This window comes from Aquarana catesbeiana, linkage group LG03 (assembly GCF_042186555.1).
Source record: "Aquarana catesbeiana isolate 2022-GZ linkage group LG03, ASM4218655v1, whole genome shotgun sequence".
Taxonomy (NCBI): domain Eukaryota; kingdom Metazoa; phylum Chordata; class Amphibia; order Anura; family Ranidae; genus Aquarana; species Aquarana catesbeiana.
In genome coordinates, this window is record NC_133326.1 from 660,957,974 (window position 1) to 661,102,152 (window position 144,179).

Here is a 144,179-nt window from a genome sequence, read left to right on the forward strand (position 1 = left end):
CCACTCTATGCCTGCTACCCCTGCGGGGGTGACGACTTCTGGTGAGTGGGGATCACATTGGGGGGAACACCTGGAGTCACCAATTCTACCGGTCTCTGAAGAGCACAGAAGTCACCATTGAAATATTCACTCACTGTTTTAATAAGTTTGGATTGCACGCATTTGGGACGTTTTATAATTTACTTATTATTTTTTATTTTTTTTGTTTTATTTATATTTTTTTGTTTATTTTTTATATATTTTTTTCCAAATGGACTCTGTTCATAGTTTTTTCCACAGCTTGTTTGGTACAATTATAAAGTTGCACATGCAGTTTTGATATATGTATAATTTTCTAAGTGGGTCACAGCACATACGGTCTGAGATACATATAATTTGTTTTTATGCTGTAATCACAAGTAGCTCATGCTTGGTACAGGTTTCAAATATAAAGGTGTATTAAGTGTTGGTACCCCACAAACTTTCCACCCTGAAATACTAGCCCTTGTACTGTATTTATTGTATGTACACATTGAGACCCGTTTGAGTTTGCACCGTTAGTGATATATTTTTTAAAGGGATTTTTACCCCTGGGTGTTACACATTACCACGCATTAAGGGCTTTAGCCCAAAGGGACATACTGTCACATTTTAGACACTGGATGCCAATATCACTCAGTATTATTACTTTTACAAACCTAATGCATTTTTTAAGTTTAGTTTGGTAGAAACATTGGGATAGTAATATCCTCGTTTACTTTATGATATAGGTAACCATTATAAGACACATAGAGGGTAGCGCCAATTCCCCATCTACCATATCCATTACAGATGAAATTATATCCTCTGCTGTAACAGATCGGAGTCTTGATTAAAAAAAAATTGGGGGGGGTTTACATCCACTTTAAGGGGGTAAATCCTTCCGGGGCTGAAGTGGTTAAAGAGAAAAAAAACACGCAAAATGCATGAAAAAAAAAAAAAACGGTTTAAAAACGTGCCTGAAAAATACATCAAGTACAGCCCGCATAGATGTGAATCCAGACTAATGCCCCGTACACACGGTCGGATTTTCCGACGGAAAATGTGTGATAGGACCTTGTTGTCGGAAATTCTGACCGTGTGTAGGCTCCATCACACATTTTCCATCTGAATTTCCGACACACAAAGTTTGAGAGCAGGCTATAAAATTTTCCGACAACAAAATCCGTTGTCGGAATTTCCGATCGTGTGTACACAAATCTGACGCACAAAGTGCCATGCATGCTCAGAATAAATAAAGAGATGAAAGCTATTGGCTACTGCCCCGTTTATAGTCCTGACGTACGTGTTTTACGTCACCGCATTCAGAATGATCGGATTTTCCGACAACTTTGTGTGACCGTGTGTATGCAAGACAAGTTTGAGCCAAAATCCGTCGGAAAAAATCCTAGGATTTTGTTGTCGGAATGTCCGATCAATGTCCGACCGTGTGTACGGGGCATAAAACTGGAGAGTGCAAAATCTGGTGCAGCTGTGCATGGTAGCCAATCAGTTTCTAACTTCAGCATTCTCCAGTTTTAGTAAATTGTTGTCCCCCTGCCCCCTTTTTTTAAATTGTCAGACGCATTTTGTCTTACTGCGATGCTGATGTTCCCCTTTTTTATAAATTTTTTTTGTTTTTTTCATTTTTCAATTTGTGTCAGCGGCAGTTCCAAATTGTACACGCGTCTCTTATTATTAGAATTTTTTTACAAACACCACATTTCATTAAAAAAAAGTGCATCCAATCACACATTTCCTAATATCTAATAAATTAAGGGAGGCCAACATCAAGAGGCAGACGTTCCCATGCCACTATGAGGGGGCCAGCAGCGTCTGTATCCACAGGCAAAGGTGGATGTGATCCTTTCTCACGCAGGGCACATTTGTTTATTTTTACTGATTTTTGCCATGCTATCCAGCCACAGCATGCAGAGGAGGTGGTGGGGTTGCTTACTGTGGTGCAAAACTTTGTTATTGCCATCCAAAGTCTGCCAAAGAGACACCTGAATTTATCCAAAAATTCTCTAATTTTGTTCCGAATGCACTAAATTGTGGCCATTTTTTGCGATACGGCACTGCGTCGCTTTAACTGACAATTGCGTGGTCATGCGACGCTGTACCCAAACAAAATTGACAAGCTTTTTTCCTACAAATAGAAGCTTTCTTTTGGTGGTATTTGATCACCTCTGCTTTTTGCTATAATAAATATCCCCAAAAATGTTTTTAAAAATCGAATTTCTTCATCAGTTTTGGTCAATATATATTCTTCTACATATTTTTGGTAATGAAAATCTCAATAAGCGTATATTGATTGGTTTGTGCAAAAGTTATAGCGTCTACAAACTATGAAAAAGATTTATGCTATTTTTATTAGTTATATTTTTTTTACTAGTAATGGCGTTGATCTGCGATTTTTATTGGGACTGCAGCATTGTGGCGGACACATCGGACACTTTTGACACATTTTTGGGACCACTGACATTTATACAGCGATCACTGCTATAAAAATGCACTGATTACTGTGTAAATGTCACCGGCATTGAAGGGGTTAACACTAGGGGGCGATCAATGGGTTCCCTCAGTGTGTGTTCTAACTGTAGGGGGGAAGGAACTGACTAGAGGAGAAGACAGATCGTTGTTCCTAGCTAGTAGGAACACACGATCTGTCTCTCCTCATAGTACAGGGATTTGTGTGTTTACACACGCACGTCCCTGTTCTGGCTCTCATGTCCGCGATCGCGCGTGGCCGGCGGTCATCGCAAAAGCCGGCCACGGGCATCGGCCCATACGCAGCGCAGCGCACGCTCCTGCTATCCCTGCTTAAAGGGCCAACGTACAGCTACAACGGCTCGCGGGACAGTGCCGACCTGCCACAGTATAATGATGGCAGCTGGTCGGCAGGTGGTTAAACATCCATGAGGACAGTGAGGTAAGCCTGTGTAGAATAAATGGAAAGCGGTTTTATTTTTGCAAAAGAAGTACATTAATGCTATATTGGTACATAGGTGAGCTGGAATTTAGAAAAAAAAAAGTGAACAAAGATGAACTTAGCCTTTAAGCTAAAGCTAAACTAGTAGTTTTTTGATATAACATTAATTTTAATAAGATTCTTATTAGTACATTCCATAACTTGATGAATGTCATTCCAAAGTACTTCAGAAAATGTTTGCATTTCACCTTCGATTTTGGAGTAAATGGATTTTCCTAAATGAAAACCACTTACAGCGTTAGGGCCCTTTCATACGGGCTGTCCGATCAGGTCCGCCTGTCAGTTTTTCAGGCGGACCTGATCAGACACTCCATTCACCTCTATGGAGCAGTGGATGTCAGCGCAATGATAATTTCAAAACGCTTGTCAAAATTTTCGTCAGCGACATTTTTACAGTGCCGAAAACGAAACAAAAAAGTACACCACATTTTCGTCCACTGACAAAAATCAATTCCGTTTTCGTTAACGAACGAAAACTAAACTAAAATGGAGACAGGGATGTTTATCCTCGTGAACTAACTTCCGGTTTCCACGGAGCTCCGCCTGCTTCCGCTCCCAGCAAGCAAGCGACTGTGTGCAGCCAGAATTACAGGCCTCCAAGTCCTCAGACGACTGTCCAGAGCAGCACTGTGCATTACAGGCCTCCCGAGTCCTGACGAGTGTCCCACTCCCGACAACGATCGTCCAGAGCAGAGAGCACCCACTGTGAGTGTGTACATTACAATTACAGGCCTGAGGCCTCCCCTCAGACCACTGTCCGCCCAGAGCACTGTGTGTGCATTACAGACCTCCTCTGACCACCGGTATCCAGGGCATTGTGCATTACAGGCCATCCTTCAGACCATCCAGCACTGTGCAGCATCACAGGCCTCTCAGAGTCAGACCACCATCACAGAGGACTGTGCATTACAGGCTCCCCGTCAGACCACCATCTAGAGCACTGTGCAGCATTACAGGCCTCCCCAGAGCACTGTGCAGCATTACAGGCCTCTCATACCATTTCCAGAGCACTGTGCATTACAGGCCTCTCATACCACTGTCCAGAGCACTGTGCATTACAGGCCTGCTCAGACCACCATCCAGAGCACTGTGCATTACAGGCCTGCTCAGACCACTGTGCAGCATCACAGGCCTCCTCGGACCACCGTCCAGAACACTGTGCAGCTTTACAGGCCTCTCATATCACCGTCCAGAGCACTGTGCAGCATTATAGGCCTCCTCAGACCACCGTCCAGAACACTGTGCAGCTTTACAGGCCTCTCATATCACCGTCCAGAGCACTGTGCAGCATTACAGGCCTCCTCAGACCACCGTCCAGAGCACTGTGCAGCAATACAGGATTCTCATACCACCGTCCAGAGCACTGTGCAGCATTACAGGCCTCCTCAGAACTTCTAGAGTGGCTAAATCTGTATCTGTGAGTTTGTTCAAACCTTAATACCATAAATAATAATATATTCGATTTTTTTACTCCAGGAGTATATAATGAGTTTGGAAATTCTATAGAAATTCCTAAATAATGCATTACAATTTAACTAAACACATTCGATTTTAGTTGACTAAAGTATGATTAAAACAATTGCAGATGACTAGAATGGGACTAAAACGGCATTTTAGTCAAAAGACTATACCTAAAACTAAATCAAAATCTGATGCCAATATTAACACTGTGCCAGCGGAGACAGGTCCGCTGGCACCCACTGCTATCCGATCCTCTCTGCCAAAACCACAAGGATGGAAGTCTGTTTTCATCTCCACAGAGGAGAGCGGGACTCTGTCCATCTCTGTTCTTCACAGTGGGGGGAGACAGACCTGTCACCCGCCTGCTCAGCAGAGAGATCTCCCCGCTGGGCAAGCTGATCCCACAGAACGGAGGCGCCCGTGTGAAGGAGGCCTTAGGAATTTGTTCATTTGAGAGAAATTTTCCATCCTGTTGCTTCGAATGACTGATTGAAAACAAATGTTGATTTGACCCTACTAACGATTAGAAAATCAAACGTTCTTTTGATGAAAATTTTTTTTTTGTAATACTCCTATGCCGCGTACACACGATCGGACATTCCGACAACAAAATCCATGTTTTTTTTTTTCGACGGATGTTGGCTCAAACTTGTCTTGCATACACACGGTCACTCAAATTTTGTCGGAAATTCCGAATGTCAAGAACGCGGTGACGTACAACACGTACGACGAGCCGAGATAAATGAAGTTCAATAGCTAATGCAGCTCTTCTGCTTGATTCCGAGCATGCGTGGAATTGTGTGCGTCGGAATTGTGTACACACGATCGGAATTTCTGACAATGGATTTTGTTGTCGGAAAGTTCGAGATCCAGATCTCGAATTTTGATGGTGGGAAATTTCGACGGAAAATGTCCGATGGATCGTACACACAGTCGGAATTTCCGACAACAAGCTACCATTGAACATTTGTTGTCGGAAAATCCGACCGTGTGTACGCGGCATTAGTGTGTTGCTCGGCAACCAGTCGATCGTGCCCAGGTGACTGGTAGACCGTGTCTTTTGCTTGCTCACCCGCTGTCCCTACAGCATCAAACACTTACAGGCAGCGGAGGAAGAAGAAGGCCTTAAGCTGGCCACACATTATACAATTGCAAGGGCCTACCCGATTTCATACAAGTTGAAAGTGTTTAGGCTTGACCTCATATTATATAGTTTTGGTAAATCTCAAGGAGAATTGTAGAAGAAAACTGTATAATGAATGGCCAGCCTAATGCCCTGTACATACGATCCAAAAATCGGACGACAGATCGTCCGACTTTATTCCCTTACTAGTCGCAAGTAGAAATTGAAAAGGTTACTAATGTCAGGAAAATTCTCGTACGACGGGAAAAAAATCAGAAGTGATGTGTTGTAGTGTCTTTGTATTGTATTTTCGGACGGCAACTGTACTGACTAAACGAAAATCGTACAATCTGGTATCGTGCGATGAAAATATTTGTGCTTGTCCGATCTAATAATATTGGATGAACTGTCGTGATCGGCTCTCGTGATCGGCTCTCGAAAGCTCTGTACTAACGATCCCATTATCGTACGATCGATATTTTTCGTCCGATTTTCGGATTGTGTGTATGGGCCTTTAGACTGAGCATGCGGCCACGGACATCTTCTGTAGTTCCGGCTGTAGTATAAGGCAGAGTGATATCTGCTAGCTGGAGCGGTGCCTGCAGGAGCTTCAAGACAGAGACAGAGCTCTGTTCTGTGCTGCACCTAAAGTCGGCTCTCCACTCTCCTGCATGAACTTCAGGTCAGAGTGTCTTATACATTACTGAAATGGTCATACTGGTCTAAAAACTCTTATTCTGTTAGATCAGTGGTTCTCAAATCCTGTCCTCAAGACCCACTAACAGGACAGGTTTGTAAGCTAACTGAAATGCATCACAGGTGATATCATTTGCTGCTCAGTGGTTGCAGTATTCCAGTCTGTATCTCCCCAGGGTAATACTAAGGCTACTTTCACACTGCGGCATTGGGGGCGTCGGCGGTAAAGCGCCACCATTTTAACCGCTTCAGCCCTGGAAGATTTGGCTGCTGAATGACCAGCCCATTTTTTGCGAATCGGCACTGCATCGCTTTAACTGACAATTGCGCGGTCGTGCGACGTTGTGACCAAATAAAATTGACGTCCTTTTTTTCCCACAAATAGAACTTTCTTTTGGTGGTATTTGATCATCTCTGCGTTTTTTTTAGTTTTTGTGCTATAAACAAAAAAAGAGCCACAATTTTGAAAAAAACACAATATTTTGTACTTTTTGCTATAATAAATATCCCCATTTTTTTTTAAAAAAAAGCTAATTTTTTTCTCAGTTTAGGCTGATATGTATTCTTCTACATATTTTTGGTAATAAAAATCGCAATAAGCGTACATTGATTGGTTTGAGCAAAAGTTATAGCGTCTACAAAATAGGGGATAGATTTATAGCATTTTTATTATTATTATATTTTTTTACTAGTATTGGCAGCGATCTGCAATTTTTATCGGGACTGCGACATGATGGCGGACACATCGGACAATTTTGACACATTTTTGGGACCATTGCCATTTATACAGCGATCAGTGCTATAAAGATGCATTGATTACTGTAAAAATGTCACTGGCAGTGATGGGGTTAACACTAGGCAGCGATCAAGGGGTTAACTGTGTTCCCTGCTACATGTTCTAACTGAAGGGGGGATGGGGCTTGCCATGTGGCAACATGGCAAGCCCCATGGGGCTTGCTAGGGGTAGAGATAGATCGGTGTTCATACTTATGCCCTGTACACATGGTCAGATTTTCCGACGGAAAATATGTGATAGGACCTTGTTGTCGGAAATTCCGACCGTGTGTGGACTCCATCACACATTTTCCATCGGAATTTCCGGCACACAGAGTTTGAGAGCTTGCTATAAATCCGTTGTCGGAAATTCCGATCGTGTGTACACAAATCCGACGCACAAAGTGCCACGCATGCTCAGAATAAATTAAGAGATGAAAGCTATTGGCTACTGCCCCGTTTATAGTCCCGACGTACGTGTTTTACGTCACCACGTTCAGAACGATCGGATTTTCTGACCACTTTGTGTGACCGTGTGTATGCAAGACAAGTTTGAGCCAACATCCGTTAAAAAAAAAAATCCATGGATTTTGTTGTCGGAATGTCCGATCAATGTCCGACCGTGTGTACGGGGCATTAGTATGAACACACGATCTGTCTCTTCTCCCCTCAGGGTATACACACAAAGGTCCCGGTTCTCGCCGTGCCACGCCGGGCACTCGCATCGGCTCCGGGGGCGCTCCTAGTGGCCACAAAAAGAAGCGACTTAACATGACGGCGATTTGCGCAGCCGAGCCACGTTGCCACAGTACAACTGCGGCGGCTGGTCGGCAAGTGGTTAATCGGTGCTTTACCGTCATTTTAGTGGCGCTATTCGGCCACTAGCAGGGCGCTTTTAACCCCTGCTAGCAGCCGAAATAAGAATACCATCCGCAAAGCGCCGCTGCAGAGGCGCTATGCTGGCGCTGCCCATTGATTTCAATGGGCAGGGGCACTTTAGGAGCGGTGTATACACTGCTCCTACAGTGCTGCAAAGATACGGCTTGCAGGACTTTTTTTACCGTCCTGCCAGCGCACCGCTCCAGTGTGAAAGCCCTCGGGCCTTCACAGTGGAGTAAGAGGAGAGGCGCTATGCAGGTGCTATTTTTAGCGATATAGCGACTGTAAAGCGCCTCAGTGTGAAAGCAGCCTTAAAATCTGAAAAAGTATAGAAAAACCTTGCGCTAAATATAGGTAAAACTGCTGCACTTTTACTACTCCTTGAATATGAGTAGGTGAAGATACGGTGCTCAAAATATAAAAGATATGCCCTGTCTCATGTGAATCAATAAAGTGAAGTTTTGTGAACAAACACAAAAATTACCACCATGTGATTAAATGAACATAATAACATAATGTGAAACCAAATTCATCAGAAAATTATTCATCAAAAAATAAAAGTTCACCAAAGAAAATATTTTTTCAGCAAATCGTCCACTGCTCTACTGACACTGTCCACACCGTCTGCTGCCCCACTTTTCAGGTAGGCCAAGTGTATATAAATATATACATTTTTTCATAGTGGCCTTTGTTTTATTATATGTTTACCACAGTCATGCCAGAGAGACGTAGCAGGAGGTAGTTATCGTATGAGCTGAAGGAAGGCGTGTTTATATGCCATGGAGAGAAGCCGCCACTCAGTCAACTGTAACTAGAGATTGCATTGGGGTGGATGACTGATCTGAGAGGAGCATCCGACCAATGTTCTTTTCAAGCGTGTTTGACCTATATTAGGTTATGGATCTGCTATTGAGGTGAGCGAGTAGATAGACTAGTGGAGCACAAATTTTTTCTTATATTATTTACTGTGTTAATACTTTTTTAAATTTAACTTTTGGTATCACTGATTGAGGTTTTACATCAATATGATGTTTATCCTTAGTTGGAAGGATTCACTGCAACTATATATTTTGTTTCATTTTGTTGTTGCCACTTTGTTTCACATTATTTAGGTTTATCACTGTAACGACACCCCGAGTATGAAAGGGGTTAAAGTCGTTTAGGACATTCCATACCCAAATACAAAGGCAGCTACCTAACACTTCCATCAGCCGAACAAGAAACCCATACAAATAATTTTCCCCCAAGGCTCTGTCTTGAGGTTCAAGCAGGAATCAAATCTTTATTCAAACACATGTTATACAGATCCCACTTCAAAACCCTTCCCCCCACCCTTGGAAAACAGGGCGGGTTAAACTGTCCAATGACAATGGACACACAGGTCAGGTGTGTTTAACTTCTCATCAGTAAACAGTCTTAGCAGGAGGGCTGCTGGAGGAATCCCCCCTCCCTCCATAGAGATAAACATCCCATAATCTAAGGCAGACAGACACAATTGAACATTGGAATACAGCCACACCCCAAACTAGCACAGCAAATAGTACACAACACAATGAGACAGCACACATTATATATACATATATACAGCATTGAGTCTGACTAGCACAGATCATAGTGGGTTCTCATTCACCATGTGCCCCTATTAGTGACTCCCGTCACAATGGCATATCCAGGGTCCACAGAGTCTGTGTGTCTTGGGGAACATGGACCTGAATCTAGAGTAACACCACCTCAAGGGTTCCCAGGCATACAGCTCACAAAGAGCACCGTTCCCCCAAATGCCAGGGCCCATAATCGGTCGGCAAGAGGCTAGCATTCAGTCCCCTCCAAAAGCCTCTTTCCCAGCTAGGTCTGTCACATTTCTCCCCTTTCAGCAGGAGACTAACACAGGAGGAGACCCCAGACGGGTTGACTCCGAAGTTAGTCAGTAGTTCCAGTCCTCTAATGCTAGTATCCACACAGTACCTCAAACAAATTGTTCCAAACAGAGTATTACTCACCCAGCCAACCTCTGCCTCTCTCAGAGAACATGCCCGCCGCTGGGGAGAGGCCTGGACTGGCCCTTCTCCCTGGAGTCCTTTCAGCCGCTGGAGAGAAGACAGGGTGACTGAGCTCACTCCATCATGCTGTTGGGGATCTGGGCCGACTGGCCAGCATCCCTGGGGTATACAGGTGGGGACTGAAGCCCCATCCACCCTTACAGGAAATTCGTCCTCTGTTAGTTGAGGGCAGAGGCCAGCAGCACTCTGCCCTGTTGCCAGCCCTTCTGCTGGAAACCCCACACCATCTGCTCTGGGTAACTGTTGGGGAGGGAGGCCGAATGCTCCGGCTCCCTGGAACTCTGTAGTTGTTGCCGGTGCTGGGCAGAAGTTGGTAGCACTCTGCCCGGTTGCCAGTGCTTCAGCTGGGTTGGTGTCATCATTCTGGGGCGCCGTCTGCTGTTGGAACTCCCTTTCACTGGTATTGTCTCCCAGGTGCACGAACCCTTGTTGGGGAGGGAAAATGACTGCTTCTCCTCCCTGCATTTCTGAAATCACTGGGAAGTGATTGCCACCTTCTCACCATGAGCCTCCAGAACTGCCACAGGTGTAGGGCAGAGGTATTGGACCCTCTGTCCAGTGACCAGCGCCTCAACACAATGAGACAGCACACATCATATATACAGCATTGAGTCTGACAGATCATAATGGGGTTCTCATTCACTGTGTGCCCCTATTAGAGACACCCGTCACAATGGCATATCCAGGGTCCCCAGAGTCTGTGTGTCTTGGGGGACATGGACCTGAATCTAAAGTAACACCACCTCAAGGGTCCCCAGGCATACAGCTCACAAAGAGCACCGTTCCACCAAATGCCAGGGCCCATAATTGGTCGGCAAGAGGCTAGCATTCAGTCCCCTCCAAAAGCCTCTGTCCCGGCTAGGTCTGTCACAATCACGATCTATACCAGGGGTAGGCAACCCCCGGCACTGGTGCCGCAAGCGGCACACAAAGCCTCTATTGTCGACACTCGACTCCCTCCCCATCAGCAGAGCAGGGCAGGGAAGTGTCAGTGAGACACTAATGCATTCCAATTTCAGAATTCCCCACGCCGCACCTGCACTGAGGGGGAGGCACTGTGCCCCCACACACTTTTGCTGTGATGCAGGGCACTTTTTCTCAGCTGCGGGGGCCCAAATTATGATCCTGTACACAGGCCCACTGCTTTCAGAGAATACCCCTGACCTGAGCTCATCATTGCACATCCATTCCAGATGCTTGTATGTGACATCACATACATCAAAAACATCACATGCAAGCACGTGTGCTGGATGCGAGAGGTGGATCAGCAGGATGAGTGTGCCAGGACAGGTAGATGTATTAAAGGTAAAAATTATGTGGCGCTAATCAAAATTTACCACTTGATATAAATCTCAAACTAAAGAAATCTCAATGCTTCCTTACTGCTCAATACTCAAAAACTCTCTTGATGGACAATACTTACTTCTCCCATTAGGGGGCAACCAAATCAACAAAAATATTAAATACTGGTAAATAAACCAAAATAAAATAGAATAAAATATATATATATCATCCAATAACTCAAGTGTTCCTCAATCAGACTGTGTAAAACTGTGACCAACGGTGCTTTTAAACACCGACACAATAGATGAAAATAAACAGTTCCTCAAAGTGTGTCATACATTGTGCATAATTTTCTCCAGCTTAATAAATAAAAATAATTTCCTACACAAAATAAATAATGCTGATGGATAGATGATATCAGAGCAACTGTGATGCAATAATAAATATAAAAGTGCAACTCTATATCACATATATATATATACAAAGTGATCAAGTGCAAAAAAGTGACATTAGTGCAGAGCCGTGCATATATACAGATCTGACTCTGAAATAGACTCCCAAAATCCAACTTCTCTATCCCCCTAAAATTATATAATAATGAAGATACAAAAAAGAAAAAAAGAAAAAAACTGTGACAGTAAACTGTGATCAAGTCCAAAACTAATGCTTCATGCAATGTGATTCATAATGTCCATACAGATGGTTAATATTAACATGCCAGTAGCGTGACTTTGTGCTGGATTCATTCACTTGAAAAGTAGGTGCAGCACACAGGTGTTTCCCCCAGCCTCTCACCTCTATCAGCGGCCCCCAATGGGCCAAGTCAGGCAGATAGTTAATATTCCTCTGTCAGGGATGATGCTCCAACAGCCGTCTCCCTCTTCCAAAGGGTATGCGTGGGTCAGACTCTCTAACTAGTCACCAGCGCTCCCACCGACCCCAGAATAACAATGAAGAAGGAGATGCTTCCATAGTGAAGTAATTCCAATACAAGTTTATTGATAAAAAGTAGTAACTTACATTAAAAACTGAAACTGTTAGCGAAATTGCAGCAGAAACAATCAGGCTTCCGGGTACGGCCGTCCCCGGGAAGCGTCGGCACCTGGCTCCTCCTACCCTGACGCGTTGCGTCACACCACGTGACTTTATCAAAGGGATGAGGACAGGTAGATGTGTCTCATCTCTGCTTCCTTTCACCACTCTGCATATCACACATATCATAGATGAGAAGAGGGTACACCGGTGGAGCAGATGAGCAGGAGGGTACATTGGTGGGGAAAATTAGCAGGGGGGTTTCAGAGGTGGGACAGAAGAGCAGGAGGGTACAGCGGTTGAGCAGATGTGTGGGTGGGTACAGGGATTGAAGATATGAGAAGGGGGTTCAGCAGTGGGACAGAAGAGCAGGGGGGTTCAGTGTTGGGGCAGAAAAGCAGGAGGGTAGAACAGTGGGGCAGATGTGAAAGGAGGTGTATTGGTGGGGCAGATGAGCAGGGGGTTACAGTGGTGGGGCAGGAGAGCAGGGGGAACAGTGGTGGGGCAGGAGAGCAGGGGGGTACAGAGGTGGGGCAGAAGAGCAGGGGGGCACAGAGGTGAGACAGATGTGCAGGAGGTCCATTGGTTCGGCAGATTAGAAAGCGGATCACAGTGGTGGGGCAGATGAGTAGATCGGTTCTATGTTAGGACAGATGAGAAGGTGATTCAGTAGTGAGACAGAAGAGCATGGGGGTACGGCAGTGGAGCAGATGTGCAGGGAGGAACATTGATGGGGCAGATGAGCAGGGGGGTTACAGTGGAGGGACAGAAGAGCAAGGGGGTACAGTGGTGGGGCAGATGTGCAGGAGGTAGAGTGGTGGGAGGGATGAGAAGGGGGTTCAGTGGTGGGACAGAAAAACGGGTGGTACAGTGATGGGGCACATGAGCAGGGGGTTACAGTGGTGGGACAGACGAGCAGGGGGGCTTCAGTGTTGGGCCAGATGAGAAGTGGGTTACAGTGGTGGGAAAGATGATCAGGGGGAGTTCAGTGTTGGGGCAGAGGAGAAAGGAGGTACATTGGTGGGACAGATGAGCAGGGGGTTACAGCGGTGGGGCAGATGTGCAGGAGGTACAGTCATGGGGCAGATGAGAAAGGGAGTTACAATGGTGGGGCAGATGTACAGTGGGTTACACAGGTGGGGCAGATGTGCAGAGTAGTACAGTGGTGGGGCAGATGTGCAGAGGGGTTACAGTGGTGGGGCAGATGTGCAGAGGGTTACAGTGGTGGGGCAGATGGGCAAGGGGTTACAGTGGTGGGGCAGATGAGCAGGGTGGTACAGTGGTGGGGCAGATGTGCAGGGTGGTACAGTGGTGGGGCAGATGTGCAGGGTGGTACAGTGGTGGGGCAGATGTGCAGGGTAGTACAGTGGTGGGGCAGATGTGCAGTGGGTACAGTGATGGGGTAGATGAGCAGGTGGTACAGTGGTGAAACAGATTTGCAGGGGGGACAGTGATCTGAGGTGTGGAGTTGCAGTAATTGGGGCTGATCTGAGGCGTGAGAGTGCAGGATGTTAATTTCTCACTACTAGTTTACAGCATTTACTTTATAAAAAATCCTGTTCGTGATTGAGACTGTGAAGTTTACATTTTTTTTGTTAGAAAAACGGCACACTCGATTTCTTTGAAAACACTTTTCAGCACACTGTGCTCAAAAGGTTGCCTACCCCTGCGGTATACTGATTGTTGACTTTACAGGTGACACTTCGCTAGCAGTAATTAGCATTGCAAGCACATATATTTCACTTGGTTGTTACAAACTAGTAGAGGCGATCCTCCACAGCAAACCTTAGAAACCTATGGTTAGGCTGAAAGATCGAGATTTACAGGTGGGCAGGCTTAACATCCATTGATGCCAAAGTCCCCCTGCTAAAGTGAAGCAATCACAGACTGGGCAAACCCCACCCTGAATTTTTGCACTCACTGGAACCTGCAGAGAACCTTGAGGGCCAGAATAGGCCAAATGCCTGTTTGGTTATGAAACAATAAAAAGGTTTGAACAGAAAAACATTAAACTTCTGTCCTTTCAGTAGTTAAAACGGACCTTCGGTCATTTTTTCAACTTTCCATCTATTAAATTTTCTGCCCTTGTTGTTTTACCTTTGGATAGTAAAACTTTTTTTCCACCAGTAAATACTCTCTCCCTGAGTTTGCCCGGAAGGGAGGGGGGGCGAGTCATAAGAGGGCCAATGAAAGCTGCAGAGCTGGAAATGTGCCCCTGTGCAAATCCAGGAAGTGAACAGGCAGCAGCTTTAGCTGCCCACAGTTAAAATGGTTGCAGCCAGACTCAGTGGTGGGAGATTTCTGCAGCATATTTGGCAAGTACAGAATCACAGCATACATAACCACTTCCAGCCCGCCGGCCGTCATATGACATCCTTGACTTTGAACAGGGATATCTGAATGATGCCTGCAGCTACAGGCATCATTCAGATATTGTCTTTTAGAGCCGGCAATTTCCTACACCATAAAAGTGATCATAGCGGCTGTTAGGCCACTTAATCATTCTTACGGGCGGCGAGAGGGGACGCCCCCCCTCCCGTCGCCCTCCAGTGCTTCTACCGACTCACCCCTGCCATCGGTGAGTCGGAGAACAGATCCGCCGGCCCCAGATGTTGACCATAGAGATTTCCGGCAGACCAGATGGCAACTCAGAAAAAAACTTCCCAAGTGGAGGTTTAGTGAATTGCCATTAAAATCATCAGATACATCCTGTGGACAAACCACAAACTACATTGGATGTTGATGAAAAAAAGGGAAGAAGCTCCCCCAATGGAAGTTAAATGAAATTACCTTAAGATAAAGATCAATAAACCATCAGGTGCCATCTTATGGACAAACCACAGACCACATACGGATGTAAGAAAAAGGCAAACCAATAAAAATATAAAGGATAAGAGAGGATTGGAACACCATCACAATTAGAATTCAGTAATTAGCAATGAAACAATTGAGATCAATGTCAATATTCATACCTAAAGGAGTGAGAGTAATTTATAAATCCATTGGGTTTCATTCTTGGAGTTCCTCCATTTCATATTGCTTCCCCATCCAATGGGGTTCAACCCTGTCAATACCACAGAAGGAAGCCAAACTAGGGTCCCTATTGCGGTAAAGCCTGAAATGATTTGGCAGACTGTTTTGGAAAACAGTTTTTTATATTGTTTAAGTGTTCGTTAATTCGAATACCTAATTTCCTTGTGGTCCGTCCCACGTATTGGAGCCTGCATGGACAGGAGATAAGGTAGGTTACAAAAGTGGAGTCACACGAGATAAATTTATCAATTGTATATTCCTTGCCAGTGCTGTTGGATTTAAAGGTCATTACTTTCCTATTATGAAATTTTGTGGTTCTACAGGCCTTGCATATTTTGCCATGAAAAAATACGGTAGTGTCCAGGAAGGTACGCAGCCTTTTTGGCAGATTAGAGATATTGGGAGAGATCTTATTTCTCAAACTTGGAGCCTTCCGATAAATAAATGTCAGGTATTTGGAAAGAAATCCGGCCAACGTTTTGTCCCTCAACAAAATTGCCCAGTGTTTCTTAATGATGTGTTCCATCATTTTGTAGTCCCTACTAAAATTTATCAAGAAAGCTACATTGTCCTTAAATTTATTAGACCTCTGAGGTTTATCGATCAACAGGGTCTGTCTGTCCACGTTCCCAACCAATGCCTGGATTGGGAGTAAGGTGTTATCATGATACCCCTTTTCCCTGAACCTATTCACCACCAATTCTGACTGTTGATAATAGTCCTCTATGTTGGCACAATTGCGCCGGATGCGCATTAGTTGTCCTTTTGGGAGATCTCCCAACCATTGAGGGTGATGACAACTGGCTGTGGGGATGTACCTGTTACGGTCAGTCTCTTTGAAGAAAGTTTTCGTAATGATACTACCCTCCACTTTTACCAGAACCAAAAAGCTGATTTGGTGCGACTCACAGGTGCCCATAAATCGGAATCCATAGGGATTGGTGTTCAAGCTCTCCAAAAAGTTGGAGAGTTTTTCTTGGCTACCATCCCAAAAGATGACAATGTCATCAATGAAGCGTTTATATAAGGTGATCTCTGGGTGGTGGTAAATATCAGTCTCTTCCCACTGACTAAGAAGGAGGTTGGCTACACCGGGTGCATGCTTTGCACCCATAGCCACCCCTTTGATCTGATTATACTAAGCACCCTTGTGCCAAAAATAATTATTAGACATCGCTACATTTAGGATGTCAACCAAAAACTTATTTTGTGCTGTTTTTAAGGTGGTATAGGTATCCAGTGCTTTTTTTAGTAGTAGAAATCACATCCCGGTGTTTTAAGCTGGTATACAGTGACTCAACGTCAACGGTCACCATAATTGTGTTATCGCCAATGGGGGGGTGTTTTGTAACAGGTTCATCAAGTGTTTGCTATCCTTCAAATAAGAGGGACTCTTTTGGACAATGGGTTGCAAAACAATCTAATATTCCCCCACTCTTCAGAAAATTGAGTCAATACTGCTAAGTATGGGTCTCCCTGGGGGGGGGGGCTTTGCTTGTTCTTATGTATTTTAGGGAGCTGATAAATAACAGGCATTCTAGGAGCTTCAGGAACAAGGTACCTTGCTTCCTCTTTGGTCAATATTTCCCTATGCTTAGCGTTTTTGACGAGTTTAGTAACTTGTCCTTAATTTTTTCAAAGGGTTACCATTTAACTTCCTATAGGTTTGTTTATCCCCTACTAGCCTATTTAGTTCTAGATTGTAGTCTTCTTTTTTTTAGAACCACAATCCCTCCCCCCCGCCCCACTTATCGGCCATGCGTATAATTATATTTTTATTTTTTGCCAAGGTCTGTAGGCCTTTTTGAAGGTTTCCCTTTCTCCGTCCAACCTTTGTTTTCAATAATTAATATCCTGTCCTACCATGGACTTAAATACCTTGAAAAAGTGATTTGAGGTCTTCTTAGGTTTAAAAGTAGAGCGGTTCCTCAAACCACTATTAGTAAACTCATTGGGCTCCATGGTAGTAGTATTCCCTATAGGCTTCGCAGCAAAGTGTTTTTTATATTCAAATTCCTAACAAACCTCTCGGTGTCAATGAACGCATTAAAACGGTCCAGACCTTTATTGGGAGCATATTTCAAACCAAATTCTAGAACTCTTAATTCATTATTTGTAAATACCTCATCACTCAAATTAAAAATGCCTTGTCCTAATGATCTCGCTTTCTTTTGATTCTTTCGCCCTCCCCTGCATCCTCTGGGACGTCTCTGGGTGGGTCGTTCTATTGCGAGTTCAGGGTTTCCCACTGGTGCCATTCCAGAGGGTCCTGATGGGTACCATGGGGCCTGTGGACCACTTCCCTGTTGTCCCTGCCATATTTCAATACGTGATTTTATCTCCTATGCAAATTAAACCTAAATTTTCTTAATACATTTTATTGATGGTATAGCACTTATGAGGAGCTTATGTTCTTGTCTTTCCAATAACTATGCAAGTTCCATTCGATGATTAGCGAAAATTTCTGTGCTGCCGGTCTCTGGATATCCATATGCATTGCAGTTTTTGGCCACCTGTAACAGGTGTCAACCCCGTCCGGTGAGTAGGACATCTACCTAGTAGTTGGTAGAAGGAAATGCACTGGATGAATTAGCCCTTTACAACTTTATCTTCATTTTATATATATTCTAAGAGGATTTACCAGCACTTTGTGTGGGTTTTAATTCAACCTTTGGTGGTGGATTATTGGACTTTTTTCATTTACTCACTTGTTACTTTATGTATTATAGTAATTATTTTAGCGCAGTATGAAAACAGTAGTTTTTCTTTGCACAGAAATATGTAAAGTGATTGGATGGAAGCTTCAGAACAGCAAAGATTATTTATTTTTTTTTACAAATTATGTGGGCAGACTGCAGTTCCTCTTTAAGATGAAACCCCCAAGACTACAACCTTTCCAGTGCTGCAAAGAAAAATTAAAAAAAAAAAAAAAAAAAAAAAAAAACTTCTTTGAAGCTTCAAATAAATATTTCAGCGCATGGAGAGGGAAAGCTGCAGAATCCAAGCTTGTAACCACACGGTAGACACATTTGCCTAATAGCCCAAATCCAGACAGTCACGAAAGGCTGATAAGCATTCCCCCACCCACTAGGGAGAGATCTCATCTCTGGACGTCTTCAGGTTCCCAGTTTGGAACCCTGGAAATGGGAGGTTCTGCTTGGAGCTTGAGGACTGTGGCTAAACAATAGGACTGTTTTTTAGTAATCAAAGGGCCTGACTTTTGAAGTCAGTATTGCCTTCTACAGGGATATTAACATGGAATTTTCCCCCCCTTAGTCACATTCTGGCTGTAAGCAAAGAAAATGCTCACTCTCAAAGAGCTGCTGATTGATTTCATTCTAACAGAGAAGGCCATCAGATAAGCATATGACCCACAAGACTCTCCTCATGAGGAGACAATGTCCCATCTAGAGAGTTGCCTAATGTAATCTTCCAAAGCATCCATTGGGAAACTCAAGGAACTCATCCAGGAATTTTCAGATTCTCTGAACCAGAGCATGTGTTTTGCCCACACAGTGCTTGGCATACTGCCTCCCCAGCCACTGCACCCACCAAATGAGGACACCCGCTAACTTCTTATTCAGAGCATCCTTAAAGGAACTGTCAGAGTCTTGTTCAGGTAGGAAATACCTGTATCTACAGCTGGAAAACTCCTGCATGGGGTACTGCTTTGAAGGCAAAAGCAACTTCTCAAGATGAGCCTTATTGGCAAATACAACTTTTGCAAATAAAAGGTGCACAGGAAGAGATTAAGGAATTTTTGGCAGCCACCAGGACCCATTCCTGGTGACCTCTGATGTATGGATTCTGAATTCCGGAAGTGGCAGCTTTGAAATTAGTTCTGTCTGGCAACAAGCAAAAGCAGGAAGGGGGGGGTGTATGGTGGGGTTGGGAGTGTCCAAGTTGGCATCCCAGATATTGCAAACCAGTAAAAAACCCCTGGTAAGCAGTTTGTGAAAGTCGGATATGCCTGCCGAAAATTCCCACCAAAGGATTTAGAGAAACGTGCCTTGAACAGTAGAAAGACCAGATACAGGCAGTCCCCAAATTACGAATGACTCCTACTTATGAACGGACCTCAATGCCAGCTGCTTGTGCTCCATGCTGGTCCTGAATACCTCCAAGCAGCTATCTTGCAGCGCCGGACACATCCCACACTGCAGTACAGCATGCCCAGAAGTGCCCGGAACATCCCACATCCCTGCACAGGCTGAAGTTGCACTTAAAAATGCATTGTTCTGACTTACACACAAATTCCACTTAAGAACAAGCCTACAGTCCCTATTGTGTTCGTAACCTGGGGACTGCCTGTAAGGGCAGGAATTTAGAATTAATCTGACCCTGAAGGTAGCCAGTGCCAGGAAAATGTAGCGGGCCTTCCCTATCAGAAGGGTTTTGGGAGCCCACCCCTTAAATCCATCCCCCCACCTCTCCGCCTGTTTTGACAGCTTCCTGGGAGATACAAGGCCTCACCCCCAAATAGTAACACATGACATGTAGCCAGACCTGTCCCTTTCGCCACCCCCATTTTAGTGGTGAAGACCAAGGCATGCAAGCAAAATCAGTGCAGAGCGAACACCAAACAGGCAGACCATACAGTCTTCCCCTCCCACAGAAGCACGGCACCCTAAGGACCTGCAGTAAAAGTAATACTGGTAAGGGGGGGCCAGCCACATTAGGAATTTCCCGAAAGAAGCACTCACCAGTCCAGGCTGAAGAAATACGAGTCCAATCGTCATCCATCACAGCGAACATAACCCAACAGGGGCCTTCTGTAAAACACCTTGGTGTCAGTACCAGATACTAGGTACCCTGGTTATTACTGTCCATGGGGTCCAGTGGCAAACTTATAGGTTGTACCTGATCTTCTGCCTCAAAGTCTGGGTACTGTCCTCCTGGGCTTAGGGCCACAAGCAACTGATCTGTATAAAACCCTTCCTTTTCAGCAGCAGGGGTATATGAAAAACAGGAAAATAAAACATAGGCAAATGCCACTGAAGAAAATCCTGAAAGACTTCAGGTGTACACCCATCAGTTAAGGGCACTAGTACAAAACTGGGGCTGTGCTGAGAGGGGTTAGGCTTGGGTGTGGAAAACAGCTTTTTTTTGCCCAGTGTCCATTTACATGGCAGGCAGTGGTGGCATAACCCAAGTAGTCATTAATAAGAAGAAACCCTGTGTTGTGTGATGTACAAGAAGAGTCAAATAATACTTTGATTATAAATGTTGGGAAGGAAAGTTTTAGAGAAAAATGTATGCACGTCCCGAGTCCAGTTTTAAAAGCCCTGTTCAATCCCCCAATCATCATTTTCAAACAACCAGCTCTCTAAGGCCCCTTTCACATGAGGGGTCCGGACCCTCCACTCTCCTTTATGAAGCGCCAGAGAAAAAAAAAAAATATATATATATATATATATGGAAGGGATTCGTTCCCCTTTGTCTGGCCAGATTGGAGGGCAGTCGGGTGTAAACAGACAACCGGTCTGTTTACATCTGGCTGCCCACAGAGCAGACTGTGTCTGTATCCACTCTCCACAGGTGGAGCGGGCACGGACCTCTCATCCTGCAGCTCCACTTAGCTCAGCAGGCAGATCTACCCTGCTGTGCAAAACCAGACACGGCCCGTATAAATGGGGCCTTAAGATGCAGCTGGATTCAACTGTCACTCCTCCTGCCTCTCTATTTCCTGCAGGTACCCAACGACAGCATGGCCTTACTGGAGGGCCAGCTTCAGGGCACCGGTATACACTGGTTTGTGGCACTGGCCTTCATATACCAGCAGTGCTAGTCAGAGTGCTAGGCAAATGCAAATGTCTTATAAATCTTTCATCCCCACATGTTCTCAACATTCAAAATGTAAATGAGACTAGACCATTTTTGTTCACAGTTTTATTGTGACTCCCTAAAGTTTCCAAACGCACATCACATAATTCATCATGAGACTTTTTCTTTGAACAGACATCTCTCACAGACAAAACAGAAATTAAAAAAAAAAAAAAAAAAAAAAAAAAAAAAAGAAGAGCAGAACAATTGGACAAGAGAGAGACAAGGAACAGAGGAGAGAGAGTAGTCGGGAGAGTTTTGTCATTGTTTATTGTGAAGTTAAAAACAGGCAATAAAAAGTAAAAACTCAGCGTACAGTTTTCATGTCTCTGAAAAGACGAACACATCACAACCCCCCTCCCCTTCCTCCCGGGTCTGGGAGTGACCGGCGTACTTCACGAGGCCCCGGCTGCAGATGGGGAGCCCAGCACACAGCATGGGGGGGTGTCGACAGGGAATGTTCAACCAACTAAAAGCACAGGGACAAAGGGAAGTCATCCTTTTTTACATAAAAAAAAAAAGAAAAACAAAATAAAAATTAATTACTCACAGGCTGTTCCAGTGAATAAAACCGTGTATATTTTTTTTTTGGGTGATGAGAAGTGAAGGGCAAGAAGATCTCAGATTAGTCCTAAGTTCTACACCCAGCCCTCACTAAACAGCCTCCAATTGGCCAGGATTACATTGCGTTTTGTAGATGGGAAACAAAACTGGGAGGGGAAGAGGGATGGAGGGGTGGGGGGAACCTAAAAAAAAAAACAAAAATAAAAATAAAATACAACTAGAGGACTTTTTAAACAGCTTCTCCCCTCATTGAGGTCAGCAGCAGAGGCTGTCATCTCCAGACTGGCAACGAGTGACGGAAAGTGACATTCACTGGGTCTGTAAAAGAACACAAGACAGTGTTATTAATCTACATGTCAGCCAGTTCAGAGGTATTCCACATTCAGCCAGAAAAGAACGAACATGTGTACACATGCCCAAGCACTGCATTTCAACAGGTTTCTAAACATGGCTGCTTCTGTGCAGCGATCGGTTTGGAGTGTCGTTAACTTGGTAAGAATATCGGCAGTAATTCGCGATTGCAAAAGGTGCTGGGATTGCTGCGTTTCCCGCAGCACACAAGTGTGAACCTAGGCTAAAGCAGAACGGAAAGCAACAAAGAAAACTTACGAGCAGGCTAGCTATCGAAAAAAAGACATGCAATGTGACTTCCGCTAAAAAAAAAAAAAAAAAAAAAAAAAAAAAAAAAATCTACCTGCCTGCTTGCAGTCCTCATGGACTTTAGACCGTTGGGAAAGAAGCAAGCATGGTACTAAGCATGTAGTAAGCATGTAACTATTTCCACTTTAAGTAAACAAAGCAAATACAAATCCAATTTTCAGGAATTAAAACTGAAAACTGACTGGAATGAAGTTGGAGAAGCTTCATCCTGGGATCAAGAAATCCATCCTAAAGCCGGGTACACGCACCGAATGTCAGGAGACAACGGCAGGTTCAAAAAATGCCAACATTTGGCCCATGTGTTTCAGTCTGTCCAACAGAAAAACTAGTAGTGTGTACACGGCTTTACTTCTTAGGACTTATTTGCTTTGTGATTTACATGCATTTTCCCTCTCAGAGCAAGATGGTAAAACGTCCACAGAGGCTGTAATAATCTTTTGTCTGAACTTAGTGCCGATAAGACGCTCAAACATAAAAGCAGCCATTAGGATAAAACGCAGGAATGACAGTGTAGAGCCAGCCATAGACTGTTCGAATCTTGGCCGGTTCAGAAGGGACCAGTCGAGATTCAAACCATGTATGGGCAGGCTGATTGTATACAAGTTGATCGATCAACTTGGATACAAAAAAAGGTTGGATTTTTCATGCTATAACACTATTCATGATGGCTCCCTGTGCAACCCCTCTCTTACCCACTAGAACAGAGAGTGTGTAAATATGACAGAATCAAAAGTGCACCTTCCACCGTGAAAATAAAAGATGTGCCCTTACCAGATAGTTAGGCTCCACGTTATAGGAGCCTAGTAAAAGGTGACCCCTGATGACATCATGTATGACGAAACTAGTAGGGTGGAGTCTATGTTCAATACACCATGCTAGTTTGTGATCTACAGATTCTTTTAACCCAGTTCTTTTTTTAATCCATGTTTTGTTGGACTTGTGGATAATTTCAATAAACCACCACATTTTTACACTATGTGGTGATTTTTCTCTTCCTTTATATTACAGATATGAAAGAGAAGGAAAGGGAGAAACCAGCTGTCTTCAATGCCATTTTAGTTTGTTTCTAATGGATGGATCTTCTATGATGTGTGAATCTATGCTTTACTAGGCTCCTATAACGTGGAGTCTATCCGGTAAGGGCACATTTTATTTTCATGGTGGAAGGTGCACTTTTGATGTTTGTCAACGAGACACGTTTCCAAGGATTTCTTCATTTTTGGACACTATGGACTGATCATTATTCAGTTATTATATTGTTTACAAGCTATTAGCACAGCAATCTTTTCATTTTTATACAAAAAGTGTTCTGTTATGTGCGATTGTCAGCTGCTTTTTTGATTACTCATCACTACTTTTCACCTTCACAACTCACCTGTGGCCCTGGCTGTGCTGGAGGAGGTTGTGTGGGTGGGGCTCCTGGTGTTCCATAGTATGCTGCTTGCTGTCTGTAATACTCTGCCCATGCCGCACTATAGTCTGGCTGGACTGCAGGTGGGGCGGCTGCTGCTGCTGTGGCGGTGGCTGCTGCAGCTGTTGCGGCTGGAGCACCAGCAGTTACAGCAGCTGCTGCTTGAGCTAAAAGAGAGGCGAGAGTCAAACACTGAAATGGACTGAGCACATTAGAGCAGACACAAATAGAACGATAACCACTATAAGATGAAATTGCAGTCATTAGCAAAAAATGGTTAGTTGCCTCATTCAAAAGGCAGGTCCTGATCCTGTCAAAGCTAAACCTCTCTTAACAGACATGGGGGCTGCCATTGGCAATTCTTGATTTGTCTGGCTATTACACTGACCTGATCTAGAACAAGAATGCATATCTGTAGGTAGACATCCTTACCTGCATGCTTGTCTCAAGTAAGGGACACAAATTATAAACCCACCAGCCAGACATTAGTATTTGCAGACTGAAAAGTAGCAATGGCAGCTTTCATGTCTCTCTTAGGTAAAGTTTACTCTCAATCAGCTCCGCAGGCTATAGCCAGTGGTGCTGGTGAGTGCATTCTGATGGTGGGGAAAAAGCTCAGCAGGAGGGATTCCCTCATTCATATAGAGTATGACGATGGGGGAAATAGAGTCATTTTACTTTAATGAACCCACTGGATAGAGATAGATAGTGTGTGTGTATATATATATATATATATATATATATATATATATATATATATATATATATATATATATATATATATATATATATATATATATCTCTCTCATATTTATGATGGGCTGCGCAGCTCAATCAGGTAGGTGTTTTACTGCACAAAATACATTGCATGTCTCTTCTGCAATAAAATGCCTGCCCGCTCAGCGTGTTATAGCAGAACTTTAGTTTCGCTTTAAAGCGGTTGTATACCCGCACTGAAATAATAAAAAAAATAAAAACCTGCAAGGCAAAGGCATAACGAGCTAGCATGCAGCACATACTAGCACATTATGAAATGCTCAACTTAGAACGAGGCCTCTGCATTTTATCCCGGTCCACACCGAGGGAGCCCACATGTTCCCTCTGCGTTTCTTCCAGGTTCGCGGCTCCTGCGCTGTGAGTGGCCGGAACCACGATTACGTCACTCCCACACATGCGCGAGGGAGTCTTCTTCCTGGCAAGGTCCGGCAGAGTCTGCATGCAAAGTGAATATCTCCTAAACCGTACATGTTTAGGAGATATTCATTTTACCTACAGGTAAGCCTTATTATAGGCTTACCTGTAGGTAACAAAAGAGGGTATACAAACACTTTAAGCTAGCCCTAGCCAGTAAAGAGTTATAGAAATATATCTATATAATCTAGCTCTATCTAGGATGAGCTTGGGTGTGTTCACACACTCCACGTGCAGAGCCCGCCAGGAAGTCGGCACGGCGCTGCGCTAATCACAGGCAGCGAGACATTTTCCCGATGTGCGTCTGCACATCGGGAAAAGTGCAGCCGCAATATGGTGCATATTGCCCTATATAGACGATAAGGAACAGAACTAGAATTGTCATATAAAGTCCATAGACACAAAACAAAAAATACACGTTTAATTGTTAACATCCATTTACTATGGCAGTTTACAAGAGTGGTGTCACAGAAGAAAGAGTTGTGTGTTGTATTTTGTTCTACTTTAGACTTAAACACTCGCTTTCAAAAAAAGGAAAAAGTCCACCAAACAAGCCAAATGCTCATAGCTTCCAACTATGAGCATAATTCCCCTGATAGAGCTTTTTATTATTTACCCACAATCCCCTGAAGGGCTGAATGAGAGATTAGGCACTATAGATGAACTTCAAGTGGATATAAAAGCCACACATTTTGTCCTGGAGGACAGATATAAGACATTACACTGTTAATCATAAAGTGTAGTGCAATAAGATACAAAATATATATAAAAAAAAAGATCATATCAAGCGAAAAATCCGCCAGAGTGAAGAGAAGCCGGTGAATGAAGCGAGCTGTGTCATTGATAAATCAGATGTAGAAAGTGCTCATTGCCATCACCAGAAGAAATCTAGGTTGCTTACCTTATGGGTATGACCCCTGAAAGTGTAAGTGTGTGTGTGTACACACACACCTGTTTTTATATTTTGTAGTTTGTTTCAAATTTTTTTTTTTTTTTTTTACACTGCCGTTTGGGGTCACTTGCCTTTTCCAGTCATGGGGTTGTGAATTAGGCGATGGTAAATCAGTAATATTTTATTTATTGCACTTTATGATTGTTAAGATTTATGCATAGGTTTGGTGAAATTTACCTATAAAAAAGGTGTTTAGCTGACAATATCGAGTAGGAGATTTGATTTTTCTGTCGCCCGATTGCTCTGAATTATCTCCTGTTCATTCATAAGACATTGTTGAATGGCGCAGTGCTGTCAGTAATGTGTTTTCAGGATGGAGACTTACCTTGTTTCTTGTAATATTCCTCCCATGCTTTTGTATAGTCTGGCTGTCCTGCAGGTTGAGGTGTCTGCTGACCTGTAGGCAGAGGAAGCACAAGTGTCAGCAGCAGGACCCAGCTGTGTCACACCACAGGCGACCCCATAAAATTTCTCATCACTTACCCATCTTCTTGTAGTATTCTTCCCAGGCCTTTGTGTAGTCAGGCTGGCTGGCAGGTGGTGGCTGCTGGGGCGGTTCTCCTTGTGGTGGTGGGACGGGGACAGCAGGAGGCTGTCCAGGGACGGGGGCAGGAGGCTGCTGGTAATAGTGTGAGTAATAAGCAGCCCAGGCTGCACTGGGGTCTGTGGGGGCTGGGGGTTTTGCTGCAAGAAGAAAAGAAAAAAAAAATAAATAAGTGAAAGGTGTACAATAAGGAACATGTTTCCATATGATACAGCAAGGTATAAATAGGCGTTACTCAGCAATCCGTCCACTATTGATAGAAATACTACCAACAGAGCTGTCTACAATTTCTTTCTGGGGTACAGTCATAAAGCCTCCTGCTGCAATCTCTAATCTAAACAGCTAAGCTGTGAAATACAGGTTCTCTTCACCTATATAAGAAAAAATGGCTCCCTTTGTGTTCAATTTACTAATATTATTCAATAAACTGCTGCCATCAAATTTTGGTGCATTTAAAAAATATCAAATTAAGTGAAATCGGTGTGTTGAGGCGCTAGATTAAAATCAAATTAAAAGTGAAAATAAAAATTTCAATACCATAGACACTATACAAAACAAGATAATAAACAAGTCCGAATTAATAAGTGAATGTCTTATGATAGATATCTAGACAGGAAAATCTTCTGTTCAACTTTTTTGTGATGCATACTCTTACTTTATAGTGCTCCACTTTATGAATGTGTTCCACCACCTAAATGTACCCACTGTACAACACCTGGGAAGTTATATTTCTCAACGCTCGCCCGTCTCTATGAGCCGGTGTGCGTTCCCACTGAGTCAGATGTGATATCAACAAGTTCCAGTGAAATGCATTGAGCTCTTAGCAGTGGCGGAACTTTCGGGTCTTGCCGACGTTGCATCCGACTCAGAGGGAACGCACACAGCTGTTTCATCAGATTTGGCGACCCGTCTGTAACGAAAGTGACTTTCTGCCGCCATCTTGCTACACCCGGCAAGCAAAGTTTTTAAATTTTTTTTATTTTACACACACAATAAAAAAAAAAAAAAAATTGAGAAAGAAGGTGGTTACATCCTTGTATATAGTAAAACAAAACGGATAACATCCAAAAAGGGTATGCAAGCCTGCATCGTATTATAGATGTTCAATTTATGATATACAACAGTCAAGTTGAAAGTTGGACATATCTTATTTCCTGCAATAACCCATAATTGTGTGTCACCCATCAGATAGGGATGCATTGTATTATATCAGAGTATCCACATTTAAATAAATTCAGAAGGATTCTAAATGTAGATTTAAACATGCATAGAAACACAAAAAAAAAAAAAAAATTAATAATAGGGAGGGGGCGGCAAGGTTATCTCTCGAGGTGTATATTATGCTAATAACCAACAAATGGAGCTCGGTCAGACCAACACCAGGAAACAAGGAATTAACGACAATGGGTACATTAATGCCTCAACCTGTCATTAACTGTAAGTAACGGAACATGATCCAGGGGGTCCACAGTTTAAGTAATTTTCAGTAGTTTCCTTAGCTATAGCTACCCTTTTCTTCCATATTGTAAATGTCTATCCCATGTAGCCATTCAGCAATTGTTGGTGCGCAAGTTTACTTCCAGTGCCTGGGAATCAATAGCTTTGCGGCATTTAGGAAACATCTGGTTAAAGACCATTTGTATCGCCTCACAGGACAGCTAGCAATAGCTAATAGGCAACAGGCAGGGCTAATGGTTATTTTTGTCTCAGTGATATGTACAATCGAGTCCCACACCTTATGCCAAAAGGGGCAATTTTAGGGCAGCCCCAGCAAATACGTAACATCGTCCCACTAGCTTGTTCACATCTCCTGCATAAGTCTAAGGATGTCGGGTACCACATTTTCAACCTGGTGGGAGAAGGCACTTCAGAAAAACTTAAGTCTTGGAATAAAGAAATATTATGGTCATTAAAAGATAACAAATTCATTTTGGCGTGCTTGAGCCAATATCTCTTTCAACTTGTAGTTTGGGAGACAACAGATATTTCTTGGAGAGGCGGCATCAATCGGACATGGCCTGAGAGCTCTATGAGCTCACTCAAATTCCATCTGTGTGTCCACAGGCCACTCCTGAATTATTAAAAATGGAGGACAGTACTGAAGTGATCTAATCTGTGTTAACCGTTTCTGGCACACATCTCACTCTAAGATTGTGTCCCCTGCCCCTATTATCCAGGTGGCGATTAACTGGAATCAATTGAGGTGTGTATGTCTGACAGGTTCCAATTGTGATATAGCCTTGTCCCTCCTATGGCCTGCTCTTTCTGTAGTTGCCATTATTTCAGTGAGGGCCAATAGGTCAGCCTTTAGCTCTGTTATAGGATGAGAAGGTATTCTTAATGTCGGCCAAAAACAGACATGTCTAAGTAGGACAGCGGGTGATTAGGGGTGTCATTGTATCTCCCCATGTCCTCTGAAGCCAATTGCGACTCCTCGCTGTAATCCTCCTCGTGGCTGATCGCCATCATCTTGGCTGTGGCTTCTCCTCTGCCCGAGCATGACTTGAAGATGTCCGGTATGTTGCGGGCACCCGACACTGCAGCTGAGCGCCTCGATCGTGTCTCCGAGGAGCAGTTAGAGAGCCTGCCCATGTCCAGGCTTTAGAACGCCAGTGTTCGTGCTGAGAAGCCACGGGTTCAGCGGAGCTCTCACATTGCATCCATCCACGCTGCGTGCCTAGCCACGCCCCCGCAGACATCTTGTTACACCCACATTTCACAGTTATTTTTAACAGTAAACGAAGCTTATATAGTGATAAACAGGATTTAGAAATCAATCTGACTGTTTTGATGTTTAATTATGAAGTCAGCAGTGTTCTGTGAGATCAGCAGGTTAGCCGCCGCTTTTAAAATTCAACATCAAAACAGTCCGCCTGATTTCTAAATACTGCATTTCACCATATACCGTTTACTGTTAAAAATAACGGCGTAATGCAAAACTCGGGTGGGTGCAACAAGATGTCCACTTGCCCTCTTTTCAGTCTATCCTTATTGTGGACAAGTGTGGGGTGTAGCAAGATGGCGGCAACGAAACGTCTCTTCCGTTACTAAATCTGACGGGTCGCCTAATCTGATGTAACACCACCTCAGAGACGAGTGGCGAGGATTGTAAACTTCCTAGGTATTGTACAGTGGGTGGCACTACTTGGCATATGGAAAATGTAAGTGCATTGGGCATGTGTTTTTAACTAGGAATTTATTTTTTAAATAAACGTATTGCACGATTGTCATGCAATTTACTTTATTTTGGGATTTCCCTGCTGGTGATATTGGATATAAGAGCAAAGGAGGTGGACGCCAAGTATACACTATCCTTAGGATTAACCACATAAGCAGTGAGGGTCCTGGTGGCCCAAAAGATATCTGGTGAGTTGCCCCCCCTTACATTATGTGGTGGAACACATTCATAAAGTGGAACACTATAAAGTAAGAAGAGCACAAATCACTAATACACACGTGGCGACAGAAATAAGTTAAATAGAATATTTTTTGTTTCCGGTCTAGACATCAATATTAGGACTTTCACTTACTATTAATTCGGACTCGTTTATTATAACCATCTTGTTTTGCAGGGTCTATGGTATTGGAATATTTTTATATTCATCTTTGATTTGATTTTAAGCTAGCGCCTTGACACGGATTGCACTTCAGGTTCTCTTCATCTGCCATCAGTGGGTGACATGTCTACTGCCACAGACAACCAAGCACAAATTCCACCTATAGACATGGGTTGTGTGCCCCCTGCTGTGGCTGGGCCGGTCACAGAGTGGCAAGCAAAACTATAAAATATCTTTGGATAACAGAAACCTGAACCACATGGTACAAAGAGCAAAATATAACAGATCTACTGGCAGGACCAATGGGTAATAACTGATACAAAAAGGGAACGATTAGGAAAAAAAAAACCAAACAAACACACAAGCACACACTGCTCTGTTAAAGACATTGACAAGACTGCACTACATTTTTTTTTCTCCAAGCTATCCAGAAAAAAAAAAAAAAACTTTCGTTTGCTTTCTTCTTTAAACTGTCTGAATATAGAGCTATGGTTTGTCCCAAGCATGTTACATTACATTCACTTTTGACTGCCTCGCTACCTTTGCTGGGAGTCTGTTCTACACACCAACTACTTTCTAAGATTTGTTCTGACTATCCCTCCTAATTTGAGGTCATGTCCTCTGGTTCTTGATCTCCCATTTATATTGAAAATACTGCCCCCTCCTGAACTGCAGAATGAACAGCAAAGCACTGCCACCATTACAGGAAGTCGAAAAATAACAGATCCACTAGCAGGATGATAAAAGAAATGGTAATTAAAAAAACAGGGGATCTCTGCTATACTAACGCTGTTTTGTTGTTGTCTATAGTTACACTTTAACCGCCCTATAGTAGTTTTACTGTTACAGGGCGGCGCCAGATCACGTATATTTACACAGAACCGACCTCTGCCCATGTAAACCAAGTAGATCACCATTCTGACGGGGGGATGGATACAGTGTTCCTCTCTTTAGTACAGGGAGTGCACATATGTAGCACTGATCACTGCATTAGCATCACTGGTCCCCACAAAGTGTCAGTTAGCGTCCGGTTGTTTGCCGCAAAATATGGCAGACCTGCTATAAGTTGCTGCTGATTGCCGCCATTGATAGAACGCATATTGGTCTAAATTTATGCAGAAATTCATTTTTTTATTGGATGTTTTATAACAGAAAGTAAAAATATTTTTTCCTCCAAATTTGTCGGTCATTTGTTTATAGCGCCAAAACAAAAAAAAAAAAAACGCAGACGTGATTAACCACTGCAGCATTTCCCCCCTTAATGATCAGGCCATTTTTTATTTTATTGCAATGACACTGGCAGGGAAGGGGGTTATCATCAGGGGCGATCAAGGGGTTCAATGTGTTCCCTGTTTGTGTTTTCTAACTGCATGGGGGGACCACACAGATCCATCATCCTGCATAGCAGAAAGACAGGATCCGTGCTCCCCAACAAAATTGCTGTGTACGAGCTGACGCACACCTATGGTGATTTGCGGGATCGATCCACATAGCCGCAGTATAACTGCAGCGGCTGGTCCTTAAGCTGTTAAATACCACCAAAAGAAAGCTCCATTTGTGGGGAAAAAATAAATAAATAATTTTACTTGGGTACAGAGTTGCATGGCCATGCAATTGTCTGTTAAAGTACCAAAGTGCTGCATCGCAAAAAGTGCCATGAGGGGTAAATCTTCCGGAGGCCAAGTGGTTAATGTGTTACGAAATGCAGGACCCTGTATTCACTATATCTGGTCTCCCACAGTACACAGAACATGGAAATGCAATTATTTTAGTAACTATAAACTGCTAAATAGCTTTTCTCATCAGCAATATATAGCCTTGTAACTTCTATCAGTGTCTGGTTAAAGCTTGGAGTTCTCATTCTGCTCTGTCCTATGAAGCTGCAGGACCCCCTGACCCTCTGCCTGGACAGCGCCGATTAGCCCTGTGCTGATCACATACTTTCCCAAGAAAAACAAAAAACAAAACTCTAGCAATACACACCAAACTGAACATGCGCCTCTGTTCTATCAGGAGACGGATTGTGGACTGTGGAAGAAGGGGAGGAACAGACAAGATAGGATCAAACAGCCTTTTTACACAATGCAGAGGATTAACCCCTTAAGTTCCACAGTGAATATAACAAGCATGCTTTACTGCATATACAGACTGATTTTACTGTTGTGGGTTTAGTAACACTTTAAACATTCTGCATTTTACATTTTGAAGCACAATTTAAAGTAGAACTATAGGCAAAACTTGTTTCCCCCCCACTTTGGATAGCATAAGGAAGGGTTGTAACCCATCAGGTTTTTTTTTTTGCCATCTGTGTGTCATTGAGATTTCCCTTCACTTCCTGTTCCATAACCAAAATGAAAGTGAGGAAATCCCTGCAAATTAAGGGGATTCCTTGGGGACCCCCTAGGTCACCATTGGAAGATTTCCTCTCCATTACTTTTCTAAGGACAACCAAAAGTTGGGACAGACAGCAATAAAAACTGACAGGTGTTCTAATCCCTCTCCACTCCATCCAAAACTAAAATTTTTTGGCCATACTTCTATGGATCACAGGAGTGAAGTTCGTTCTGCACTCCTTTGACCATTTTTCAGCCAGTTCAGGTTTTAAAGTCCAGATTCACTCACATTCCTGTACCGGCTGCTGGCTCAGCCTCTTAACCAGCAGCTGAGAGTCTGAGCATGCCGCTCTCACCCCCTCCACAGCCCAGCGTGCCGGTGAGCGCTGAAGAGGGGGGGTACAGAGCAGAGAGCCGGTGACTGTCTGTCTCCAACTCTGTTCCTTGAAGATAAAACTGAGCAACTAGTGGTCTTTGAACAATCAATTCTCAGTCTTAGAAGCAGCGGGGGACAGATTCAGCACCAGAGAATCCACCTAGGTAAAACTTTTTTTTTTTTTTTTTTTTAAACCCCATACTTCTCTTCTAAAGCTCAATTCACAAAGGTGCAGAGCCCCATATGGTGTAAAGAGGCATTTGTTTATACTTTTGGAGCAGCGTGGCGCTAAAAGCAGGCAGCTCCTATAAGTGAATGGTTATTCAGCAGCACAGTACGTAGGTTAACACAGTGGCTGCATCTCCATTCACTTAAAGGGTATGTCCACTTCATAAAAATAAAAATATATATAAATTTTAAAACTACAGCCTCCCCGCCCCCCCCACTGCACTTAGAATGATAGGCCTCCCACATCTGCTGATGTGCCAATCTGTACACAGACTCAGTCTCTGCTTACCTCCAGGACAAAAGACCCTCATTGGCCAGCTCTGCCCGTGCTGACCAATGGCTGCGAGTCATTGCACACATTATGCTGCTAAACAGTTTCCAGGGCTACAAATGCAGAGAAGTGCAGTGAGGACTGGAGGAGCGGGAAGTATGTTGGAAATAAATGTTTTTTTTTTTGTTATAAAAAAAAGGTGGCGAAACCTTTAACCAAAAAAAAAAAAAGAGAAGGAGAAGAAGAAAGAAGGAAGAAGAAAGAAGACCAACTGCATGCAGCTCGACACTACTTGAAAAACAGCTCGTCACCCATGTTAAAGTAGAACTATAGGCAAACCCTTTTTTTTCCCCATTTTTGATAGAGCAAGGGAGGGCTAAAACCCGTCAGGATGTTTTTAAATTTTATTTTCACTATCAATGATAAATGGTAAACAGGACAAATAGAGAGGATGAATTTCCTCAACAGGGGCACAGACAGCAATAAAAACTGACAGGTGTTCTAATCCCTCTCCACTCTATCCAAAATAAAAATTTTGCCTTTAGTTATATTTTAACCACTTTCTGACTACCCTATACAGGGTGGTAGTTGTGCTCTGGATCACGTATTTATACACGTGATCCACACTTACGCCTGCAGGGGCTGCGCACGCCGCTTCTGCTGTGAACATTCACAGCAGAAGCCAATCTGCGGGTGCCAGGCACTTCGCAGTCCTTAAGGCCCCTTTCACACTGGGGTGGGGGCGGCGGTAAAGCGCCGCTATTCGGCCGCTAGCGGGAGCGGCCAAGAAAGTGTTAAAAACCACCTCAAAGGGCCTCTGCAGAGGCACTTTGCCAACGGTATAGCCGCGCTGCCCCAATGATTGGGCAGGAGCGGTATACACACACTCCTTACCCGCTCCAAAGATGCTGCTAGCAGGACTTTTTTCCCTGTCCTGCTAGCGCACCGCTCCAGTGTAAAAGCCCTCGGAGCTTTCATACTGGAGAGACAGCAGCGGCTTTTTCGGGTCGGTTTGCAGATGCTATTTTTAGTGCAATAGCGCCTGCAAACCACCCCACCCCAATACAATTTCCAGGCTTTAGAACACCGGTGTTCGTGCTGGGAAGCCGCGGGTTCAGCGGAGCTCTCTCACATTGCTTCCATTCACGCTGCGTGCCTAGCCATGCCCCCCTGCGGACATCTTATTACACCCACCAGAGTTTTGTATTTCACGGTTATTTTTAACAGTAAACTGAGCTTATATAGTGATATACAGGATTTAGAAATCCATCGGACTGTTTTGATGTTTAATTATAAAGTCAGGGGTGTTCTCACAGGTTTGCTAATCTGACAGATCAGCAGGTTAGCCGCTGCTTTTAAAATTCAACATCAAAACAGTCCGTCGGATTTCTAAATATTGTATTTCACCAAAATAAAAACGCGAAATGCAAAACTCCGGTGGGTGTAACAAGATGTCTACTTGCCCCCTTCTCAGTCTATCCTTACTATGAACGAGTGCAGGGTGTAGCAAGATGGCGGCAACGAAACGTCACTTCCGTTACTAAATCTGACAGGTCGCCTAACCTGACGAAACACCGCCTTATAGAGACGAGTGGCGAGGATTGCAACTTCCCAGGTATTGTACAGTGAGTGCCGCTACTTGGCATATGGGAATGTAAGTGCATTGGGCATATGTTTTTAACTAGGATTTTTTTTTTTCTAAATAAAACGTATTGCACGATTATCATGCAATTTTCTTCATTTCCCTAGTGGTGATATTGGATATAAGAGCAAAGGTGGTGGACGCCAAATATACACTATCCATAGGATTAACCACATAAGCGGTGAGGGTCCTGGTGGCCCAAAGATATCTAGTGAGTTGCCGCCCCCCCCCCTACATTAGGTGGTGGAACACATTCATAAAGTGGAGCACTATAAAGTAAGAAGAGCACAAATCACTAATACACACGTGGGGCAGAAAGAAGTTGAATAGAAGATTTTTTCCTGTCTAGATATTAATATTAGGACTTTCACTTGCTATTAATTCGGAATCGTTTATTATAACCATCTTGTTTTGCAGGGTCTATGGTATTGGAATATTTTTATATTAATCTTAGATTTGATTTTAAGCTAGCGCCTCGACACACGGATTGCACTTCAGGTTCTCTTCATCTGCCATCAGTGGGTGACATGTCTACTGCCACAGACAATCAACTAAGCACAAATTCCACCTATTGACATGGGTTGTGTGCCCCCTGCTGTGGCTGGCCCAGTCACTGAGAGTGGCAAGCAAACTATAATATATCTTTGGATAACAGAAACCTGAACCTGAACTACATGGTACCATATTATAGCAGATCTACTGGCAGGACCAATGGGTAATAACTGATACAGAGGGAATGATGAGGAAAAAAAAATTAAAAAAAAAAAAAAAAAAAAAACACACACGCACACACTTAAAGCTATTGACAAGACTGCACTACATTTTTTTTCTTCAAGCTATCCAGAAAATGTTTTAGTTTGCCTTCTTCTTTAAACTTTGTCTGAATATAGAGCTATGGTTTGTCCCAAGCATGTTACATTACATTCACTTTTGACTGCCTCGCTACTTTTGCTGGGAGTCTGTTTTACGCACCAACTACTTTCTAAGGTTTGTTCTGACCATTCCTCCTAATTTGAGGTCATGTCCTCTGGTTCTTGATCTCCCAATTATATTGAAAATACTGCCCCCTCCTGAACTGCAGAATGAACAGCAAAGCACTGCCACCATTCCAGGAAGTGGAAAAATAACAGATCCACTAGCAGGATGGTAAAAGAAATGGTAATAAGTGTATAATGGGGGATCTCTGCTATACCAGCAGTTTTGTTGTCTATAGTTACACTTGCTGACCGCCCTATAGCAGTTTTACTGTTACAGGGCGGCAGCTGTGTGCCAGATAACGTATATTTACACAGAACGGACCTCTGCCCATGTAAACCAAGTAGATTCTGAGAGGGTGGGGGGTGGATACAGTGTTCCTTTCATTAGTACAGGGAGTGCACATTTTTAGCACCCATCACTGCATTAGCGTCACTGGTCCCCACAAAGTGTCAGCCTCCGGGTGTCTGCCGCAATATTGCAGACCTGCTATAAGTCGCTGATCGCCGCCATTGCGAATATTACATTTTTTTTTTTTTTTTTAAAGTAATAAAAATGCCAGTATATATCCCATAGTTTGTAGATGCTACAACGTTCACGTAAACCAATCAATAATAGCTTATTGGGATTTTTGTTGTTTAACCACAAACATGTAGCAGAATACATATTGGCTTAAAATTTATGCAGAAATGTGATTTTTTTTTAATTTTATTGGATATGTTTTATAGCAGAAAGTTAAAAATAGTTTTTCCCTCCAAATTTGTCTTTTTTTGCGCTATAAACACGCAGAGGTGATTAACCCCTGCAGCCCTGGAAGATTTTCCCCCTTAATGACCAGGCCATTTTTTGTGATATGGCACTGCGTCGCTTTAAAGAGGAAGTAAACCCTAATGGGTCTTACTTCCCCTTTGTTGCTTTTTGCTATAATAAATATCCAAGAAAAAAAAAAAAAAAAAAAAAAAAAAATAGATTTCTTCATCAGTTTAGGCCAATATGTATTCTTCTGAATTTTTTCTACATAAAAAATATATGTTGCAATAATCGTATATTGATTGGTTTGTGCAAAAAGTTATAGCGTCTACAAAATAGGGGATAGATTTATGGCATTTTTATTACTAATAATGGCGGTGATCAGTGATTTTTAGTGGGGCTGCAACATTGCGGCAGACAGATCGGACACCTAGCTGACATTGAACATTTTGGAACCAGTGACATTAAAGTAATCAGTGGTAAAAATATGCACTGTTATTGCAATGACACTGGCAGGGAAGGAGGTTATCAGGGGCGATCAAGGGGTTCAATGTGTTCCCCGTTTGTGTTTTCTAACTGTATGGGGGACCACACAGATCCATCATCCTGCATAGCAGAAAGACAGGATCTGTGTGATCTCCTCCTGTCAGAAGAACTGAGATTTCCCTCATTTACACGGGCAGATCCCCGTTCTGTCACTGCGGGGAACGATTGCGGGTCGGCGGCGCCCCAACAAAAATGCCGTGTACCAGCTGACGCACACCTACGGTGATTTTCAAGATCGAGCCACATTGCCGCAGTATAACTGCAGCGGCTGGTGCTTAAGCGGTTAAATACCACCAAAAGAAAGCTCTATTTGTGGGGAAAAAAAATAATTTTACTTAGGTAGAGTTGCATGGCTGTGCAATGGTCTGTTAAAGTACCAAAGTGCCGCATCGCAAAAAGTGCCATGAGGGGTAAATCTTCTGGAGGTCAAGTGGTTAATGTGTTACGAAACACAGGACCCTGCATTCACTATATCTGGTCTCCCACAGTACACAACATGGAAACGCAATTATTTTAGTAACTATAAACTGCTAAATCGCTTTTCTCATCAGCAATATATAGCCTTGTAACTTCTATCAGTGTCTGGTTAAAGCTTGGAGTTCTCATTCTGCTCTGTCCTATGAAGCTGCAGGACCCCCTGACCCTCTGCCTGGACAGCGCCGATTGGCCCTGTGCTGATCACATACTTTCCCAAGAAAAAAAACAAAAAACAAAACTCTAGCAATACACACCAAACTGAACATGCGCCTCTGTTCTATCAGGAGACGGATTGTGGACTGTGGAAGAAGGGGAGGAACAGACAAGATAGGATCAAACAGCCTTTTTACACAATGCAGAGGATTAACCCCTTAAGTTCCACAGTGAGTATAACAAGCATGCTTTACTGCATATACAGACTGATTTTACTGTTGTGGGCTTAGTAACACTTTAACATTCTGCGTTTTACATTTTGAAGCACAATCTGAAGTAAAACTATAGGCAAAACTTGTTTTCCCCCCACTTTGGATAGCATAAGGAAGGGTTATAACCCATCAGATATTTTTGCCATCTGTGTGTCATTGAGATTTCTCTTCACTGTTCCATAACCAAATGGAAGTGAGGAAATCCCTGCAAATTAAGGTGACTCCATGGGGACGCCTAGGTCACCATTGGAAGATTTCCTCTCCATTACTTTTCTAGGGACAACCAAAATTTGGGTTTTTTTTTTTTTACTTTCACTTTCAATGATAATGGTAAAACAGGACAAATGGAGAGGGTGTATCTCCTGAATGGGGGCACAGACAGCAATAAAAACTGACAGGTGTTCTAATCCCTCTCCACTCCATCCAACACTAAATATTACATTTTATTTATACTTTAAAAAGGAGAAGAATGGCCAAAGCTTTTTTGGCCATACTTCTATGGATCACAGGAATGCAGTTCGTTCTGCACTCCTTTGACCAGTTTAGGTTTTAAAGTCCAGATTCACTCACATTCCTGAACCAGCTGCTGGCTCAGCCTCTTAACGAGCAGCTGAGAGTCTGAGCAAAAAAATTAAAAAAAAAAAAAACACATGACCAGCTGCATGCAGCTCGACTAAACTTGAAAAACAGCTCGTCACCTATGTTAAAGAACTATAGACAAAAATTTTTCTCTTCATTTTGGATAGCGCAAGGGAGGGTTAAAACTCGTCAGAATTTGTATTTATTTTTTTATTTTATTTTCACTATCAATGATAAATGCTAAACAGGACAAATAGAGAGGATGACTCTCCTCAACAGAGGCACAGACAGCAATAAGGACCGACAGGTGTTCTAATCCCTCTCCACTCTATCCAAAATAAAAATAAAGTATTGCCTTTAGTCATACTGTAACCACTTGCTGACTACCCTATAGCAGTTTTACTGCTACAGGGTGGTAAATATTGATAAATTATATATACACATATACACGATCCCACACTTCCGCCTGCAGGGGACGCACATTCCGCTTCTGCTGTGACTGTTCACAGCAGAAGCCAATCTGTGGGTGCCAAGCACTTTGAAGTCCTTAATACAATGGGGAGAAAATATGCAAACCATGAGTGAGGCCGGGTTCACAGCATGAAGTCGTTCCTGTATACCAGTTCAGGTCAGATTTTTTTTTTTTTCCTGAACTCGCACCTGAACCAGACCCAAAGACGCACACAGACCCTTTTCTCAATCCAGACCCTGGCCGCCCCTGACATGTGTGAACCAGCTCCACTGAGCCAGCCACACTTGCCTGACATTGGCATATGTGTGAACCCGGCCTAAAAGTTGGGTGAATTGAGTGAGAAAAAGACAACATGGCGTGTTGCTGTACATGTTGTTAACATATTAAAAACAAAAAATAAATAAATCGCTAAACAATTAAACAGGCACTAACACACAGTTCAGAGAAACAAGCACCTAGAATATTGTATAAACACTTACTGGGGTCGTGAGGAGCTGGCGGCTGCCCCCACTGGGGATACTGGCTTCCCCAACCTTGTGGAGGATATTGGTGTGGGGGAGGTGGCGGCGGAGGACCCGGACTGTAGGTGGAAAGAAAAGAAATGCAATGTTTTAGGTCCTGAAGATTTTGTTTTGCCGTTATAGCATGGGGCAGACAAATAACTGAAACAATGAAAGCATGAGGGAAACAAAGCTGCACAATACAGATATAGGCAAGCTACCCTGTGGTAACCTACACAATGTGATGCTGATCACTTATCACATATCTTTTCATCTGTCTCATAAGGAATTAAAGATGTAAAATGATTCTAGAAACAGACTTTCTCCCTGTTTGGTTAAATCATTGTAAGCAGGACTTCCCATAACAAACACCCAGAGAGCAATGAAAACCCCAACAGGTGTACTAGCTTCCCCACTCTACCCAAAATTTAATTAAAATATTAAGGCTGGAAAAACACTAAAATGTCCCAAAATGAAGAAGAAAAAAAAAAAAAAAAAGAGAAAAAACACATTCAGTAGCTTTATTAGGCATCTGTATCCCTTGTAATGGTGACATTGTAAAGCACACCCAGAAAAATACATTTTTCCCCACTCTAACGTCCTTTATGAGGGTGGCTACATTTGCCCTACATGGAATGTAGCCAGTGTCTGGTCGCTCCCAACATGCACTAATGTAGATAAGTGCCGACACATCCAGCACATCGTGTCACCTAATACCTTTAAGCAAATATACAGCTGTTCTTTACAAAATTCAACGTCAGTCTGCTTTAGAGATCATTTAGCAGTACATACTGTGGAGGAGCTCCTCCTGGAGGTCCGGGTGGGTAAGGGCCAGGGTTGAAAGGTCCCATGGGTCCAGCTGGACCAGGACCGGGAGGGCCAGGCCCAATCGGACAAAGGGGGCCCTAGAAAGAAGTAAAACAAAGTAAATTAGACAAACTGGACACAGACAATTTAAAGTGGTTGTAAAAGGTACAAGGTTTTTTTTTTACCTTCATGCATTCAATGCATGAAGGTAAAAAAAAAACAGTGTGCAGCAGCCTCCCCATGAGACCCCTTTCACACTGGGGCAGTTTTCAAGGCTCTAGAAATAACCTCTGCAAAGCACCTGAAAATTGCCTCCCATTCATTGCAGTGTCTTTTCACACTGGGATGGCGCGCTTGCGGGACATTCCAAAAAAAAAGTCTAGCAAGCAGCATCTTGGGGGGTTGGGAGTGCTGTATTTAGTGCTCCCAAAACGCCCTGCCCATTGGAATGAATGACTGAAATGAAAGCGCAAAAAAAAAAAAAAAAAAAAAAAAAAAAAGCGTTTAGCGCTCACAAAAAGTTCCGCTAAAACGAACAGAGCTTTAGCGCTAATGGCTGGCGCTTTCAATGTGAAAGTAGCCCAATTTTTACCTGAGCCCCCTCTCAATCCAGCGATGTCCATGAGAGCCTTGCCCCTCCGAGGACTCTCACTCCTGATTCACAGCGGGAGCAGATGGCTGCTGCCAAAAGCCAATCACGGCCAGTTAGCCAATCAGGAGATGGAGGGGGCAGAGCCAAGGCTAAGTGTGTGAATGGACACACAGCCGCAGGTCAGGAGCACGCCTGCTTGGGTGCCCCCCACAGCAAGCTGCTTGCTGTGGGGGCACTCGGGAGTGAGGGGCCAGGAGCACCAGTGTGGGACCCGAGATAAGGAGGATCTGGGCTGCTCTGTGCAATGGGTAAGTATTATATATATATTTTTTTTTTATTTCTTAATAGCAAAGGTTGTAAAATCACATTAAAGAGGAAGTAAACTGATGGATTTTACTTTTTCTTTTGTTCTTTGCAAAGTAAAAGCATAATGGGCTAATAGGCATTGCCTACTAGCCCATTATGTGGCACCTACCTGCAAATGAAGCAGTAGATCAGACACCGTGCAATTGCAATGCAGTCTGGGAAATGCACAGGACTCCCACATCGCATAAAAGTGTGAACTAGGGCTCAGTCCTAAAACTAAACATGACAGGACAGCACCTGCTCATCTCCCCTCTACATTTCAAGCCTGAGACCAAACAATTGCTTAAAGAAGCTGTAGTATTTAAAAACATTTCCTTAGAGGTTTGTTAATGCACGGTCTCCTCACTATACTGTGGCACGGAGGCAAAGCTAGCAGAAAAAAAAAAAGTCAAAAAGCGTTAAGGCCTAGCTCCTACGGTAAACAGATTTGCCCCCATTTCTCACAATAATAACAAAGGCAATAATACCTCAATTTTTTCTTCAATTAGCTGTTTGGCATGGTCAATCTGTTGTGGTGCACCACGGATAATGAACATTTTAAAGTTGGGGTCACCGTTAGGTGGCGGCTGTCGGGAAATCTCCACAAATGCTCCCGTCTGCTGGTTAATTGCCTTGACATTCTCCCCACCTGTGAAGCAGAAACAATCTATAAACTGAGGCCAGGAAAAACGTTGACAGAGCAACAAGAGAATTAGCCATGCATCCAAGATAAAGTAAAACTTAGAACACAAATATGGACTCACCTCGGCCAATTACCAGGCCACATTTATGAGTGGGAATAGAGAATGTCATTTCACCACCAGGTGGTCCCCATGGTCCTTGACCTCTGCCCCTTCCTCTGCCACCTTGTTGCATGCCAGGGCCTTGGGGTCCAGGTGGACCACTCTGAAAGAAGAAAAAAAAAAAAAGCAATCAGTGTACAGAGATAACAGAAGTTGACCTTTGGTGCATGTTACATTTTGCACTTGTAATACCATGTTCCAGCTTCTGCATCCTCTCCCCTAACCCCCCTCCCTGTGACAACGGGTAGGGGAGCCTCTCCCCACTGTCATAATTTAAAACCAGCGCAGCAGCCATGCAGGGCTTCGCCCACACGGCCTAGTCATTCAGAGTTTTGCAAATGAATGCACTTAAAGTGCTGTCGGCCTCAGCAGCCACTGGCTTGTAGTTCTCAAACTGCGAGGGCGCTGGTAAGAGTTTTGTAGCTCACCGATTTTTGTTCCTTTAATTCAGCAAAGCCTGCCCATATCAGAGGTATGGGCAAACCATGTACTGAGAGTCTGCAGGATTCTGGCATTGCTTACATGCTCCAGTATAAAAATTATTTTTTTTTTTACCTGTGCATTTATTCATTTTATAAAAAAGTGGACTTACCCTCAAACTCTGCAGCAGGTCCCCAATAATCCTGGCTGCATGGTCACACCGGTCTGGTGGACCCATGATGTGTGCTATCTTATCGGGACCAGTCCCATCATCTGTGGAGAAGGAGGCATAAAATTACTACAGGGATGCCAAACAGATTAAAGCGTTGTCCTTTTCATAGGCATGCAAAAACAAGAATAAAATGTTGTGAGACATCTGGCCCGCCTCAAACTTGCTGGGACCTACCTTAAAAAGGTAAAGCAGAACTTCCAGGAAAAAAAAAAAAAAAAAAAGTCTACCAATTTTTAGATTTGTGTACACTACCTGCAACACATTTGTACAGTGCTGTACACACCTAGTTCCTTCTCAGCACGTGTAAGAGACAACGCAACTCCAGAATGCATGTGCAAGAGAAGAGAGCAGATAATGCACTGCTGGACGAGGACACACTAGACGGTTTATATGCCATTATGTGCAAGTAGTAAAAAGTTACACTTTAACAGGCTTTGTTCTACCCTTTCATACTTCTTGGTCTCTAAACATCCTCTTTATGCAAAGATATGCACAAAGCTTCAAAATTATGTAAATGGCATATTAACAGTTAGCAATTTTATACATAGCTTCTATCACGTACAATAAAGCTATTGCGCTTAGCTAGCAGCTGACAACCAGAGAGAACAGATAATAGCGTCATCCACGCCAAAGTAATTTTTTTTTTTGTGATAAAGAGAAGTCCCCCTGCAAGGTAATGACATAACATGTTAGCATGCACTGCAAGCTAGCACATTATGAAAGACCTTAAAATGAAGCCCTCCAGCGGCATGCTGTCACCGTTGACAGGGTTTCCATCTTCACCCAGTTTACCTTCCAAGCTCGTGTTTGCGGGCTCTGGCCAGTTCAATGGCCGAGCCGTGTTAACGTCAGTCCCATGGATACGCACCTCATACAGCATTCTCAGTATGCCTTCAGAGCGCTGTGCGTATTCGCTGGTGACGTCACCCGCTGCAAAAAGAGAATATCTCCTAAACAGTGCACATTTAGGAGATATTTATTACACCTACAGGTAAGCTTTATTAGAAGCCTACCTGTAGGTACAAATCACCATGCGGTGGTTACTACCACATTATGACATTCTACTTATTGTGGATAGGATTCAGGTGTTGGATCACTGAGCCCTGAGCTCAGTCCTGATGGAGAGAGAGAGTAGAAAGTAGAATACCGGTAGAAAGTCCTCCTCACCTTGTTTAAACTGTATCCTGACACCAGCATCATTCTGAATTTTCTTAATCATCTCACCGTTGCGTCCAATCACCACCCCCACCGAATGCCGTGGGACAGGTACCTAGAACAAAAGTTGGACCAATGAAAAAAAAACAAAAAAAAAACCCACACATCCTTCAGGCCATTCGGTATTGGAAATTACCTGGTTACTTACATCTATTCCTCCTCTGGAACCATATTCATTTCCTCCTCCTCCTCCACCTCCGCCACCTCCTCCTCCCCCTCCTCCTCCTCCAAAGTTTCCTTGATCTCTTTCTCTCAAAAGATCCATAACCATCTCACAAGCTTGCTGCAAAAAAGTGGAGAAAAAATTATATATGCAAAGAAAAGGATTAACACATTTAAGAAATTTCACTGTACTGTAAATCCGAGATCACAGAGGACCCAAAGTATTAGGTCAGTAACTTAGTATGGCTATAGGGCAACAAACCGTGTTTGCTCAAGGCTCTTTCAGATTTTAAAATGCATTACCAAAGGGGCCCATTTATAGCTCGACACCGCATCGATTACTCCTTACCACGGCCTGCATTTTATGCAGCATAAATTAAGAAAATGCAGGCCATGGTGTGGAGCCTGTCGTGTCCCACAGATTTCTTGCTGCCTAAAGTGTATCTAACCACAAGAAAAAAGTGAGATGTAGGTAAATATTTATTTTCACTTTGTGACCCTGCCAGTAACACTTCCTGTCCTAGGGTGATGGCGCTCACTCACTGTACTGTACAAGTAGTTCATAGTTAGGATTTATATACGCTTTAGTGCTACAGAGAGCGCAATGACTGGGAGGAGAACCACTCACATAACTGGGCTCTCCTCCTGGCTCTTTTAAATGGCTGGTGATTTGCCTGATTCAGAGAACATAAATGCACATTTGTAAAATATATTACAGTGCTTTATAAATGTGCAGTTTGGCCCACACTTCTCCAAACAGCAGTATTTTTTTTTTTTTTGGAAGGCCATACTGCTTCTTTATAAATTGGGCATGACAAAAAAAAAAAAAAAAAAAAGGGGGGGGGGGGATGTACTCTGGACCTAGACTTACAATCAGACTTGCACCTTTCTTGAAGACATGTATGCATATAAAAAGCAACCAGACTTCAAGCCAGCTGTCCCTCATGTGTGCATATTTTGAATAAGCTATGACAGAAGAAAGTGCCAATTTTGAAGAAGTAAAATCTACAGTGGCAAGAATTCTCAAAGTTTACCAAAATTTTTCTTGCATGATAATGTCAGGGAGCCTGTCCACCAGCTGAAGCCTTGGAGGTTGGATGATGCAGGACAATGGCCAATAAAACCACCAAGACAGGCTTCAGAAAAATAAAAATGTGCCTTTTGGAGTGTCCCAGTCAGAGCCCAGATTTTAACCCCATAGAGACGCTGTGGAATGTCCTCAAAAAAGCCGTTCACATCAGACATCTTACAAATGTGCCCAAGCCAGTTTTGTAAAGGAGAGTCAAAAATTCCTCCTGAACGTTGTGCAGGTCTGATCCAGCGCTACTAAAAGTCATTGCTGTCAAAGGAGGTTTGACCAGCTATGAACTCCCAGGGTTCACTTACTTTTACCTCCGGTACTGTGCATTCAATAAAAGACCTGAATTAAGAATTTGTGTGTGTTATCGGTCCAACCACATATATACACACATGCGCACAGCCGCCACCCTGTAGCAGTTTTGCTACAATGGGGCAGCAAGTGGTTAAGCGAATTGTGTTTAACTATTGCGACTTAGATGAGGATCAGTACAAATTTATATATATATATATATATATATATATATATATATATATATATATATATATATATATATATATATATACACACACACCTCTGTATTTTATTAGCCTGCCAGGAATATAATCCTGTTACTCTTTTTAATTAAATGTGTCAAAGGATTTTTTTTTTTTTTTTTTTTTTTTTCAGGAAAAGGTCTAAGCATACCGGCATCGAAGTCCTCAACATTACCTGCACTTTGAATGGTTCTCCAACAATTCGAAGAGGCTTGTCCACATTGGTGCCCTGGGAGGCATCTTGTATAAGGATCATTTTGACCCCGGCACGCTCCTAAAAATTACATAAAGACATTATATTGTCAGCAGTGCACCAACACAGTTAACATCATTAGCATATTAAAAAATAAAACAAAAACAACCAGTTCCCAAAAAATTGTGACTCACTTCCCCACAACCATGCCCTGTAAAGACTTAGGGGGTCAGTGGAACCACAGGGCACGGTAGGGGAAAATAGAGACGACACTTCAATTCAAACAATAGCTCTTTAAGAGAGCATAGTCAAGCAGCAACAGATTTTCCAAAAAAATAGTAGTTACTAAGGCTGACCATACATTAAACAATTTTATTTAGATTTATCAAAACCATATAATATGGAGGTTAACCCTAAAAACTTAATTTGTATGCAATCAAGCACGCCCTTGCACTACATAGTTAAAAAGGTAAATCTAAAGGAAATGGAATAAGAACATTGTATAATGTATGGCCAGTCTAACACTTTAGGGTAAACAATGCTCAGGACTGGTGTAGAAATCCCTACTGTAGGACAGCTGGGCAGAAATGTCAGCATGCCATCAATTGTCATATTATCACATACTTGTAACTGTTTGATGGTTTCTCCGCCCTTGCCAATAATCAGCCCAGCTTTTCCAGCAGGGATCATGATCTCTTGTAAAGATCCGTTCTGTCCATTGGAGTTGTCATGGAACTGGCTAGGTGGTCCCCCACGACCCCGTGCAACTATTTCATCAAGCATCATTTTGGCTTTTCTGCGAGAGAGAGCAAGAAAGTCAGATGAAGGAAATTTAAAAGGAGGGAATGTAATGTTTTACCTTCTCAAATAGGCCAATGTGACATACAGCAATGTTTATGACTGTTCCAAAACAGTCAACAGTGTTCTATCAAGTTGAGGTTGGGACTCTGTGCAGGCTTATGAACCTTGCTTTGTGCACTGGTCCTAATCATTTGGGGGGGGGGTTATGGTATGAAGTTGTTTTTCAGGGGTTGAGTATGCATTCTGGGGAAGGGAACTCTTAAGGTGTCAGCATACCAAGACATTTTGGACAATTTTATGCCCACAACGGTGGGAAAAGTTTGGGGGTGGCCCCTTCCTGTTCCAACATGACTGCACACAGCAGGGTCCATAAAGACATGGATGAGCGAGTTTGGGGTGGAGGAAATTGACTGGCCTGCACAGAGTCCTGACCTCAACCCCATAGAACACCTTTGGGATGAATTGGAGCGGAGACTGGAAGCCAGGCCGTTTTCTCAATCAGTGCCTGACCTCACAAATGCTCTTCTGGAAGAATGGTCAAACATTCCCATAGACACACTCCTAAATCTTGAGGACAGCCTTCCCAGAGGAGTTGAAGCTGTTATAGCTGCAAAGGGTGGGCCAACTCAATATTAAACCCTACGGACTAAGACTGGGATGCCATTAAAGTTCATGTGCGTTCCAATACTTTTGCTAACAGTGTACATACTGCACCCAATGGTGCACAACTGGGGTACAGATATACTTACTGAACTGAATCTGGAGAGCCTGTCAACGACACAATTCTATCTGGCATTCCTCCACTGTCTGCAGGAAAGAAAGGAGGAGAAAAATAGATTAACTACAGCACATTGAATTGGTATTTATGCAACATGGGTTGATAAACCCTCTGACTGGCAGCTTCTGGTAATAATCACAATCCCAACAATAAAGTCAGATATATATAAAAAAGAAAAAAAAAAAAAGTCTTACCTGGAGAAATCTGAACTTTACATCCCGACTCTTGCTGAATCTTATTTATCTGTTCCCCACCACGGCCGATGACTGGAAGAGACATGCAAGTTAGCTTAACCAGTGCAATAAGCCTGTCACTTAAAGGTGTTTAAGCTAACCAAAGCAGGGGTCATAAGGTGCCTTATTTTTTAATTCCATTTTGCCCAATTTACTCTGAGTGTCCAGAAACGAAAGCTAGTGCTGAATCGTAATGAAAATTCTGGACGCACTTGGGTCCATTTCGGTTTCCATTTTTGGCTTTTAAAAAAAAAAAAAAACTCACTGGTCCGTTGTGCTGTTAAAAATTCTGCTTGCCGCATTTTTGGTTGTGTAACATCCCCATTAAAATGCATTCAAAAACGCACTTGTGTTGCATTTTTGAGTTAGTTACATGACCCATGAAAAATACACCATAAACATGGTAAAACCGCACGCATTTTTAGTGGCCATTATCGGCACTTTGATTTTGTATTGGCTGAATGTCGATATCCCTATATATAGGGATGCACCTATATAATCGGTGCATCCCTAACGGAAACTCAAAACACCCAATATGCAAATATATATAAAAAAAAAAAGTGGCCTTTCCCTCACAACATGCAACGGTGCACTGCAGGACGCTGGCATCATGTTAGAACTACGGGATCTTCAGTCTGTTATTACATCTTGAGGTGTGTGACTTGGTTTCAAGGCTCAGAAGTTGGAAGAAAAATATGTACAAACATACCCAGTCATGTGACCTGTCAAAATCACATGGCTGGCTCTCCTCCAAATCACAGACCTTTCTCCTCTCCTTGAGGCATCACTAGATACACGCCACAATCTGACTTTTATAGTGATGGGTTGCAGCATGCCCAAGAGTGGACAGAGATATCTCCGCTGCGTTAAAAGTGACTAAATCCTAGTCTTCCTCCTCTTATGCCATGGATTTGAATCTTTTCCCAGATCACAGTTAGACCAAGGCAACTGTCACTATTATTAAACTCTCCATCTGTGCACACGCCCTCTGTCATTCCTGGAGCGCAACTTGAAAATCTGTAACGTCCTATCCATACATTTTCCATAAATATCAGTGATAAAAGAAAAAGCGAACACTCTAAGTATGTATGCAGCATGACCCTCTGATAACACTGGCAGTTGGCCACTTAAGCCCATCACTGACAGTGAGAACAGAATGTGGCTACATGACACAACAGGTGTGGGATACAAATGGTTTTACACAGATTTGTTCCATTAGCTTCACTATCCTTTCATCGTTGTAATTCAGCATCATGAAAAAGTCATTTTTCACGACAGCTGTCCTTTAAAATCCTCAGTAATGAGTCAGGAAATATTAAATACTCACTAAGTCCCACCATGCCGTCTGGCACACGATACTCTTCAGTCATTGTAGCTGACCTACAAGCAGAAATGAGAATGATCACATTCAATTCTCCAGAGGAGGAGACAAGAGAGGATATAATACAGGTGACAGCGGCTGTGAAAATGAATCTTACCGAGGAGGGAGGGATGGCGCAAGTGGCTGGGACATCGCTATAATATAAAAAGACAAAAATTACATTATTAACATTCAGCATCCTCTAGACCAGTGATGGCAAACCTTGGCACCCCAGATGTTTTGAAACTACATTTCCCATGATGCTCCACTATACTGAAGAGTGCATGAGCATCATGGGAAATGTAGTTCCAAAACACCTGGGGTACCAAGGTTCACTATCACTGCTCTAGATCCACACTAGTCAATCTCACCGACTACTAAATTGAAGAGGAACTGCAGCCAAAAGCTAAACACTTAACTGAAGTAGTAAATATTACTGGGAAGGAAGAAAGTAGACACTGTATAGGTTTTACAACAGTTTAGTAATAGCACTGTTTATTAAAGTGGAATTCCAGCCTAAACCTAACTGGCCTTAAAAAGGAGCAGTAGAGCCTGAGCTTGTTTGGCTGTACTTCTATGGATCACATGAGTGCAGTTACTGTAGTTTTGCATTCCTGTGACCTGTTTTCAGCAGAGAGTGAGCTGAAGTCTCTCTGCTGACGTCACAGAAGTCACTCCAGGGGCCACGTCATCACGATAATGGAAGTCTGGATCCGCCAGGTCCCTGGACCAACACCCGGCTCAGCCTCTCAGCCCAGAGCTCCAGTGAGAGTCTTGCGGGGCAGAGGAGAGAGCTGCTGATTGACAGTCAGCACCTCTCTGCTTGGGGAGCTGCCAGAACCGAGCAATGTTCAATCGCTTGGTTCCCAGTGCAGAGGCGCAGGGGCACAGATGTAGTGCCGATGCTGCATCCACCTATGCAAGTATGATTCAGCAAAAAAGCCCAAACCCATACTTTTAAAAATGCTCCCTCCCAACACCTTTTCCTGTCTAACCTGAGCAAAAAAAAGATGTGTAAACTTACCCATTTTAAGCCCGCTCCAGCTCTCCTGTCAGCCAGCAGCAGTTGCAGGGGAAAGGAGGGGGGTGCCGACAACGGATGGGCCATGAGTGCTTATGGGTGACATCACCGCTACTCCAGGCTTTACTTGCTGTTGTCAGAGTGCCCTCTCCCCTGCAGCTACCACTGGCTGACACGTGGGATCACATGACTGGACCACAGCAGGCTGAAAATAGGCATTTTCCTTCTTCCTTTTATTTTTTTAAAAAACAGGTCAGGCAGCATAGGGGTTTTTGAATTTAAAGCTTGGTAGGCTTGTTTAACCCCTTCCCGCCGACCGAACGCACATATGCGTCCTCGGCTTTCCGGGGTTATACCGGGATGATGCCCGCAGCTGCAGGCATCATCCCGGTACCGTTGTTTTCAGCGGGCGATCGGCTACCCGAATATAACAACCGATGCGGCTAAAAGCCGCTTGGCTGTTATACCGGAGGAGCGGGAGGGGACATCCCCCCCCTCCCGCCGCTGTTACCGGGCCTCCCGTGCGATCGGGAGGCCCGGTGTCCATTCGGGAATCTCCGGCGGCTGGGGGCGGGCTGGAACGAAGCTGTGAGCGGCTTCGTTCCAGCCTTCTAATTGTAAACGCGGAAGCGACGTCATAACGTCACTTCCCGTTTACTCGGCTGCCAATGGCGCCGAATTTAAAAAAGTACACAGTATTCAGAATCGCCGTTTTCGGCGATCTGAATACTTTGAAGTGTAAAGGAGGGACCCCCCATCCCTCCATAAAGAGTACCTGTCACCACATATTACTGTCACAAGGGATGTTTACATTGCTTGTGACAGCAATAAAAGTAAAAAAAAAAAAAAATTTTTAAACACAATTTATAAAAGTACAAAAATAAATAAAATAAATAAAAAAAAAAAAAAAAAATTTTTAAAGCGCCCCCGTCCCCGCGAGCAGCGAAGAAAACGCATACGGAAGTCGCGCCCGCATATGTAAACGGTGTTCAAACCACACATGTGAGGTATCGCCGCGATCGTCAGAGCGAGAGCAATAATTCTAGCCCTAGACCTCCTCTGTAGCTCAAACCTGGTAACCGTAAAAATTTTTTAAAGCGTCGCCTATGGAAATTCATAGGTACCGTAGTTCGTCGCCATTCCACGAGTGCGTGCAATTATAAAGGGTGACATGTTTGGTATCTATTTACTCGGCGTAACATCATCTTTCACATTATACAAAAAAATTGGGGTAACTTTACTGTTTGGATTTTTTAAAATTCATGAAAGTGTCACTTTTCCAAAAATTTGCGTTTAAAACACCGCTGCACAAATACCGTGTGATAAAAAATATTGCAACAATCGCCATTTTATTCTTTAGACTCTCTTCTAAAAAAATATATATAATGTTTGGGGGTTCTAAGTAATTTTCTAGCAAAAAATACGGATTTTAACTTGTAAACACCAAATTTCAAAACTAGGCTTAGTCATGAAAGGGTTAAGCTAGGGAAAACAAAATTGGCAGTGGAAGGCTCAAATGTAGACACATTTATATACAAAATGAACCTCCAAAATCTCAGACATCCCCCCCTTCCCCATTGAACACCAGCAAGAAAGGGAACAAAATAATGTTTCTGCCCCTATATGTATCCTGTGAGATGGGAGAATGGCAGCTTTGAGACACTTTAAACAGAACCCCCCCCCTCAGGTCAAAATAAGTTTTACACATTTGCTCTGCAGAAGTCATTTTGCAAGAGTTTTCATCCTGAAAAACTGGTGCTGTCAATAGTATCAGCCTAAGGCCCCTTTCACACGGGGCTGTCAGTTTTTGATCCGTTTAGCCCCACTGAGCTTGCGGATGACAGGTCTGTCTCGGCTCACTTTGCAGAGACGGACCTGTCAGAGCCCCGCTCTCCTCTATGAGGAGGGGGGAATCAGAAGAAAAACGGACAGCTTGTCAGTTTTCATCCAATCCGCCAGACAGATGGAAAATAGGGTTTCCATCAGTCTGCATTTAGCAGATCGGAGGGGATGTCAGCGGACATCAGTCGCTCCATAGAGGTGAATGGAGCGTCCATTCAGGTCCGCCTGAAAAACCGACAGGCGGACCTGAAGGGTCCACATGTGTGAAAGGGGCCTTAGGAACAGCCGCCGGCACAACAGTAAAGTAACTGCTTTCCTAAAAAAAAAAAAAAAAAAAAAAAAAAAAAATGGATCTCTAATTGAATGAGCTGGAGAGGATGGGAAATCACAAACTCCATCATGTTCAGTAAGAGATTGCCTTGTATTTGTTAATACAAAGTCTGTATTCATTGGCAGCAGTGCCGAGCGAGCGCCCCTCAGTGGTCAGTGTACAGAGGGGAATTTGCTCAGCACAGGACCAGCAGTAGTACCGGACTATTAAAAATAATTGTCAGCTTTACCAGTATTCTCTCAGGTATGATCACATACTTAAAATGTACTCAAGGTAGACCAAAAGTAACACAGAACATACTTGGCTTCAGCTTTAAAGGTGTTGTAAAATCATTTTTTTTTTTTTAAATCTTAATGCATTCTATGTTCAACACATCCTACACTTTGTGTGCAGCAGCCCTCCTAATACTTACCTGAGCCCCATATAGATCCAGCAAAGTTGTAGGATTGTCTTAGCTGGCCGGGAGTCCCCTCATTGGCTGAGACAACAGTGTGGCCGCATTGGCTCCCTCTGCTGTCAAATTCAGTCAGCCAATGGGGAGGGGACGGGGCTGGGCTGCAGCTCCGTGTCTGAATGCTGTGGAGGCAGTCAACAGGAGGGAGGGGCCAGAGAAGAGGAGGATCAGGGCTGCTCTGTGCAAAACCCACACAGGGCAGGTAAATATAACATAACAGGTTTGTTATTTTTAACTTAAAAAAAAAAAAAAAAAAAAATGTATATACTTAAATCACTTTAACCACTTTAAGACCAGGACTTTTGGAACTTTACAAGTTTAAAATTAGTATTTTTTGCTAGAAATTACTTAGAACTCCCAAACGTGATTTTTTTTCCCCCAGACGCAGAATTGCCCACAGTACAAAATACAGGGGGTATGGCAGCTAGCTGCAGCCATAACAGTATTTAATGTCAAATGAATGACTTAAAATGTGCTGTGGGCGGTCATCAAGTGGTTAAAGGTCAAATTCCATGAACTACATAAAAAAAAAAAAAAATAAAGTTAGGTACCTGGTAACTCATTTTCAAGGAAGTCTTCCATGGAAGTCTCTGAGAGATGGCTCCTCCCACCTAGAAACAGGAAACACAAAGTCCACCATTATAAAAAGTACACACATACCTATACACCTCAGTAATACAAACAGTAATACAAACAGTAACAGGTAACAAATGCCTTGATTAGTGTTAGTAAATTATGACACCTAAAGGAAGGAACGAGTGCTGCCCTGGAAGACTTCATAGAAAACAAGTTGGCAGGTACCAAACTCTGTATTCTCAAGCCATCTTCCAGGGCAGTATCAGAGGATGTAGCAAGGAATACTCACTAGAGGAGGTCCACCGCCTGGAGAACTTTCCTACCGAAAGTTTGATCTTGGCTTCACAAATGGTTGATGCAATAGTGCTTTACAAGGGTTTTTAAGCTCAATCATATCGCTGTCTTGCAGATCTGCTCCAGAGTGGTCCCTGCTCTTTTTCCCCAAAAGAAGAAGCCCATGCTCTTGTAGAGCGAGCCGTTACTCTGCTTGTGGGTGAAAGCTTTTGTGCCCAATATGCAAGTGTTACAGCCATTTTGACCCATCTTGCTATTGTGCTCTTTGAAGCTAGCGGACCCTTGTTTGGTTCAGAGAAAAAGTGCTGAATATTTCCGCCAAGCTTTGGCTCTTTCTAAATAGGTTGAGGATTTTTCTGACATCCAATTTGGAGTATCTCTCGCTTTTCTTGCTTTCAAGGGTTGCTGGGAGAGAACAACCAACAGTGTTTTGCGACCTGTGAAATGCTGAGGGGACTTTTGGCAGAAAAGCTGGATCTGGTGAGAGGATCATCTTATCTAGGTGAATAGTACAACACGGTTCGAGCAGATAATGCCTGAATCTCGCTCGCCCTTCTAGCTGAGACTAGTGAAACCAGCAGCACCATTTTTAGAGTAAGAATTTTGTCTGAACACTCTTCCAGGGGTTCAAACGGGGATGCTAGGAACCCTTGTAGAACCATGGCTACATCACATGAAGTGAATTTCCTGCCAACATTAGGTTTAGTTTTACCGACTGAATATAGGAAGTTTTTAATGATCTGCTGAAGGCCTTTACACATGAACAGAAAATCGGATGAAAAATATCGCTTTCAAAGCGATCATACGATAATCTGATCATTAGTACTAGGGGTGCAACGGATCAAAAAACTCACGGTTCGGATCGTTCCTCGGATCAGGAGTCACGGTTCGGATCATTTTCAGATCAACAAAAAAAAAAAAAATCTCCCCCCACTGTAATATATCCACATGTCCCCCACTGTAATATATCCACAATCTCCCCCACTGCAGTGCTGTAATATCCACAGACTACCCACTGTATACATTATGAGATGAGTATTAGTAAGACTAGTGCTGTTAGTCTTACCTTACAGTTAAGACTAGAAGCCGCCAAGCCAGCCGCCGGACCCACGAGTTGAGGGCGGGGTGATGACGTCAGCGCGCAGCTCAGTGTCGCCGGGTGTACCAAGATGGCCGCGGCTCCGGAGCTAGGCCGAACCCGCGGCCTTCCCTAAGACCTGAGGCCGCGGAGGGCTCCGCGGATCATGGGTGTGCCGATCTGAACGGGCTGGCCCGTTCGGATCACGGATCGGTGACGATCCATTGCACCCCTAATTAGTACACAGTTAAGGAGAGGGGATCGACAGTTCTACGACATTATCCGAAGGGACAAGCACAAAAAGGTTTCTCGTGAGTTACCCGATCGTACAATTTGTTTAATTAGTACAGTTTTTTCCTCTGAAAATACAATACAAATACACTACATTACATCTGAACTTTTATTCTGTCATACAAGAATTTTCTCAACATTAGTAACCACTTCATTTTCGATATGAAGACTAACATGAAAAAAAAAAACAAAAAACAAAAAAACAAAACACCACACAAAAACACAAAAAGAACGATCATTCATCCGATAATCTCATCGTGTGTACAAGACTTTAGTTTGTATCAAGACAATGCCGCCACCTGAACTTTTAGACCCCTTTCACACTGGGGCGGTTTGCAGGCGTTATTGCGCTAAAAATAGCGCCTGCAAACCGACCCAAAACAGCCGCTGCTGTTTGTTTAGTGTGAAAGCCCGAGGGTTTTCACACTGAAGCGGTGCGCTGGCAGGAGAAGAAAAAAATCTCCTGCAAGCCGCATCTCTGTATTCACCGCTCCTGCCCATTGAAATCAATGGGACAGCGCGGCAATACCGCGGCTATAGCCGCGCTATACGAGGGGTTTTAACCCTTTTTCGGCCGCCAGCAGGGGTTTAAAACCGCACCGCTAGCGGCCAAATACCGCGGTAAAACAGCGCTAAAAATAGCGCTGTTTTACCGCCGACGCCCCCTACCGCCCCAGTGTGAAAGCAGACTTAGGGTGCTGTGGGAGAAAATGCAGGATAGTGGGTCTTCCTTCTCTTTCCGTGCACCAAGACGTGATTTTTTTTCCCCCCATACCTTTTCATACAGTAAGGAAATGGATTTGATCCCCTGCAGATTTTGTAAGGTTGCCCACTTACAAAGAAATGAAGGGTTTATAATTTTTATCATAGATGTATTTTAAATGATACAGAATATCAACCAAAAGTCCAGATAAAACATGATACAAAATGTTATAAATGGAGTTGCAGTCAGTGAGTAAAATAAGTATTTGATCCCCAAGCAAATCATGACTTGGTAGAGAAACCCTTGTTGGCAAGCACAAAAAGGTAAGACGTTTCTTGTAGTTGGTTACCAGGTTTGCACACATCTCAGGAAGGATTTTGGTTCACTTCACAGATATTCTCTAAATCCTTAAAGTGCAGTTGTGCTTCAAAAAATAAATAAATAAAAAAAAAATTTAAAAGCCAGCAGCTGCAAATACTGCAGCTGCTGACTTAATAATCGGACACTCACCTGACCCAGCGATGCGGGGGAACAAGGCCCCACTCGTCTCCACCTCCTCTCTGCAACGCTGGCATTATAACTGTGGGAGCCTGGCTGTGGCTTCACAGCCGCCACAGCCGGGTACACACTGCGCATGCACGCTCCATGACTGGCCGGGCAATTATCTGGGACTTGTGACGTGTCCCAGGTGATTGCCGAGAGGGAGGGGGGAGCTGGGACCCTCTCAGGGTAGAGTTTTGTAGTTTTTCCATTTGCGAATAATCGCTCCAACAGTTGTCTCCTTCTCATCAAGCTTCTTGCTGATGGTCTTGTAGCCCATCCCAGTCCTGTGCAGGTCTACAATCTTATCCCCAATGTCCTTTGACCCCTCTTTAGTCTCCCCATGCTGGTGAGGTTTGAATGGAAAAAAAGGATTCTGTGGACAGGTGTCTTTACACATAACGAGTTGTCATGAGGAGCACCTTCTTAAATTGACAGGACTAATCTGTGTACCACATACTGTAGCCAGTCTGTGGGAGCCAGAATTATTGTTGGTTGGTAGGGGATCAAATACTTATTTTACTCACTGAACTGCTCATGTTTGTCTGGGTCCACTGGCACCGCTGCCTGAGGTGGAGTGGCTTGAGCCACCATTGTAGCGAATCTTTGACTGTTTGAGTCCAAAGACCACGAGTTCCTATTCCACTGTGCTAGCAGGTAGTTTTGAAGAGACCCTGCATGCAATTGCTCAATTGACAGCAGGTATAGAGGAGGTCATAAGATCCAGCACTCTCTTACCTTTCCTTATGGTGATCGAGTCGGTGCAACATATTGAAGAGTTCTCTCTTCTGATATTCTTTATCCGGAGTAAGATAGATCCTGTTTCCTTGGAGTCTAGTATATAGCCCAGATGGTTTATCGTTTGGTTGGGGACTAAGCTGGATTTTTGCTAGTTTATGATCCACCCTAGATCCCCCAGGTAATGGATGCTTGACTGAGATTTTTTTATCAGCGCTTCTGGTGTGCTGGCAAAGAAAAGGAGATCATCCAAATATAAGTACTCCTATACCCTCCAGGCATAACTTCTTTAGAGCTTCTGCCAGGATTTTAAAATATCCTGAGAGCTGATGTAATGCCAAAAGGTTAGAGCAGTGTATTAAAAGGTGAAATGTAGCCTTCGGTCCCCAGACTGCAAATCTCAGGTATTGCTGATGGTTTTGTGGTATATGTAGATAGCAAAAGAGAGAGAAAAGTGTGTATAATGAGGCCTATAACAGCGCCCTGTAAGTGGTGTGGGTGGACACATACCTGCCATGGGACGCTCGCCATTGCAGCTTGCCTGGTTTCCAGAGGCTTCAGGTGTGTGAGGAATCCATGTTTTCAGGTAAAAAAAACACTGCCTCGGTGAACCTGAAAGTGACGTCTATGACTCCGACCAATAGGGAGCTACCAGAAGTGACACAGTGGGGGAGGATCCTGCAAAGCACACATCCTCCAGTCACCAGGCAAGGTGGCGCCAGACAGGAAGAGAGCCATCCGGAGGGATCGCAGATGCCCCTGTTCACACACCATGAGCCTCGACGAGAATCAGCTGCAAAGGGAGACCAGGGAGGCTGTCCCAGGATGCCATAAGCTGGGGGTATGGTTGCCACCCCCCCCCCCCCAAAAAAGGGGAAGAAACCTCAGGCTGAGGGGTCTTTAATCGCCCCTGTCCTAAGCCGCCTAACCTCCCCCAAAGGCCAGTGGAGGCAACGGAGCAGTAAGGCCCTTGCTACTAACACAGGACCTGGAGGAGAAACTGTCAATCCTGCAGGTCCGGAGGAAACAAAAAAACCGAGGCATACAGGTATGTGCAAACTTTTTATAATAGTGGACATTGTGTTTCCTGTTTCTAGGTGGGAAGAGCCAACTCTCAGATGCTGCCCAGGAAGACTTGAGGGGAAAAAAAAAAAAAAAAACACAACACGCAAAGGGTTGAATGCTTGTCAAGACTAGGGGTAGAGGAATACGGTGCAATACTCATCACTCTGGCATGCACACGTCTGTGCAACCAGTCCCCCAAGGTTTCTTCAATAAGACAGCAATGGCCGAACAAAGATATCAAGTACAAAGCAGGGTCAGCAGGCCTGCACTGTACACGGTGACAAAGGAAGAGCTCACAGGCCGATAGAGGAATAAGGCAAGTTAACAAGCATTTTCCCCTTAGCAGCGTGGGGTGGGGGCTCCCATTGCAAGAGTAGTTTATTTCCTGGAATTGAGATCTTATGCAGGCCATACACGAGTCGAACTCCGAACCAATTTTAAAAACAAGAAATTCCACGTGTTTTGTAATCCAATGGTGCCACCATCGATTGACATTTGATCAACCAACCAAGCCTTCAATTTCACCTCATGTTGCTACAGAAAAAAAAATTTTCGTGGCCAAGAATCTTCTTTTCTTTCTAGGTCACAGCTCATGCACATTTGTTTTTCGAATATATTTCTCACACGATTCTCTCATCATTGGTTAAAAATTTGTTAGCGTTTCCAAAAATTTCCAACATGCCCGCTCACTCAAATTTGATGGCCAAACGAAAATTGGCTGTTGCTGCAAACTAATGGTACGAAATTCGAACAAAAATTGATACGATTTTCAAAACAAAAATTTGTTCAGCATTTGACCCATGTATGCCGACTTAAGGCATGAATTGAGGAAAAGGGTTCCGAGTGCCTTTTTTTGCAGTAAATAAGAAAATTTTTTGGGAATGTTCCTATTCCTTTGGCTGAGATTTACTAAAACTGGTACACACAGAATCTGGTGCAGCGACGGACCTGTCAGAATGCCGCTCTCCCCTATGGGGGATCAGATGATAACGGACCGTAGAGTCAGTCGTCACCCGATCCGATAACGGATGGAAAAATAGGTTTTTCCTCCGTTACACTTTTTCGGATCAGAGCGGGTCGGATGTCAGTGGACATCACCGCTGACATCCGACGCTCCATAGAGGTCTATGGAGGGTCCGTTCAGGTCCGCCAAAAAAAAAAAAAAAAAAAAAAAAACTGACAGGCGGACCTGAACGGATCGTTCATGTGAAAGAGGCCTTAGTCTGATTTTCCTCGTTTTACAGAAAATCGGAACCGATGAACGAAAATTGGTAAGACCAAGGTTTTTTTTTTTTGGTTGTTTATTGTTTCTGATCATGCGCAGTCTGTTTTTTCTTGTACGCAAATCATACAAAAACCGGTACACATTAAACGAAAATGGTTTGTTCTGTTACCGTACAAGAATTTTGGAGTTTGTCCCTTTGGGAATTTTCACACGAAAATTCAGAATCGGCTGTCGAAAGTTGGGTACACACTATACGAAAATTCTTTGGACGAAAATGTTGGCCCGGTTTTCTTAGTATGTTAAGGCTTGGTTCACTCTACTCTTCACTACTGCGACCTGATTGTCAAGCGACTTCCTGGCTAAGTACTACTTTGACGCGACCTTGAAGTGAGGGAGGGGCTATGCCGCAGGGAATGCCAGGGTAATCTTCCTGTAATGTCAGATCCAAGTTGTATCAATATAGATGAGGGTCTGGCTTGGAGGCGACTTCCATTAAAGTCTAGGGGCACAAGTCGGATAGCAGTCACAGTGACTTCAGCAGTGCCAATCAAGACCGTTCTCATTGTCCAACATGTGATTTCACATGTAATGCAACTTGGGGGTCTCACAAGTCAGATCCCAAGACACGACAGTGTGATCTGAGCCTGGTAGAAATAGAAATGCAGCGCTTATGGCTAATCAAGACAAAAACGTGACTGTATTACCGCTGCTGTAAGAAAATTACTAATACTTGGATGATATAAAACAAACACATACAGTGCTGGCAAAATAAAATAAATACTATAACCATAAATGTGATACTATATAGAAAGTGCACTGTGCAATGATCCTATAATCATGAATCCATACATTCTATGAATAAAGTGCTAAATATACAAGATATAAATATAAAGATAAGTGCTGACAAAACACAAAAAATTGCTATTGAAATGACAGTGATTGATCCCGAATATATAAAGACAATATTAATTGTGTGCTAAAAATGTGAATTAATAATACAATAGCAATGAATAGTCCCAGATAGGTGCCATAGGCTGAACTACTGTACAGGACTCTTGGTAGCGGCCTCACTGGAAAATAGCATCTCTTCAACCTATGCTGACAGTCACCTGAAGTACTGCAGTTAGATGCCTCTGATGTAATGCAATATGGATGGCTTAAAATCGTAGCAAATAGGATAAAGGCTTGGAGGTGTGGACCATCGAATCAAACCCAAAGACACAAGGAAAAACAATATGGTGAAGTATTGTGGAGAAAGAGATCACTTGCAATATGGAAGAAGCATCACTGGTTAAGCGTGAGCCGGATGTTGCGTCGACGCGTTTCGCCCCTCCTCCAGGGCGTCAAAGACAACTGTCTTTGACACCCTGGAGGAGGGGCGAAACGCGTTGACGCAACATCCGGCTCACGCTTAACCAGTGACGCTTCTTCCTGTTCCCGTGGAACGCACGCTTACAGCGGCAATCGCGGAAGTTTTTCTAATATGCCTGATTGCGACCATGTATCTTGTGAGTAGAGCTGTGATGCGCAAGTGATCTCTTTCTCCACAATACTTCACCATATTGTTTTTCCATGTCTTTTTTGGTTTGATTCGATGGTCCATGCCTACAAGCCTATATTCTATTTGCTACGATTTTAAGCCATCCATATTGCATTACATCAGAGTCATCATACTGCAGTACTTCAGGTGACTGTCAGCATAGGTTGAAGAGATGCTATTTTCCAGCGAGGCTGCTACCAAGAGTCCTGTACCGTAGTTCAGCCTATGGCACCTATCTGGGACTATTCATTGCTATTGTATTATTAATTCACATTTTTAGCACATAATTAATATTGTCTTTATATATTCAGGATCAATCACTGTCATTTCAATAGCAATTGTTTTTTGTCAGCACTTATCTTTATATTTATATCTTGTATATTTAGCACTTTATTCATAGAATGTATGGATTCATGATTATAGGATCAATGCACAGTGCACCTTCTATATAGTATCACATTTATGGCTATAGTATTTATTTTATAATGCCAGCGCTGAATGTGAGCCTGGTAGAGTTGTCAACCTAGCCCAGAATATGCCCAAAAGGGAAAAGTTACACAAGAAAAAAGCCTGCAATACAGGGGTTAGATTTTATTTTAAAATTGTACATACACTTTGAAATCAGGATTCATCCGAAAAAGCAAACTAAATGCTCATGCTGAAAATTTGTACAAATATATTGTAGTTAACAAGCTTAACCCTTCCTAGAATTGTTTCAATGAAGACGACAATAGATGGCTCTAAAAGTACAAGTGCGCTTCAACCTTGATTACTAAAAGGGTTTCACAACAGGAAATCAGACAAATTGCTCCTCAGCCATCGCTGATGATCAGTTTAAAAACCGCATTAAAAGCATCAGATAGAACTGTCTGCAGCAACATGATTTCTGTACTTCATGTTAGTAAAGGGATGTTAGTAATCCATGTTAGTGAAGGAAATTTTTCTGAAACTGAAATATAAACCCAGAGGATATGACCTCTACCCAATTCTATAAAATACAAAAACAAAAGGTTTTCCTAATGTGCCAGAACCCCCAAACTTATTTGGAAGAAGAACTTCAGTAATATGGGGAGACAAAAAATAATAATAATAAGAGATCAGGAGTCAAACTTACGCTCGCTCTGCGTGGCCATTTTCTTGCACTCTGGTTGGTCTGAAAAGCAAAAAAAGACATTGGATGCCAGAGAAATGGTACCGTCACAGTGCATTTTTTTTTTAAATCAGGATATATATATATATATATATATATATATATATATATATATATATATATATATATATATATATATATATATATCTCTCTATGGTAGCCTCCGATTGGCGACCACGGTGATCAGTCACTGAAGCCCGCCCACCCCCGTTTCTCTTTCTCTGTGAATGGAAAGGAAAGATACAAATGCATCTTTTTCTTTGCAAAGAGGGGAAAAAAAAAAATTTACATAGATCAAGGTTTAATCTAGGTTAGTGTTTGGTTTAAGTAAAGACCCTTTCACATATTAATGTCCGTTTTGACAGACTCCGCTTGCTCAGCAGAGATCGATTCATTGATCCCCGCTGAGCCGGTGGATGCTCACTGTGCAGGGGATGGACCTGTCAGAGGCTCTCCTCTATGGAGGGGATTGGATGAAAATGGACCGCCTGTCCGTTTTCATCCGAGCCGCCAGACGGAAGCTTGGCCCAAACAAACTATTTAAACGGAAACCAAGGCTCGGTTCACACTAGTGCAATGCGAGAAAACCCTGCAAATCCAGTGCTGGTTCCTGCATTGCACCTGAAATCGCTGGTGGTTCACATTGCCCTCTGCGAACAGCAGCGGGTGTCAAGTTAATGACACCCCCAGATCAGTTTACAGATCGCGTGCGAACTGTGAATTCGGACGGGAATCTGATCGCATGGATGTGAACACCAATGCAATCTGATTATGGTGCGGGGAGAAAAAAAAAAAAAAAAAAAAAAAGGTCCTGCATAAGTTTGGTCTGAATGCGATGCGAATTCAGCCACACAGTTTGTGCAAATCACATGCGATGACTGGTATCGCACTAGTGTGAACCGGCCCTAAAGCTTGAAATTGGCTTCAAGTTCCCTCGTTTCCTCAGATTCCAAAGAAAATAAAACAAAAACATTCTTACCTCCATCTTCAAGCTGCCTCTTTTGTCCGCCAAAGTTGAAATCTGGGGTGTTATTCACTCCACCAGGGACTTCACCACCAATTTTTGCTGCAATCTGTAAGACAAAGGGATTTTCAAATCACTCAATTGTTAGTGGGGTGAAAACAAGTTTCGTTTTTAACCACAGCGATGAGAAAATTCAAAGCAGGGATTCCTTAATCAACAGAAAAACCAATGAAAACATGGCTTGAATAAAGGGCGACACAGTAAACCAGTGGGGCCCAAACCAACCCCCTAGTGCTCACTCACATGGAAGCTTCACAAAGTTAAACAGATACCCGTCAATCCTGCCAGTGAAGTCCACTCAATGCAGTTTCCTGCAATAGTGTGACTACGATTCAGCGCTGCTCCTGAATTCAGAGCAGAGTTGTCACTCGAAGGCTGTACCTGCTTACACTATAGTAGAACGAGGAGATGTAGCGGGGGTGTGGCCATCGGCATTGTCATTACTGTTGTAGCTCATCAATCAGCACATTGCTACACCTAGGCCCCGCCCATTGCAGTCTTGATTGACAGCGCTGCCTCTGCTGCCGAAAACCCCCCGAATGTGAGTTGCAGTGCCCAGGAGGGGGAAGTGTGTGAGGCACAAATGAAGGAGAATCTGGTTCAGTCAGTGAGACTCCATTCACACCTGGGTGATTTGAATCGCGGATGGAATCGGCCCGATTCTGGCAGAGTTTCTAAATTGCATCAAAACGCGGGACGCAAATGCGATGCCATTACTTCTTAACGGTACCCCAACAGTGTCGCAATTTTGCCGCGATAACTCGCGCTGCAAATCACGCTGCTCCTTTTGTGAGCAACAATTAGGGCTGGGAGATTATTTCAAAAAAGAAAATCTGATTAAAAAAAAAAAAAAAACACACACCTCGATTCACGATTCTAAACTTTTTTTTTTGGACACCGCACCGGTCCTGACGAGCTACGGGCAGGAGTTTTTAGGCGAGGCCACCGCTTCGGCCTGGTCCACAGCGTACGGCATAGCCTCACCTAAAAACTCCTGCCCGCAGCTTCTCAGGACCGGCGCAGTGTTAGCGCCGGTCCTGGTGAAAAAAAACATAAAAAAAAAATTTAAAAAGATCAAAAAAAAAAAAAAAATCGATTTGCTGAAATTTTGAATCTATTTGACCTCTCAACTCGATTCAAGATTTAAATTGATTTTTCCCCTAGCAACAAGCTTCGCACATTGCGATTTATCACGCGGCAAAAATCACACTGCCGTTAGGGTGTCACTGAGAAATAATGACATTGCAAACGCACCCCACGTTTTTTTACACGGTTTCGTAAGCGTGGGCAGAATCGCAGGGATTACGACCGTGAGTCAAATCACCTAGGTGCAAGTAGAGCCTGAAAAAGTAGAGGAAGTTTTTGTTGTTTACTTTCCAAGGATTGCACCTTTTAAGAGGATTTTAAGGGGGGGGGGGGGATGTTTTGAGGACATTACAACACTATTAATATATTAAAATTCATCATATGAAGAATTTGATATTGCAGGTGAGGGATGTGCAATTTTGTTCTGCAAGATGCAATTAAGTGAATGAAACAATACAAATGTAAGGTAGTGGAAAATGAGACGTGCCCTGAAGGCATTGAGTCTAATCTCCTCTTTGTAAAAGGTGTCCTTAGAAGAAACAATAAGTCACATGCTTTAAAGGAAACGGATGACAGGGCTCTAGTCTAGGCTGCTTTTTTTTTATATGCATTTACTTATTTTGTGCTTTTTTTTGGGGGGGGGGCCTAAAGCTTAAAATTACAGCTACAGAGAGTCAGTCATAACACTGACCAAACTTTACAGTAAGAAAACCTGGAGGGGAAATGCCCTCTGTATCCCTATTAGACAAGAGGACCATTTTTATTACAGCAGAGTGAGGGAAGGATGGAGAGAGAGCGCGAGAGAGAGCGCGAGAGAGAGCGCGAGAGAGAGCGCGAGAGAGAGCGCGAGAGAGAGCGCGAGAGAGAGCGCGAGAGAGAGCGCGAGAGAGAGCGCGAGAGAGAGCGCGAGAGAGAGCGCGAGAGAGAGCGCGAGAGAGAGCGCGAGAGAGAGCGCGAGAGAGAGCGCGAGAGAGAGCGCGAGAGAGAGCGCGAGAGAGAGCGCGAGAGAGAGCGCGAGAGAGAGCGCGAGAGAGAGCGCGAGAGAGAGCGCGAGAGAGAGCGCGAGAGAGAGCGCGAGAGAGAGCGCGAGAGAGAGCGCGAGAGAGAGCGCGAGAGAGAGCGCGAGAGAGAGCGCGAGAGAGAGCGCGAGAGAGAGCGCGAGAGAGAGCGCGAGAGAGAGCGCGAGAGAGAGCGCGAGAGAGAGCGCGAGAGAGAGCGCGAGAGAGAGCGCGAGAGAGAGCGCGAGAGAGAGCGCGAGAGAGAGCGCGAGAGAGAGCGCGAGAGAGAGCGCGAGAGAGAGCGCGAGAGAGAGCGCGAGAGAGAGCGCGAGAGAGAGCGCGAGAGAGAGCGCGAGAGAGAGCGCGAGAGAGAGCGCGAGAGAGAGCGCCAATATGAATGGAAGTTATTGAAAATCATGGAAAATGACTTGTCATGCGATTTTGCAGTACAAAATCGCAGGACAAGTCATATAAGTGTGAAAGGGGCATAAAGCAGCAGGGGTAGGGGAAAAATTGGAAAATGGAAGATTTCAACTAAATCTGCAAAGAGCAGCACAAGGAGCACATTGCATTGGTCAAGTAATGTCCCTTGTGCTGATTTCTCTTTAAAAAGTTTGAGTAAACCTAGACTTTAAAGAAATAAAATGAAAGTTGAGCAAAAACCATTGCAGCGTCATGAGTGGGGAGGGGGGGAATCTGAGGACGGGACAATGACAAATACACAAACCACACGGTGTATAGCAGTCCATTATATATGACAAGTAATGCTTCATCTCCCTACAGACTTCCACTCAAACTTCCCTATGAAAGGCTCTTTATGTGCAGGATCTTTGCACAGCAATTCAACAAATAAACCAATATTAATGAGCACCGCAAGTTATAGAACCAACCAAAACCATTTGCCCACCATGAATAAAGAAAAGAAAATTGCAACCATTCCATGAAGTGGTCTTTAAAAATCACTGGACTGGTATGAAAGGTAACTTTTCAGTTGTCTCTCAATACACGTCATTATAGACATGCTATTCACCCAAATGTGAAATTCACTGGTCACACCGACATAGAATAACCCCCATTCATCAAACTGCCTGCCCCCCCCCATGTCACAGATCACTATCCCCCTGTGCACACCTAGATCACATCATACACACATCTGGAGTGCTATTATGTACTGTGACACGGCTCATTAAAAACACAACAGCTCTTTTGGCCCGTCTCCTGTGGGTCACACTAGTGAACTTTGTTCTGCACTCCTGTGACCCATATTCAGCCAACATCAAGCTAAAGCCCACTGCCAGCTGATATCACACAGCCAGTCCAGACTGGAGATTCTGGCTTTAATGTCGGGATCCACTCAGAAGCCTGGACCGGCAGCTGGCTCAGCCTCTTAGTGTGCTGCTGAGAGCTCGAGTCTGCCAATCTCAACCCCCTCCACAGCCCAACGCTCCAGTAATCACTAGAGGGGGCAGAGCACAGAGCCGGTGACTCACAGCCACCAGCTCTCTGCTCATTGAAGACCGAGAACTGAGCAATCAGTGGTCTTTGATTGCTGAATTCTCGGTACAGAGTCGGCAGGGGGACAGATGCAGCATCGAATTGATGCTGCACTCAAGTAGGATTTTTTTTTTTTTTTTATTATTTAAATACTGAACTTTTCTTTTAAGGCTGGGTTCCCACCGGTGTGCTGCAGTTTGTCACAGCGACTGTATCCGCGTTTTAGACTGGGTGTTTTCTGAAAGCACATCAAAGATGCAGCATGCAAGTCTAATAGAAGTTAATAGGATTGCTAAGCGAATTAACGTTACATTTTTTTCCCCGGGAGAGACGGAGACAGAGAGAGACCGCCCGCTTTAAACGTAATAACTTTGTAACAGTTTTAATTTTCTTTAATCACTTCAATACCGGGCACTTACGCACTTTCCTACTAGGCCAATTTTCAGCTTTCAGCGCTGTCGCAATTTGAAAGACAATTGCGTGGTCATATAATACTGTACCCAAACAAATTTTTTTATCATTTTGTTCCCACAAATAGAGCTTTTGGTGGTATTTGATCACCTCTGCGATTTTTACTTTTTGCGTACCAAATAAAAAAAGACCAACATTTTTGAAAAAAAAAAAAAAAAAAAAAAAAATTTTCTTTGTTTCTGTTAAATTTTTTTGTAAATAAGTACATTTTCTTCTTCAATGACGGGCACTGATATGGCGGCACTGATGGGCATCACTTTTTTTTTAGCTGGACCATAAAGTTGCCAGTCAGTGTCCATTTGTGGGCACTTGTTGGCATGTATTGTGCAAATTTTTTTATAAGTGGATGGCCATGGTGTACATACCTGGCCATCCACATGTTGCCCCCTTCCCTGGCAGGCCTGAGCGGCACGGTAGTGGTCCTGGGTGGGCAGCCCTGATAAACAATCAGCGCAGACCCCCCCGTCAGGAGAGTCGCTGATCGCCTCTACTCGTGTCTGTCAGACGCGAGTGAGGAAAAGCCGATCACCAGCTCTTCCTGTTTACACTGATAAGCCGTGATTGGACACGGCTGATCATGTGGTAAAGAGCCTCCGTTGGAGGCACACATCACAGAAGAGACATAACTATACAGACCTAATAAAAAAAAAAAATATGTAGGCGACGTGGTACATAGATCATTGCAACATGTGGCAATCTATACATTGTGTGTTACACACCAATAATCCAATACAGGTAGTAACACTATGTATTGCAACACCCAACATACCACACTTGGTATACTATGCTTTACAATACACATGGGATACTACAATGTAAACATGTACAGGAAACTGCAATGTATCATATACCAATACAAAGTGCACAGTCACACAACACATGCAGGTTAGGCCCTTCCATACAGGCTCCATTGGGACTCAGCCTGCTTAGCAGGGAATCTGTCCACTGATCCCCATAGAGCAGGCGGATGGCTGGTCCTTGTCCACTCCGCTTATGCAGACTGAACATGAGGACAAGCCCGCTCTCCTCTATGGATGTAAACAGTGTCTGTCAGTTTACAGCTGCCTGCCATCCGATCTGCCAGACGGATGGGGAACGTCGGTTTTTAGCACAAAGGATCGGATGGGATGTCACTCCATAGAGGAGCCGATTGGGTCAGCCTGAAAAACTGACTAGTGTGAAAGGGGCTTTAGCCCGGGATCACACTAGTGCAATCTCAGAGATTCACACCCACACTGCAGGTGCCGATCACATGCGATCTCAACGCAACGCAAGTTAAGCCATACAGTTGTATGGCTGGATTCGCACAGAAAATAGTGCAACTTTGTTAACCTCCCTGGCGGTATGATTACGTCAGACTTTTGCGTCTCAAAGCGGTACAATTATTTTGCATAGAAATTTGGCGTTTTATATTGTAGGCCTGCAATTCTTAGCAATAACACACTTAAATCTGTCCAAACAAGAGTCTAGTAGACATCCCGGGTATGATAAAGTTTGAAACACAAAATCATAAATTATAATAAAAATATATATAATTATAAAAAAATAATAAATTTAATTTCCCCACGATTCACTATTGCTCAATTCTGCAAGTGATTCTAATTTATTATCGCTGTTTTTTATCTGGTCTAAAGCCACTTTTGACGTAAAGGGGCACTTTTTGGTTGCTATGGACAATCTCCAGTTTCCAGGCAGAAAGAACAGTATATATAATATAAAACTGCATGCAGGGCATTGGACAAGCCACTAGGGACAAAATGGATGAAATAATTTCATACAGTAATGTAATCTGTAAGATTGCTCTGTACTGTATGTATTATGATTTTTCACTTTTTGGAATTTGCCGCCAGGCTCCGCCCCCGTGCGTTGCGACACTTGCAGTGAACAGAGCCTGGCGCACAGAGGCTTCGGGAGGAGGGCAGAGCCTACAGACACAGCGGGGGGGACATCGCAGGGCCCTGGGGACAAGGTAAGTAACCTGCACCAGGATCCTGTAATGAAATCCTGAGTGTGGCTTGGGGTTACCACTAATGGTGCTGAAATTTAACCCCGAGCCACACTTGGGAAAACCTCCAGGGAGGTGAATGACACCCGCAACGGTTCACACAAGGCAGCGTGAACTGTCTGCGGGAGAGGAGCGATGCGGGAACCGGCGCTGTAATCGCGCTGGTTCCCGCATCACATCAGTGTTAACCCAGGGTTAAAGTGATACTTAAAAAAAAAAAAAGTACAATTGTTTTTTTAACCTCTTCCAGACCACCCGCCGCAGTTATACTGCAGCAAGTTGGATGAATAGCGCAAATCACTATAGGTGTACATCGGGCCATGCATGCGATATAGTGCGCACGGTGACCCGCGATCGAGGTATACAGAGGCAGAATGGGGATCTGGCTATGAAAATAAGGCACATACCCGTTCTGACAGGGGACATGATGGAGATAGCAGAAAGTAAAAAAAAATAAAAATTGGTTGTTTATTCAAAATTGTCTGACTTTTTGTTTATAGCGCAAAAAATAAAAAAAATAAAAAAAAACGCAGAGATGATCAAATACCACCAAAAGAAAGCTCTATTTGTAGGTAAAAGAAAGGACATCAACATGTTTGGGTACAGCGTCGCATGACCGCGCAATTGTCAGTTAAAGCAACGCAGTGCCGTATCGCAAAAAATGGCCTGTCATTAAGGGGGCAAATCCTTCTAGGGCTGGAGTGGTTAAAGGGGGCTTCCAGATTCCGATAAGCCCCCCAACAACCACCAGCCAGAGTTGTTAGGAAGAGGCCCTTGTCCTCAACATGGAGACAAGGTGCTTTGGAGTGGGGGGGGCGCAGGGCCCCCCCTGCTCCAAAGCACCCACACCCCCATGTTGAGGACATGTGTGGCCTGGTATGGTTTAGGAGGGGGCGCACTCACTCACTCCCCACCCCCTTTCCTTACCTGCCAGGCTGCGTGCTCGGATAAGGGTCTGGATTTTGAGTGGTCCCCACTGCGTTTTTTTGGAGTGGGGGTCCCTCTTAAAATCCATACCAGACCGAAGGACCTGGAACGGCCTTGGAGGGGGAACCACATGCCGTTTTTTTTACATTTGGTGTGGAGTTTTCCCTAAAGATTCATACCAGACAAAGTGCCTGGTATTGTCGGGATCAAAGTCGGATAGATGTCGGACTTCAATTCGCAGGGCAAAGTCGGATCCACAGTCCTACGACTGTCGTGTCGTACCAGTGTGAACCCGGCCTTAGTGATAAACTTGGCTGCCTTTTTTTTTGGGTCAGCTGTGAGCAGAGAATGGCTCTGCCCTGAATTGAGGAATTGCTGTTTTAAGATCATGAGGGGGGGGGGGGGTAGGTAGAATCGTGATCTCGATTCTTCCTTGAGCAGAGAGCTGGTGACTGTCAATCACTGGCTGTCTGCTCTAACCCACCCCAGCTCACTGGAGCGCTGGGCTGTGGAAGTGGCCGGCTCAGGCTCTCAGTAGCTCGCCGAGAGGCCAAGCCAGGTGACAATCCAGGCTTCTTTGTGGATCACGACCATATTGTTGTGATCTTGCCCGAGCCTGGACCAGCTCTGTGACATCGGCAAACAGCGGGCTTCAACCCTGTCTGCTGAAAATGGGTCACGGAGGGAAGAAGGATTTGCAGTCCTGTGATTCACAGGAGTACAGCCAAATGAGCGAACCTCTTCTGCCCCAGAAAGGTTTACCCCCCCCTTCACGAACAGGATATTTTTTAAATATGGCACTGCTTTATTTTGACAATAGCGCAGTCGTGCGACACTATACCCCAATAAAAAAAGAATTCCCACAAACAGAGCTTTCTTTTGGTGGTATTTGAGCACCTCTGCATTTTTTTTTTTTTTTTTGCGCTAACGAAAAAAAAAAAAAATGCTGCCAGACCTTGCCGGAAAGAAGTCTCCCGTGCGCATGCACGGGAGTGACGACATCGCGGATCTGGCCACTCACAGCGCCGGAGCCGCAATACCCAAAAGACACGCAGAGGGAAAATGTCGGCTCCCTCTGCGTGGACCGAGATCACCTGCTGATGCCTCGTTCTAAGGTAAGTATTTCATAATGAGCTAGTATGCGGTGCATACTAGCTCATTATGCCTTTTGCCTTACAGGTTTAGAAAAAAATAAAATAAATCTGCGGGTTTACTACCGCTTTAAAAATAAAATTCCAGTATTTATACCATACATTGTAAACAGTATAACTTTCATGCAAACCAATCAATAAACACGTATTGGGATTTTTTTTTTTTTACCAAAGACGTGTAGTAGAATACATTTTAAGCCAAAATTTATGAAGAAATCAGATTTTTTTTTAATTTGATATGTTTTATAGCAGGAAGTAAAAAAATATTTTTTTCAAAAGTTTTGGTCGTTTTTAGTTTACATCGTAAAAAAATAATAAACCCCAGTGGTGCTTAAATATCACCAAAAGAAAGCTCTATTTGTGTGAAGGGAAAAAAAAAAAAAAAAAAAGGGATATAAATTTATTTTGGGTACAGCGTTGAATAATTGTGCAATTATCAGTTAAAGTAGCGCAGTGCAGTATAGCAAAAAATGGCCTGGTCATGAAAGAGGTAAAATCTTCTGGAAGTGGTTTGAACACTTCTTGGGAGTAATCACATCCCCATGTGTCCCTCTTGATAGTTTGAGGACAACAAAACATGGAATCTAGAGCCTCATTGGGGTCTGTGATGGGAGCCATAAAAATGTGTGGTTGTGTAATGCCGGGGGGGGTGGGGGGAATACACTGGTTATTAGAGGATGAACTCTGCATTGCCCTCTTCCAGATAAATTTCTCCTAGAAGAGTCCTCTTCTTTTTATAAGCTACTCCCCCCTCAGAGATACCCCGGTGGACACAGAGCTGCCTGGAGACTACACCCATTACTGGATCCACAACTCCAACATACAGTACCTTATGGGAAAGATGCATACAGGAAGAGAACAGTCATCATAAAACACTGTTCCAGCTTACCAATGTGTATAAATATCACCCCCCCACACACACACAATGTATCCAGCCTCCATCCTGCCCCACTCAGCCAAAAGTCACGTTCTCTTTCCTCACCCAGCCTGCTGCCCAACTCTCAGCTGGGAGTCGTGTCCCTCATTCCTTCCTCCACAATTTTTCATGTTCCTCAACTCTAACCCAAGAGTGGCCACCCCACGCCCTCCGACAGATGTCATGCTGCCAGACTCCCAGTAGAGATGTGTCCCCACTTCCTCTAATCAGCCACTATGCTGTAGTAATGTTGCCGCTTCCTCTAACCAGCCAGCCTACTGCCCTACATTCTCTAACCAGCTGATCTGCGACCCAACTAAGCCTGAATCTTGCATGTGCTTCCACGATCAACTGGCATGCCACCTGACTTTTGGTCAAGACTCGCATCTACGGGTCCCCTAGCCAACCATGCCCACCCAACCCTCAGCTGAGAGTCGTGTGCCCTAGGGCTGAAACAACTAATCGTTTAATCGACAACTAATCGATTATGAAATTAATCGATTACTATTTTCATAATCGATTAATCGGCCAGTAAAAAAAAGCTAAAATTAGCCCTATATAGTACAAAAAGAGCAAATAATCTCTACTGTAAATATTACTTTCACTGTTGCACAGTAAAAAAAATGAATTTTTTTTTTTTTTTTTAAACTCCATTATGTTACTAAATGTCTTAGCCCTGGTTCCCACCCATGTGTTTTTTGGTGCTTTTTGCAGAAACGCACTACAGTTCATTTAACGTTCACATCTATGCTTTTTAACGTTCACATCTATGCTGTGTATTTGGAAAGGGTCAAGGACCTTTTTCAATGCAAAACTGGTTCAATATACTTCAATGGAGAAGCTGCAGAAAAGCATGTAATATTACAGTTCTGTTTGAAAATCTGCAAAACAGTCTAGAATTTTTTTTTTTTTTTTTAATAAAAAAAAAATTTATCTGAGTCCAGATTCAACCTCTAATAGTATATAGAGTATATCTCTTCTGTCTGTTATTCTCAGAGAGGATTAAAGATTTTACTCCCTAACCATATAGTTGGTTATCTATATTTAACCCTGCGTATAAAGATATTTAGGAATAAATTGCCTTTTTTTAAACTTTACATATTAACTAAATTATACACCACACTTTTTTTTAAGGTTATTAACCGATTAATCGATTAATCGAAACAATAATCGGCCAACTAATCGATTATGAAAATAATCGTTAGTTGCAGCCCTAGTGTGCCCGCATCCTTTAACCAGCCATCAAGCTGCCTGACTCTTAGCTGAGACCCAACTTCCACTATTCAGCCACCCAAATCTCACCTGAGAGTCGTGACCCTACATAACCTAACCTGCCAGCATCCAGCCCAACTCTTAGCTGAGAGTCACGACCTCCCTTTTCTAATTATTTTTATTATTATAAAGGATTTATAGAGCGCCGACAGTTAATGCAGCACTTTACAACTTAAGAGTAGACAGTACAAATACAATACACTTTAACACAGTAGGAATCAGAGGACCGTTCTGGTTAGATTGTAAGCTCTAATCAAACACTATGTTGGCTGAATCTCAGCCAAAAGTCGTGCCCCTGCTTCCTCTATCAGCAGCCATGCTGCCTGATTTCCAGCTGAGAATTGCATCCCCCACCTTCTTCTAACCTGCCAGCCTGCTGTCCAACACTCAGAAAAAGAGTCGGGTCCATGCTGCCCAACTCTCAGCTGAAAATCACATCCTCCCTTTCTCTAATCGGCCACTGTGCTGCCCACTTTCAGCTAAGAGTCATGTCCCCCACATCATCTAAGCAGCTGCCCAGCTGTCAGATGATGCAAAGAGAGGAGAGTCCCACAAGCTGCACATCACAACACCCTGTTTTTGGAAAGTGAAAAAAGCCTCAGCCCGGGATCCATCCAGGCCACACCCCAAAGGGGTTCACCCCATGATTAATGGCCATGGGCGAAACGCATTGGGGATGTGGCATAGTTGGATCCCGGGCTGAGGCTCACTTTCCACACACAGGGTCTTGTTGTGATGTGCAGTCAATGGGACTCTTCCCTCTTTGAATCGGTATCCAGGGAGCTGGAACGAGCTCCCACCTTGCCTGCACTCCCAGCAGTTGATAATAGAAGACACCCCATTGGAGCCCCGAGCAGCACCTGTAGTTTTGGCATTGACTCCTGGATGAGTTGTGCCCCCACTTCCTGTAATCAGCCATCATATTGTGCCTGCTACACACGGTGAGATGATTGGACGAATGATCTTTTTTTTGCATGCTAATCTCATATCAAAATGAAGGTTACTAAAGTTACGAAAACTCTCATAACATAATACAACTTCGGAAGTGACGTGTTCTAATTTCAGATAAATCCTGTACTGATTGAACGAAAATTGTACAATCTGGTATCGTGCGAGAAAAATTTTTGTTTGTCCCTTTTGATGATTTCATGATCGGCTCTGGAAAGCTGCGTACGAACGATCAGACTATCGTAGGATCGCTCCAAAAGAGGGATTTTTTTTTTTTTAAATACGATTTTCTGATCGCGCGTGCGTGTGTACCTTTAGAGCCACGTCCCTGCTTACACTAATCAGCCACCATGCTGCCCGACTCAGCTAAATCACATCTCCTCATCACCGGATGTGCTGCCCAACTCTCATCCGAGAGTCGTGTCCCTGCTGCCCCTTTCCTTTTCCGCTATTTAGCCAGCATGCCGTCCGATTCTTATCTGATCTGAGAGTTCTCTCCTCTTTCCTATAATCGGGAAACTTGCTGCCCAACTCCCAGCTCAGGGTCATGTCCCCCGCTGCCTCCAATCAGCCACTATATTGCCCGACTCTCAGTTTGGAGCTGTGTCTGCTCTGCTATTTATCCAGGATGCTGCCCCCAACTCTCAGCTGGGAAGCCACCCCTCTAGTTAGCCACCATGCTGCCCGACTCTTGGGGGGGGGGGGGGGAAGTAGTGCCCCTGCTTCCTCCAATCAGCCACCATGCTTCCTGACTCTTGGATGAGTTGTGCCCCCGCTTCCACCAATCAACCACCTTTAATGCCCGATCCTCAGCTGTGAGTTGTCTCTGCTTCCGCTATTTATTCAGGACGCTGCCCCCGACTCAGAGAGTCATCTCCCCAGCTACCTGACTCAGGTACAAGTCATCCCCATTTCCTCAAATCAGCCACCATGCTACCTGACTCAGGTACAAGTCACCCCTGCCCCCACAAACCAGGTGAGGTGTGCGCCCCCCCCCCCCCGCTTCCTCCAACCAAGTGAGGTGTGCCCCCCCCCCCCCCGCCTTCCTCCAACCAAGTGAGGTGTGCCGTGTGCCCCCCCGCTTCCTCCTCCAACCAAGTGAGGTGTTCCCCCCCCCTCTTCCTCCAACCAAGTGAGGTGTGCCGCCCCGCTTCCTCCAAGTGAGGTGTGCCCCCCCCTCGCTTCCTCCTCCAACCAAGTGAGGTGTGCCCCCCCGCCTTCCTCCTCCAATCAAGTGAGGTGTGCCCCCCCCGCTTCCTCCAAGTGAGGTGTGCCCACCCCCGCTTCCTCCTCCAACCAAGTGAGGTGTGCCCCCCCGCCTGCTCCAAGTGAGGTGTGCCCCCCCGCTTCCTCCTCCAACCAAGTGAGGTGTGCCCCCCCCCCTTCCTCCAACCAAGTGAGGTGTGCCGTCCCGCTTCCTCCAAGTGAGGTGTGCCGCCCCCTCTCTTCCTCCTCCAACCAAGTGAGGTGTGCCCCCCCCCGCTTCCTCCTCCAACCAAGTGAGGTGTGCCCCCCCCGCTTCCTCCTCCAACCAAGTGAGGTGTGCCCCCCCCCCGCTTCCTCCTCCAACCAAGTGAGGTGTGCCCCCCCCCGCTTCCTCCTCCAACCAAGTGAGGTGTGCCCCCCCCCGCTTCCTCCTCCAACCAAGTGAGGTGTGCCCCCCCCGCTTCCTCCTCCAACCAAGTGAGGTGTGCCCCCCCACTTCCTCCAAGTGAGGTGTGCCCCCCCCCCGCTTCCTCCTCCAACCAAGTGAGGTGTGCCCCCCCGCCTTCCTCCAACCAAGTGAGGTGTGCCCCCCCCCCTGCTTCCTCCTCCAACCAAGTGAGGTGTGCCCCCCCCCCTGCTTCCTCCTCCAACCAAGTGAGGTGTGCCCCCCCCCCTGCTTCCTCCTCCAACCAAGTGAGGTGTGCCCCCCCCCCCCCCCCTGCTTCCTCCTCCAACCAAGTGAGGTGTGCCCCCCCCCTGCTTCCTCCTCCAACCAAGTGAGGTGTGCCCCCCCCCCCTGCTTCCTCCTCCAACCAAGTGAGGTGTGCCCCCCCACTTCCTCCAAGTGAGGTGTGCCCCCCCCCCGCTTCCTCCTCCAACCAAGTGAGGTGTGCCCCCCCGCCTCCTCCAAGTGAGGTGTGCCACCCCCCCCGCTTCCTCCTCCAACCAAGTGAGGTGTGCCCCCCCGCTTCCTCCTCCAACCAAGTGAGGTGTGCCCCCCCACTTCCTCCAAGTGAGGTGTGCCCCCCCCGCTTCCTCCTCCAACCAAGTGAGGTGTGCCCCCCCGCCTTCCTCCAACCAAGTGAGGTGTGCCCCCCCCCCCGCCTTCCTCCTCCAACCAAGTGAGGTGTGCCCCCCCCTGCTTCCTCCTCCAACCAAGTGAGGTGTGCCCCCCCCCCCCCGCTTCCTCCTCCAACCAAGTGAGGTGTGCCCCCCCCCGCTTCCTCCTCCAACCAAGTGAGGTGTGCCCCCCCCGCTTCCTCCTCCAACCAAGTGAGGTGTGCCCCCCCCGCTTCCTCCTCCAACCAAGTGAGGTGTGCCCCCCCCAACCAAGTGAGGTGTGCCCCCCCCCGCTTCCTCCTCCAACCAAGTGAGGTGTGCCCCCCCCGCTTCCTCCTCCAACCAAGTGAGGTGTGCCCCCCCCCGCTTCCTCCTCCAACCAAGTGAGGTGTGCCCCCCCCCCCGCTTCCTCCTCCAACCAAGTGAGGTGTGCCCCCCCCCCCGCTTCCTCCTCCAACCAAGTGAGGTGTGCCCCCCCCAACCAAGTGAGGTGTGCCCCCCCGCTTCCTCCTCCAACCAAGTGAGGTGTGCCCCCCCGCTTCCTCCTCCAACCAAGTGAGGTGTGCCCCCCCGCTTCCTCCTCCAACCAAGTGAGGTGTGCCCCCCCGCTTCCTCCTCCAACCAAGTGAGGTGTGCCCCCCCCGCTTCCTCCTCCAACCAAGTGAGGTGTGCCCCCCCCCGGCTTCCTCCTCCAACCAAGTGAGGTGTGCCCCCCCCCGCTTCCTCCTCCAACCAAGTGAGGTGTGCCCCCCCCCCCGCTTCCTCCTCCAACCAAGTGAGGTGTGCCCCCCCCCCGCTTCCTCCTCCAACCAAGTGAGGTGTGCCCCCCCCCCCGCTTCCTCCTCCAACCAAGTGAGGTGTGCCCCCCCCCCCGCTTCCTCCTCCAACCAAGTGAGGTGTGCCCCCCCCCCCCCCCCGCTTCCTCCTCCAACCAAGTGAGGTGTGCCCCCCCCCCGCTTCCTCCTCCAACCAAGTGAGGTGTGCCCCCCCCCCCGCTTCCTCCTCCAACCAAGTGAGGTGTGCCCCCCCCCCGCTTCCTCCTCCAACCAAGTGAGGTGTGCCCCCCCCGCTTCCTCCTCCAACCAAGTGAGGTGTGCCCCCCCCGCTTCCTCCTCCAACCAAGTGAGGTGTGCCCCCCCCGCTTCCTCCTCCAACCAAGTGAGGTGTGCCCCCCCGCTTCCTCCTCCAACCAAGTGAGGTGTGCCCCCCCGCTTCCTCCTCCAACCAAGTGAGGTGTGCCCCCCCGCTTCCTCCTCCAACCAAGTGAGGTGTGCCCCCCCGCTTCCTCCTCCAACCAAGTGAGGTGTGCCCCCCCGCTTCCTCCTCCAACCAAGTGAGGTGTGCCCCCCCGCTTCCTCCTCCAACCAAGTGAGGTGTGCCCCCCCGCTTCCTCCTCCAACCAAGTGAGGTGTGCCCCCCCGCTTCCTCCTCCAACCAAGTGAGGTGTGCCCCCCCGCTTCCTCCTCCAACCAAGTGAGGTGTGCCCCCCCGCTTCCTCCTCCAACCAAGTGAGGTGTGCCCCCCCGCTTCCTCCTCCAACCAAGTGAGGTGTGCCCCCCCGCTTCCTCCTCCAACCAAGTGAGGTGTGCCCCCCCGCTTCCTCCTCCAACCAAGTGAGGTGTGCCCCCCCGCTTCCTCCTCCAACCAAGTGAGGTGTGCCCCCCCGCTTCCTCCTCCAACCAAGTGAGGTGTGCCCCCCCGCTTCCTCCTCCAACCAAGTGAGGTGTGCCCCCCCGCTTCCTCCTCCAACCAAGTGAGGTGTGCCCCCCCGCTTCCTCCTCCAACCAAGTGAGGTGTGCCCCCCCCCGCTTCCTCCTCCAACCAAGTGAGGTGTGCCCCCCCGCTTCCTCCTCCAACCAAGTGAGGTGTGCCCCCCCGCTTCCTCCTCCAACCAAGTGAGGTGTGCCCCCCCGCTTCCTCCTCCAACCAAGTGAGGTGTGCCCCCCCCCGCTTCCTCCTCCAACCAAGTGAGGTGTGCCCCCCCCGCTTCCTCCTCCAACCAAGTGAGGTGTGCCCCCCCCGCTTCCTCCAACCAAGTGAGGTGTGCCCCCCCCCCCCCTTCCTCCTCCAACCAGCCACCATATATTGCCTGACCCTCATCTTAGAACTGTCTCCTCTTCCACTATTTATCCAGGATGCTGTCCCCGACTCTCAGCAGAGAGTCATCTCCCCCACATCATCCAACCAGCCACCATGCTGCCCGACTCTCAGGTAAGAGTTGTCCCAGCTTCCTCCAATCATCCACCACGCTGCCCGTATCTCAACTGAGCTTCGCATCTCATATTAGGAAATTTGCCCAGCCTGCTGCCCGACTCGCCCGAGTTGTGCCCCCGCTACAGCCACTATATTGGCTGAACCCTCAGCTGAGGTCATCCCCCCTTCCTCCAATCAGCCACCATACTGCCCAATCCTCAGGCGAGAGCTGTGCCCCAACTTCTTCTACTGGTTCATATGATTGGTTGGCTAATTGTTAAAAGGGACTTCACCCCCAGGTCTGATCAGACCCCCTCCCCCAGTCACAGGTCTAATCAGGCCCCCCCAGGTGTGATCAGGCCCCCTCCCCCAGTCACATGCCCCCCAGGTCTGATCAGACCCCCTCCCCCAATCACAGGTCTAATCAGCCCCCCCCCCCACCGCCCATGTCCAATCAGAACCCCCTCCACTGGTCACAGAGCCCCCCGTCCAATCAGAACCCCCTCCACCAGACACAGAGCCCCCCCCCCGGGCCAATCAGAACCCCCACCACCAGACACAGAGCCCCCCCCTGGTCCAATCAGAACCCCCTCCACCAGTCACAGAGCCCCCCCCCCCCCCCCGGTCCAATCAGAACCCCCTCCACCAGTCACAGAGCCCCCTGGTCCAATCAGAAAATCAGAACCCCCTCCCCCCGGTCCAATCAGAACCCCCACCACCAGTCACAGAGCCCCCCCAGTCCAATCAGAACCCCCTTCACTGGTCACAGAGACCCCCCGGTCCAATCAGAACCCAATCCCCCAATCACAGGTTTAATCAGGCCCCCCCCCCCATGTGTAAATCAGGCCCCCTCCCCCAGTCACATGCCCCCCAGGTGTGATCAGGCCCCCTCCCCCAGTCACATGCCCCCCAGGTGTGATCAGGCCCCTCTGGCTCTGTCCATTGATCAGGCCCCCCTCCTCTCCTCCATGTATCTGTATGAGGACGATGTGAGTGTATGTAGTGAGGAGAGCTCCTCTCCATCCTCTCTCCTTCCGGCTCTCAGGCCGCCGCTCGTCGCACACATCCCCCTCACACACACAATATGTGGCACACAATGCCGGCCGCACGCAGCCTCCCCTCCGGCGCACGCACACACGCCTCCCCCTCTCCCCTCCTCACCTGGCGGGCCCTCTGCACGGCGTCAGCGAAGGCGTCCTTGCGGTTCCCGGTCTGTGCTCCGGGATAGTCTGACATGGCGGCGGTGGAGGAAGCGGCTCCTCAGCGGGCTGAAGGCGCGAACAAGGCCGCGGCGCGCAGAGCACTCTGGGAAAGGAGGCAGAACGGCGACCCGATGAGCGACGGGCGATCCCACCAATGGCGGCGCGCCGAGAGGTGCCGGCCCACCAACCGCGCGACGGGGGCGGGCCAACGGGGAGGAGCCGGCGTGCGTCGCAGGAGACAAAGACGACAAGGTGGGAGCCGTGTGATTGCCGCGAGAGCGGGCCAATAGGCGGGATACGGGCGGGGAGAGGCCGAGGAGGTTGACCAATGGGCAGCTGGGATGGCTGCAGAGGCGGGGTCGACACTGGTTTTATTCACTGAATTGGCTAACGGGGGAATGATGGACAGCCAAAGGGGCCAATTAGGAAATGTATTGCAAATATCGGCAGAAAATCCAATTCATTATCATTACAGTCAATTGTATGAGGGCGAGGGGGACATAAATCTATTATCGGGACGAATATTGAATAATATATAAAATGTAATAAAAATAATACAATGTATACCACCCTCCATACTAAGGAATGTCAGCAATAAAGTATTTGTAAACTGAACTCTACATGTAATAAAATCTTCTCATTGAAAAAACATATTTCATTTTTTTTTCCAAATCAGGCAATTTATCATCAGAATTCTGAGTCTCAACGTGAAAATTCTGAAATTTATAGTCAGAATTCTGTCATTTAACCACTTCAGCCCCGGAAGATTTACCCCTTTAACTACTTCAATACCGGGCACTTCCACCCCCTTCCTGCCCAGGCCAATCATCAGCTTTCAGCGCTGTCGCTGTTTAAATGACAATTGCGCGGTCATGCTACACTGTACACAAAAGGAATTTTTATCATTTTGTTCCCACAAATAGAGCTTTCTTTTGGCGGTATTTGATCACCTCTGCGGTTTTTATTTTTTGCTAAACAAATAAAAAAAAGATCTAAAATTGTGAAAAAAAAAGTTTTTTCTTTTGTTTCTGTTATAAAAATTTGTAAATAAGTAAGTTTTCTCCTTCACTGATGGGCACTGATAAGGCGGCACTGATGGGCACTGGTAGGCGGCACAGATGGGTGGCACTGATATGCAGCACTGATGGGCATTGATAGGCGGCACTGATGGGCACTCATGGGTGGCACTGATAGGCGACACTGATGGGCACTTATGGGTGGCACTGGTGGGCACTGATAGGCGATACTGATGGGCACTCATGGGTGGCACTGGTGGGCGACACTGGTGGGCACTGATAGGCGACACTGATGGGCACTCATGGATGACACTGGTGGGCACTGATAGGCGACACTGATGGGTACTTATGGGTGGCACTGGTGGGCACTGATAGGCGATACTGATGGGTACTTATGGGTGGCACTGATAGGCGACACTGATGGGCACTCATGGGTGACACTGGTGGGCACTGATAGGCGACACTGATGGGTACTTATGGGTGGCACTGATAGGCGACACTGATGGGCACTCACTGGTGGCACTGGTGGGCACTGATAGGCGACACTGATGGGCACTCATGGGTGACACTGGTGGGCACTGATAGGCGACACTGATGGGTACTTATGGGTGGCACTGATAGGCGGCACTACTGGTCACTGATAGGCAGCACTGTTGGGCACTTATACGTGGCACTGATGGGCACTGATAGATGGCATTGTTAGGCATCACTGATGGCACTGGCAGGCATTTGGGATAGGCACTGATTGGCAGCTGCCTGGGCACTGAATGGCATTTCCCTGGTGGTCTAGGGTGGCATACCTGGTGGTCCTGGCAGCATCCTGGTGGTCCTGGGTGGGCGTCCGAGGGGGGAGCTGCGCTGATAAACAATTAGCACAGACCCCCCTGTCAGGAGAGCAGCCGATCGGCTCTCCTCTACTCGCGTCTGTCAGAAGTGAGTGAGGAAAAGCCGATCAAGGGCTCTTCCTGTTTACATCGTGATCAGCCGTGATTGGACACGGCTGATCATGTGGTAAAGAGCCTCTGTCTGACACACTGACACTGACTGACACACCGCTCCATCGATCACCGCGATGCGCGCAAGAGCAGTCGTCCTGGAAGGCCGTCATATGACGTCCACCCAGAACGAGAGCCGCGCCGCCCAGCCGTCATTTGACGGCCAGTGGGCGGGTAGTGGTTAGTGACCAGGCCATTTTTTACGATACGGCACTGCGTTGTTTTAACTGACAATTGCACGGTCATGCGATGTTGTACCAAAATTGATGTTCTTTCTTTTTTCCCCCCACAAATAGAGATTTCTTTTGGTGGTAGTTGATCACGTCTGCGATTTTTATTAAAATTAAAAAAAAAGTCCGACAATTTTGAAAAAAAAAAAAAACAATATTTTTTACATTCTGTTATAAAACATATCCAATTGAAAAATGTAAAAAAATCTAATCTCTTCATCAGTTTAGGCCAATATGTATCTCTGCTACATGTTTTTGGTAAAAAAAAAAAAAAAAAAAATTCAGATCAGTGTGTGTCGATTGGTTTGCGCAAAAATTTATAGCGTCTACAAACTATGGTATATTTTTATTTTTTTTTTTTTTATTTTTTAGTAGCAATGGCGGTGATCAGCGACTTATAGCGGGGCTGCGATATTGCAGCGGACAAATCTGACACTAACTGAGACTTTTTGGGGATCAGTGACACCAATACAGTGATCATTGCTAAAAAAATATGCACTGTCTCTGTACTAATGACACTGGCTGCGAAGGGGTTAACATCAGGGGCGATCAAAGGGTTAAATGTGTTCCCTAGGAGTGATGGCTAACTGTGGGGGAGGTGCTTTGACTGTGGGAATGTAAAGAACCTTATTCCTGCTTCGTAGGAACACCAGATCAGCACATTCCCCCTCACAGAACGGCGGTCTGCCTTTTTCACATCTGATCGGCGGATCCCGGCAAACATTGCATCCGCCGGAGCCGCCAATTCGCTCCCGCTGTGTCCAATCACAGCGGGAGAGGGTCGCCGGCAGCGCATGCACGCTGCCCAGACCCGGAACTGTCAGATCACAAACCAGGTATGTGATCCGGCCCAGAGCGGCCGCCCTGCCGCAGTAAATCTATGGTGGGCGGTCGCTAATCGATTAAAGTCAGAATTATAAATCAGAATTTCAAAGAAGTCATAATTCTAAAATTAACGAGGAACTGCAGTCTGCTCACATAATTTGTAATAAAAACATCTTTGCCATTCTGAAGCTTCCCTCCAACCACTTTACATATTATTTTATATATACTGTGATTCTGTACTTGCCACATGCTGCAGAAATCTCCCTCCACTGAGTCTGGCTGCAGCCATTTTAACTGTGGGCAGCTGAAGCTGCTGCCTGTTCACTTCCTGGATTTACACAGAGGCACACCTCCAGCTCTTCAGCTCTCATTGGTCCTCTTATGACACATTCCCCCTCCCTTCCTGGAAAACTCTCACAAGACTTAGAGAGAGACAGCTGTGCGTGATGTCATAAGCCTAGGCTTTTTTCCAGAAAATAAACAGTGGGCTGTATAAGGTATTTACTGGCAGAAAGAAAATGTTTTACTATTCAAAGTTAAAACAACAAGGGCAGAAGATTTAATAGATGGAAAGATGAAAAAATGACTGAAGTTCCGCTTTAAATGTCAGGACCCGGGGCTACCTGCTGGTGGCACTGTTGTTCCCGGAGCCAAAGGGCGCCGTTCTGGTGGCCACCAGCAGGTGTCTCCCAGCAGCCACTTTATTATAGTAATCAGGCTTCTCCTAATACTGGCTGCTGGGAAGGTCTTTAATCCTTCCCTTGATAAAGATCGGTGCTTTATTGTTCTATCCGTGAGCTGTGTCCCTGCGCCTTGCTTCCTGTGACTTGCATCTAGTATTCCGCATTCTGCTCCGATCCACTTGTCCCCAGTCCTGATCCTGCCCTGTTCATGTGAGATCCCTCCATGTTTGGATTGCTCTGGTTCTCCTTTTACATTCTTTATGGTTTCCTGGTGTTGGAAGGGTGTCATTTTTAATAAACTTTATTTATAGTAGAACTTTACCCATAACAACTTGACAAATATAATGTTCTTTAGCAAGAAACATACATTCCTAATCAGGGATTTTTTTCAGCAGGAACGTGGGGAACACAGTTCCAGCACCTCCAGCACTGAATGGGGTGCTGGAGGGTCTATTGATCCCGGCTACTGGGGGGATCTATTGTCACTGGGGGGATCTTATGTTGCTCAGGGATCACTTGTTTCTGGGAGGAATCTGCTGTTGAGGAAGGGGTCTATTGTTACTGGCTGCTGGGAGATCTACTGTATTATTACATTGGGGGTCTATTGTTGATGTGGGGGCTTATTGTTGTTGGAGTAGAATTTTGTTTCTGAGGGTCTATTGTTGCTGGGGGGGAGGAGTAGAATCTATTGTTGCTGTGGGGAGGAGGAGAATCTATTGTGGCTGGAGGGGGAGGAGTATATTGTAGCTGGTGGGATACTGTTGTTGATGGGGGGGATTTATTGTTCCTAACTGTTATTTTCACCAAAGAAATGTAGCAGAATACAGTTTGGCCTAAATTTATGAAGAAAGATTATTTATTTGCAACATTTTCAGTCTTTTTTCATTTATTAAGCAAAAAGAAATTAAGAAAAAAAAATGGGAACGGTGTAGCATGACCGCGCAAGTGTCATTCAAAGTGTGACAGCGCTGAAAGCCGAAAATGGGCCTGGGCACTAAGGGGGTGAAAGTGGCCGGTATTTGTTAAGCAGGACAAATTACAGAACAAAATGCGCACATTTTATGAGCAGTTACACTTTTTATTTTTAAACCATTGCTGGCCATACATTATACAATTTTCTTATTGAATTTCCTTTAGACCTCTTTCACACTGAAGTAATTAGAAAATGTCCTGGACAGCCGCAATCAAAATGTGTTGCGTTTATTGAATAAAAGTCATCAAAGATCCATGCCACAGCAGAAAAATGCAGGAAGGCTGACGCGTTTCACACTGTAGTCAGTGCTTAATCATAGCTATGATTAAGCACTGACTACAGTGTGAAACGCGTCAACCTTCCTGCATTTTTCTGCTGTGGCATGCATCTTTGATGACCTTTATTCAATAAAGGCAACATATCATTTTGAGTGCGGCTGTCCAGGACTTTTTCTAATTACTTCATTGTACAAGCATTGCCAGCACCTGTTGCTTCCAGCATGGAGGAGATGTTCATTCTCAATCGGCCTTCCTAGAAGCAGTGATATCTTTCTCCCTTTCACACTGAGGCGGTTTTCAGGTGTTTTAGCGCTAGAAACAGCCTCTAAATAGCACCTGAAAACCGCCTCCCATTAATTTCAGTGTGTCTTTTCACACCCGGGCGGTGCGCTTGCGGGACGTTAGGAAAAGTCCTGCAAGCAGCATCCTTGGGGCGGTTTGGGCACGCTGTATACAGCACTCCCAAAACGCCTTGCCCATTGAAATGAATGGGCAGCGCTTCCAAAGCAGCTGAAAAGCGCTTTAGAAGCACCGCAACACGAGCGTTTTTCACCCCTTCTTTGGGGTCAAAAGCGCCCCGCTAGCAGGCGAAAAGCGCCGCTTAAACAGCACTAAAGCGCCGCTAAAACGAGTGTGAATGGGGTCTTAGATTTACCTTCAACTATGTAGTGCAAGCACCTGCCTGATTGCATACACATTGGAAATGTTTAGGTCTGACCTCATATTAGATGGTTTTGGTAAATCTAAAGGAAAATTGGACAAGAAAATTGTATAATGTATGGCCAGTCTAACATCACTTAGTGCCAGTTCACACCAGTGCGCTCTGCGAGATCGCATGCGATTCGCCCCACACTGCAAATCAATGCGATGTCTGTGCGATGCGATTTCAGACATACAGATAGTATGGCTGATATCGCATTGCATTCGGACCAAACTCGCACAGGACCCTTTTTTTTTGGTCCGCACCAGAATCGGATCGCATGGGTGTTCACACCCATCCAATCCGATTCATGTCCGAACTGTCAGTTCGCAGCGCGAAAGGCAAGCTGAAATGGAGGTGTCATTACCATTGTATTGACACTCCCAGCAGTTCGCATATGGCAGCCGTGTGAGTCGGGCGTGGTGCAGGAACCAGCAGTGGATTCGCAGGATTCCCAATTCGCACAAGTGTGAACCGAGCATCAGAAAAAAAAAAAAAAGTGTGTTTTGTTTTGTTGCATTATTGTCTAATGCCCCGTACACACGATCGGACTTTCCGCCAACAAAACCGTGGAATTTTGTCGGAAGGGTGTTGGCTCAAACTTGTCTTGCACACACACAGTCACACAAATGGTGGCCAACAATTACAAACGTAGTGACGTACTACATGGTTTTTCAGCTCTTTAGCAACACTTTGGGTTCCTTCTGTTAATTTCATGTTAGTAGAAGTTTGGTGAGTGTTGATTCGCGCTTTTCATTTCATGCTTTCCAGTTCATTTCTGAACGGCCATTCGTCAACCAGACATGTTGCGGAATCGGAGGAGATAACGTGTTATTTATTATTGGCCTTGGAGTTATTGCTTTGACATTATTTTTTTGGTTGAATAATAATGATTTGATTTGGTATATTTTCTATATTTTTGGATGCATAGAATGCACTTTTTGGTTAATTTTTTAAATTTTTTTTAATGCACAATAAGAATATTGTGTAGAATAATACTTGGCTCTGTGTTTTACTTCAAGTGACAGTTTGGGAGTAGACAGTTACATTTTAAAAAATACAATATAAAATTGACAAGGGACGCCAACATAGTTGTATCTTTGATCCTAAAAACTACGGGATAATGGCGTTGTGGTAACTTGCACAAATAAAAAAAGAAAAAAAAAAAAAAACATAATAATATTATTCTTGATATCACTAGAAAAAAAAAAAAGCCTTTGAAAATGTGTTTGCAATAACTCCATCAGTATCACCAGCAAAGCAGCTTCATTATTATCCCATTAAAGAAGAAGAGAATTGTGCGCTGCATTTGGAGATTTCATAATTTGTCACATCACTAATGTTAATTCTCCGTTACTAACGCTCGTTTACAAGACCGATCGCTTCTGCTTCCGAGCATGCGTGTTAGTACTTTGGACTTTTGTCGGATGGACTTGTGTACACACAATCAGAAAGTCCAACAACACACATTTGCTGGTGGAAAATTTGAAGACATGCTAGCCAACATTTGTTGGCAGAAAGTCCGACAACAATTGTCCGATGGAGCATACACACGGTCGGACATACCGCCAACAGCCTGACATCGAACATTTCTTGTCAGAAAGTCCGATCGTGTGTACGAGGCTTAAGATTGCGAAAAAAAAAAATAAAATCATTGTTGCAACTCAATATGAAAAGAAAGCCTTCTTTGTCATTAAAAAAAGCAATATATGTATTACCTTGTTATCGTTAGTAATGACAAAGTAATTTCAGAATAAACAGGTCCATAGCAGAAATGTAAAAGTTGCTCTGTCCATAGGGGGTGAACAGGTGTGAAAGGCCAAGTGGTTAATCATACTTGGTCTGGTTCCTGATTCTTTGAGAGGTAGCCCACTGATCGAATCATTCCTGCATTTGGTATCTCTACTGAAGCCACTAACGATCAGATCGGCTGCAACTGGGAACAGGGAAGTATCTGGTCTCAGCATGTGCTATATTGCTGCAAGATGCACTCCGAGGAGGTTTTTTTTTATTATGCATTGCTAGTGACAGAGAAAAGGGAATATTGCCACCAAATATTGAAGGAGCCGCCTAGGGAACAGTTATTGGAATGCATTTGTGCAGAGTTGGCTTTGTTTTGTATTCCTAGAAGTGGTGATGACTTTTCTCCTCCTTTTATTGTGTCTCAGTTGGAATGTTTGGTGTGGCTACTGGAAGATGATAAGCCCTACATTTTTTTTTTTTTTTAGCATTATTCAGTAAATTCACAAGAGGCTTTGTTGGATTGTATCAATGCAGTATATGCTCCAGTCAGACAAGGGAATTGTAAATCGAGTTTTGTTCAACCCTACTCCAAGCAAGGTCAGATCTATCCTACTCAGCCTTAGCTAATGTGCAACAATCCACTACTGCCTCTAGACACCAGTTTGCTCAAAGTTCCCCATCTCCGCGTTACCCATAGTAACCATAGCTGCAGTTCAGAATACCTTACTTCCAACTATACATCAGTATCCTGTCTACACCAGCTGTACTTTCCCCACATTTAATCCAATGAAGACTCCCTCTACTGCTCTGTTGCTCTTGGAAACCCCTCAGAAATCCTTCTTTGCAACTGCTACCTTTTTTTTTTTTTTTCACCACCTCCCAGTACTGCTACTACTCCTCCATCAGTTGTACAATCTGTTCATAGCCCTGCAATCAGTTTCAGGACTCCAATGTCCAAACCTAAAAAGAAAAGCAAGTTTTTTTCCCAGACAATATAATTCTGCCACTATCCACTCCTGTCGCAGACATCGTTTAGATCCTGTGCTAGTTCCTGCCTACATGCTTGCTGATCCGGTCCAGCCCCCTTTCACGCCTGCTGATGGGGTCCAGTCCACCTCCACGCCTGCTGATGGGGTCCAGTCCACCTCCGCGCCTGCTGATGGGGTCCAGTCCACCTCCGCGCCTGCTGATGGGGTCCAGTCCACCTCCGCGCCTGCTGATGGGGTCCAGTCCACCTCCGCGCCTGCTGATGGGGTCCAGTCCACCTCCGCGCCTGCTGATGGGGTCCAGTCCACCTCCGCGCCTGCTGATGGGGTCCAGTCCACCTCCGCGCCTGCTGATGGGGTCCAGTCCACCTCCGCGCCTGCTGATGGGGTCCAGTCCACCTCCACGCCTGCTGATGGGGACCAGTCCACCTCCGCGCCTGCTGATGGGGTCCAGTCCACCTCCGCGCCTGCTGATGGGGTCCAGTCCACCCCCGGGTCTGCTGATGGGGTCCAGTTCTCCCCCGGGTCTGCTGATGGGGTCCAGCCCACCCCCGGGTCTGCTGATGGGGTCCAGCCCACCTCCGCGCCTGCTGATGGGGTCCAGCCCACCTCCGCGCCTGCTGATGGGGTCCAGCCCACCTCCGCGCCTGCTGATGGGGTCCAGCCCACCTCCGCGCCTGCTGATGGGGTCCAGCCCACCTCCGCGCCTGCTGATGGGGTCCAGCCCACCTCCGCGCCTGCTGATGGGGTCCAGCCCACCTCCACGCCTGCTGATGGGGTCCAGTCCACCTCCACACCTGCTGATGGGGTCCAGTCCTCCTCCATGTCTGTTGATGAAGGCCAATCCACCTCCCCTCCAGTTGTTCCAGTCAAGCCTGTCACCATACCTGTTACTCCAGCCCAGCCCATGTCCACCGAGCCTTCTGCCCTAGATCAGGTGCCACTGGCTTAACTATGGGTCAGTCTATTCCTGTCTCACCCTCAGTCCTGCCTTCTGCCTTTTTACATTTGGGACTTTCAGTAACCTGGCCTCATTTTACCGCAACTACATCTGCTCAAGCCTAAGAAGTTCTATCCATCCTTGGGGCAGACTGACTCATTTAGCAAAGTTGCGCCAAGGCCTGGTAGTGCAAATAACACTTTGGATGTGAGAGCTGTGTTCGCCAGTTAGCCACAGTAGTAGATGTAATCTGGGGAAGGACAGAGTTCCATTTGAGCCAAGACCCGACCCAGGCAGTATTTCTGCAATCCCAGGTGCATTTGGGGACATGGGTTGGGTGACCAATGCCTTGGGTAGACATGCATGGCTGCTAGAATGCAAAGCAGTTTCTGGAAGGTCCAGCTGTAATGGGACACCCTGGTATGGATTTTGGTGTTAAGTCTTCAAGTGGCCTTTGGAGTCCTAGCGTTGGGACATGTGCTGCATTAGGGAATTGTAAGCAGAGGCGGCTCTGGGCTTTGTGAGGCAAAATTTAGACATGAGGCTCTTTGAAGGGGTTAAGAAAGAACCCTGAGGCAGAGCATATTATTACTGCTGCTGCTTGTGTGGGTGGGATATGCACTGCACTAATCACATGGGATAAATAGGAGAGGAGGGTCAGCAGGAGCAGCAATGATAAAATGCTCCACCTCAGGGTCCATCCTTAGCCCCTGAAAAAATGGGGGTGGGGATCGGACTTTGAACCATGGGGTAGGGGAAAATGAGGAGGGCGTAAAAAAGGGGGAATGGGTAGGAGATGAGAGATGGATAGAGGAGGACTGGAGTGAAACTGGGGGATCCTGGTCCATATAGAGATAAAAAAGGAGAATTTGTGCTGACATGAGGGAAGGGGGAGGGAGAGGCAAAAAAAAATGGGTGTCAAGGGGACTGGAGATGGATGAGGAAGACTGTTGGCTGGTGAGGAATAGCCATAGTATAATTTAATCAAATAAGAAAGAAAGATGGAAGGAGTGGGGGGGGGGGGGATGGGGAGAGAGATAGAGGGAGGGAGAGGATGGGAGAGGGAGGGAGAGGATGGGAGAGGGAGGGAGAGGATGGGAGAGGGAGGGGGAGGATGGGAGAGGGAGGGGGAGGATGGGAGAGGGAGGGGGAGGATGGGAGAGGGAGGGGGAGGATGGGAGAGGGAGGGGGAGGATGGGAGAGGGAGGGAGAGGATGGGAGAGGGAGGGAGAGGATGGGGGAGAGAGGGGGAGGATGGGGAGAGAGGGGGAGGATGGGGAGAGAGGGGGAGGGAGAGAGGGGTGGAGAGAGGGGGATGGGGATGGAGAGAGAGAGAGAGAGAGAGATGAAGAGAGACGGGGGGGAGGGGGAGGGATGGGGAGAGAGAGAGGGATGGTGGAAGAAAGAGGGAGGGAGAGAAGGATAGAGAGAGAGGGGTGGAGAGAGGGGGATGGGGATGGAGAGAGAGAGATGAAGAGAGAGGGGGGATGGAGAGAGAGAGAGAGGGATGGAGAGAGATGAAGAGAGGGGGATGGAGAGAGGGATGAAGAGAGAGAAAGGGGGGGTGCAGAGAGAGAGAGAGGGATGGAGAGAGAAAGGGGGGGTGCAGAGAGAGAGAGAGGGATGGAGAGAGAGAGGGGGGATGGAGAGAGAGAGATGAAGAGAGAGAGAGAGAGGGATGGATGGAGTGAGATGAAGAGAGAGAGAGAGAGGGATGGAGAGAGATGAAGAGAGAGAGGGGGGATGGAGAGAGAAAGAAAAAGAGGGGGGGATGGAGGGAGAAAGAGATGGAGGGAGAGGGGTGGAGGGGTAGTGAGAGAGAGGGAGGGGGGATGGAGAGAGAAAGAGAGAGAGGGGGGTGAAGGGAGAAAGAGAGAGGGGGGGTGAAGGGAGAAAGAGAGGGGGGGTGGAGGGAGAAAGAGAGAGAGAGGGGGGGTGGAGGGAGAAAGAGAGAGGGGGGGGGTGGAGGGAGAACGAGAGAGGGGAGATAGATGGGGAAAAAGAGAGGGGGTGGACAGAGGGGGGAGATGGGAGGAGGGTGAGAGGGGGAGGGAGAGGAGAGGTGGTGGAGGGAGAGAGAGGGGGTGGAGGGAGAGAGAGGGGGGGTGGGGAGAGAGAGGGGGATTGAGGGAGAGAGAGGATGGAGGGAGAGAAGATGGAGGGAGGGAGAGAGGGGGATGGAGGGAGAGAGAGGGGGGATGGGGAGAGAGAGGATGGAGGGAGAGAAAGAGGGGTGGATGGAGAGAGAGAGAGGGGGATGGAGGGAGAGAGAGGGGGGATGGGGAGAGAGAGGGGGATGGAGAGAGAGGGGGATGGAGAGAGAGAGGATGGAGGGAGAGAGAGGATGGAGGGAGAGAAAGAGAGGGGGGATGGAGGGAGAGAGAGGGGGGATGGAGGGAGAGAGAGGGGGGATGGAGGGAGAGAGAGGGGGGATGGAGGGAGAGAGAGGGGGATGGAGGGAGAGAGAGGGGGATGGAGGGAGAGAGAGGGGGATGGAGGGAGAGAAAGAGGGGTGGATGGAGAGAAAGAGGGGGGGGAATTGAGGGAGAGAGAGAGAGGGGAATGGAGGGAGAGAGGGGGAATGGAGGGAGAGAGAGGGGGGATAAAGGGAGAGAGAGAGAGAGGGGGGATAAAGGGAGGGAGAGAGAGGGGGGATGGGGAGAGAGAGGGGGATGGAGGGAGAGAGAGGATGGAGGGAGAGAGAGGGGGGATGGGGAGAGAGAGAGGATGGAGGGAGAGAGGGGGGATGGGGAGAGAGAGAGGATGGAGGGAGAGAGAGGGGGGATGGGGAGAGAGAGGGGGATGGAGGGAGAGAGAGGATGGAGGGAGAGAAAGAGGGGTGGATGGAGAGAGAGAGAGGGGGAATGGAGGGAGAGAGAGAGAGGGGGAATGGAGGGAGAGAGAGAGAGGGGGAATGGAGGGAGAGAGAGAGAGGGGGAATGGAGGGAGAGAGAGAGAGGGGGGGATAAAGGGAGAGAGAGAGGGGGGGGGATAAAGGGAGAGAGAGAGAGGGGGGGATAAAGGGAGAGAGAGAGAGGGGGGATAAAGGGAGAGAGAGAGAGGGGGGGGTGGAGGGAGAGAGGGGGGATGGGGAGAGAGAGGAGGATGGGGAGAGAGAGGAGGATGGGGGGAGAGAGAGGGGGGATGGGGTGAGAGAGGGGGATGGAGGGAGAGAGAGAGGGGGATGGAGGGAGAGAGAGAGGGGGATGGAGGGAGAGAAAGAGGGGTGGATGGAGAGAGAGAGAGGGGGATGGAGGGAGAGAGAGAGAGGGGGGGATAAAGGGAGAGAGAGAGAGGGGGGATAAAGGGAGAGAGAGGGGGGATGGGGAGAGAGAGGAGGGTGAGAGAGGGGGGATGGGGAGAGAGAGGGGGATGGAGGGAGAGAGAGGATGGAGGGAGAGAAAGAGGGGTGGATGGAGAGAGAGAGAGGGGGAATGGAGGGAGAGAGAGAGTGGGGGGGTTAAGGGAGAGAGAGAGAGGGGGGGTGGAGGGAGAGAGAGGGGGGATGGGGAGAGAGAGGAGGATGGAGGGAGAGAGAGGGGGGATGGGGTGAGAGAGGGGGGATGGGGAGAGAGAGGGGGATGGAGGGAGAGAGAGGATGGAGGGAGAGAAAGAGGGGTGGATGGAGAGAGAGAGAGGGGGAATGGAGGGAGAGAGAGAGAGGGGGGATTAAGGGAGAGAGAGAGAGGGGGGGGTGGAGGGAGAGAGGGGGGTAGAGAGAGGGGATGGAGGGAGAGAGAGGGGGGATAGAGAGAGAGGGGGGATGGAGGGTGAGTGGGGGGTGGGGGGTGAGAGTGAGGGATGGAGGGAGAAAGAGAGGGATAGAGGGAGAAGAGAGAGAGAGGGGGATTGGGGGGAGAGAGAGGGGGGATGGGGGGAGAGAGAGGGATGGAGGGCGTGAGAGAGAGATGGAGGGAGAGGGGTGGTGAGAGAGAGGGAGGGGGGGGGTGGAGAGAGAACAGAGGGAGGGGGATGGAGAGAGTAAGAGAGGGGGTGGAGGGAGAAGAGAGACAGGGGGTGGAGGGAGAAAAAGAGAGAGAGGGGGGTGGAGGGAGAAAGAGAGCGAGAGAGAGAGGGGAGATGGATGGGGAAAAAGAGAGGGGGTGAAGGGAGAGAGGGGGGTGGAGGGAGAGAGTGAGGGGGTGAAGGGAGAGAGGGGGGTGGAGGGAGAGAGAGGGGGGTGAAGGGAGAGAGGGGAGTGGAGGGTGAGAGAGGGGGTGGGAGAGGGGGTGGAGGGAGAGAGAGGAGAGGGGGTGGAGGGAGAGAGAGGAGAGGGGGGTGGAGGGAGAGAGAGGGGGGTGGAGGGAGAGAGAGGGGTGGATGTAGGGAGAGAGAGAGAGGGGGATAGAGGGAGAGAGAGGGGGATAGAGGGAGAGAGAGGGGGATAGAGGGGGGGATGGAGGGAGAGAGAGAGGGATGGAGGGAGAGAGAGGGAGAGAGGGGGGGGGATGGAGGCAGAGAGGGGGGGATGGAGGGAGAGAGAGAGGGATGGAGAGAGAGAGGGATGGAGGGAGAGAGGGATGGAGGGAGAGAGAGGGGGATGGAGGGAGAGAGAGAGAGGGGAGAGAGAGAGAGAGGGGGGGTGGAGGGAGAGAGAGAGGGGATGGAGGGAGAGAGAGAGGGGATGGAGGGAGAGAGAGAGGGGATGGAGGGAGAGAGAGAGGGGATGGAGGGAGAGAGAGCGAGAGAGGGATGGAGGGAGAAAGAGAGAGAGGGATGGAAGGAGAAAGAGAGAGCAGGAGAGAGGGATGGAGGGAGAAAGAGAGAGCAGGAGAGAGGGATGGAGGGAGAAAGAGAGAGCAGGAGAGAGGGATGGAGGGAGAACGAGAGGGAGGGAGAAAGAGGGAGGGGGTGGAGGGAGAGAGAGAGGGGATGGAGGGAGGGAGAGAGAGGAAGGGGGGTGGAGGGAGAGAGAGAGAGGGGATGGAGGGAGGGAGAGAGAGAGAGAGGGGGGATGAAGGGAGAGAGAGAGAGGGGAGATAAAGGGAGAGAGAGAGGGGAGATAAAGGGAGAGAGAGAGGGGAGATAAAGGGAGAGAGAGAGGGGAGAGAGAGAGCAGGAGAGGGATGGAGGGAGAAAGAGGGATGAAGGGAGAAAGAGAGAGAGAGGGGGGATAAAGAGAGAGGGGTGGAAGGAGAGGGAGAGAGAGGGATGGAGAGAGAGAGGGGGTGGAGGGAGAGAGAGGGGCGATGGAGGGAGAGAGAGAGAGAGATGGAGGTAGAGAGAAAGAGATGGAGGGGGAGAGAGCATGAGAGGGATGGAGGGAGAAAGAGAGAGAGGGATGGAGGGAGAAAGAGGGAGGGACAAAGAGAGAGAGAGAGAGAGAGGGATGGAAGGAGAAAGAGAGCAGGAGAGAGGGATGGAGGGAGAACGAGAGAGGGATGGAGGGAGAAAGAGAGGGATGGAAGGAGAAAGAGAGAGCACGAGAGAGGGATGGAGGGAGAAAGAGGGGTGGAGGGAGAAAGAGAGAGGGGTGGAGGGAGAAAGAGAGGGGATGGAGAGAGAAAGAGAGCGAGAGAGGGGGATGGAGGGAGAGAGCGAGAGAGGGGGATGGAGGGAGAAAGAGAGAGAGGGATAAAGAGAGAGGGATGGAAGGAGAAAGAGAGAGCAGGAGAGAGGGATGGAGGGAGAAGGAGGGAGAGAGAGGGAGGGAGAGAGAGGGGGATGGAGAGAGAGAGGGGGTGGAGGGAGAGAGAGTGAGGGATGGAGGGAGAGAGAGAGAGAGCGAGAGAGAGAGAGAGAGAGAGAGAGAGAGAGAGATGGAGGTAGAGAGATGGAGGGGGAGAGAGGGGGGATGGGGGGAGGGTGAGAGGGAGGTGGTAGAGAGGGGGAGGGAGGGAGGAGAGGGGTGGAGGGAGAGAGACAGGGGATGGGGGAGGGAGAGAGAGGAGAGAGGAGAGAGGGGGGAGGGAGAGAGAGGGGGGATGGATGGAGAGAGAGAAAGAGGGGTGGATGTAGGGAGGGTGAGAGAGGGGGATAGAGGGAGAGAGAGGGGGATGGAGAGAGAGAGAGGGATGGAGGGAGAGAGAGAGGGATAGAGAGAGAGGGGGAGAGAGAGAGAGGGGGGATGGAGGGAGGGAGAGAGAGAGAGGGGGGATGGAGGGAGAGAGAGAGGGGAGATAAAGGGAGAGAGAGAGGGGAGATAAAGGGAGAGAGAGGGGGGAGAGAGAGAGCAGGAGAGGGATGGAGGGAGAAAGAGGGATGAAGGGAGAAAGAGAGAGAGAGAGAGAGAGAGAGAGGGGGGATAAAGAGAGAGGGGTGGAAGGGGAGGGAGAGAGAGGGAGGGAGAGAGAGAGGGGGTGGAGGGAGAGAGAGGGGCGATGGAGGGAGAGAGAGAGAGAGGGGGGGGAGAGAGATGGAGGTAGAGAGAAAGAGATGGAGGGGGAGAGAGCATGAGAGGGATGGAGGGAGAAAGAGAGAGAGGGATGGAGGGAGAAAGAGGGAGGGACAAAGAGAGAGAGAGAGAGAGAGGGATGGAAGGAGAAAGAGAGCAGGAGAGAGTGATGGAGGGAGAACGAGAGAGGGATGGAGGGAGAAAGAGAGGAATGGAAGGAGAAAGAGAGAGCACGAGAGAGGGATGGAGGGAGAAAGAGGGGTGGAGGGAGAAAGAGAGAGAGAGGGGTGGAGGGAGAAAGAGAGGGGATGGAGAGAGAAAGAGAGCGAGAGAGGGGGATGGAGGGAGAGAGCGAGAGAGGGGGATGGAGGGAGAGAGAGAGAGAGGGGGGGTGGAGGGAGAGAGAGCGAAAGAGGGGGTGGAGGGAGAGAGGGAGGGAGAGAGAGGGGGGATGGAGGGAGAGAAAGAGGTATGGTGAGAGAGAGAGAAAGAGAGAGCGCAAGAGAGGGATGGAGGGAGAGAGAGAGAGGGGGATGGAGGGAGAGAGAGCGAGAGAGGGATGGAGGGAGAGAGAGCGAGAGAGGGATGGAGGGAGAGAGAGCGAGAGAGGGATGGAGGGAGAAAGAGAGAGCAGGAGAGAGGGATGGAGGGAGAAAGAGGGAGGGAGAGAGAGAGGGAGGGAGAGAGAGAGGGGGTGGAGGGAGAGAGAGGGGGGATGGAGGCAGAGAGAGTGAGGGATGAAGGGAGAGAGAGCGAGGGGGGGGAGAGAGAGAGATGGAGGTAGAGAGAAAGAGATGGAGGGGGAGAGAGCACGAGAGGGATGGAGGGAGAAAGAGAGAGGGAGGGATAAAGAGAGAGAGAGAGGAATGGAAGGAGAAAGAGAGCAGGAGAGAGGGAGGGAGAGAGAGGGAGGGAGAACGAGAGAGGGATGGAGGGAGAAAGAGAGAGGGAGGGAGAACGAGAGAGGGATGGAGGGAGAAAGAGAGAGCACGAGAGAGAGGGGGGATGGAGGGAGAAAGAGAGAGCACGAGAGAGAGGGGGGATGGAGGGAGAAAGAGAGAGAGGGGGGATGGAGGGAGAAAGAGAGAGAGGGGGGATGGAGGGAGAAAGAGAGAGAGGGGGGATGGAGGGAGAAAGAGAGAGAGGGGGGATGGAGGGAGAAAGAGAGAGAGGGGGGATGGAGGGAGAAAGAGAGAGAGGGGGGATGGAGGGAGAAAGAGAGAGAGGGGGGATGGAGGGAGAAAGAGAGAGAGGGGGGATGGAGGGAGAAAGAGAGAGAGGGGGTGGAGGGAGAAAGAGAGAGGGGGGGATGGAGAGAGAAAGAGAGCGAGGGGAGATAAAGGGAGAGAGGGGGGTGGAGGGAGAGAGAGCGAGAGAGGGGGATGGAGGGAGAGAGAGAGGGTGGAGGGAGAGGGAGAGAGAGAGGGAGGGAGAGAGAGAGGGGCGGGAGAGAGGGGGGGATGGAGAGAGCGAGGGGGGATGGAGGGAGATAAAGGGAGAGAGGGGGGTGGAGGGAGAGAGAGAGGGTGATGGGAGAGAGAGAGGGGGGGTGGAGGGAGAAAGAGGGGAATGGAGGGAGAGAGAGCGAGAGAGGGGGATGGAGAGAGAGCGAGAGAGGGGGATGGAGGGAGAGAGAGAGAGCGCGAGAGAGGGGGTGGAGGGAGTGGGAGAGAGGGGGATGGAGAGAGAGGTATGGTGAGAGAGGGAGAAAGAGAGAGCAAGAGAGGGATGGAGAGAGAGAAAGAGAGAGGGATGGAGGGAGAAAGAGAGAGCAGGAGAGAGGGATGGAGGGAGAAAGAGAGAGGGAGGGAGAAAGAGGGAGGGAGAGAGAGAGGGAGAGAGAGAGGGAGGGAGAGAGAGTGAGGGATGAAGGGAGAGAGAGAGAGGGGGGGGGGAGAGAGATGGAGGTAGAGAGAAAGAGATGGAGGGGGAGAGAGCACGAGAGGGATGGAGGGAGAAAGAGAGAGAGAGGGATGGAGGGAGAAAGAGAGAGAGAGAGGGATGGAAGGAGAAAGAGAGCAGGAGAGAGGGATGGAGGGAGAAAGAGAGAGGGAGGGAGAACGAGAGAGGGATGGAGGGAGAAAGAGAGAGGGAGAGAGAACGAGAGAGGGATGGAGGGAGAAAGAGAGAGGAGGTGGAGGGAGAGAGAGAGAGAGGGGGGATGGAGGGAGAAAGAGAGAGGGGGGATGGAGGGAGAAAGAGAGAGGGGGGATGGAGGGAGAAAGAGAGAGAGGGGGTGGAGGGAGAGAGAGAGAGAGGGGGGATGGAGGGAGAAAGAGAGAGGGGGTGGAGGGAGAAAGAGAGAGAGAGGGGGTGGAGGGAGAGAGAAAGAGCGAGGGGGGATGTAGGGAGAAAGAGGGGGGGTGGAGGGAGAACAAGAGAGAGGGGAGATAAAGGGAGAGAGGGGGGGTGGAGGGAGAGAGAGAGAGGGTGATGGGAGAGAGAAAGGGGGGTGGAGAGAACAGGGGTGGAGAGAGAGGGGGAGGGAGAGAGAGAGAGAGCGAGAGAGGGGGTGGAGGGAGAGAGAGGGAGGGAGGGAGAGAGAGAGGGGGGGTGGAGAGAGAGCGAGGGGGATGGAGGGAGAAAGAGGGGGGATGGAGGGAGAACAAGAGAGAGGGGAGATAAAGGGAGAGAGGGGGGTGGAGGGAGAGAGTGATGGGAGAGAGGGGGGGTGGAGAGAGAGGGGGGGTGGAGGGAGAAAGAGAGAGTGAGAGAGGGGGAGAGAGAGAGAGAGAGAGCGAGAGAGGGGGTGGAGGGAGGGGGAGAGAGAGGGAGAGAGAGAGAGAGAGAGAGAGGGGATGGAGGGAGAAAGAGAGAGAGAGAGCGCGAGAGAGAGGAATGGAGGGAGAGAGATTGGGATGGAGGGAGAAAAAGAGAAATAACGAACAAACGAAAGCAAGGGGTGGAGATAGAGAGAGAATGAAAAAGAGGAGGGAGGGAGGAAGGAAGGAAGGAGGCCCTTTCATCAGAATACTTACTGGGAGGCAGGAGAAAGAAGGCAGGGAGAGGATGAATGGATCAGCAGACTCAATCTTTCCTCCTCTGGCTGCTGGTCTTCAAACTTCCCTCCCACACATCCTCTTCTCTTAGGCAGAACACTGTCGGGGAGTGTGGGTGGTGCAGACACAGGAGGAGAGGGCGGGAGGAGGAGCAGAAGCAGCTCTCTCTCCTCTCCCGTCTGTGTGGGAGGGGGTACTGTCAGCGCAGCGGCTCTATCTGGCTGTGATCTGGAGCCGTCAGTGAGCCGGTGAATTGGTCCTCCTAATCAAAGAATTCTGTGAGGGCAAGGCCTTAGGCGACCGCTTAAGGCAGGCATTGTGTTTTGTTTTTTTTATGGAGCTGTTTTAAAAGGAAAATGTAAAGAACCATAGCAACCCACATGGTATTCCTGCACAGACTGAAAAAACTGAGAATAAGGTCTTGTACACACATGCCATCCAATTTAGCATGCAGACTGGTGCTTGTTCTCTGCTGGCAATGGGGAGTGGTTGTAACAATGCAAGGCACTGTTTACCTTTTTTGTTTATTCACACTTTACTGAAATGTCAATGTACGATGATCGGGGCTCTCATTAGTTGATCAAGAGCAGAAAAATCTCAGTCACCCAACACAGTGTAAATCTAGAGCAAAGGCTCCTTTATGGAAGCATTTGCCCTCTGAAGAGTGATCCAAGGTGGTGTTCTTCAGAGGGCATTTGACTGGCCTCCTCGCCTCTTGTTTTAACTCGTAACAACCAGCACCATGGAGCCAAGATGTGACGCAGCCCCATTCAGATGAGATAAGTTTGGCCGCACTGCAATGCATCCCACCTGCTGCCTTGGAGTGGTTGGGGGTGGTAAAAATGTGACTCAACCCTGCTTTTTTTTTTATTATTGCCCCCCCCAACCACAAGTGTAAACAAGGTCTAAGAGAGATGCTTTCTAATTTGGGATAGGTGTCAACTGACGTGTTGTGGTGTTACTTTCTGGATGAACAACCCAATATGATGTCATTCCCATTTTGCTCCCATGCTAGCAAGTGGCTGCGGCCGTGTTTCCGCCAGTGAGCAAGTAACACCCAGCTTGTTTACACCATTGCATTAGAAAACACACAAGCATTTTCATTGAAGCGCAAGAAATGTTTTAAATGTTTGTTAAAATGCAACGCAAGACTCGTTCTTCATGCGTTTTGCAAGTGCTTTACATTAGTTCTTTTCTTTTTTCATCATTTCCGTTCTTCATTTTCTGGGCGATGGTGTCTGGGTTTGTTGGAAATATGGATATGAGAGTTGAAAAACGCATCAAATAAAGTAATAAATGTAATGCAGAAGGTAGTGTCCTGCTGCAAGGACACCTCCCTCCCAATCCTTCAACTCAGGGTGCTGGCTTGTGGCAGTCGCTAGTCGCTCCATAAATTGAATCTGCTGATTTACAGAATAGGGTTGATCTGAGGTGTGGAGATGCAGGAAATGGGCCTTATCTGAGATCTGGAGGTGCTTGAATTGGGGGTGATCTGATGGTGCAAGAATTGGTGCTGATCTAAGGTCTGATGGTGCAGGAATTGGGCCAATCTGAGGTGTGAAGGTGCATGAATTGAGATTGAGCTGAGGTCTTAAGGTGCAGGAGTTGGGCTGATCTGAGGTGCGAAGGTGCAGGAATTGGGGATGATCTAAAGCAGGGGTGTCAAACTAAATTTCTTTGTGGCCCGCATCAGCATTATGATTGTCCTCAAAAGGGCCGGTTGCATCTGTAAGATTAGATGTCCAGCGCATCCCCTCCCCTTACATTAGATGTCCAGAGCCACCCCACCATCAGAAGTTGAGTCCCCTACTCTCCCTAACATCACAGTGCACCCCCTTTCCTTATGCTGCTGCTGGGAAGAAGCTGGATGCATTGCTTGAAAGCAGAAAGTAGGGGTCTGGAGGAGGACCAGAGGAGGGCTGGAGCTCTCCTGCAGCTGCAGGAAAAGTGTGAGGGCCACATGAAATGGCCTGGAGGGCCGGATTCGGCCCGCGGGCTTTGTGTTTGACACCTGTGATCTAAAGTATGAAGGTGCAGAAATTGGGGATGATCTAAAGTGTGAAGGTGCAGGAATTAGGGAAGGTCTGAATTGGGTCTGATCAGAGGTCTGGAGGTGCAGGAATTAGGACCAACTTAGGATCTGATTGTGCAAGAATTGTGGCTGATCTAAGGTCTGAAGGTGCTTGAATTGGGGTTATCTGAAGTCTGTATTGGAACTGATCTGAGATCTTTTGGTGTAGGAGTTGGGCTGATCTGAGGTGTGAAGGTGTCTGAATTGAAGCTGATCTGAGGTGTGAAGGTGTCTGAATTGAGGCTGATCTTGGGTGTGAAGGTGCAAGAATTGGTGTTGATCTGAGGCCTGGAGGTACAGGAATATCTATTCTTGAATATCTATCTATATACGGTGGTAAATATAAATAACCAGGTACAGGGCCGTCTTTAAAGCGGAGTTCCGCCAAAAAAAAATAAGTTAAAAGTCAGCGGCTACAAATACTGCAGCTGCTGACTTAATATATGGACACTTACCTGCCCAGGGCGCCCGTGATGTCCTTTACCCAAAGCCAATCTGTCCCTCAGCTCCCAGGTGGAGGTGACAGCATCTTCGGTAAGGGAATCGGAAGTGAAGCCTTGCGGCTTCACAGCCTGGTTCCCTATTGCGCATGCGCGAGTCACGCTGCGCGATCTCACTGGTCCCTGTCGTCTTCTGGGACCTGTGTGTCTCCCAGAAGACAGCGGGAGGACGGAGGAGGGACCGAACGTAGCGTAGATAGCCGTGGATACTGCAGCGATCTATGCCTGGAAGTGGGAGTAAATACCTGAATACTCTCCCGATTGGCTGCCTGACCTTGATTGACAGCCACTGGAGCCAATGGCACCGCTGCTCTGTCTCAGCCAATCAGGAGGAGTGTCCTGAATGGCTGAGGGGATCGTGGACATAGCTGGAGAGAGAAAGGACTCAGGTTGGTAATTGGGGGGCTGCTACACACTGAAGATTTATCTTAATGCATTAAGATAAAAAAAACTTCTGCCTTTACGACTCCTTTGAAGACAGCCCTGACCACCTATATGGTTAGGAAACAAAATAGAGGTTGGATCTGGTACAGAGCAGCCCTGATCCTCCTTTTCTGAGGTCCCCCACCAGAGCTTCCGGTCTCCTCCTGCCTTCAGCGTGCCCTCATAGCAAGGTAAAAAACTTCTGCCTTTAGAATCACCTAAAGTGATTCTAAAGGTAGAAGTATTTAAACAAATATTACTACAAATGGTATACTTAACGGCTCTGTGCAATGGTTTTGCACAGAGCAGCCATGAACCTCCTCTTTTTGTGTCCCCCGCCGGCGATGTACGCTCCTTCCCCTGCCCCCAATAGCTAGCCTCATACTTTGGGGGCACTTGAGCATTTACACCCAGAGCGTGGCTCAGCCCAGCCCCCTGCTCTCTCCTCATTGGCTCGCTGACTGTGATTGACAGGAGCAGGGGCCATTGGCTTCCGGAGCTGTATGAGCCAATGAGGAGAGAAAAATCCGGGAGAGCCGCTGCTCTCATGCACATGGCTAGATCGAGATAGGGCTTGGATAAGTATAAGAGGGGGGGGGGGGGGGTGGCGCTGCATCCAGGTTTTCCCCTTAATGCATGGAATGCATTTAGGTAAAAAGACTTCTGCCTTTAGAACCACTTCCTTCTCCTGTCCAGGAGTATGTGTCCCACGAGGCATTGCTCCTCACACATTCACAAGTTCAGGCACTTACTGACATGTACGCACGGTGTACTGAGCTGTGTGTGTGCTGCACTGTGTCTACTGACATGTACGGTGTACGGAGCTGTATGTGTGCTGCACTGTGTATACAGATGGGACGCAGGCTTCTGTATTTTTATAAATGGTGGGGGCGGCCCTGCACGCCACCTGGCCCAGATCACAGTCAATGCACTGCCATAGTATGGGTACGCCATCCGCCATCACTGTAGCAACGAATTATGCTGTGTGTCCTAGCAATGGAGCATCACTGGTTGTTATGGTGCTGGCACCTGCACTATGGCAACTCATCATGCTTATCCAAGCTGGGTCCTGTTCTTGCGGCACCCTGGCGGAGCCCAGACAACAAACTGATATATAGAATTTGCATCTCCCTGCATACAGCTCTTGCAAGGCTGATCAGCACCTGTCCTTTTACCACTTGCTGACCAGCCGGCGTCATTATACTGCGGCAGGTCAGCCCCTTCCCGCAAATCGCCTTAGGTGTACGTCGGCTCTTTTAGGAGCTATAGCAGGCGCGCGCCCCCGCTGCACAGCAGGTGAGCCGATGCGCGTGGCCACCCGTGATCGCTCCCCAGCAGAGCCAGAATGGGGATCTGTCAATGTAAACAAACAGATCCCTGTTCTGACAGGGGAGGAGAGACAGATCTGCTGTGCCTAGTGATCAGGAACAGCGATCTCTCGCCTCCTCCAGTCACTACACTCCCCCCACAGTTAGAAACACCTCCCAAGGAACACATTTAACCCCTTGATCACCACTAGTGTTAACCCCTTCCCTGCCAGTGTCATTTATACAGTAATCAGTGCATTATGTCAGTGGTCCCAAAAAAGTCTCCGATCTGTCTTCCGCAATCACGCTAAAAATTGCTGATCTCTGCCATTACTAGTGAAAAAGAATATATATAATAAAAATGCCATAACTCTATCCCCTATGTTGTAGACGCTATAACTTTTGCACAAACCAATCAAAATACTCTTATTGCGATTTTTTTTGTTTTTACCAAAAATATGTAGAATAATACATATTGGCCTAAAGTGATGCAGAAATTGTTTTTTTTTTTACATTTTTTTGGGATATTTATTATAGCATAAAGTAAAAATGTTTTTTTTTTTCAAAATTGTCCGTCTGTTTTTGTTTATATAAAAAAGAAAAAACGCAGAGGTGATCAAATACCACCAAAAGAAAGCTCTATTTGTGGTAAAAAAAATGGACATCAATTTTGTTTGTGAGTCGCACGACCGCACAATTGTCAGTTAAAGGGACGCATTGCTGCATCGCAAAAAATGGCCTGGTCTTTAAGGGGGGAAAATCCTCCGGTCCTTAAGTGGTTTAGAAAGAGAAATATGGCTCCTTTTAAGTAGGGTTTGAGATAGGGACCATAAGACTGTGCACATCTTCAGTACACTATGACCCTACCACAGCCAGAGGACTGTTCACCACAAAAACAAATGACACCAGACTGAGGAATTTAAAACTGTTTATTCAGTGTAGAAATAAATGTCAGTAGTGTGGGGGACACACACACATCCCCCCTTGTGTTATGGTGGACACAGACCGTATATGCTGAGCTCTCCAGTGCTGCAGAACAAGGCTCCGCATGGACATCATAGAGGTACCCCTGGGGTGCAATCATCTACAAGGCAACGGTATCAGTGCAGTTCTCTGCCCTGTTGCGGGTGCAATCATCTGCATTGCTGCACATCTATCAGAGGTGCTCTACAGCTAGGCACTATCAGTGCAGAGTATCACTCCGGTCAGAGGTGTGATGATCTGAGAAGCTGCATACGCATCATCCTTGATATCAATACATCTAAGTACCCAAACCCATGCAGATTATCAACAGAGGATAGTTTTCAGCCTTGCCCTGTTAATAATCAGCCTTGGCATAATCTAGTGCAGCCTGTTATGGAGGGAAGATGGAATATTTAGAGAACCTGACCAGTGTGTGTATGCAGTTTTTGTATGGTCTCTTACATTTCCACCCCCCACACCTAAAATAAAAGCAGCTGGCATCCACCTAGGGCGATGGTGAACCTTGGCACCCCAGATGTTTTGGAACTACATTTCCCATGATGCTCACGCACTCTGCAGTGTAGTTGAGCCTTATGGGAAATGTAGTTCCAAAACATCTGGGGTGCCAAGGTTCACCCATCACCGACCTAGGCCATTGAAAGATCTGTGAGATATGTCCATCAATGAACATGGGAAGGTCTGCTGCAGATCGAGTGACCTGGTCTGTTAGTGTATGGTCAGCTGTATACAAGAACTAAATGATCTGCAGATATCAGTGCAACGTTTCCCATCTGTTAGAGGTACAATGCTCTGTGGGGCCACTATCAGTGCAGCATTACCTTTATGTCTGTCGCTTGCACAACTCTTTGCAACCATTACACAATTATCCCTGCCATCGTCTGTGGTGCAACGCAAGACTCTACCACTATACAATATCAGTGCAGTGCATGGTCCACAGCAGTGGTGCAATAATCTGCAATACAGTGCAGAGATCCACCTGTCGGGTATAGGCAGTGCCTCTCGTCTTACTGCATAAAAATAGCTGTGCAATGACTCCTAGATATGAATTATTTGTTAGAACATACAACCATAGTGTACACTATCAGTATTGCAATGTTCTGCAGTTATGTAGCAACAGTGCAGATCTCTTCCAATATTGCAGGGCCCCGTGATGTTCTGCTGGTTTGGAGTACAGGGGCACTTATCTTGTGTAATACACAGGCAGTAACACTGCAGATCTACATGAGATTAGGTAATACAACGCTGTGCAAGGATGTAGAAGTCACACATTGTTCATACGGCAGAGCATTGCTGGGTTGCATTGATTTGGGAGAATCTTTAGCCATCACATTAGTGCACCAAAGAAGAAGCCAACACTCCACTCACAGTGGTCATCTTGCATGGTTAGGTAGCCATGCTTTAAATCACTCACTGCCTTCATTAAACCCACCTGCCAGTTCCCATATTCTCCCATTTACTCCGAGCTTTACAAGGAGTCTCACTTTTTCCTGCTTCTTTCCCCATTTTAAAACCTCTGTAAGGTTTTTACTACTGTCCATGACCCTTTAGGACTCATTCAGATGGGCGCTGAGACCAGTCTTCAGTGCTGCTTTTGCTGCGTGTGCATCCACCTCAGAGCTGCGTGTAGGCAGCCCATAGAAGTGAATGCAGACACTGTGCACCCACTAGGGGCGTACATACAGGGGGTCTCACCATTGCGACCCGGCTCCATGCTCTAGGGGGCCTGTGCGGCCCTCTGTATGCCTGGAGAGGAACCGATCCCTCCATGTAGCCCTTTAATTTCCTTGCAGCTCTGACCTCTCCCTCCCTCACACATTCAGCGGCTGCAGGAGGGAAATGGAGGGCATAAGTTCCTCCACATGCTGCTCCCACCGCCTCCCAATCACTGATCTGCTGCCCCAGGCCCCTGTGTGTTTTCCTGCCCCCCCCCCCCCCCCCACAGCGCTGTCCGATTTCCCCCTCCCACCTCCAGCTGCGAGGGATCTGTCAGGATTGAAAGCAGGGAAGGAGCTGGTAAATGTGTAATTTACCGGCCCCTTCTTTGTCTTAATGAATAGAGTCAGTGATCGGTACTTTTTAATCATTCATAGCTGGGGCATAGTAAACTATTACATATTTTACTCCCTTTTACTCCCATCATGGGACTTTAGTACGATCCCGCAGCAGGCCACCTGCTTGCCGTCTTGGAACCCCCCCACGGTGGAGGAATGCCAGAACCCAGTCGCAACTGCGACCCTAGTAGTTCCACCACTGGTGTCAGTTTTTTTTTGTTTTTTTATTATTATTTTTACTATTTTATTTAATTTTTTTTACAATTTTATTTTTTGCTTATTTTTTTAGGACCCCCATTGGGCGGCTTTGGTGAAATATCAGGAGTCTAAACAGACCCCTGATGCCTCAGTTTATGACTGAATGGGAATCTCTTTCTCAAAAGTGAGACATCAGGGGTCCGTTTAGACACCTGATATTTCACCAAAGCCCCCCAATGGTGGTCCTAAAAAAAAATAAGTAAAAAATAAAATTGTAAAAAAAATTAATTAAATAAAATGGTAAAAATAATAATAAAAAACAAAACAAAACAAAAAAAAACAACTGACACCAGTGGCGGAACTACCAAGGTCGCATTTGAGACTGGGCTCTGGTATTCCGCCACCGTGGGGCGCACCCCATGACGGCAGGAAGGTGGCCTGCTGCGGGATCATACTAAAGGGCTCAGTGAGAAGAGCCCCGATCAGGATCCAGGGGAAAACTTTCATGGTTTCTTGCACCGGGGCCCTGAAAGTTTTAGTTACACCTCTGCACACATTCCAAATTTTGACATGTGACTGTTTGCGCAGATGCTGCTTTTTGCATCCACTTCTATGGGCTGCCTGCATGCAGCTCTGAGATGGATGCCTCCGCAGCAAACGGGTCTCAACCTGTCAGAATGAGCCCTTCTAGGCTATTTTCTGATACTTCCTGTGTATTTTATGAATGTCATGCAGCAGAACTCAGGGGAAATCTCCCAAGTGGGAACACAGAAAACAAACAAACAAAAAAACCTGACAGAGGTTCTAACCGAGCTGTAACAAATTCTAAAGGTTTTAGCTGTAAGTGTGCTTTACATCCCAACTCAAAGCACAATAAACTTACCCTGAATAAAGCAGTTCTACATTCTTTTGTCAGAAGGCGACCCCCCGACCCCCCCTCCCCCCCCATCATGCTGGCTTTTTCCTACACCTGGAAAATCTGCTTGTTTACATGGCAGGATTAGTAGAGCTCCCGCTATACTCCTGACCTGCTCAGATGCAAGCTATGTAAGTCTCACATAGCACAGTGCTATGGTCATGTCTCTGCTACCCATTCCTCGTGACCATTGACAAAATGAAGCCTGGGGCTGTGACTTTTGTGAATGGCCAGGAGGAGGAGACATGATCATAGAGCTGGGGGTCTAAGACCTGCAACACTTAAAGTGGTTGTAAAGGCTGAGGTTTTTTTTACTTAATGCATTCTATGCATCAAGATAAAAAAAAGCCGCTTATGTGCAGCAGCCCTCCTAACACTTACCTGAGGTCCTTTTCCGTCCAGCGATGTCCAAGAGTATCTCAGCCATCCGAGACTCTCCCTCCTGATTGGCTGAGACACAGCAGAGGCGCCATTGGCTGCCGCTGCTGTCAAAGTCAGCTAGCCAATCGGGAGAGAGAGGGGCGGGGCTGGGGCTCCATGTGTGAATGGACACAGGAAGCTGTGACTCAGCTCAGGTGCCCTCATAATAAGCTGCTTGCTGTGTGGGCACTCAACAGGAGGGAGGGGCCAGGAGCACAAAAGAGGGACCCGAGAAGAGGAGGATCCAGGCTGCTCTGTGCAAGTCCACTGCAACAGAGCAGGCAAGTATAACATGTTTGTTATTTTTATAGGGAAAAAAAACTATATTTTACAAATCGCTTTAATATGAGTGGGTCAGGAGTACAGTTGGATCAATACAAATCCAGGAATGCAAATAAGCAGATCTGTCAGATCGGGGGGTAGTGCCCTTATGGTAACGGAATGTATAACTGCTTTATTGTGCCCAGAGATGAGCTTAAGCTCCAGTTCACACTGCCACGACTTTTAATCCGACGTGCCGGCGTGGCTTCATCGCAGCTTGCATACGACTTCTTTAACAGAAGTCAATGCAAGCCATATTGAAGTCGCACCAAAAGTAGTGTGGGAACCTTTTTCTAAGTCGGAGCGACTCAAGTCGCTCCTATTAGAATGGTTCCATTTCCGCTAATGGGGCGCAACTTGTCATGCGACTTTGAACTCTCAAGCCGCGTGAAAAGTCATGGCAGTGTGAACCAGGGCTTAAAATGTACGTCAAGCCAAAAGCACTTTTTTTTTTTATTTTTAAGTTTTGGGTGGGGAAGGATTAGAACCGATGGTTGTTTTTTTACTGTTATTTGGGACTCTATCACAGAGATTTCCTCTCACTTCCTGACCTGCTGGCAATGTTCTTCACCGACAGAAAGAAAGGAAAAAATTGTAACAGGGACTAATCTACTAAAGAAAAACATTTTCATTTGTCTGTTACCATTTCCATAACTTCCTGTCTGGTAAAATGTTGTCAGCAGGACAGGAAGTAGAGGCAGATCTCTCTAATGGAGCCCTGGATAGTGGTAACAACCCAACAGGAGTTCTTACCCATCTGCCACTCTATCCAAAAACATTTTGGCTGGACGTGCACTGTAAATAAAACAAATGCCGCAGGACAGGTGAGACTTTGCTGAGAAGTTTGGCGGGTGGATAACAAGCATCCAAACTCAACTGGCAGGCACCAAGAACTGAAATAAAAGTTATAGGTGAGGTGAACTCATCCCTTAGTTCACCTGAATTAGAGGGTCAGTTGACTAAAAACTAATATTTATAGGGTTCAATATCCCAAGCCCTACATAAGTCACACGTCAACACAGACATGGCTGACAATATGATGTGAATGCAGATCTGTACAGTACAGGAATATGTCATCAGTGCAAATTTCCATTACAATCTACAGGCAGCTCAGCAATGCTCTGCAAAAGTACAGCAACAGCACTCTTAAGGCCCCCTTCACACTGTGCTATTCCCATACGCATGTTACGGTGTGGCATGTCACAGGTCAACAAGCGTTGCATTAAAGCCCACAGCCAGGAATTTCAAAGTTTTAAAAAAAAAAACAAAAAAAAACACAAAGAAAACAAAACAAGAAAAAAGAAAATAAATAAACACTCTCCTGGCAATGGTTTACCCCCAAACCTGGAACTGCAAGGGTTAAATGCTCATTAAGTCTGAGGGTAGAGGAACAGTGTGTAATATTTACCTTAGTCCTGTGCGCTCCTCCACTCCAGGCGGCCCCTCACCGTCCTCACGTACAATATAGGGCTCTTGGCCCTGCATTGTACTTGTTGACATCATCGTGCAAAATTGGTCCTGGCATGTCAAATAGAAGAAGCTTCTGGTGGAGTAGTTGTCAAAAATGAGGAGTAGGGCAGATATTGCATCTTATTTTTCTACCACTAGAGCTAATGAGCATTGACCCCTGCAGTGGGGAGGGTCTCTGCAAAGATACTGGATCCATAGAAAGCGTGGGCACAGTGATACATAGCAGTGAAATATCAGCTTTAATCATAAAATACAGCCAGCAAAGGTCAACGCGTTTCAGCTTGGACGGCCTTAATTATCTCTGTGGATCCAGTACTTTGAAGGCTTCGTCAACCTATGTCTGAGCACCGGTGCTTCAGCTGTGGAGGTTGGCCTTTAAAGTATCCTATCCCTTTAGAATGGGCTACCAATGTACAGTCATAAAAACAAAAAACAGATCTCTGCACTTAAAAACGCATGATGCGCTGCAGTGCAGGATCCATCAGCACCTAGTGTACCATGTGTTGGGGTTCCATTCTAAAGGAATGGCAAAAAAACAGTGTGCCATGTGTTGGAGTAATGTACAGTAAAACAAGCATTTTTACCTTGCATTGCCGCAACGCATAGGTCTGCAGGGGGCCTTAAATATCAAAGAAAACAGCGTTTAGCAGAATATATAGCTACATATACTCATCTGAAAGTGCAAATCGAGCCTCTGACCACCCCTGGATGCAGACACTTTGCATCGACGGGCGACAATGTCTGGCAGCACACAAAATGTTAGCAGCTAAATCACCCAGTCTGAATGCGGCCATAGCACAGCGTACTGCTGCAGCCAGAGGCGGCATTGAGCCATCTCTGAACGCTGCAGCCTATCCGCCCTCATTCGCTCGTCTAAAGGCCTTAAAATATTGAGGCTTCCAAATGCTGACCTCTCCTTTTAAAAATGCAAGTTGTCTGGCTGCCATGCCATCCCTGTAGCCTGTTGCACACAGGCTTCAGCTTGTATAAGAGCAGTGTGAACAGCAGTTGTAAGAAGCTTTAAAAGTAACATTCAGCTCCAGTTTGTAAATGTTGAACACAGATCCTAACGGGAGTGTTAATTGCCACTTTAAACAAGCTGCTAGCAGGCTTCAGCACTGAAAGCCTGCTAGCAGTTTGTTTAAAATCAGTATTCCCATTAGTATCTGTGTTCAATATTTACAAAATAGATCTGAATAGTAATTTAAAGGTTTCAACAAAGCTTGCTGAAAGCTCTGCAAATCCTTTGCCAAGGTTGGCGGTTCGCGCTGCTCTTATAAAAGCTGAAGCCTGTGTGAAGCAGGCCTATGGTTTCCATGCCTGAAGCCTCTGACCTGGCAGTATGTAAAGCAGGAATTTTGACTTTGACCTACTAATCTGCATTCTGGTTCAGGGTCAGGTACGTATAATGTACTGACACCAGAGACAGCAGGCAGCTAATACTATTCGTAGGAGGGTCAGCAAAGGCACCCCCCCCCCCTATTTCTTCTGGTACAAGATTTTACAACTTTAAAGCATTTGTTAGAACACATAGGTCATTTATGAAACAGAAACATCAGGCTTCCACATATGATCCGGCAAGCCTACCCTGGGCAAATCAGACAAGAGAATTGCAGGCAAAAAGACTGAGTATCGTTGTGCAGATCAGTGAAATTCCATCAAGGATCCCCTATTTTGAGTGTAAAATATCTCAGCTTGTGAGCTGTGGTAGTTCTTTTGAATGGCCTCTAGATGGCGACATCTGAGGATTTCAGGACGGGAAAGGTCAGCAAAGCAGCTTGATGTATCCAAAGCAGGAGACCTGGCTCTGTGCTTACGTTCAAAGTGTGCCCGGTTCTTTCTGGCTCATACATGACCTCGATACAGAATAGATAAACTCCTCATTATCTTGTGCGCTTGCTCATAAAATTGTGAGGATTTTGTACTCAAAAGCCCAAAAATAAATAAATAAAGCTTTGTTCTGTGACCCCCCCCCCCCCCCCCCCGAGACACACACCTTAATAAATACACTTGCATTCCGCTGAAATAAAGGACTGTCGAAAAAGCTCTCAATTCCCCAGTTTTCTAAAGGGCAACTCCAACCTAAGCTATGGAATGGGGTTAGGTGGGGCTAGGGTTAATGAGGGGCTGGTGAAAGTATCCTAGACCTCCAGTTTTCTAATGAGCAACTCCAACCTAAGATATGGAGTGGGGCTAGGGGGTGTATCCTGAAAACGACAGTCAACCCAGAGTTATTGATTTGTCCTGTAAGTGTCCCAATATGAATTACTTCTGGGATCTGCCCTGTGAGTTCCCGAGCTGCTTGGCTGCCTCAGGTTCCCCCCCCCGAGGCCCAACACTTCATGAGGACATCATTCAGATAATGCAGGTGGGGCGATAAAGGGGATCAGCCAACTGCCACTGATAGCAGATGTAATTGGACACTGTAGATTTCTGAAAACAACATTTGTGTGTCTACAGAATGCGGGGTGACAAATGGACAGACAGGTGCCACCCGCCTCATTTCCCAACAACATCCCTTTTATATGGACATGCCCTCAACTCACATCTGTTGCCCAGTATATAACTCTGCTCCATCGATTCTCATCGGAGACCTTAGCACGGAGTTGCCCTTCATGAAATGTATCCTTCCGCCTGCACATATATCTTGCCTTCAGCTAAGTTGTGTCTTGAAACAGTTACAAGCTGTTCATCAAACACTCCAATGGTGCACTTGCAGAGCTATCCTTTTTCATGTTGTGATTAGTTCAGTTTCCTGTTGCAGAACAATATTGAGGGCAGAGGTTCTCCTAAATGCAATAAAACTGATACCAGGCATCTGTTTCAAGAGATAACTTGGCTGTTGGCAAGAGAAACCTGCATCTAAATAAAGAAACCCAAAATACATAACGTTACCCTACAAAGATATTTCAGTTTTCACGGGATGAAATCACTCAGTAACTTGTCATTTGTCTCTGGGACTCTAAAGCATGGGTGGACAACCTCGGCCCTCCAGCTGTGGTGAAACTACAAGTCCCATGAGACATTGCAAAACCCTGGCAATCACAGGCATGACTGCTAGAGGCAGAGGAATGATGGGACTTGTAGTTTCACCACAGCTGGAGGGCCGAGGTTGCCTACCCCTGCTCTAGAGGAATCATCTCGCATGCTGTCATGTGGGCTGGAGAAGGTCCTTTAGCCCTGTGTAAGCGCCAACCAGAGGGACTTGGGGTCTTACATGGAGCTTCTCTTCTATGCTCCAGCAGGGGGGAGGTAGTGGGGGGAATTAAGCTATAATAAGTATAAATATTAGCAGCTGTGGGGGGTGGGGAGTGCCATAAAAGTAAATCTGTTGCTTTGTTCTGCATGGACAAAGCACAGGTCTACCTGAAGGGCCCATTCATTCTACTGCACTGCAGTAATGCAGGGTAAAACTTACATTTTACTGCCTGCAACTGCAACATTTGTTACCAAAGTGTGGTCCCCCTAATGCACCTTGCCAGTGCAAAACAAAGTGGGGCATTGTGTTGTAAAAAAAGTTGCCACACATTGATGGCCAATGCAAAAAAGAAAGCGCTGCCCATGCGTTTTACCAGGTAATGCTTCGCAAGAATGTAAATGGACCCCAAGAAGCCTTCCTAATGCCAGGGGACAATTATGCAAATTCTTTAAAGAAGAATTCCGAGTATGGAACAGAGGAGGTCGTCCTCCAGGCACAGGCGCCATTTAGAGAATGCTTTGCATTTTCACAATAAATACAGAGCATTCTCTGATTGGATTGATTCAGAAAAAGGTGGTAAGTATTATACTCACAAACTGACAGATACATCAAAGCTGGTTATATAAAAACAGCAACTTCAAGTCCACGATACATCATGTCATGTGATAGAACAATTAGAAATCCAACAGGCCAACACGTTTTGAGGACCTTCCTCTTTCTCAGAGCCAACAAGACTGTATTTTGCTCCCCACTTTGAGTGACACGGCTATTGTCTGTAGCACACCCCATGGGTGGGAGTTAACCCCATCATTTGGATTTGGAATGCGAGGGTTAACTGCTGCCCATGGGGTGTGCTAAAGACACCCCCACCTGAGAATAGCCATGTCACTCTATTATTTAAATGGGGAAGCAAGACACAGTCTTGTTGGCTCTGAGGAAGAAGCAAGTCCTCGAAACACGTTAGGACAATTAGAAATCCAACAGGCTAACGTGTTTCGGAGACTTGCCTCTTCCTCAGAGCCAACAAGACTATATCTTGCCTCCCCAATTAAATAATAGAGTGACACGGTTATTGTCAGGTGGGGGTGCCTTTAGCACACCCCATGGGTGGGAGTTAACCCCATCATTTGGATTTGGAATGAGAGGGTTAACTCTCGCCCATGAGGTGTGCTACAGACAATAGCCGTGTCACTCTATTATTTAAGTGGGGAAGCAAGATACAGTCTTGTTGGCTCTGAGGAAGAGGCAAGTCCTCGAAACGCATTAGCCTGTTGGATTTCTAATTGTCCTATCACGTGATATGATGCATCGTGGACTGGTAGTTGCTGTTTTTATATGACAAGCTTTGATGTATCTGTCAGTCTGTGAGTATAATACTTACCATCTTTTTCTGAATCAATCCAATCAGAGAATGCTCTGTATTTATTGTGAAAATGCAAAGCATTCTCTAAATTGCGCCTGTGCCAGGAGAGCGACCTCCTCTGTTCCATACTCGGAATTCTTCTTTAAGAATTTGCATAAAACTGAAATATCATTTGAGTGGACTTAGCCTTTGGTTTTCCGTTGAAACAAAAGCAAAACTATAGACAGCTCCTTGCTGGACTTTAAGATTCTACAAACATTGATAACCGCTCACAGCTTAACCATTACTGTCTGCAGGACAGTATGTCCCACAATGCACTAGGATACTCTACATTCAGTGTGTGCTTCATTACATTCAGGCTAGTGGAAAAGCCTCCTGATCATCTAAAAAAAAAAAAGCCAAAAATGTCCTTACATGCAAAATATACAATCATTATAAAACAACACATTCAGTGTTCTTCTGACTCCCGAAGTGGTTTTCAGAAAATCAACTTCCCCAGAGCGTCATTGAAATGCAACGATATCCGACATCACTAAAGTCTTAGCACTAAATGATGTCAGGAATATAAAAACACACTGAAAAACGGGGGAGAACTTTGAATATGGATACCGAACCCGAGCCCGGTTGCATTCTGAAGGTGCCATATCTTCCGGTTCTTGTTAACAAGAGCGTGGCTGGCGATGGGGTGTTCGATATTAGGATATAGCCCTTCAACAAGGATAGCAGACACATTCTGGATATAGCTTCTACAGGCTCTTCTGTGTGCCTGCTTAAACTGGGGGGGTTAATGAGTGGCGCTTTCTTCATCGACTAGTCACACCCAGCACACGTTTCATATTCTCATACACCACATAGCTAATGCTGACCGCAGGTATCACCTTCATGAAGTTTGGAGCGATTCCTCGGTACAAGCCCAGGAACCCTTCCTGAGCCACGATATACCGGAACAGAGCTACCATGGAAAGCTGCGGAGCTCCCTGGATTGTGGCTGAAAGAAAGAAGTGATAGAGATCAGAATAAACACACCGACTCATATCAAGCATATTCCTGCAGCATACGATGGGTTACTTACTAAAACTAGAGTTCAAAACCTGGTGCAGCTCTCCATAGAAACCTTCGTCTAGGTTTTTTGATCAAAGCTTAACCGCTTGCTGACCCACCTCAGTACATTTATTGTGCCAGGTCGGCTCATACAGGCACAATCACGTACCCGTACATTGCAGATTTCTTCTGGATTCACTTGCGCATGCACCAGTGTTACATAGTAGGTGAGGTTGAAAAAAGACCATCAAGTCCAACCTATGTGTGTGATTATATGTCAGTATTACATTGTATATCCCTGTATGTTGCGGTCGTTCAGGTGCTTATCTAATAGTTTTTTTTAAATTATCAATGCTCCCCACTGAGACCACCGCCTGTGGAAGGAAATTCCACATCCTTGCCGCTCTTACAGTAAAGAACCCTCTACGTAGTTTAAGGTTAAACCTTTTTTCTTATAATTTTACTGAATGGCCACATGTCTTGTTAAACTCCCTTCCGCAAAAAAGTTTTATCCCTATTGTGGGGTCACCAGTACGGTATTTATGAATTGAAATCATATCCCCTCTCAAGCGTCTCTTCTCTAGAGAGAATAAGTTCAGTGCTCGCAACCTTTCCTCATAACTAATATCCTCCAGACCCTTTATTAGCTTTACTGCCCTTCTTTTCTCCATTTCCAGTACATCCTTCCTGAGCACTGGTGCCCAGAACTGGATAGCATACTCCAGGTGCGGCCGGACCAGAGTCTTGTACAGGAAGTCCCGAGTTACGAACACAATAGGGACTGTAGGTTTGTTCATAAGTCGAAGTTGTTTGTAAGTCACAACACTGAATTTGTAAGTGTAACTTCCGGTCAGAACACTGCATTCATAAGTGTAACATCTACCTGTGCATGGATGTGGGATGTTCCGAGCACTTGTTATGTTATCTGGGGCTCTTCTGGCTATGCAGTACATGTAGTACTGCAGTATGGGATGTGTCCGGAGGTATCCAGGACCAGCGTGGAGCACAAGTGGCCGGCATTTGAGACCATTCGTAAATAGGAGTCGTTCGTAACTCGGGTGTTCGTAACTTGGGGACTGCCTGTAGAGCGGGAGAATTATCGTTTTATCTCTGGAGTTGATCCTCTTTTTAATGCCAATATTCTGTTTGCTTTGTTAGCAGCAGCTTGGCATTGCATGTCATTGCTGAGCCTATCATCTACAAGGACCCCCAGATCCTTTTCCATCCTAGATTCCCCCAGAGGTTCTCCCCTCAGTGTATAGATTGCATTCATATTTTTGCCACCCAAATGCATTATTTTACATTTTTCTACATTGAACCTCATTTGCCATGTAGTCGCCCACCCCATTAATTTATTCAGGTCTTTTTGCAAGATTTCCACATCCTGCGGAGAAGTTATTGCCCTGCTTAGCTTAGTATCGTCTGCAAATACAGAGATTGAACTGTTTATCCCATCCTCCAGGTCGTTTATGAACAAATTAAATAGGATTGGTCCCAGCACAGAACCCTGGGGGATCCCACTACCCACCCCTGACCATTCTGAGTACTCCCCATTTATCACCACCCTCTGAACTCGCCCTTGTAGTCAGTTTTCAATCCATGTACTCACCCTATGGTCCATGCCAACGGACCTTATTTTGTACAGTAAACGTTTATGGGGAACTGTGTCAAATGCTTTTGCAAAATCCAGATACAACACGTCTACGGGCCTTCCTTTATCTAGATGGCAGATCACCTCCTCATAGAAGGCTAATAGATTGGTTTGGCAAGAACGATTCTTCATGCTGATTACTGCTAATGATACCGTTCTCGTTACCAAAATCTTGTACATAGTCTCTTATCATCCCCTCCAAGAGCTTGCATACTATTGATGTTAGGCTAACTGGTCTGTAATTCCCAGGGATGTATTTTGGGCCCTTTTTAAATATTGGTACTACATTGGCTTTTCTTCAATCACCTGGTACCATTCCAGTCAGTAAAAATTAGGAACAACGGTCTGGCAATTACTTTACTGAGTTCCCTAAGTACCCTCGGATGCAAGCCATATGGTCCCGGTGATTTATTAATGTTAAGTTTCCCCAAGTCTACTTTTAATTCTGTCCTCTGTTAACCATGGATGTGCTTCCTGTGATGTGTCATGAGGATAAACACTGCAGTTTTGGTTACTGAAGCCCCCCAATTTCCTCGTGAAGACTGACTGTATGCGCTAGTGCTGTATTTTGGCCAAGGCCGACAAGGTTCAGGCCTAGGGCGGCACTTTGATAAAGGAAAGAGGTTTGGGATTTTGTGTGAGGCCAAGACATAAAACATCAAGTACCTCCATCCCTAATTACTATTAGCATAAAGATTGGGACTTTATATGAAGTATGCGACCGAATTGGAAATGTGAACATGGAGTGGTTGGCGAGTATGAAATATAAAATAAACCTAGCAACATTGTGTCATCTCATATATACAATGGCATAACATAAACACATAATTGGCGTCCTTCACCCACACACACAGGTCATCTGTAAGTAACAATGGATGATTCAAGGTGATCATCCTTAGTCCAAGATTTATTCCTATTTTCCCCTGCCTGTCATCTGGTTAGCCCCTAAGATATTCTACCGATTCTTTATAGACAGCGATACTGCATCTGCTCCTGAAGATTGGAGGTATCCATGAAACGCGTTGAGCTATATAGATGATTTTATGATCATCAAATCAAGAGTGACATCAACTTTTTCTTTTAATATGCTCTACTGGCCTATACCAATATGTTATGGTTTTGCTATTATTATGTGTACATGGATTCTTGAGTCTGGTGGTTTTATTACCATTATTGTGTCATTATCATTCATCTACATGCTATTATGCTACTATGTTACTATGTTACTATGTGATGTATATTTAATGAATCCAACTACAATTTTACATAATGTGTTTATATTATGCCATTGTATATATATGAGATGACACAATGTTACTAGGTTTATTTTATTTTTCATACTTGCCAGCCACTCCATGTTCACATTGCCAATTCGGTCGCATACTCATATAAAGTCCCAAACTTTCTCTTTATGCTAATAGGGCGGCACTTTGTTTTAAATCTTTAAGGTATGCGGTTTGTACAATGTGGTATGGCATTACATATGTTGACCAATGAAATCCATTAATCGGCAATAATATCAACCTGTCAAAGAGTCAGTGTACATCAGCGAGATAACAGGCAAGGTTCCAATACAGCAAAATGAAAAATCTGTTAACTGTGGTCAACAGCCTCTACAACAAATATAACCTGTTTTTCAACCTGTACTGTGGTGAGAACCTCCAAAACAAGAAGAAAAATAGCTTTAGTGGTCATACACATACCAGTAGGAAAAAAAAAAATGTAAAGGGTAAAACTAATATATTAGTTATATATATTATATATAATAAATTAGCAGGTACCGAGCCATTATAAGGTAGGGAACAAAACATAAATATTGTACACTATACAAAAGACGACTCTCAGCCCCGGCTTTGCAGGAGTGGCACCTATAGATCAACGCATACCGATGGAGTTTTCTTGGGTTAGGGCGGCACTTTGCATGGGAGCAGCAAAAAAGTGCCCCAGCCTCACCTGGGACTCTATTGGCCACTGGTTGCTAGAGCCGCCTGGCATCTAGCAACCAGTGACGTCACGGCCGTGACTCCCTGGCCCTGCCCATAATTCAAAGCGGAGAAGGGTTTAACTTCCTCCTCCTTCTCCGCGCCTAGTGCTCGTGGAGCCAAAAGAGTCCCGCCAGTCCGGTGACGGCAAGATAAAGGGCAGCGAAGCAAAATCCGCCAATCCGGTGCTGACAGCGCTGCTAAGCAGCGACGTCTTTACACAGTGGGCGGCGGAGGCTGGCTAGAACCGAGAGCAAATATATATATATATACCGTATTTATCGGCGTATAACACGCACAGGCGTATAACACGCACATTCATTTTAAGAGGGAAGTTTCAGGAAAAAAACTTAAATTTTAAATAAGGAACTTTGAAGTAAAATAAGGGTCAGTGCCCATCTGCAGCCTCACAAGTGCCATCAATGCAGCCTCATCAGTCCACATCAATGCAGCCTCACCATTGCCATCAATGCAGCCTGATCGATGCCCATCTGCAGCCCAGAGGGGACAGGGAGGGGGGCGGGACGAGCGCCGACAGATTACATACAGTGAGAATCTCCTATGATAGATAGAACAGTGGTCCAATGGTGTCCCAGGAGACGGGGCTTCCTATTACAGAGGCCGCCAAGTAAACAGGAGATTCTCACTGTATGTAGTCTGACGGTGCTCGTCCTGCCCCCCCTCCCTGTCCCCTCTGAGGCAGCTAAAACTGAAGTATTGGCGTATAACACGCACGCACTATTTGCACCCGATTTTCATGGTGAAAAAGTGAGTGTTATACGCCAATAAATACAGTATATATATATATATATATATATATATACACATACATATACACACACTGGGGTTTATTTACTAAAGGAAAATCCACTTTGCACTACAAGTGCACTTGGAAGTGCAGTCACTGTAGATCTGAGGGGGACCTGCAAAGAAAATAAAAAAAAACTGCATTTTTGCTTGTACATGATTGGATGATAAAATCAGCAGAGCTTCCCCTCTTTTCAGATCCTCCCCCTCAGATCTAAAGTGACTGCACTTGTAGTGCAAAGTGGAGTTGCCTTTAGTAAATCAACCCCACTGTGTATAATATATTTTATTTCTTTTTTGATTGGAAGGGTACCCTTTTTACATGGAAAGAAAAACCCCCTTCATAACAAAAGGCAAGCAGAAGACAGAGATAGATAGATAGATAGATAGATAGATAGATAGATAGATAGATAGATAGATAGATAGATAGATAGATAGATAGATCTTACATAAAGAGTAGGTGCCTCACATGTCCACACATTCCTACCTTGTGCCTGCATACGTGTCCTGACCAGGGCTAACGGGTAACTGGCAATTTGCCCACATGTGCTGGATATAGTCCCACAAGCCAACAGTACCAGTATTCCTGGATCAGCACTGATGCTAGATCTGTACCTCTGTAGCCATGTGTTCTTCAGAGTCTGTGATGGGGAAAAAATGTAAAATTAGACATCATGACAAAAGAAATGTAATTTCCAGCGGGGACTTGTGAACTTCCACCTAGTTTTACTACCAATACACAGCAAAAACATTACATGGTGAAGGCAGGAACATTGTAATCAGGCACCTTTTCTGTATGCATGATAACCCTCCTAACGATCAGGCATGCAAGAAGTACCACAGCCATTGACTTTCCCTGACTTTCTCCGAAGTGGATTAGGCTACTGAGATGAAGGTTGTTAGTACAATTTCTAGGTCAGCCTTTCTCAAACTTTTTCCAGTCAAGGCACCCTTTAAAACTCTGCACAATCCCGAGGCACCCTATTGTAAAATGTAAAAAACTAAACAAATAATTTTAAAGAATGCAACCGCATCCACACACAGACCTTTGCACACTGGTACTGACTAGTATTCCAGTGTTTCTCTTCTCCTTCAGTTTCTGCCCCTCACTCAGCTAATGTGACCCCAATGCTGACGGAGAGGGGATAGGCAAACAAGGTTGCTGTGCAGGGGCCCGATGTCATTGTTGGTTGCTACGACGCCAGCGGCTAGAAGGTTGTAATGGTGAACAATGAAAATCTGTGGCTTTGTGTAACTAAAAGGCAGGCTTGATCCACCCGCTGGCTTGTATACAACTTTTGGACAATTTTTAGGCATTTTTCCAAGCACCCCTAAAGGTTGGTCTAGGTGACAGAGTATATATTCCTGGGAATTCAATTGGGCCTTGTATTTTAGGTAGGAGGTGAAGAGCTGAAGTGTATCTAAACCCCAAGAGCAAAAATGTATTATATTGAAGTTTACGTGTCTTTAGTTGTGGTGGTGGCGGAAATCACTTTATTAAAGCGAGATTGTCTATTGATGGGTCCCCTCACCTCCCCAGTCCATGGTGTGCTGTAACGTTTAGCAACCAATCGGTGAGCAGTAATAGTGTGCACTAACCTCTTGCAACCAAACATTGAGCGATAAGGATATGCAGTAACCTCTAGCAACCAATCAGTGAGCAGTAATAATGTGCAGTAACCTCCAGCAACCAATTAGTCAGTGGTAAGGTTGCCCAGTAACCTCCTAGCAACCAATCAGTGAGCAGTATTGATGTACAGTAATCTCTAGCAATCAACAAGCATAAGTCATGTGCTATAACCTCTAGTAAATAATCGGTGAGCCATAATGTGTGCTGAACGTCTAGCAGCCAGTCAGTGAGTGGTAATGATACACTGTAACCTCTGGCAACCGATCGCAATCGCTACCCGATCTGATTTAGTAAACTCTCAGAGCAGGTGGAGAACGAAATTGCATGGAAGGGGGTGGGGTGCCCAAGAAAATGTTTGCCCAGGGTACAATCAATATTAAAGCGGAGTTCCACCCAAAAGTAGAACTTCTGCTCATTTGTTTACTACTCCCCCCGCCCTTTGGTGTCACAATTGGTACCTTTCGAGGGGGCAGAGGGCCCTTTGATTCTTCTGTGTAAAAGATTCAGCCTAGGCTTCCACTATTGCGACCTGAAAGTCACGCGGTTTTTGCTGCAATTTTGGTGCGACTTGAAGCAATGCCTGTGTATTTTTGAGGTCTATGGACCTCAAGTCGCAATAAATTTGGACCAAATTAGTGCAGGGACTACTTTGAAGTCACATAGATATGAACGGTACTCATTGGAAATCATGGGATACGACTTATCACATGACTTTGCAATCCCAAGTCGTAGGACAAGTTGCACAAGTAGAACTAAAGGCATTTTTTTAAATTCATTTTGGATAGATTATAGGGAGGGTTATGGGGAATTCCTGTCTGTCCTTGACTAGTGGCCCCATTGGAAGCGTTTCCTTTTATTCCTGTTCTGGTGACAACCCAAAATTTGAGATTTTCTTTCACACTCAGGGGGGAAGTTATACAAATATCAAAATGCCTTGATGGATGGATGTCAGTCTGATGAAATGGGCATTCATAGGCAGGCTTTATTTGCATGTAGACAACCCTAGATAACACCCACGTGATGCTGAAACTCCATGACTGACAACGCTGAAATCCAATGAGTGAAAAGGACAGGTTAGGGACAATAAGACTTAGAAAGAAAGAACTAGATGATGCAGGAACTCCTTAAAGTGGAAGTAAACTCCCATGTATGATTTTTACCTATAGGTAAACCTATAATAAGGTTTACCTATAGGTACAGTAAATTGTTTAGGAGATATTTATTTAGATGCAGACGGTGACATCATCAGTGCATGCACTCTGAAGGAACGGCATACCTGTGCCATGCCCTAAACCAGGGGTATATAAATGGCCAAGTCGGTAATGATATTGCTCCTGTGCATGCGTGCAGGAGTAACTGTTTAGGGCAGGGGTAGGCAACCTGGGGCCCTCCATCTGTTGCAGAACTACAAGTCCCATCATGCCTCTGTGAGTAATTGTAACTGCCAGCCTTGCAATGCCTCATGGGAAATGTAGTTCCACAACAGATGGAGGGCCCCAGGTTGCCTACCCCTGCCCTAAACTGTTACTCACGCGCGCATGCATAGGAGCGATGTCATTGCCGACTTGGCCCTTCATATCACCGAAGCCCACAAACCCGGAAGGAAGACCGGGTGAAAATGTAAACTCCTTCAGCGGTGACAGCGCGCTGCTGAAGGGCTTTGTTTTCAGGTAAGTCTGTCATAATGTGCTAGTATGCGATGCATACTAGCACATTAATTACCTAAATTGCCCGATGCCTAATTTTTTATTTTTTAAGCGGTTTACTACCGCTTTAAGCCAGAAAATGAGGCAGTGTCTGAGTTGCTTTGGCTGCTAACATACAGTACACTGTGAGATGCTCACAGTCTGCAGTAAAATCAAAGCAATTTCAGTCCAGGAGAGGAGCCTGTACAATTTTGCATGACTTAACGTGGTTGTAAACCCTCTTATATACCCAGTGACATGAATAGCCTCAGATGATACACAGATCAAACAAATCCTCTTACATAGGTTTTATATGTGTATGTGATGTCTTCTCTGCTCTACATTTGTTCAAAAACGTACAATTGTGATAAAATCCTACTTCATCTGTCAGGAACAGAGAGGACAGGGCAGAGAGCTGCAGTTAGAGCTCTTCAACACTGTGTGAGAGCCGATTGGAGGAAAGGGACACACCCCCTTTACATACGGCACAGGAGCAAAGGAAGGATGCAGAGCTATCTTCTGAATAGACAAGCTGTGTGCCGAGCTCTCCTCCCCCATCACAAATTCATCTCATGTGTCGGAAAACTTCTTAGAAGTGACTCATGCTGCTAAGAAAGGTACGGAGCACCAGAGAGAAATGACACTAAAGCCTAGTACATACTGTACGATCAGAAAATTGTACGAAAAATACCGCTTTCGAAGAGTTCATACAATAATCTTATCATTAGTACACAGCTTTCCAGAGCCAATCAGGACAGGTCGTGCAAAATTATCCAATGGGAAAAGCACAATTTTTTTTCTCGTACGATTCCATATCATACGTTTTATGTACTGATTATGTACAGTTTTCTTCCAAAAATACAATACATTACATCACTTCCGAAGTTGTATTCTGTCGTACAACAATTTTCGTAACCTTCATTTTCAATATGAGACTAGCATGCAAAAAAAACAAAAAAAACATGGATGATCATTCGTCCGATAACCTCATTGTGTGTACCAGGCATTAAAGTTTTGGAGAGAGATAAATACCGTATTTATCGGCGTATAACACGCACCGGCGTATAATACGCACCCCAATTTAGGAGGGAAGTTAAAGGGAAAAAAAACTTACATTTAAATGCCCATCATTGCAGCCTTGCCCCAGTGCAGCCTTGCCAGTGCAGCCATGTCAGTGCAGCCTTGTCAGTGCAGCCTTCCCCAGTGTCCACTGCAGCCTTGCCCCAGTCCAGCCTTGCCCCAGTCCAGCCTTGCAGCTCGCTGAGCTTCAAAATCGCCAACCGCAATTTGAAAATGGCGCCACCGGCGCCGAAATACACAGAGCCGGTCCTCGCCTCTTCTCGGCGGCTCTCGTTCACTTTCGGCTCCACTCGGGATGGGCGTGACGGTGAGCGGAGCTATCCGAACCTAGCCGAGTACACTTGGCTAGGTTCGGGCGGCGCTGAAGTGAAGCCGAAAGTGGCCGAGAAGAGCCGAGGACCGGCACTGAGTATTTCGGCGCCGGCGGCGCCATTTTCAAATCGCGGTCGGCGATTTTTTAGATCTGACAGGTCAGGATCGCAGGGGATCGGCGTATAACACGCACCCACGATTTTCCCCTGATTTTAAGGGGAAAAAAGTGCATGTTATACGCCGATAAATACGGTAAACACTACAGACATATGTGCTTTGTTCAGATTTCATGACTGAGGTTTACAACCACTTTAATTTACGTTTTATGTTCAGGTTTAACCGCTTAAGGATCGCCCCACGTACATATACTGCAGCAGCAGGACGGCCCTTAAGTACAAAATCACGTACCTGGGAACCCGGCGATCTTTTGGAGAGGGGCAAAATGGCAGTCTGCCTATGTTAACAAGGCAGATCGCCGTTCTGCTAAGCAGGAACATGTATCTCTGTCTTCCTACAGTTAAACCATCCCACACGCAATAAGAAAGCACTTCCAGGGAACACATTTAACCCTTTGATCTCCCCTGATGTTAACCCCTTCCCTGCCAGTGTCATTAGTACAGTGACGGTGCATTTTTTTTAGCACTCATCACTATTGGTGTCACTGGTCCCCAAACAAGTGTCAGATTTGTCCGCCATAATGTCAAAGTCCCTCTAAAAATCGCTGATCGCTGCCATTACTAGTAAAATAAAATAAAATTCCATAAAAATATCCCATAGTTTGTAGATGCGATAACTTTTGCGCAAACCAATCAATATATGCTTATTTGGATTTTATTTTTACCAAAAATATGTAGCAGGATACATATTGGCCTAAATTGATGAAGAAATTAGATTTTTTACATTTTTTTTTTATTGGATGTAATTTACAGCAGAAAGTAAAAATTTTTGTTTGTAGCGCATAAAATTTAAATTGCAGAGGTGATCAAATACCACCAAAAGAAAGCTAATTTTTGTGGGACAAATGGGCATCAATTTTATTTGGGTACAGTGTTGCACGACCGTGCAATTGTTAGGTAAAGCAACACAGTGCCGCATCACAAAAAAATGGCCTGGTCTGGAAGGGGGGGGGTAAAACCTTCCGGGGCTGAAGTGGTTAAACTTACCTCATACACTGCCAAATCAATGCCCGCATATGGCACGATACCCAGCAGGTTTGGTAGGTAGCCCTTAGAGAACGCTCTCAACCCCTCAGTACGCATGATATGTCGAGCGCAATCTGTCATCCCGGTGAACTGACCAGTGCGCCGCAGAGCCAATCGGGTCTTCAATACCTTTGAGATATGCAAAGGGAAAAGATTAGTTACTGAAATATTGCCAAATAGTACAGCAAGTGCATTAAACCACAACAAATGACTGCAGTAGTTTCTAATTGGTTGTAGCACTTAAAACATGCTCACTGTTCTTTGTGCTGGCTTACTGATAAAATGTTTTAAGAAGGTGGGTGAGGGTTACAGCCCCCGTCATGCTTTTATTGCTGTCATGTCTTCTCAGTGGAGAGATTCACCATCTCTATTTATCCTGGTGGTCATATCACCAAGATAGAAAGTGATGGGAAATCCAAAGTGTACAGTTGTCACCAGGAGAGGAATAGAGACGAGGGGAAATCTAATGGTGACAACACTTCCTGTGACAACTGTCTAAGTCAGGGGTTCTCCACCAGGGTTCCTCTAGAGGTTGCTAGGGGCTTCTTGAGCAATTTCTGCCTCTCTGATAAGTTCTCACTGACACCATTTAACTTTTTAGCTATCTGTAAGGGGGTAATTCTTCCCAATGACCACAAGTGTAAGGATCACTCTCCCCACTGACCATCACACTAATGTATCATGAGTTGTACATATAGTCATTTTTAGCAGGGGTTCCCTGACACCAGAAAGTTGTTTCAAGGGTTCCTCTGTGTTGAAAAGGTTGAGAATGGCTGCTCTAAGTTCTCAGGCATAAAGGCGGATTCGTCCCTACAGCATTAAATCCTGGTGTTTTTAACCGCTTGCCGACCGCCGCACACAGATATACGTCAGCAGAATGGCACAGGCAGGCAAATGGGCGTACCTGTACGTCCCTTTAAATTTGCCGCCCGTGGGTCCCGGGAACTCGATGTTCGCCGGCGGCCCGTGATTGCGGTGTGGAGAGGCAGAATGGGGAGATGCCTATGTAAACAAGGCATTTCCCCATTCTGCCTAGTGACATGACAGAGATCACCGCTCCCTGTCATTGGAGCAGTGATCTCTGTCATGTCAGTGGTAGCCCCTCCCCCCACAATTAGAATCACTCCCTAGGACACACTTAACCCCTTGATCACCCCCTAGTGTTTAACCCCTTCCCTGCCAGCTCATTTACACAGTAATCAGTGCATTTTTACAGCACCGATCGCTGTATATATGACAATGGTCCCAAAATCGTGTCAAAAGTATCCGATGTGTCCGCCATAATGTGGCAGTCACGATTAAAAAAAAGCAAGTTGTCCATTACTAAATGAAAAAAAAAAATTAATAAAAAATGCCATAAATACCTTTTGCGCAGACCAATCAATATACGCTTATTGCAATTTTTTTACCAAAAATATGTAGAAGAATACATATCGGCCTAAACTGAGAAATAAATTAGTTTTTTTATATATTTTTTGGGGATATTTATTATAGCAAAAAGTAAAAAATATTGCTTTTTTTTCAAAATTGTTGCTCTTTTTTTTGTTTATAGCGCAAAAAAATAAAAAGCGCAGAGGTGATCAAATACCACCAAAAGAAAGCTCTATTTGTGGGAAAAAAAAAAAGGACCTCAATTTTGTTTGGGTGCAGCGTGGCACGACCGCGAAATTGTCAGCTAAAGCGACGCAGTGCCGAATCGCAAAAAACGCTCTAGTCAGGAAGGGGATAAAATCTTCCGGGGCTGAAAGTGTTTAAACACAAGGGAGACACGCATACAGCCTGCTGCTTATCAAAATCAATGACAGGCTAAAATACAAAGTCGTTGTCCAGGACTGAACGCTGTTCTGAGCGGTACTTAGGTCCATATGTATTGAGGGATGTATGAACGCATCACTGAATGCGAGTACCGCTTGGAACAGCGTCCAGACGTCGCAGTTGTATGACAATTTTTTTTTAATTCTTTATTTCAGTAATTCAGAAAGGTAGTCAAACTGGAAGGCCACATATATTTAAGCTGGGGGAAAATTCGGTGGATGCTCACTGGGGTTTCCTGCCTCACCAAAAACGAAAGGTCTATTCACATGTAGCGCTTTACTGCAGGCCCCACGTTTTCCCGGCACGGTGAAGCACAGGTTTTACATGCCATGCTGGTGTCCCATTCATTTCTATTGGAGCTCGCATATGCCCAGACACAGCCGTTGTGTCCCAATATGATATGTGGGTCCCGAACGCACCTTGTATGCGTTTGGGGAGCCACACTCACCCGCATATCATATTATTACACAACGGCTGTGTCTGTGCAGCTGCGAGCCCCAATAGAAATAAATGGACTGTCAACACAAGTATGCAAGCAACACCTGTGCTTCACCGTTCTGGGAAAACGTGGACCTGCACGGGGTCTCCAGTGAAGCACCACATGTGAATGGACCTTAAAAGTAAAAGCCCAGATTGTACAAATACATTCCTTCAGCCTTTAGAATGCTAAAAGTTCCTCCCCTACCCCAGTGCTTGCAACCTGCTCAGAGCTGCTGCAGCCTGAGCTTTCAAAAAAAAGTTTTACTGGCTTAAGCTGGTCATACAGTAGGTTATTTAAACAAACTTTTGTATTAATTTCCAGTACATTCCATGACTTGCCAAATGTCTAAAGAACTTTAAAATTGTGTTTGCTTTTAACATTCGATTTTGGAATGAATGGACATTCTGGAACAAAAAAAATGCATACCCTGTTAGAAATGATCCATCCTGCTCCTTTACATTTTCTGGTCACGGTGGTTGAAAATCAACGTCGACTTGACAACACTAATGCCCTGTACACACGGTCGGATTTTCTGATGGAAAAAGTGCAATCGGATTGTGTTGTTGGAAATTCCGATCGGGTGTAGGCTCCATCGGACTTTTTCCGGCGGAATTTCCGACACACAAAGATTGAGAGCAGGATATAAAATTTTCCGACAACAAAATCCGATCGTTTAAATTCCAATCGTGTGTACACAAATCCGACGCACAAAGTGCCACGCATGCTCAGAATAAATAAAGAGATAAAAGCTATTGGCTACTGCCCCGTTTATAGTCCCGACGTACGTGTTTTACGTCACCGCCTTCAGAACGATCGGATTTTCCGATAACTTTGTGCGACCGTGTGTATGCAAGACAAGTTTGAGCCAACATCCGTTGGAAAAAAAAATCAGACGGATTTTGTGGTCGGAATGTCCGATCAATGTCCGATCGCGTGTACAGGGCATAATGGTTTGAAAGTTTTCGTTTTGAAGTGCTTGTAACGGCAGAAGGTTTTTAACTTACTGCATTCTATGCAGCAAGTTAAAAAAATGTCTACATGCAGCTCCTTCCCCTTAAATACTTACCTGAGCCCGATCCAGCAATGTGCACAGGAGCCGAGGCCCTCTCAACCGTCTCCCGCCTCACTGGGTCAGATGGATACACCGAGTGGGGCTCAGGAGTGAGCACACACACGAGTGCCCCCAAAGCAAGCAGCTCGCTATGGGGGCACACAGCAGGTGGGGAGGAGCCCACCAACACTTTAACCACTTGCCTACTGAGCACTTTCACCGCCTTCCCGCCCAGGCCAATTTTTCAGTTTTCAGCGCTGTTGCATTTGAATGACAAATGCGCGGTCGTGCAACACTGTACCCAAACAACGTTTTTTATCCTTTTTTTGGAGACAGATCGAGATTTCTTTTGGTGTTATTTAATTGTTGGGTCTTTTATTTTTGGCTAAATAAGGCCCCTTTCACACTTATACGACTTCAAAGTCGCGCGATTTTACCGCTATTTGGGAGCAGTAATACTTTGTACGACTTTGCCACAACTTTGGCATTAACAAATGAAAACATACATGGTGTGAGGCTTGTGCTTACAAAGTCGTACTGAAATAGTGTCTATATTATTCAGGTACGATTTGCATGCTACGTGAGGGTTTAACATTGAGGTCTATGGAGTACAACTCACATGGAAGTTGCACCAAAGCAGTGCAGGGACTACTTTGAAGTCGGCACGACTTAAAGTCATGCCAATATGAATGGTAGTCATTGAAAATCATAGAGAATGACTTGTCATACGATTTTACAGTACAAAATCATGGGACAAGTCGTGTAAATGTGATAGGGGCCTTAGTCGTGCCGACTTCAAAGTAGTCCCTGCACTTCCATGCGAGTTGATGTCCATAGACCTCAATGTTAAACCCTCAAGTAGCATGCAAATCGTACCTGAATAATATAGACACGATTTCAGTACGACTTTGTAAGCACAAGCTGAGAATGGTTAATGCCAAAGTTGCGGCAAAGTCGTACAAAGTAGTACTGCTCCCAAATCGCGGGAAAAAATTGTGGCAAAATCGCGGCCGAGAAATCGCAGTAAAATCGCGAAGTCACACAAGTGTGAAAGGGGCCTAAATAAATTAAAAAAGACAGAAAAAAAAAAGAAGTTCTTCTTAGTTTCTGTTTTGTAAATAAGTTTAATTAGGCTCTGTGTCCCATGATGTACGATAAAGAAAGAAAATGTTTTGCAAGAACCAGTTCTGCCATCACCGGATTTTACTGGCACTCACATGAGACGGAATCAAATATATATATAAAAATATCAAAAATTTATTATAATTTTTTTTTTTTTTTTTTTAAAAACACCCATCCTGCGTTTGATAGTACATTAAAACAATACAGCCAAAATGTGATACATTTGTCCCTTTCTAGAGACTACCATACATATACCTCCTAACAATTTATCCATGCTAGGAGTACAAAGAAATGGAGGTGTGCGTATTTCCTGCGCTTGGTCGGTTTGAGAATATATATATATATACACACACACACACACACACACACACACACACACATACATATGCATACATACACACACATATATATATATTATTATATTTGATTCCGTCTCATGTGAGTGCTAGTAAAATCCGTCAATAGCAGAACTGGTTCTTGCAAAACATTTTCTAATTATCCTAAACAATTGTTGCTTGCAAAAAGGTGCTAACTGTATATGTCTGCCAACCACAAATCTCTATAAGAAATCCCCTAATGACGCCATGTCCTCTCTCTGCTCACCTCCATAGGATATATGACAGTCTGTGCGATGGCTCCGGCCAATGACCCAGCAATGAACCTCTCTCGGACCCTCAGCGTTTCCTGCTGACCACGGATGACCTTCTTTATCTGAGCAGGAAAATCAAGCTGGTTAGTTCTTCTCTTGTGGTTTACATTCTATTAGAGTAATCATCCTCATTGGAAAATTTGGAATTGGAAAATTTTTTACATTTTTCTTTTTTTTTTTGGACGCTCTGTGCCGGAAACCAGGCTAAAAAAAAAAAAAAAGCATTTCCCTAAATGACCCTAATCTAACTAAAACCTTAACCACTTGAAGACCAGGCTTTTTCTGTCACTTTTTGTTTACAAGTTTAAATCAGTATTTGCTAGAAAATTACTTATAAACCCCAAAACATTATACATTTTTCTTTTAGCAGAGACCCTAGGGAATAAAATGACAATCACTGCAATTTTTTATATCCCACGGTATTTGCGCAGAGGTTTTGCAAATGATTTTTTTTTGGAAAACAAACTTTAATTATTAAAAAAAAAAAACACAATATATACCCCAATTTTTTTGCAAAATGTGAAAGATGATGTTACATTTAAGAAATAGATACCTAACATGTCACGCTTTAACCACTTCAGCCCTGGAAGAATTTACCCCCCCTTCCTGACCAGAGCACTTTTTGCAATACGGCACTGCGTCGCTTTAACTGACAATTGCGCGTCACCTCTGCGGTTTTTATTTTTTGCGCTATAAAAAAAGCGACAATTTTGAAAAAAAGGCAATATTTTAAATTTTTGCTATAATAAATATCAAATGCAGGGACAGTCCAAGTTCTTCATCATAAATAATCTTTAGTTGATGGGGAAAAAAACAGCGAATATCCAGTGGAATAGGTGATATATCAATCATATAAGGTGACTTTAGTGACAACCTCCACCACCAATAGAAATGGCCGCTCACCTCAAGCGATGGACCCCTGAGAAAATCAGTCAGGTCAAAACAGCAGTTCCCTTTAAGGGTGTAAGTCAGCAAGATCACACACTGGTATCGGATGAGATGCCGGTACTTGGCTATTTCACATGGTAATCATCAAAAAACCGGTCCGGGTACTCCTCCTGCACACACCCCCCACCGGTTGATGATGAATACCATGTGAAATAGCCAAGTACCGGCATCTCATCCGGTACTTGGCTATAAATATCCCCCAAAAAATATATAAAAAAAACACATTTCTTTCTTAGTTTAGGCCGATATATATTCTTCCACATATTTTTGGTAAAAGAAAAAAAAAGTAAATAAATAAAAAAAAAAAAATCGCAATAAGCATATATTGATTGGTGTGCGCAAAAGTTATAGCGTCTACAAAATAGGGGATAGATTTATGGCATTTTATTATTATATAATGGCGGTGATCTGTGATTTTTATCGTGACTGCGACATTATGGTGGACACTTTTGACACTATTTTGGGACCATTGTTATTTACACAGCGATCAGTGCTATAAAAATGCACTGATTACTGTGTAAATGACACTGGCAGGGAAGGGGTTAAACACTAGGGGGCGATCAAGGGGTTAAGTGTGTCCTAGGGAGTGATTCTAACTGTGGGGGGGGGAACTGTGTTTACCACTGACATGACAGCGATCACTGCTCCCGATGACAGGGAGCAGTAGATCTCTGTCATGTCATAAGGCAGAACAGGGAAATGCCTTGTTTACATAGGCATCTCGCCGTTCTGCCTTTCCGTGACACGATCACAGGACACCGGTGGACATCGAGTCAGCAGGACCCACAGGCACGGAGTACGCGCGCACGCCCACAATGCCACGTCTTAAAGGGGACGTACCTGTACGCCCATTTGCACAGCCATGCCATTGTGCCGACGTATATCGTCGCGCACTGGTTGGCAAGCGGTTAAAATTGCGCACACTCATGGAATGGCGACAAACTACGGTACTTAAAAATCTCCATTAGGTGACACTATAAGAGGGAGGGGACAACGTATGAAAATGTTGTGCTAGTGAGTTAAGTTCCATTTTAATCTTTAAAGTGCACCTTCCACCACTTTCCCTAAATTTCATGTCAGCACACCTAACACTTTTTTAAAATTCTTTTTTGCTTTCCCTATTTTTTGTTCCTTCTACTTCCTGGTTTGCCTGAAGGCAGTTCCCTGGCTGCACAGATGCCCCGCGGGAAGGGAACATCACCATTGCCTTCAGGGAAATCCCTGCGGTGTTCTCACAGTATTGTCATACTGAGCATCATGAAAACACATGATGATGTCATGAGCTTCATCTCAAGCATGCAGCATACACAATACTACAGGCATCTTACCCAGGATCTTACCAGAACAAAGTAGTATCCTATTAGTTATATGTGAAGGGAATTTCTTAATATTTGCATGACATTGTGTGCTTTGTCTTGCACATGTGCAGTATCACAGGCATTAAAAATGGCGGCGTGAGAATAGGAACCCGGGCAGCACACAGACAGGACAAAAAATAGGGACATATAAAAGAAAAAAGTCACAAGGAGTTGCACATACCTGCAGCATCCACCCAAATCTCAAAGAGGAGCTCCAAGCTACTCCCCCCCAAAAAAAAATTAAAAGTCAGAAGCTACAAATACTGTAGCTGCTGACTTTTAATATTAGGGGCTTACCTCTCCAGGAATCCAGCAGTGCCCTCACCTGAGCCTTGTGGTTTCACAGCCAGTTCCCTACCGCGCATGCGTGAAGTGCGAATGGGCTGGTTGCGGGGGAAGGAGGAGGGGACGGAAGTGTCAAAACTAGGTACCAGCCCCCCCAAAAAGGTGCCAAATGTGGCAGTGGGGGAGGGGGGGGGCAGACAAGGGGAGCTTTCTCTTTAACCTTTAAAGTGGTAGTAAAGTCAGAAGTCTTTTTATCCTAATGGATTCTATACATTAAGATAAAAAACCTTCTGTGTCCAGCAGCCCCCCTAATACTTACCTGAGCCCAATCTCGATCCAGCCATGTTACAGTATTGTCTGGGCTGCCCGGGACCCTCCCTCCTCATTGGCTAAGATGGCAGCGTGGTGCCATTGGCTCCCGCTGCTGTCAAAGTCAATAGGCCAATAAGGAGAGAAAGGGGCCGAACCGCGGCTTCGTGTCTGAATGGACACTCAGAGCAGCAGCTCAGCTCAGGTGCTCCCATAACAAGCTGCTTGCTGTGGGGGCACTCGGCAGGAGGGAGGGGCCAGGAGCGCCGGTGTGGGACCCGAGAAGAGGAGGAACTGGGCTGCTCTGGGCAAAACTATTGCACAGAGCAGGTAAGTATAACATGTTTGTTTCGTTTAAAAGAAAAAAAAAAAAAAACTGCTACTTTAGTATCACTTTAAGCCTAGTACACATGGACCGAATGTTCAATAGAAACCGGCCAAAAATCGGACCGTGTGTACTGGAGTCCAGCCGGGCTTGTGTCAAAGGGGCGTGACCAAAAAAGGACTGCCGACCAGCTTCCGATCAGTGTCCCCCTGTCACAACATAATAGATCAGCAGGGGAGATTGCTGTACTAACATCAGATAGTTAGTACAGTGGCTCCTCCCGAGCTGTCAGTTTTTTTTTTTCGTGCAGTCCTGCTCGGTTAAACAAAAATAAAACTGCTAGTGTGTACCAGGCTTTACTGTCACGGGTGAATGCCAGGCCATTCTAAGAGATTAAACTATGAGAGCTTGTGGTTAGTGCCCCCTCCCCCACAGATTGCCATAGGCCCATCACTACAATTGGCAGCCTCATTGGCCAATAGGAATTCACAAGAGACAAAAAAGGGTGGGCAAGTTTCTGCATTATTAATGAGCGTCGAAGCTTTACCTGTCAGAACAGCCTGAGATTCCGCCATAACAGGAAGGTTTGGGAGTCTGCTGCAGGAATGTGCACTCCAACAAATACAAACTCTCCATAGGATCGAATGACTGAGACTTCATTGACTTCTATTAGAGCTGCACAATAAATCGTCAAGAATCGTTATCGCAATCTTGACTAAAGTGTTTCACAATTCTTTCTATGCAAAGAATTCTCTCTGCTCTTCTGCAGCCACAGCTATCAAAACAAAGGAAGGAAAAACTGGGCAGTCTGCCAAGAATCGAAACATTCTTTATCAGTTGAACTTAAGTATAAACATTGTAACAATTTGTCAATGGAATAGACTTTGTGTGTAAGTGAAAAACGTTTAACCACTTAAACCTTTTTCTGACATTTGTTGGTTTTAAGTTAAAATCTTTTTTTTTTTTTTTGCTAGAAAATTACTTGGAACCCCAAAACATTATATATATTTTTTTAGTAGACACCCTAGAGAATAAAATGGTGGTTGTTGCAATATTTTATGTCACACTGTATTTGCGCAGCGGTCTTTCAAATGCAATTTTTTTGAAAAAATTACTTTAAATGAATTAAAAAAAAAAAAAAACTAACCAGTAAAGTTAGCCCATTTTTTTTTGTATAATGTGCAAGATTTTACGTCGTGAGAATCATGAGAGAATCCTGATCTTTTTATTTTAAGCAAAAAAATCGTGATTCTCATTTTGGCCAGAATTGTACAGCTCTAACTTCTATAGAACTGTATTAATTATAGTGTGTCTGATGTCTTGGAGAGTGTCTGTGGAACAAAGCTCAAAAGTGGGGGAGCGGCACTAGAGAAGTCCTGTGAGTGAGAAGAGGTCATTTTATTTATTACAGGTACTTATATGGTGCCATCAATTTACACAGCACTTTACATTTACAATTGTGCTCATAAGTTTACATACCCTTGCAGAATTTATGATTTCTTGGCCATTTTTCAGAGAATATGAATGGCAACACAAAAACTTTTCTTTCACTCATGGTTAGTGTTTGGCTGAAGCCATTTATTATCAATCAACTGGGTTTACTCTTTTTAAATCATAATGACAACAGAAACTACCCAAATGACCCTGATCAAAAGTTTACATACCCTGGTGATTTTGGCCTAATAACATGCACACAAGTTGACACAAAGGGGTTTGAATGGCTATTAAAATGTAACCATCCTCACCTGTGATCTGTTTGCTTGTAATTAGTGTGTGTGTATAAAAGGTCAATGAGTTTCTGGGCTCCTGACAGACCCTTGCATGTTTCATCCAGTGCTGCACTGACGTTTCTAGATTCTGAGTCATGGGGAAAGCACAAGAATTGTCAAAGGATCTGCGGGAAAAGGTAGTTGAACTTTATAAAACAGGAAAGGGATTTAAAAAGATATCCAAGGAATTGAGAATGCCAATCAGCAGTGTTCAAACTCTAATCAAGACGTGGAAAATGAGGGGGTTCTGTTGAAACCAAACCACGGTCAGGTAGACCAACTAAAATTTCAGCCACAACTGCCAGAAAAATTGTGCGGGATGCAAAGAAAATCCCACAAATAACTTCAGGCGAAATACAGGACTCTCTGAAAACATGTGGTGTGGCTGTTTCAAGATGCACAATAGGGAGGCACTTGAAGAAAGATGGGCTGCATGGTCGAGATGCCAGAAGAAAGCCATTACTACACAAATGCCACAAAGTATCCCGCTTACAATACACCAAACAGCACAGAGACAAGCCTCACACCTTCTGGCACAAAGTCATTTGGAGTGATGAGACCAAAATTGAGCTTTTTGGCCACAACCACAAACGCTACATTTGGAGAGGAGTCAACAAGGCCTATGATGGAAGGTACACCATTCCTACTGTGAAACACGGAGGTGGATCGCTGATGTTTTGGGGTTGTGCGAGCTACAAAAGGCACATGAAATTTGGTTAAATTGTTGGCAAGATGAATGCAGTGTGTTATCAAAAAATACTGGAGGAACATTTGCATTCATCAGCTAGGAAGCTGCACATGGGACGTACTTGGACATTCCAACATGACAATGATCCAAAACACAAGGCCAAGTCCACCTGTCATTGGCTACAGCAGAATAAAGTGAAGGTTCTGGAGTGGCCATCTCAGTCTCCTGACCTCAATATCCTTGATCCACTCTGGGGAGATCTCAAACATGCAGTTCATGCAAGACAGCCCAAGAATTTACAAGAACTGGAGGCTTTTTGCCAAGAGGAATGGGCAGCTTTACCATCTGAGAAGATAAAGAGCCTCATCCACAAATACCACAAAAGAGTTCAAGATGTCATTGATGTTAAAGGGGTATTAAGAACGGGGGTATGTAAACTTTTGATCAGGCACATTTGTGTCGTTTCTGTTGTGATTATGATTTAAAAAGAGTAAACACAGTTGATTGATAATAAATGGCTTCAGCCAAACACTAACCATGAGTGAAAGAAAAGTTTATGTGTTATCATTCATATTCTCTGAAAAATAAATCATAATTTCTGCCAGGGTATGTAAACTTATGAGCACAACTGTACATTGTACATTCACATTAGTTCCTGCCCTCAAGGAGCTTACAATCTAAGATCCCTAACTCACATTCGTACATACACATATTAGGGCCAATTTAGACAGGAGCCAATTAACCTCCCAGCATGTCTTTGGAGTGTGGGAAGACACCCACGCAGGCGCAGGGAGAACATGCAAACTCCATGCAGGTAGTGTCATAGAGGTAAACAGGGGTAATGTTTTCTAGTCAGACATCTTACCTGCTCATATGCCATGAATTTGATAGCGGACTCAGGAGCTATTTTCAGTACGTTTATACCGTTCCCCCGCCACAGTGAGCGCAACCCACCTTCTTCTATCATTGCTTTCACTCCCCTCAACATGGAGATCCCATGAGATTTTGATCCATGTACCTGTAAAGATCGAAAGAAAAATGAACATAGGGCAGGAGCACAAATTATGTACAGCGAACTCCAACCAAAGAAATAATGAATTGGGACTTCAAGGGCACAAATTAGGGCAGGCCATAGTTAATGTGATTTTTTTTCCTGCAGCCACAGGTTTCCCCCATTAACACTGACTGAGCAATTGTGTTCTCCCAGCGGGGAGCCGTCCCTGCCGGGAGAACACAGTGATTACTGCTAGCAGCTATAGCATGTAAAAATCTGACATGCTGGTTGTACCCAAGTTGATCGATGGATCGGACTTGAGTACAATCAACCTGCCCACAGATTGTTCGAATTTCAGCCGGTCTCTGCTGAACCATCCAAGATTTGAATCATCTATGGCCGGCTTAATACATAAAATCCACATGACCCATGAGGATGTGCAGGGAGTCCACAGGAAAAGTGAGCGAGTGTACAGATGTCTAATATGTATACGTTGGATGGTGATGGTTTCCTAAGACATAGGATTGTACATTTTTCAGAGATCATAACCATTATTAACGAAGGATGCGGATATGATCTGCAAATCGCATAGAAACATTGATATCCCATTAGTGAAGCCTCAAGAATCACAACTGACAGCTGAATTAACATTAAAGCGGAGTTCCACCCTGAAACTGGGGGGAAAATTTTTTTTTTTATGTGTCATCATTTCCCAGTAGTCTGTGGGCAGTACTGTGATGTTGCCAGAACAACGGGGCGGGACCTTCCTCCACTGCCGACCGTTGTTATAGCAACTTTAGAAACAATTGGCGATATGGCCGGTGAATCGCGCATGCGCGAGATTGAGAGATTGTGCCCAAATTACATTTTTAATCACACAAATAGAGCTTTCTTTTGGGGGTATTAAATCACCGCTGGGTTTTTTATTTTTTGTTATATAAACGAAAAAAAGACCAACAATTTTGGAAAAAAAACAAAACGATATTTTCTACTTTCTGTCATAAAACACATCCAATAAAATCAAATTTCATCATAAAATTTAGGCCAAAATGTATTCAGCTGTATGCCTTTGGTAAAAAAAAAAAAAAGTCCCAATGATTGGTTGGTGTGAAAGTTATAGCGTCTACAAACTATGATATATATATATATGCTTTTCCCTTTTTGGAAAGTAGACAGTGTTCTGAAGCATTTAGTAAGAGGCATTGCGAGTTTTTTGAGGTTGTAATTTTTTTATAACAATTCTTTTTGAAAATTAAGAAATTGAATAAAATTATTTTTTTTCACGTGCTGTCACCACTGCAGTACAGTGCCATCATAATTCTTAATAACATTTTTTTACATTTTATTTTAATTTAAAAAATTTTTTAAATACATTTTAGAACACTGTACTACTACTTTTTTTTCACACTTCGTTTGCTAATGCAATGAAAATCTTTACAATAGCAAAGTTTTTATTGGTCATGAATGGGTTAACCATTCATGACAGCTGCAACCACTAATGATCTATGATTGACTAGAGCTAAATCACATGGTACAGGGTGCTGTGATTGGCCCAGGTACCATGTGATAGCTGTGGGCCAAATCACAGCTTAGTCAACAAAGCTGTTATGAATAAATTTATTCATAACCGCTTTGTTGACACTGTGATCTTATAGCGATCACATGATCACGACCCCCAATTATTGGGATCCACAATCCACCGTGTCTGGTGGTTACAGCGGTTGCGGGGAGGGAAGCGCAGTGTTCCCCCTTAGCCCGAGCAGGCAAAATGAGGTACATATGCGTGATTTTGCCTGCACTTGCCAACCTGCTGCAGTATAAGTACTGTGGATGGCCGGCAAGTGGTTAAGTCCCTATTCATCAATTGTTTGGTTGGAGTTATACTTTCTGAGATGTCGAACAAATTGATTTATGAAATGAGATAAATACATAAGAAGAATTCCAGGCATGCTATATTTTTACATAGTTACATTGGTCCAGCTTGGACCACTGCAACTTTGTATATAGCATACCTGGCAGATCCTCCTGGAAGCTGAAAATCAATGTAGTAGGTACGCTACTACAGTAATCTTTACTAGCTTCCAGGTCCTGTGCGTAGCAGCTGCCTGCATTGTGGACACAGGAGGTCGCTCGGTCGGCACGGCTGCCATTCAGAGAACGCTTTGCATTTTCTCAATAGCTGCAAAGCATGCTCTGATTGGCTGAAGTGGAGAGTGTGACATCACCACCCTGCTTCTCCATCTCATCCAACCAAAGAATGCCTTGTATTCATTAAATAAAAAATGCAAAGCGTTCTCTGAATGGTGCCAATACTGATTGGGTGACCTGCTGTGTTCAGTAAGCAGTAATGCAGCTTACTCATCCAGCAGATTGAGTTTCCTAGAACTGTCTGTTGACTGCTGAAGAATATCATGCTCACCTGCATTAAGACTTTCAGCCTGTCCAGGGGGGCGGTTCCTGTCCTTGACACGGCTCCTGCCACACCTCCCGCCAGGAGCTGCTTCCACCACATACCAGAGCGGATCTCCTTCTTTGAGAACTCATCTGGAACTGCCAGTGACTCACCTATATCCAGCATCTGAGGAAAAACACAACATAAACTGCCATACAACAGCACAAGGAGAAACAATGACCTGTTCTACATAGGTGAAAAATCCAACTTCAGCCACCATACAACTTCTAACAGAGGAACAATGACGTGCTCTACATAGGAGGAAAATTCCAACCTCAACCACCATACAACTTCTCACAGAGGAACAATGACCTGCTCTACATAGAGGAAAGATCCAACCTCAACCACCATACAACTTCTCACAGAGGAACAATGACCTGCTCTACATAGAGGAAAGATCCAACCTCAACCACCACACAACTTCTCACAGAGGAACAATGACCTGCTCTACATAGACCCCATACACATCATTAGATTTTCTGCAGATTTTTGTCTTCAGATTTACCAAAACATGTAGTCACAGTGCAAGGGCCTGCCTGATTGCATACAATTTGAAACGCTTAAGGTTTGACCCCATATTATTTGGTTTTGGTAAATCTGAAGACAAAAATTTTCAGAAAAACTTATAGTGTGTATAGGGACTTACAGAGGAAAGATCCAACCTCAACCATCATACAACTTCTCACAGAGGAACACTGACCTACTCTACAAGACAAAAACATCAAACATCAGGTATCCTATAATCGCATACCTAAGAACAATGACCTGTTTTACATGAAGGAAAAGATACATTAATCACCATTTAAAGCAGAACTAAAGTTTTGAAAAAACAGTGTGAGTAGGTAGACTCTTGAGATATGAAATGTCTCTTCAGCAATAGAATTAACTTCTCTGTCTGCTTAAAGTCCTCTTTAAAATGTACACTAATCTGTGCATGAGCAGCTCGATTTACATTCCAGCGTGATGCTGGTGTGCCAGGATGACTGAACTCTTGGACATTTGCACCCATTACATCATCCAAAGCCAGCCAAATCAAGACAGCTGAAGACCCAGCACCCAAAAGAAGCCGGTAGGAAGATGCCAGCAAAGGAATTCACGGATGTTGGACCACTGAAGCAGGGGTTAGTATTGCAGATTTTAGTTCCACTTTAATTGCACACCTAAGAACAGTGACCTGTTCTATATGGAGGTAAGGTCCATCAACTACCACATAACTGCACACAGAGGAACAATGACCTGTTTGGCACGAAGAAAAAAGTCCCAACATCAACTGCCATATACTGTAACTGCAGACTGAGGAACAATAACCTGTCTACATTGAGGATTTGAGGAATGATCTAATATCAATAATATAACTGGTAACCAAGGTAGAGTAACCTGGTCTACATGGAGGGAAGATCAAACATCAACTACCATATAACTACACACCGAGGAACAATGGCCTACATGGAGGAAAGATCAAACATCAACTACCATATAACTACACACCGAGGAACAATGGCCTACATGGAGGAAAGATCAAACATCAACTACCATATAACTACACACCGAGGAACAATGGCCTACAGTGGAGGGAAGATCAAAAATCAACTACCATATAACTACACACCAAGGAACAATGGTCTACATGGAGGAAAGATCAAACATCAACTACACACCAAGGAACAATGGTCTACATGGAGGAAAGATCAAACATCAACTACCATATAACTACACACCAAGGAACAATGGTCTACATGGAGGAAAGATCAAACATCAACTACCATATAACTACACACCGAGGAACAATGGCCTACAGTGGAGGGAAGATCAAAAATCAACTACCATATAACTACACACCAAGGAACAATGGTCTACATGGAGGAAAGATCAAACATCAACTACCATATAACTACACACCGAGGAACAATGGCCTACATGGAGGAAAGATCAAACATCAACTACCATATAACTACACACCGAGGAACAATGGCCTACATGGAGGAAAGATCAAACATCAACTACCATATAACTACACACCGAGGAACAATGGCCTACAGTGGAGGGAAGATCAAAAATCAACTACCATATAACTACACACCAAGGAACAATGGTCTACATGGAGGAAAGATCAAACATCAACTACACACCAAGGAACAATGGTCTACATGGAGGAAAGATCAAACATCAACTACCATATAACTACACACCAAGGAACAATGGTCTACATGGAGGAAAGATCAAACATCAACTACCATATAACTACACACCGAGGAACAATGGCCTACATGGAGGAAAGATCAAACATCAACTACCATATAACTACACACCGAGGAACAATGGCCTACAGTGGAGGGAAGATCAAAAATCAACTACCATATAACTACACACCAAGGAACAATGGTCTACATGGAGGAAAGATCAAACATCAACTACACACCAAGGAACAATGGTCTACATGGAGGAAAGATCAAACATCAACTACCATATAACTACACACCAAGGAACAATGGTCTACATGGAGGAAAGATCAAACATCAACTACCATATAACTACACACCGAGGAACAATGGCCTACATGGAGGAAAGATCAAACATCAACTACCATATAACTACACACCGAGGAACAATGGCCTACAGTGGAGGGAAGATCAAAAATCAACTACCATATAACTACACACCAAGGAACAATGGTCTACATGGAGGAAAGATCAAACATCAACTACCATATAACTACACACCAAGGAACAATGGTCTACATGGAGGAAAGATCAAACATCAACTACCATATAACTACACACCGAGGAACAATGGCCTACAGTGGAGGGAAGATCAAAAATCAACTACCATATAACTACACACCAAGGAACAATGGTCTACATGGAGGAAAGATCAAACATCAACTACACACCAAGGAACAATGGTCTACATGGAGGAAAGATCAAACATCAACTACCATATAACTACACACCAAGGAACAATGGTCTACATGGAGGAAAGATCAAACATCAACTACCATATAACTACACACCAAGGAACAATGGTCTACATGGAGGGAAGATCAAACATCAACTACCATATAACTACACACCAAGGAACAATGGTCTACATGGAGGAAAGATCAAACATCAACTACCATATTGCTGACGGCCAAGTAACTATTACTACATTGAGGAAAAGGCCCCACCATAAACTACCTATACCTAAAACATTGAGGAACAATGACCTGTTGTGCATTATGAAAAAGACCCAACATTAACTGTCATATTGGTGTACACTTAGGAACAATGACTTGTTCTACATGAAGGAAAGATCCTACAGCAACTGCCATATAACTGCACACCAAGGAACAAGGACCTGTTCTACATGGAAGGAAGAGCCAACATCAGCTACCATATAACCATCTAAGAATGATGGCTTGTTCTACATGGAAGAAAAGATCTGGAATCAAGCACCACATAATTGCACCCCAAGGAACATCTGTACTACATAGAGGAGACAATATATAGAAAACCATTTAACCAGTAAAGCTCCCGGGTTAGTTTCACATTGCAGCCACGGGCCTATTAATAAAAAGCAATAATTACCTAAACGCTCCAGAAATAACTCAAAACTTCTGCTCACTGAAATGACATCATACTTTCACTTTAAAAAAGGAGTCTGTAATTATCTATTCTTACATATGTGAAGGTGCTAAGAATAAAAAGGGGCATTTTTTAAAGTTTCTTTCTATAGTGTTTAAACTTGTATGTAAATGACGCTGTATATTTGCTCATTAAATAGTGTTCATGTTGTGCCACCCGCTTAGTATTACTGTGCAGTGACTGTGCTCTACTGATCTAATTATCTTAATGAAAGATCTGCCTGTAGACAGAGGACTAGAGTACATTTATTAAACACTTTTTATTTAGCTTAACCTGAAACCATTCATGAGGGACGCTAACTGAACTGTCTGATATACAGGTGAGCACTAGAGGGACGCTAACTGAATGGTCTGATATACAGGTGAGCACTAGAGGGATGCTAACTGAACTGTCTGATATACAGGTGAGCACTAGAGGGATGCTAACTGAATGGTCTGATATACAGGTGAGCACTAGAGGGATGCTAACTGAACTGTCTGATATACAGGTGAGCACTAGAGGGATGCTAACTGAATGGTCTGATATACAGGTGAGCACTAGAGGGACGCTAACTGAACGGTCTGATATACAGGTGAGCACTAGAGGGATGCTAACTGAATGGTCTGATATACAGGTGAGCACTAGAGGGACGCTAACTGAACGGTCTGATATACAGGTGAGCACTAGAGGGATGCTAACTGAACGGTCTGATATACAGGTGAGCACTAGAGGGATGCTAACTGAATGGTCTGATATACAGGTGAGCACTAGAGGGACGCTAACTGAATGGTGTGATCTACAGGTGAGCACTAGAGGGACGCTAACTGAACGGTCTGATATACAGGTGAGCACTAGAGGGACGCTAACTGAATGGTGTGATCTACAGGTGAGCACTAGAGGGACGCTAACTGAATGGTGTGATCTACAGGTGAGCACTAGAGGGACGCTAACTGAATGGTGTGATCTACAGGTGAGCACTAGAGGGACGCTAACTGAACGGTCTGATATACAGGTGAGCACTAGAGGGACGCTAACTGAATGGTGTGATCTACAG

At 45.6% G+C, this 144,179-nt stretch overlaps 2 protein-coding genes and 1 long non-coding RNA gene across 7 annotated transcripts in view; all 3 read right to left on the bottom strand.

Moving 5' to 3' along the window:
- Nucleotides 1-21,401: 21,401 nt before the first annotated feature.
- Nucleotides 21,402-80,106, bottom strand: KHSRP (KH-type splicing regulatory protein). 5 transcript variants are annotated; one of them, XM_073622800.1, is made up of 23 exons: nucleotides 79,922-80,106; nucleotides 62,990-63,083; nucleotides 61,975-62,013; nucleotides 53,362-53,421; nucleotides 49,281-49,317; nucleotides 49,130-49,182; nucleotides 47,764-47,835; nucleotides 47,541-47,598; nucleotides 46,615-46,786; nucleotides 45,973-46,071; nucleotides 44,170-44,304; nucleotides 43,974-44,076; nucleotides 42,747-42,847; nucleotides 42,116-42,257; nucleotides 41,840-42,000; nucleotides 40,400-40,512; nucleotides 39,587-39,687; nucleotides 37,886-37,930; nucleotides 32,017-32,061; nucleotides 26,416-26,616; nucleotides 26,258-26,329; nucleotides 23,754-23,956; nucleotides 21,402-22,036 (listed from the first exon to the last, which is right to left on the bottom strand). In XM_073622800.1, exons 1-23 carry the CDS (start codon nucleotides 79,994-79,996, stop codon nucleotides 22,028-22,030), a joined length of 2,190 nt encoding a protein of 729 aa, XP_073478901.1. In that variant the 5' UTR covers nucleotides 79,997-80,106; the 3' UTR covers nucleotides 21,402-22,027. The 5 variants fall into 5 exon arrangements, with proteins under 5 accessions (XP_073478901.1, XP_073478900.1, XP_073478902.1 ...); XM_073622799.1 differs by having other exon boundaries at nucleotides 44,158-44,304; XM_073622801.1 differs by lacking the exon at nucleotides 37,886-37,930 and having other exon boundaries at nucleotides 44,158-44,304.
- Nucleotides 80,107-103,876: 23,770 nt separating this feature from the next.
- LOC141133421 (uncharacterized) lies at nucleotides 103,877-113,050 on the bottom strand. Its single transcript, XR_012243072.1, has 2 exons — nucleotides 104,576-113,050; nucleotides 103,877-104,450 (listed from the first exon to the last, which is right to left on the bottom strand). It is a non-coding gene; the product is annotated as an uncharacterized lncRNA (long non-coding RNA).
- Nucleotides 113,051-113,979: 929 nt separating this feature from the next.
- Nucleotides 113,980-144,179, bottom strand: part of SLC25A23 (solute carrier family 25 member 23) — a 53,339-nt gene continuing 23,139 nt past the window's right edge. Inside the window, exons 5-10 of the mRNA XM_073622805.1 lie at nucleotides 139,491-139,649; nucleotides 136,943-137,095; nucleotides 130,350-130,457; nucleotides 125,239-125,406; nucleotides 119,856-120,009; nucleotides 113,980-114,875 (exon numbers count right to left, since the gene is read on the bottom strand). Coding sequence (XP_073478906.1) covers nucleotides 114,691-114,875; nucleotides 119,856-120,009; nucleotides 125,239-125,406; nucleotides 130,350-130,457; nucleotides 136,943-137,095; nucleotides 139,491-139,649 — 927 coding nt within the window. The 3' untranslated portion in view covers nucleotides 113,980-114,690. The remainder of the gene's footprint in view (nucleotides 114,876-119,855; nucleotides 120,010-125,238; nucleotides 125,407-130,349; nucleotides 130,458-136,942; nucleotides 137,096-139,490; nucleotides 139,650-144,179) is intronic.

What these genes read in the sequence shown, in the direction of transcription:
- KHSRP (XM_073622799.1), bottom strand. Translation starts at nt 79,996, where the DNA reads ATGTCAGACTATCCCGGAGCACAGACCGGGAACCGCAAGGACGCCTTC. An exon ending in CCAGGAGGAGCTCCTCCACA is followed by an intron (nt 39,688 to 40,399) that starts GTATGTACTGCT and finishes TTCCACCTACAG; the next exon opens with TCCGGGTCCTCCGCCGCCAC. An exon ending in GCCAGCTCCTCACGACCCCA is followed by an intron (nt 37,931 to 39,586) that starts GTAAGTGTTTAT and finishes CTTCTTCCACAG; the next exon opens with TCCACAATCCGTCTCCTGAT.